Source organism: Microcaecilia unicolor, chromosome 2 (assembly GCF_901765095.1).
Source record: "Microcaecilia unicolor chromosome 2, aMicUni1.1, whole genome shotgun sequence".
Taxonomy (NCBI): Eukaryota; Metazoa; Chordata; class Amphibia; order Gymnophiona; family Siphonopidae; genus Microcaecilia; species Microcaecilia unicolor.
In genome coordinates this window covers 207,338,591-207,482,769 of record NC_044032.1, presented here as the reverse complement: position 1 = coordinate 207,482,769, position 144,179 = coordinate 207,338,591, and the positions used below count along the sequence as shown (strand labels likewise).

General features: G+C 43.3%; 2 protein-coding genes across 12 annotated transcripts; one reads left to right on the top strand and one right to left on the bottom strand.

Moving 5' to 3' along the window:
* Positions 1–86,648: 86,648 nt before the first annotated feature.
* Positions 86,649–111,984, bottom strand: RMI1 (RecQ mediated genome instability 1). Of its 7 annotated transcripts, none has more exons than XM_030193655.1 (4): positions 111,862–111,984; positions 110,559–110,620; positions 109,932–110,073; positions 86,649–88,501 (listed from the first exon to the last, which is right to left on the bottom strand). In XM_030193655.1, exon 4 carries the CDS (start codon positions 88,463–88,465, stop codon positions 86,819–86,821), a length of 1,647 nt encoding a protein of 548 aa, XP_030049515.1. In that variant the 5' UTR covers positions 88,466–88,501; positions 109,932–110,073; positions 110,559–110,620; positions 111,862–111,984; the 3' UTR covers positions 86,649–86,818. The 7 variants fall into 7 exon arrangements, with proteins under 7 accessions (XP_030049515.1, XP_030049514.1, XP_030049520.1 ...); XM_030193654.1 differs by lacking the exon at positions 111,862–111,984 and adding an exon at positions 110,735–110,810; XM_030193660.1 differs by lacking the exon at positions 111,862–111,984 and having other exon boundaries at positions 86,649–88,201; positions 88,313–88,501; positions 110,559–110,689.
* Positions 111,264–131,360, top strand: HNRNPK (heterogeneous nuclear ribonucleoprotein K). 5 transcript variants are annotated; one of them, XM_030193666.1, is made up of 16 exons: positions 111,265–111,340; positions 115,454–115,528; positions 115,628–115,706; positions 116,543–116,640; positions 118,010–118,066; positions 119,412–119,455; positions 120,330–120,402; positions 120,777–120,890; positions 122,536–122,664; positions 122,820–123,124; positions 123,385–123,415; positions 125,133–125,148; positions 125,462–125,529; positions 127,875–128,044; positions 128,796–128,874; positions 131,181–131,360. In XM_030193666.1, exons 3-15 carry the CDS (start codon positions 115,658–115,660, stop codon positions 128,833–128,835), a joined length of 1,194 nt encoding a protein of 397 aa, XP_030049526.1. In that variant the 5' UTR covers positions 111,265–111,340; positions 115,454–115,528; positions 115,628–115,657; the 3' UTR covers positions 128,836–128,874; positions 131,181–131,360. The 5 variants fall into 5 exon arrangements, with proteins under 5 accessions (XP_030049524.1, XP_030049526.1, XP_030049523.1 ...); XM_030193663.1 differs by having other exon boundaries at positions 125,447–125,529; XM_030193665.1 differs by having other exon boundaries at positions 123,382–123,415.
* Positions 131,361–144,179: the final 12,819 nt, after the last annotated feature.

Below are 144,179 nucleotides of genomic sequence, written 5' to 3'. Positions count from 1 at the left end.
AAGATTGTGGTGTTCCAAAATAAAAGTATTTATGGAATACATTCCTTCAAAGAAAAATCAGAGGCAATAGGTTCCAAGTCAACTTCACAGCATTCAATTATAATTGTTATGTAACTCTCTTCTTTTCTCCTTTCCACTCTCATCAGTCAGGAATCTTCAGAAACAGCTTTAATATTTCCCAGATCTCCTCTGGAACCTTTTTTAAAAATTGGCGTTACATTGGCCACTCTCCAATCTTCCGGTACCATGCTTGATTTTAAAGACAAGTTACATATTACTAACAATAGTTCCGCAAGTTCATTTTTCAATTCTATCAGTACTCTGGGATGAATACCATCTGGTCCAAGAGATTTGCTACTCTTCAATTTGTCAAATTGTGCCATTACATCCTCCAGGTTTATAGACATTTCATTAGGTTTCTCTGACTCGTCAGCTTTGAAAACCATTTCTGACACCGGTATCTCTACCAAATCTTCCTCGGTGAAGACCGAAGCAAAGAATTCATTTAATCTCTCCGCTATGGCTTTGTCTTCCCTAACGCTGAAACACAGTTCCATGTTGAGTCTTCAAGGTGTATTTACTGAAATAAACACTGTGTCTGAAGATCCTGCGACTCCCTCATGTTATTGGAAGTGCTATCTCCCATTCCCTACTCTACTAGACTGCACTTGCTGCTTTTGTAAGGGATGGTGTTCCTCCGTTTACATGGTTACTGTCCCCCTCCATGGCATTTACAAGTGATAAAAATGTACTCTCCAGTGCATTGTTTGAGATCTGATAATGAGAGGCGGGTTTCTGTACCAACACCAAATTCAATTTATTATGCAGAAACATCAACATTTGTCTTCTGTATTGCGAGTCCAGCACTGTGGAACAGGTTCCTTCCTGGGACATATTCATTTTTATCCAATGTTGCAACAATTTAAGAAAGTTTTAAAAACTAATTTGTTTATGCAGGCTTTTTTAATGCTTGGATGAAAGCTTTAAGTGTATTAAGACAGAAGGATGTTTTCCACATGATACGAATAATGTCTAGTGGGGTTGTATTGTTATTATGGCTGCACATTAATTGCAATTAATGCAGCAATTAACACAAATGTTATTAACTGTGATTACAATTATTAATCATGGCTAATAAAATGTATCTCCCATTTCCAACTTACTTCTTTTTGCTCGCGACATGGCACTATTTTTGTTCTTCACTATCTCTATGGACCCTACTTCTCATGTAGTGAGGCCTCTGATTGGTTCACTTTCGTGCATAAGTACATAAGTATTGTCATACTGAGACAGACCAAAGGTCCCTCAAGCCCAGCATCCTGTCTCCAACAGTGGTCAATCCAGGTCACAAGTATCTGGCAAGATCCCAAAGTAGTACAAAACGTTTTATACTGCTTATCCCAGAAATAGTGGATTTTCCCCAAGTCCAGTTTAATAATGGTCTATGGACTTTTCCTTTAGGAAGCTGTCCAAACCTTTTTAAAACTCTGCTAAGCTAACCACCTTTACCACATTCTCTGGCAACAAATTCTAGAGTTTAATTACACATTGAGGGAAATAAACTTTTCTCAGATTCATTTTCAATTTACTACTTTGTAGCTTCATCGTGTGCCGCCTAGTCCTAGTATTTTTGGAAAGCGTAAACAGACGCTTCACGTCTACCCGTTCAACTCTACTCATTATTTTAAAAAACCTAGCCACCTTTTCTCCAAGCTGAAGAGCCCTAGCCGCTTTAGCCTTTCCTCATAGGGAAGTCATCCCACCCCCTTTATCATTTTCGTCGTCCTTCTCTGCACCTTTTCTAATTCCACTATATCTCTTTTGAGATGCGGCGGCCAGAATTGAACACAATATTCGAGGTGCGGTCGCACCATGGAGCGATACAAAGGCAATATAATGTCCTCATTTTTGTTTTCCATTCCTTTCCTAATAATACCTAACATTCTATTTGCTTTCTTTGCCGCAGCAGCAAACTGAGCAGAATGTTTCAACGCATCATCAATGACATCACCTAGATCCCTTTCTTGGTCTTTGACTCCTAATGTGGAACCTTGCATGACGTAGCTATAATTCAGGTTCCTCTTTCCCACATGCATCACTTGCACTTACTCACATTAAACATCATCTGCCATTTAGATGCCCAGTCTCCCAGTCTCATAAGGTCCTCTTGTAATTTTTCACATCAGGACATCTATGACTGGTTGCCTTCCAAATAAGGAGTGCTCTTGTTCTGCCGCTGACTTCCTGCTACCAGCCTGAAGCCATTTGTTCCTGCTGCCGCCTCAACTGCCTGCCCAGGTGCCAGGGGCGTAGCTACGGGTGGGCCTGGATGGGCCCAGGCCCACCCAGTTTAGCCTCAGGCCCGCCCAGAAGCAGATCCAGTTGCCGTGACCGTCTCCCACCCCTGCCGCAGCGCTTCATTTAATGTTGTCGGCGCTGCTGTTAGTTTCCCACCCCCGCGGCGGCGCTTTACACTTTACCTGACGGCAACGCTACAGATGCAGCGCTGACGTCCGACGTCCTGCTCCGGGCCTTCCACGCTGATGTAACTTCCTGTTACGGAGGCGGGACGCGAAAGGCCCCGGAGCAGGACGTCGGACGTCAGCGCTGCATCTGTAGCGTTGCCGTCAGGTAAAGTGTAAAGCGCTGCCGCGGGGGTGGGAAACTGTAACAGCAGCGCCGACAACAACATTAAATGAAGCGCTGCGGCAGGGGTGGGAGAGGGTGAGAAAGTCAGTGGGGTGCTGCGTGCTGGCCCAGTAAAGGGAGGCAAGGAGGGGAGGAAACAGAAGGGTGCTGGACTTGCAAGGGGCAGAGGGTTGGAGGGAAGGGAGAGAGATTTTGGGATTTGCAGAGGGGAGGTTGGAGGGAAGGGAGAGAGGTTTTGGGATTTGCAGAAGGGAGGTTGGAAGGAAGGGGAGAGGTTTTGGAATTTGCAGAAGGGAGGTTGGAGGGAAGGGAAGAGGTTTTGGATTTGCAGAGGGGAGGTTGGAAGGAAGGGAGAGAAGTTTTGGGATTTGCAGAGGGGAGGTTGGAAGGAAGGAGAGAGGTTTTGGGATTTGCAGAGGGGAGGTTGGAAGGAAGGGGAGAGGTTTTGGGATTTGCAGAGGGGAGGTTGGAGGGAAGGGGAGAGGTTTTGGATTTGCAGAGGGGAGGTTGGAGGGAAGGGAGAGGTTTTGGATATATAGGGGGGGTGGAAGGAAGGAAGGGGAGAGGTGCTGGATATGCAGGGGGTGGAGGGAAAGGGGAGAAGTGCTGGATATGCAGAGGGTTGAAGTGAAGGGGAGAGGTGCTAGACATGTATGGGAGTTGGATGAAAGGGAAAGAGGTGCTGAACATGTAGGGGGGCTGGATGAAAGGGAGAGATGCTGGACGTGTGTGTGTGGGGAGGGGGGGCTGAAGGAGAGGTGCTGGATATGCAGATGATGATATGCAGAGGGAAGGGAGAGAGATGCAGGGAGAAAGAGCCAGATGCATAAGGGGAAGGAAAGAGAGGAAGAGAAGCTGGTTGGGGGTGGGATCAGAGAGGAGAGGAACACATTGGTGTGGAGGAGGGAGAAAGGGGACCTAGGGAAGTATACAGATACAGAAGGGAGATGATGGGCATTAGGTGGGAGCATGGGGACAGGGACACAAATGTGAGATGCTGTATGGGGATGGCACATGGGCACAGAGGGGTAATGCCTGACCAAGGGGGGGGGGGGGGAACAGGGATATGGAATAGAGATAAAATGCTGGACACTGGAGAGGGGGGTATATGGACAAGGGGGGGGGAGATACCAGACAAGGGAGAGAATAGGAATGCAGAAGGGATATGCTGGGCATGGGGTGCATAGGTGCACAGAGGAATGATGATGGATGAGGGGATATGAACACAGGGGAGATACTGAACAAGGAAATATAGGAAAACAGAGATGGGAGATGGATGATGGACATGAAGAAAGAAGACATGTCAAATAGGAGACCCTGGCAAGTGAGTTAAGAGAAGACAGAGGGAAGCAGAAACCAGAGACTGGGACCAATATGATTTGAGAAAAAATGACCAGACAACAAAAAGGTATAAAAAATATTTTATTTTCAATGTTGTGAATATAATATGTTGGATTTGGAATGTACATCTTGCCAAAGTTGATGGTAAACATGGCTGGGGTCCAGGACAGAAATCTAGGAAAGGACCCCAAAGTCCATTACCAGGCTGCTCCTTCAGCTTCCAGCATGCAGGCTTTCTCTGGCCAAGGAACCAAGCACAATTGCCCTAGTTGCATCCCCTAACACCATCCCTGGCATGTGCCATCTTTATATTTTGCACAGGAGCAAATGCCTTTCTTTCTTGTTTCTCTGGTGTTGTACTACATGCAAGGTCTAGTTTCTTGGGGTTTCCATTTAATTTATATTTCTAGAGTTTGTGGTCACTTATTCTGTATTTGGCATTTGTGTCTTGTGTGTGTGACTGAGGTATTCTGTTAGCATGAAGTTTCCATGTAGCATTCTGTAGTAATTTGGCTTGTTCAGCTTTCCTGATAAATGTATTTGTATTGTAGGGCCCTACTATAATATTTAAGGCACTTCTTTTTCATAGGTAGGATCTTTGTTTTTGGAAGTTAGTGTTGGCATGGTAGATTTGCTCAAGGTTCTGAGTGACTTTTGTTTTATAGATTTTTTAAAAGTTAATTTATAATATGTCTGTAATTGAGATTACACTAGAAAACAAAATTTCTTTATATGATGAGTTTTATGGAGAATTGTCCTTGCTGTGCTCTGTATCCATTGTTGGTGGAGGGCCAGGAGGTTCTCTGGATGCAGAATGTGTTTGGCTTCAATACCATATATGTGTTGGAGGACCATGGCTCAGTGGGGCTGAATAGTGCAGTCTATTGTACTTCCCTTAGCTCTAAATTGGCCTGCAGCCACTGAAGCCTGCACTGCAACCCTCATTGAAGTTATGGGGAGTGGGGTAGGGACAGAGCATGGGTGCATCAGGTTTGCTGTTTTTTCCTTTTTCAAAAAAGTTGGCAACTCTAGTGCCCACCCATCCAACCTGTTGGCCCACCCAAAAATTGCCTTCTGGCTACGCCACTGCCAGGTGCATTCCTGCCACCACAGCTGCCTGGAATGCCTCTGTCTCCTCTTCCCTCCCTGAGGTCCAGCAAAGTTGCCTCTTTCTCCGGCCCCCTCACTCCCCGAGGTCCTGTAGAGTAGGCCCCCCTCCTCCGCCCCCTCACACTCATTCAGGCCCCTCATGAGGTCCTGCTGAATCGGGATCCCTCCCCCTCTGAGGCAGGACACATTCGGGTGGAGGGCAGGAGGGAAGAGAGGTGCAGTCACTGTGACAGCAACTGTCTTCTCCTCTCTCCCTTCCCCTGACTGTGTGCACACAGTCTGGGGAGGGGGAAAGGGAAGAGAGGTGCAGTGCTGTGATTTACAAATGAGGCATGCAGGCAGGCAGCACACAGTTTGGGGAGGGCAGGAGGGAAGAGAGGTGCAGTCACACACATTGGTGCTTTGCTACTTCTGTAAGCTAAAATTCTGCATTTCCCACTTCCCACAAATATCTATATCTAGTAGCTTACAGCAGCACCACCAAACCAGTGTATGACTGACTGCACCTCTCTTCCCTCCTGCCCTCCCTCCCCCTTCCCCATACTGTGTACTGCATGCCTCATCTCTTCTCTTCCCCTCTCCACAGTCAGCAGTTCCCACAATATCATTTGAAGTTTTACCCGCTTCCTGTTTTTTAAAACCCATGATTAAAATTTTTAATCAAAATGCAGCCCTAATTGTTATGTTTTACAGTATTAAGATGACTGCTCTTTAGGGTTTCTGTTGGCAAGATTCTGTTATAGAATAGGGTCTCATTGTGTGACATCAGGGACTCTAATAGGATTTGCCCAGTTGTAGAATTACTTCCATAGTGGCTGAATATTGCCATTATGTGTACTGTATGTGTCTTTGTAATATACTAGCACAAATACTGCAGAAATTGCACCTAGTTTGAAGGTGTATGTATATGCTTTATAAATTATGAGTATAAATCGTGACTCCACTAATGCTGTACCCTAACTCCTTCCCTGAGCAAGCCAACTATATAAATATGTGACATTTTGCTCTGTATGTATACTTTTAGGGGTGACCTAATTTTATAAGAGCCCATTTATGTGCCTAACTCACGTGTTGATTTCATGTGAAAGAAGAAGAATGAATACAAAAATATGAAAATATATTGCAACCTTGAGGCCAGAGTTCATTTTAAATTATGTATGTTGGTATTTAAAATTCTCTACGGTAATGCTCCTTTATTCCTTTATATGTCTTTAAATATCTGAAAGTGGACAAAGCTATGGGGCCGGATGGGATACCTCCCAGGATACTGAGGGAGCTCAGAGAAGTCCTAGCAGGACCTCTTAAGGATTTATTTAATAGATCTTTAGAGATAGGAGAGGTTCCATGAGATTTGAGATGAGCGGATGTGGTCCCTCTTCACAAAAGTGGGGACAGGGAAGAAGTGGGAAACTACAAGCTGGTAAGCCTCATGTCAGTGATAAAAAAAATAATGGAGTCACTGCTAAAAGAAAGAATAGTTAACTTTCTAGAATCCAACAGATCACAGGATCCGAGGCAATATGGCTTTACCAAAGGAAAATCCTGCCAAACAAATCTGATTGACTTTTTTGACTGGGTCACCAAAGAACTGTATAAAAGACACGCACTAGACAATGTTTCCTTTAAAGAGCGTTGTGGTGTGTGCAAATTTTTTTTCATCTGAACAACAAGTTTTAAAAACCAACAATTTTTGAATGCCAGTATTAGCAATGTATTTCTGTATATTGCTCACAAAAAAACTTTTTTTTGTGAGCAACCATGTAAAATCTGTGAGGGATGCTCTTAAAATGTATGAGCAATCACTCATGCGCTCCGCTTAGAGGGAACATTGGCGCAAGATGTAATCTACTTGGATTTCAGCAAAACCTTTGGTACAGTCCCTCACAGAAGACTCGTGAATAAGCTGAGAGGCCTGAGTTTAGGACCCAAAATGGAGAACTGGATTGGAAACTAGTTGACCGGCAGGCGGCAGAGGGTGGTGGCACTGCTCGGTTGAAAGGAAAGTGAGCAGTGGAGTGTCTCAGGGGTTGGTGCTGGGGCTGGTTCTGTTTAATATATTTGTGTGAGACATTGCTGAAGGTTTAGAAGGAAAAGTTTGCCTTTTTGCAGATGATATGAAGATAGCCAATAGAGTGGATACCCTGGAGGGTGTAGAAACCAAGAGAACAGATCTCCAAACATTGGAAGAATGGTCAAGGTTCTGGCAGTTAAAATTTAATGCAAAGAAGTGCAGAGTGATGCACTTGGGATGCAGAAATCCAAAAGAGATGTACCAGATAGGAAGGGAGAAATTGGTAAACTTGGCTCAGGAGAGTGACTTTGGGGTGATGGTGTCTGAAGATCTCAAGGTGACGAAACACTGCGATAAGGCGGTGGCCGCAGCCAGAAGGATGCTAGACTGCATAGAGAGGGGTATAACCAGCAGAAAAAAGGAGGTGTTGATGCCCCTGTACAAGTCAGGCCCCACTTGAAGTATCATGTTCAGGTTTGGAGGTCATATCTTGCTAAGGATGTAAAAAGACTTGAAGCGGTTCAAAGAAAAGCAATGAAAATGGTATGAAGTTTGGGTAGCAAGACATACAAGGAGAGACTTTATGACTTGAACATGTATACCTTGGAGGAAAGGAGAAACAGGGGTGATATGATACAGACGTCCAAATATTTGAAAGGCATTAATCTGCAAACAAAGCTTTTTCAGAAATGGGAAGGCAGTAGAACTAGAGAACATGAACAGAGGTTGAAGGGGGGCAGACTCAGGAATAATGTCAGAAAGTATTTTTTCATGGAAAAGTGATGGAGATGAAAACGGTAACAGAATTCAAAATTACTTGTGAGATTGTAATTCCTAGGCTTGTTCTAGTTCTCTTATTCTGCAATCCGCATAGAACTGCACAAGTAATTGCGGACTAAAAGACTCAGGGCTTTTTTTGAGGGGGTACTGAGTACTGGCACCTTTTCCATTGTGTGCTAAAATTGACCGATGGTCCCCAAGTTTTAATGAAAGAGCTCAGGCTCTAGACACAAATTCTGCCTTGTCATTGACTCTGTAAATGTTTGCAGAGGGCCTGGCTATTGTGGGGCGGATCCCTCATTGATCACCCCACCCCTGAAGGGTGGCCTGCCATTTGAGTACCGGCACCTTTTTCGCTAGAAAAAATGCACTGATAAGACTCATAATGTAATGTGAAGTAATATGAGATCATAAATCAGGACTGGTCAATATATTTCTTCAGAACTGCAGAGATGGTCATAGTTTCATTTTTGGACTACCAAATCATCTACAGCTCACACCCATTCCTAGCTATGAAATTCATTCTAAAAAATTGGTTACAGAAACTGTTTCTGAGATTTAGTCAGGCCTAATCACAGCTTTATGCTGTTTTGCTCTCCATTATTATTATGAGATAATGTGGCCTCTTTTCTGCAGGCTGCAGCTATTACTGCCAGCTCCCAGCTAATGAATAGGAAGATTGGAAAAATCTATACACAGTCTCAAATGTCCTCTTTTGCATTGTAAAATGATATCTGGGTTGATAAATACACAATGATGCACTACCTCCATTATTCATTTTTACAATTAGTGAACACCTGGCACAGTGAAAGTGAGATAGCTATTGGCTTTTCATTAATATTAACACTAATTGTCCACACAGACACCAGGGAGCATACCAATTTACCTTGTTAGAGAGAAAATGTGAACAAGTTATTCAGCTTAATATGTAGTATGTAATTCTGGGGCAGAGGGATTACTGAAGATGGTTGTTGTATATACAAATTTTTAAGTGTGGAATAAATAGATTTGATTTGTGAATATACCCATTTTTAAGCATAGGATGGATAGATAGATTTGATCTGCATTTAGTTACTAACGTATGTATGCTCAGTGTTACATAGTAATTAAGTAAACATAACTAGTTACTGTACTTAAGTAAAGGTTTTGTTACTTTTACTCATAACAAAGTACATGAAAAATTTGTTACTTTCACTGAAATAATAATTTTACCAATTTTTACTACTTTTACTCAGTTACATCTGATGCTTGCAGCTAAAAGTGGAAGTGAGATACAAATGACAATTCCTCAGTAAACCAAATGAAAAGGCAAAACTGGGAACAGGATTTTGCTATTGCAAACCTCGTCACACAAAGCTTAAACTTTGCTGTTCGGTGAATATAGCCTACATTGGAGTTGCCTGTGTTTGTTAAACTGGTTACTGGTCTCCAGCCAAACAGAACAGTGATGAGCTGGGTCACTTTGAAATGGAGATGATGCTAAAGCTGGTAGCACTTCTTAGTGACAGATATATATTTCTGTCATAACAGACTGCTTCTCATCCCACGGAAAATGTTACATTGGGATGACTGTCCACTGGATTGTTGGAGTCTTTAGTGAGGAAGTCTGCTTGTCTGGTCTTAAGAATGAATGTTCAGTGAATATTGCCTATAAGAATAGTGGGGTTGCCTGTGTTTGTTGTTACTGATCTCCAGCCAAGCAGAATTGTGAGGAGTTGGGTCACTAGATGACCAAACAAAATCAAAATGTGAGCTAATGGTTGGAGTGGCATGTACTTTAAGGAGTATTATCTCAGATTTTGTTTATTGTTGATCCTGTAGACTGAAAAATAAGAGTAAGTTTCTACCAGTTTTTAAAAACTTTCCATAGATTGTATAGGATTTGTGAAGAACAGTAGAACCTCATCTACATAGGCCGCTACTTTGATTTCTTCATTTTTAAAGGCGATGCCATGTATAGTAGATTTATGGCGGATGGAAATAAGTAGGGGTTCGAGAGCTAAATTAAATAGAAGAGGCGACAACGGGCAGCCTTGTCTGGTGCCTGTCATCAAACGTTTTTGCTTTGAAAGTGTATTATTTGCAATAATGCATGCAGAGGGATTGGTGTATAGTATTTTAATTTTATTGCTGAAAGAATCTGGTGCTCCAAATTTATGAAGGACAAAGAATAAGAAGTTCCATTCTACTCTATCAAATGCTTTTTCAGCATCAATAGCCATTGCTATAACAGGTTGATCTAGAGATTTAGCAAGCAAGGAAATCTGGTGAAACAAGTGGGCATTGTCGGTGATTAATCTCCCTGGCATAAACCCAACTTGATTGGGATGAATAACAGAACCAATGATTAAATGTAGACTGTTAGATAGGATTTTTGCAAATATTTTGTAATCTACATTTCGTACAGATGTTGGCTGATAATTGGAGACCTGTGTAGGATCCTTATTAGGTTTTGGTATAATAGTGATAACTGCCTCAGAGAATCTATTGGGTGTTTTTAATGAAGAGTCATTTTCTAGTTGTTCAAATAAGTTGAGGAGGTTGGGGATCAAATCTTTACTAAATACTTTATAAAATTTGCTAGGAAGACCATCTGGTCCAGGTGCTTTCCTAGACTTTAATTAGTTAATAGAGATTAAGATTTCTTGATCAGTTATAGGGGAATGGAGTGAGTCTCTTTCTTTTGTGGACCAGGAAGGGAAAGAGATATTATTTAGAAAATTTTGTAGTTGAGAAGACAGCACTACTTCTAACGCAGATCATAATGAGAATAATGATGACAAAGTACTCTTCACTATATGGAAGTTAAGTGTTCGAGATTCCCTTGATCATAACCTGCAGACTAAGACACAAGACATCAGTAATACTGCAGCCTGGCCTGATATGAAGGAACTTTTTATCAGACTGAACAATCCACTTTCTGCTAGTTCAGTTGTTGAACATCTTTTTAGCTGTGCTGAATTAATGGCTCATAAGCGCGCTCATATGAATGACAGTCATTTTCAAAAATTGAGAGGCTCTTTTACGAAAGTGCAGCAAACCTACCATGGGCTTGCCATGCAGTTCTGACCCCCATTGCATGCCATTCCCGGTGCTAGAAAATATTTTCTAGCACTGGGGGCATGCCCAACGGTAATCGGGTAATGCTGCACACTACCCGGTTACCACTGGGCTACTGCGAGAGCCCTTACTGCCTCCAGTAAGGGCTCCCCCAGGAAATGGCCATGTGGCAGGTGATCAACTTACTGAATGGTCATTTTCTTCCTTTAAAAAAAAAGCCTTTTGCAAGTAGCAGTAAAAGGGAGCCTCAGCACATGCAAACGCATGCATCAGGACCAACACAGGACCCCTTTTCCCACTGCTTGGTAAAAGGGCCCCTTAGTTTTACTCAAAGCAAAGTGGATTGAATTGTAGACCAAGAAAGTTGTTGGTATAAAAACATTAACAATACTTGCATTCATTGTGATACTTTTACTTTTTACTCAAATGTTGTTAGGCATTTTCAGTAAATTTTTTAATGTGTTTTTCACTGTACTTTTACTTTAGTATTAAAATGTATATTTATTTTTACTTTTACTTAAGTACTTTGACCTAGTACTTTGAATAACACTGCATACGCTACCACATTAGCACATACTATTACTGTTAACATGTATTATTTTATCACAGGACCCATTTTATGCAATTGATCTCATTACCAATAATTCATGTTACAAAGTTAATTCAAGCTAAGGCTATAGTACATTTTAGTAACACTGGTCCTCAATTCAAAAGTAAAAGTAGAAAAAAATGTCATCAAGAGAAGAGTACAGTAGAATAAGTAAATATCATTTGATTGTTTACGCTTTCAAAAAGTACAAAGACTAGGGGATATGCAATGAAGTTACATGGTGATGCTTTTGAAACAAATAGGAGAACATATTTTTTACTCATTGCACAGTTAAGCACTAGAACTGGTTGCCAGAGGATGTGGTAAAACTATTTATAAAAGGTTTGCCCAAATTCATAGAGGTAAAGTCCATAAATCTTTGGGGAAAATCACTGCTTATCCCTGGGAGCAAGAAGCATGGAATCTTTCTACTTTCTGGGATCCTGGATTGGTCCCTGTTAGAAACAGGATACTGGGCTAGATGAACCTAGATGAACCCCTACGAGAAAAACTACACTGGCTCCCACTAAAAGAGCGCATCACGTTCAAACTTTGCACTTTAGTCCATAAAATCATCCGTGGTAATGCCCCAGCCTACATGTCAGATATAATAGAACTACCACCCAGGAACGCAAAAAAATCTTCCCGCACACCCCTCATTCTTCATCCTCCCAAGTGTAAGGGTTTGAAATACAAATCAATGCATGCATCTACCTTTTCCTATACGAGCACGCAGCTCTGGAATGCGTTGCCACGTAACTTGAAAACAGTCTATGAACTGACCAATTTCCGCAAATTATTAAAAACCTATCTCTTCGATGAGATATATCACAAAGATCAACATGCGTCATTGTATAATCTTTTGAACTTTTAGTACTGTCTTATAATGTCTTTTGCTTTAACACCATCATGTAATTCACCACCATGTAACACAAACCCTCTGTAAACCTAATGTATATTCACTTCTATTTCCAGTACCCATGATGTATTGTAAGCCACATTGAGCCTGCAAAAAGGTGGGATAATGTGGGATACAAATGCAATAAATAAATAAAAATTAGTGTTCCCTCTGGACTGATGGTTTGTGTGCAAAGCTTTCAGCCCATGTGCAAAAATGTCCACTGCCCAAATTTGCAAACAATTCTGTGCGGCAGAAGCTCTTGATTAATAATCATAACCATAGCAAAGTGCACAATTTGGGATAATATTACATTTTTACTATTGCCTTTATAGTTATATATTACTATTGCTTATGCCTTAATTAACATGAATTAAAAACACAAAAAAAGAAAGGCATTTCAGACGTGATGGAAAGTTAATTACTTCTACTACTACTACTACTAGTCATTTCTATAGCGCTACTAGATGCATGCAGTGCTGTACACTTGAACATGAAAAGACAGTCCCTGTTCGAGAGAACTTCCAATCTAATCAGGACAGATAAACAGGACAAATAAGGGGTAAAGGAATTACTAAGGTGGGAATGATAAAACGTACAGGGGTACTGTACAAGTGAATAGGGGTTAAGAGTTAAAAGCAGAATTCAAAAGGTGGGCTTTTAGCCTAGATTTGAAGATGGCCAGAGATGGAGCTTGACGTACTGGCTCAGGAAGTCTATTCCAGGCATATGGTGCAGCAAGATAAAAGGAACGGAGTCTGGAGTTGGCAGTGGAGGAGAAGGGTACATATAAAAGAAATTTACCCAATGAATGGAGTTCCCGGGGAGGAGTGTAGAGAGAGATAATAGCGGAGAGGTACTGAGGAGCTGCAGAGTGAATGCACTTGTAAGTCAATAAGAGATGTTTTTACTGTATGCGTAAACGAATAGGGAGCCAATGAAGTGACTTGAGGACAGGGCTAATATGAGCATAGTGACACTGGTGGAATATAAATCATGCAGCAAAATTGTGAACAAATTCAAGGGGAGAGAGATGGCTTAGTGAGAGACATGTGAGAAGCAAGTTGCAATAGTCTAAGCGAGAAGTGATAAGAATGTGGATAAGGGTTTTAGTAGTGTGCTCAGAACGGAAAAGATGAATTTTGGTGATATTATAGAGAAAGAAATGGCAGATTTTAGCAGTCTGTTGGATATGTGCAGAGAAAGAGAGAGAGAGGAGTCAAAGATAGCCCCAAGGTTACGAGCTGATGAGACAGGAAGAGTGAGAGTGTTATCCACAGAGATAGAGAATGGGGGAAGAGGAGAGGTGGGTTTAGGGAGAAAGATAAGAAGCTCAGTCTTGGCCATGTTTAGTTTCAGATGGCAGTGAGACATCCAGGCAGCAATGTCAGACAGGCAGGCTGATACATAAAGCCTGGATTCCTGCTGAAATTTCTGATGTGGAGGTAGATCTGGGAATCATCAGCATAAAGGTGATACTGAAAATCATGGGATGAGATCAGAGCACCAAGGGAAGAAGTATAAATGGACAAAAGAAGAGGTCCCAATACACCAACTGATAGAGGGATAGAGTGGAGGAGGATCCACCAGAGTATACACTAAAAGTGCGATGGGAGAGATGAGAAGAAAACCAGGAAAGAACAGAGCCCTGAAATCAAATGAGGACAGAGTATCAAGAAGTAGGTGGTGATTAACAGTGTCAAAAGCAGCAGATAGATCAAGAAGGATAAGGATAGACTAGAGACCTTTGGATCTGGCCACGAACCGGTCATAGGAGACTTTAGCAAGGGCTGTTTCATTTGAATGAAGAAGGTAAAAGCCATATTGAAGTGGATCAGGAATAGCTTGAGATGAAAGAAAGTCAAGACAATGGCGGTGAATAGCACATTCCAGTATCTTGGATAGGAAAGGGAGCAGGGAGATGGGGCGATACTTGGAAGGACAGGTTGGGCCCAATGAAGTTTTTTTGAGGATTGGTGTAACTATGGCATGTTTGAAGGCATCCGGAACAGTTGCGGTAGAAAGTGAAAGATTGAGGATATGACAGAAAAACAATGACAGGAGGAGAGATAGAGCTAAGTAGGTGAGAACTGTATAGCTGTAATGTCACCTCTTCCCTCCCAAAAAAAAACTCTTCTCACATCAGGGTTTTTAAAAACAGAATCATGCAGGTTAGAGGGAACGTTGCTGATGACACTTTCATCATTACATTTTAACAATCTATGATCTAATAACATAGCGCATTCCTATGGATGGGACTGGAACAGCCAATCTAGCAGAGAACCAGTTTAAGCTAAGTAATCACGAAGCAGCTAAGAAGAGGCAGATGCAATAGTCCAGTTTCTCTGTGCTGCTTTCTAACAATAAATTAAAATGCCTCAGTATTATATTTTCTTGCGCATGTTGTGTGCATAGGATTCATGATATGTGTGTATGCACAAATGTGCTCAGCTTAGAGGGAACACTGGGTCTGACCCAGTATGACAATGCCTATGTTCTTATGTTCCCAAGTATTAAAAGGTATATTGTTACCTACAATTTTTGTACACACTGTAATTGTCAGTTAAAATAAGCAAAATTATTGAAGAATCCGTCTCTAACTTGGTCATCCATTTGCCTTCAAATGAAGAAAGATACATGGAGGACAAACCTGAGAGCTTTACAGTGTTTTCATATCCTCTATAATAATTCTCACCTCCAACAGGATGTGCCTGGGACCGTGCCTGCCAGAAGTGGTCTGCTAGGCAGGCACGCACTGACCTCAGTGACATCAGTGACAGACAATTTGGCAAAGCAAAACAATCTGAGTGCTGGCCATTAGTACACAGGGTTGATAGGAGAGTTTTAAAAGACTGAAGGAACCGAAAGTGTTAAATGGGGGAGGGGGGAGTTCTGAACGACTGAAAGACATGAACATTTGGGAAAGGAAAACAATCTGAATGCTGGTCATTAGGACACAGGGTAGATAGGAGAGTTTTAAAAGACTGAAGGAAACAAAAGTGTTAAACTGGAGAAGGGGGGGTCGGGAGTTGTGCATGACTGAAAGACATGCAAATTTGGGACAGGAAAACAATCTCAATGCTGGCCATTAGCACACAGGGTACATAGGAGAGTTTTAAAAGACTGAAGGAACCAAAAGTGTTCAGGGGGGGGCAAGTTCTGAATGAATGAAAGAAATGAAAATTTACGAGAGGAACACAATCTGAATGCCAGGCATTTGTACTCAGGGTAGATAGGACACTTTTTTTTAAAAATGAAGGACGTGAAAGTATTACATCTTGGGGGAGGGGTGAGGAGGAAAGCGGTGGGGTATCCGGATACTGGGCGTTAGGGCCACGGGGGTACATAGACTTTTGAAAGCCTTAAGGAACCCAAAGTGTGGGAAGGAGGAGGAAAAGGAGGGGAGGGAACGGGGTGAGGGGCATTAGGAACAGGGGAGGGGGCCCTGTCACACACTCTCATTCTCACACACACACTGTCACACAGACAGTCTCACTCTGTCACACACCCGCACATTCACTCTGGCTCTCTCTCTCAAACATACACACTCCCAGGAAAACCTTGCTAGCGCCCGTTTCATTCGTTCCAGAAACGGGCCTTTTTTACTAGTTATTTAATAATTTCAACAAAAAAAAAAGTATCAAGATTTCATTTAAAACAGAAATATGAGGAGATACCTAAAAATACAGTGAACTCCATGGTATTATATTTCATGAAAAATGCTAACAAAAACTTACATTTGTAAAAAGGTTTGTGGACCCTTTTTTAAGGAATGCACTCCTCCCAACAGACATATTGAAACTGGAAGCAGTAATGAGTAGATATCTAAGATAGCAAAACCCTTAGTGTCTGATCAGTTATCTGACTTCTTAGAGCAAATTAACTCTCTGCATCCAAATCAAACTGGGTTCCATAAATCTCTTAACACAGAGATGGCTCTTCTACACGTAACCACTGTTATCCTTTCTATCCTAGATCAGAGCAACAGTCTTGCTCCTTTCCCTACACCTCTCAGTCACTTAATTGACCACTGTCTCTTGTTAGGTAGACTCCAGAATATTGGAACATTGGTTTTGGTCTTGGATTGGTTTCAGTCATATTTCTTATAGGTATACTGGCAAGATGTGAATTCAAACCCCTTAATCCTTCATCTGTGGGGTGGGGTACTCCAGGGGTCTTTACTAGCCCCTGTGCTTTTTCATCTATTTATGTCCCCTCTGACCACTAATTCAGTCTCTAGTTTTAACACCATTTATCTACATGGACAATATTAAGATTTTGTCTATCTTTAATCCATCAAATTCATAGGACTTCCTTGCACTAAATAAGAAACTTACCACTATCACTTCCTGTTTGACATCCAATAAACCAAAATTAAATCCCCCCCCCCCCCCCCCAAAACATGAGCATTGCTATTCTCTAGGAAGGACATTTCATCTCTATACGGGTCTATTATGATAGCAGATACTAAAGTTTCTCATATGTCATCAGTGAAAATTCTTGGAGTAACCTTAGATCCACATTTGGAATTTCAAGATTTCTACTGTGCTCAGCAAAAGCTGTTATAAACTGAAGATGATTTGCTCTATACAGAAACTCTTAGATAAGAAAACTCTATACATTCTTATCCGTGCATTAGTTTTGCATAATTTAGATTACTGTAATGCCTTATTCCAAAGGATCCATGGCATCAATATCAGGCATTTCCAACTAGTCCAAAATATAATTCTCAGATTACTGGTGCTAATAAATGTGATCATATTATTCCTCTTTTGATAGCAAAACACAGATTATCTATTGTGTATAGGATTCCTTTCAAAATACTCACTTTAGTTTGTAAAATTCTCCACTCTGGTGTAACATTTTTCTTATCCAGATACTGGATTCCATATTTTCCTTCCCAGGTGTTAAGATTCTGTCAGCAGAAACTTCCCTTTGTCCCTTCTTTCAGGTCTATTAGATTAGACACTGTACACCATACTGTATTTAGCATTACTGGATCTTCACACTGGAATACCATCTCAGAATATCTTAGGTTGGAAACTTCCTATCACAAAAACCTTTTTCTTTAGTAATGCATTTGATCTTTGAACTTCCTATTTGCATGTACATCCTGTAGGATTATAAATTACAATTGAGAAGATATACTTAATCCTTAAATTTATTTTATTTATTTTGGCATCTATATCCCACATTATTCAATATATTGTTTCAATGTGGTTTACAATGAACATAGAGAAACAAGCTGACAATCTAGCAATAGAATATTATTTCAGTGTGGCTTACCATAGAAACTTAGGAATGACAAGCTATCAATCTAACAGTGGCTCTGGATTTATAAGTTTGCATCTGCTAACAAGTTGGATTATAAATTGACTGTTTCAAAGAAAAATTGAACTGCCTTTTGCAGAATATTCAGAAAAGTTTGGTTATTCTGCATAACTCACTGAACTGGAGTCTTTTTCCTTGAGTGAGAGTGAAACTTGTTACTGCCAGACTGGAAAAGGAAAGAAAAGAGAGTAAAAAGAGAAATTAAGCTCCTGCTCAAAACCCTACGGCCTTCTGGATTTTTATACAGTTCCAGCCCGCATCCAGCTTCCCATATCTGTCTCAATAACAGACTATGGACCTTTTCCTCCAGGAATTTGTCCAAACCTTTTTTTAAACCCAGATACACTAACTGCTGTTACCACATCCTCTGGCAAAGAGTTCTAGAGCTTAACTAATCGTTGAGTGAAAAAATATTTCCTCCTATTTGTTTTAAAAGTATTTCCATATAACTTCCTCGAGTGTCCCCTAGTTTTTGTACTTTTGGAATGAGTAAAAAATCGATTTACTTCTACTCATTCTACATCACTCAGGATTTTGTAGACCTCAATCATATCTCCCCTCATCCATCTCTTTTCCAAGCTGAAGAGCTCTAACCTCTTTAGCCTTTCCTCATACGAAAGGAGTTCCATCTCCTTTATCATTTTGGTTGCTCTTCTTTGAACCTTTTCTAATTCCGCTTTTTTGAGATACGAGACCAGAACTGAATGCAATACTCGAGGTGCAAACTCACCATGGAGCAATACAAAGGCATTATAGTATTTTTGGGCTTATTCACCGTCCCTTTCCTAATAATTCCTAGCCTCCTGTTTGCTTTTTTGGCCGCCACCGTACACTGAGCAGAACATTTCAGTGTATCACCTAGAATGACACCTAGATCTTTTTCTTGAGTGCTGACCCCCAGGGTGGACCCTAGCATCAGGTAACTATGATTCGGATAATTCTTTCCAATATGCATCACCTTGCATTTGTCCACATTAAATTTCATCTGGCATTTGGCTGCCCAGTCTTCCAATTTCCTAAGTTCTTCCTGCAATATTTCACAGTCCACACGTGTTTTAACAACCTTGTATCATCTGCAAATTTAATCACCTCACTCGTTGTTCCAATTTCCATATCATTTATAAATATGATATGTTAAATAGTACCAGTCCCAATACAGATCCCTGTGGCACTCCACTGTTCACCATCCTCCATTCAGAGAAATGACCATTTAACCCTACCTCTGTTTTCTGTCCAATAACCAATTCCTAATCCACACCAGAACCTTGCCTCCTATCCCATGACTCTTTAATTCTTGCAAGAGTCTCTCATGAGGAACTTTATCAAAAGCTTTCTGAAAATCTAGATATACTACATCAACCAGCTATACTAAATTTGTACCAAGAGTTTAAAACGCTCCACTATCATTTGATACACAACTAAGCACTCATCGATTCGACCCCTGAGGAAGGCTGTTATAGCCGAAACACGGGCTGTGTTGGGTCTTAATAAAGTTTTATTGGAGCATCTTATCCTGATGTGGTGACTGATCACTTGGAATTGGTTCCTTTCCACTCTGTTACTGCTGTGATGGAAAGCAATGACCACAAATGCTCACAGTCTAAGCCCTGATATTAGAGGCAGACTTAGACATTGTTGCAATCATGGAGACACAGTTCAATGATTCCCATGAATGGGATGCAAACATATCAGGCTATAATCTATTTAGGAAGAATAGAGATGATTGTAAAAGTGGAGGAGTAGCTCTGTATGTGAGAAACAATATCGAAGTGACTGAAATGACAGGGGCCTGGGGAAAGGAAGAAGTGATATAGATCACCTTAAAAAGAGATGATGGAACTTGTGTCCACATGGGTGTTTTCTACAGACCTCCAACACAATCGGAGGAACTAGATAAAGATCTGGTTACAGATATCCAAAAGTTGGGAAAGAAAAGAGAGGCGCTGTAGCTAAGAGATTTAACCTGCAGGATGCAGATTGGAAAGTTCCATCTGTGGAATCGGAAAGAAGATCGTGGATGCTTTTCAAAGTGCTCTGCTCAGACAAATGCTGACGGAACCCATGAGGGAGGGAGCAATGCAGGATCTGGTGCTCACAAATGGAGAAAATGTGTCTAACGTCCGAGTGGGTGCCCACCTGGGCAGCAGTGACCATCAAACAGTTTGGTTTGATATAACAGCTGAAGTGGAGGGCAGCCACTCAAAACTTAAAGTCCTGGATTTCAAACATGCTGACTCTAGTAAAATGTGGGAATACCTGAAGAAAGAGCTGATGGGCTGAAAGGACATATGAGAAGTGGAAAGGCACTGTCCAGGCTGAAAGAAGCTAGTCAAGTGAGTGATTTTGTATCCTGGGGGGCAAAGGTCATTACACACCGGGGTCAGTGCTTACATTTAAACAGTGTCTGCCCCTGCTGAAAATCAGGCCCCAAATCATCTAGTGGCGGTCAAAATCGGAGTGGATCAGTTCCTGGCATACTAGAAAACTTAGAGGGGCATAATCGAACAGGGCGCCCAAGTTTTCATGAGGGCATCCTCGTAGGATGGCCCGCGAAGGGGCGGGGAAACCCATATTATCAAAACAAGATGGGTGTCCATCTTTCGTTTCAATAATACGAACGGGGACGCCCAAATCTCAACATTTAGGTCGACCCTAGAGATGGTCGACCTAAACATTGAGATGGTCGAACTTAGAGATGGTCGTCCCCGGTTTTCAGCCATAATGGAAACCGAGGATGCCCATCTCAAAAACGACCAAATCCAAGCCCTTTGGTCGTGGGAGGAGCCAGAATTCGTAGTGCATTGGTCACCCTCACATGCCAGGACACCAACCGGGCACCCTAGGAGGCATTGCAGTGGACTTCACAAATTGCTTCCAGGTGCATAGTTCCCTTACCTTGGGTGCTGAGCCCCCCAAAACCCACTACCCACAACTGTACACCACTACCATAGCCCTAAGGGGTGAAGGGGCACCTATATGTGGGTACAGTGGGTTTCGGGTGGGTTTTGGAAGGCTCACATTTACCACCACAAGTGTAACAGGTAGGGGGGAGATGGGCCTGGGTCCGCCTGCCTGAAGTGCACTGCACCCACTAAAACTGCTCCAGGGACCTGCATACTACTGTCATGGAGCTGGGTATGACATTTGAGGATGGCATAGAGGCTGGCAAAAAATATTTTTAAATTTTTTTTTATGGTGGGAGGGGGTTGGTGACCACTGGGGGAGTAAGGGGAGGTCATCCCCGATTCCCTCCGGTGGTCATCTGGTCAGTTCGGGCACCTTTTCAGGGCTTGGCCGCAAGAAAAAATGGACCAAGTAAAGTCGGCCAAGTGCTCGTCAGAGACTCCCTTCTTTTTTCCATTATTGACCGAGGACGCCCATCTCTTAATCATGCCCCAGGCCTGCCTTCACTATGTGCCGACACGCCCCCATGAACTTTGGTCGTCCCCGCAACGGAAAGCAGTTGAGGACACCCAAAATAGGCTTTCGATTATGCTGATTTGGGTGACCCTGGGAGAAGGACGCCCATCTCCCGATTTGTGTCGAAAGATGGGCGCCCTTCTTTTTCAAAAATAAGCCTGATAAGGTTTCATTCCCAAAAACAGAAATTTTGCCTCCTCAGTTCTTCTACTGCTTTAACTCCTGTTCAATACTTTCAAGTGGAAGAAAGAAAATAATTTCATACGAGTTGTTAACTCATTGCCTGATCTTTTCAGGCGGAAGGAGGGCAGCAGGTGATAGAACCCTTTTTGGCTAGCATCCTTCTTGTTCCCACCCCAACCCCTCACTCTTTAGGTGAACGCTTCTGGTCTCATTTTTAATAGAATAGCTGCTGTCTCTTCACTGCTAAGTGTATGCCTGATGTTCCCAAGACCTAAGATGCATAGGAAGATAAACAAAAACACTACTAATGCCCTCAGCTGAGCTCTGCACCCACTTCCGCTCATTCGCCTTGTTTAGTACATGTAACAATAAAGTACATTATGTTTGCTGAAGTGTTCAAACCTAGCAAAAGCCAACTTCATTAGAAAACATTGCATTCTTTGTTTTATAGATAATGCTATGACTCATCCACATGCAATTCTTTCTTGTTTGTTACAGCGTTGCTATAGCAGCATGGTCTTTCAAGTACCAGGTAGTTTGTTAAGAGATGCATCTTCGTTGGATTACCCTGCCGCACATAGGAGCCGACTCTGTGGGTGCTGTAGGTGCTTGAGCACCCCCAATATTGAGAAAATTCCTTGTATGTGTTCAAGGAAGGGTTATTTCCACTGGGCTTAGCACCCCCAATAATTTTGAAAGTTGGCTCCTATGCTGCCGCATACTTCCAACAGTAGTGTAAATACTATATTATTTTTGACATAAACCCTCTATTTGCTGTGCTTTCACTTCTCCCATGGTTCAGGCTTAGTTATTAAGGGGGTAATTCTATAAGAAAACGCCTAGATTTAGACAGCAAAAACATGTGTAAATGCTAGTATTCTAGTCATGTTCACACATATGTGGACACGAATATGTGTAAATAACTATTTTCTAGCTACACAGTAGTACATGCCATGGTGCAATGGTGCATTCTTTGCGGATTCACGTGGTCGCAGGTTGAGTGTACCATGGGCAGGATGCACACTTATGTATGTAGATTATAAAATCTTATAATCTTTGTACGCTCTTTTGCAATCTAGCCGCAAGCATTTATACCAGTTCTGGGGTAGGTGCATGTAAATTGGCTTATGCTGACACCTACTTTTCCTTATTGAATAGGCTTCAAATAGGTACTTTCCCAGTGCCTAAATCTAGGTGTCCCCTTACAGAATTTACCTCCAAGGGGATAATTTTATCCAATCTAATCTGGTCATTTCTATCCCACTTTACCTGAAAGGCTCAAGGCGGATCCCAAGAAAAAAGTAAGTGGACAGATCCACCAAAGTAGAAAAAATAATCAAACCAGTCTATCAGCAGAGAAATCCATTACATAGTGATTGAACAAGAGATATTTAATCGCGTTTCTAAAAGTAGAGTAACAAATGATCTCTCTAATGTCCTTAAACAGCTTAATCCAAAGCTCTGAGCCTTAGCCAATAATAGGAACTTTTGTGTGTAAACCTTGTAGGTACACAAAATGCCTCTTTTAAAATTACCCCACCAATAGAAGTACATGCAGTCACAGGAAGGCACATACTTTTATGCCAAGTAAGGGCATGTGTGTTCTGGGCAGGAGTTTACCACACAAAATAATTAATCAAAAATGTAACACATTCATATCAAAATTCTATATAAAAAATATGCAAATTTTATTACAAAAATATCTAAAAAAAAAAAAAAAAAACCAAATAACCACCCACATTCCCTAAAAGAATATCCCAATAAAAATGTGCACACGTGTATGCAAGTTCCAACAGATACTGAATTCCATTGAAACATACAATGACAACAATTCTTCATCAGGAGCAAGAATTTAGACAGATTTCCTCGGATTCTATATAAATCATCCAAGTTCGGCACACAATTTTGAGTATGGATCACAGATCTGCGCATAAACTAACTAGCTAAATTGGTGCTAACAATCAATTATGGGTTCTGAAGAAACAGTGTGCTTTAAGCCTGTAAAATGTATTAGATATTTTCCTGTTTTAATTATGGCCTGAAATGTATATCTCCTATATGACCAGGTGGTATTTCTTTGCTGTAAAGCTGTTATAGGGAACTGAATGTTATTTTTCTTTAATACAAGCAGGAAGCAAGCAGCAGTAGTATACTTTTAAAACTAGTTGACTGGGCTCTGATTGGCCTAGAGTTTGAAATTACCCAGCAGTTGTTGCTGGTTGTTGCTTCAGTCTTAGCCCTGGAGAAGAGAGAGACAAATCTCTTTGCTAAGGCTCTGTGAACAGTCATATAACCTGATCTTCCCAGGTACCATTGAGACAGTATACAAATGTTTAGTTAATGTTATAATTGATCCATATTTCAGTTACCTGTTATTGTTTGCTGATTGCACTTTTTCTGTTCCACTGTTCAACATTTTTAAGAGAATAAACATAATTGTTTGTTTGCTCTGCTTGTCTGGATTGATAAAGAATCCTGGTGGTTTGCATGTTGGGTCTGTGCTTAAGTAGTAGTAGTAGTAGTCAGTGGGAGGAGGGTGCTAGTGTAGCGCACAAGTGGCAGGTGCAGGCTGACCTGAGTTGTGCTGGGGATAGACCCTCTAAGTGGCTGTGGGATAACCCTAGGTGGGTGGTTAGGCATTTCATGACAGACCTTGTCCCTTCTTTTTTGTGGCAGTGGTAGGATTGTCAGACTCGGTGTGTGGAGCTAATTGGGTAGGACCTTACAAGGGCCTAAGGTGCCTGAATGATACAAACTATGTTATATCTATGGACTCTTGAGACAGAAAGCAGTGTACCTTTCATGTAAATAAGTTAAAGGCCTATGCAGATCGTACACTGCACTATATTCTATAACTACGTTCATAAATTTTGGAATACCCATGAAATGCTCATTTCTCTGCCCGTTACCACACCCCTTTTGAACTGCATGCATTAGAATTTAGGCACAGTTCATTACAAAATATGTTTAGCAAGTTATTTACGTAAATTCTAATTATTGCCATTTAGTGCCCATTATTGCTTGTTAGGCACTGCTATCAATGCTGATTAGCTTGTTGAGTCAATTACGTTACATGCATTGTTATGGAATATGCTTAGATTTCAGCACAGAACACTAGGCATACTATATAGACTCTGGGGGATAGTTAATAGAATACCAACTTAGGGCAGTTACACATGTATCTGCTAATTAGTGCCAATTTTCACTAATGAACGCCAATTATAGCCAATAAAGGTGAGCCATTGACATAGTGCGTCTGTATTTTCAGAAAGTGTCTGAATATTTCCCTCATGGGAAGCTCAAAAAAAAATTAAAAAGTCATAGGATAGATGACAAAGTCTTGCTGTGCATTTGAAATTGACTAAAAGAAAACAGAAAGTAGAACCAAATGCTCAGTTTCCTCATTGCTGCCGATCAGCAACTAATTATTATTTTAACTTACATGCCTGACATTATTCTATATCTTGTGTGCATAATTTTGAATGCTAAGCATAAAGTTGTGAGTGCAAGTTTATAGAGCTAGGGGGATGGACTCATAAAGCCTCCCTCCCCCCCCCCCCCCTTGAAATTCTGTACATCCTCCTATTGATTTCACAACTTTGAAATTTTGTGTCATCTGCGAATTTGAATACCTCATTCATTGTTTCCTTTTCCAGATCCTTTTATAAATATATTGAAAAGCCTCAGGGGTGATAGAATATGAGGCAACATAGTTAGGATCAACTAGGATATCCCCATGCCAACCTAAAAAAAAAGCTAGATGCAAGGAAGCAGGACATAGCAGTAAGAAAAAAACACCAGACTGGCATTGATGATACTGGTGTTAATCCCAAGTGATTACTCTGGAAATTGTGCAGAGAAAGAGAAGATCCTCAAGTACCAAGAAATGCAATCCGAACCCAAGAACATGTGGCAAAAAGATAAAGAAATATTTCTCATTGATATTTTGTGCCACGGACTTAATGAAAAGGAATTTTCAAGCACACTTGGATATGCTGCCTATATGTGTCACATCTTATATACTTCAGAAGGTAGCGATCTTTGGCACCGTACAAATACTACGGTGAGTACTAGCTGTAAATTTGAGAGACTGATATCATACTCCACAAACTTTGGCTTAGGAGTAAGGTTCATTACCATCATGGTATACGCCAAACTAACCCTTTTGGAGACATTGTCCCTAAAAAGTGAGCCCTGCACATCTGTTTTGGTTTTATATGTATGTATGTATCTATCTATCTATCTATTTATAAATATAAATAATATTTCAAAATAATATAACAAGAACTACTCCTGAAAAGAAAGTAAAATTGAATACAGAAATTTTCAATAACAAATTCAACAGAAAGATGCTAAGTTCACCCCAAAGTCCTCAATATTTGGAGGGGGAGGGGAACTGAAAACTGAAGCAAAGTAAAGAAACTCAAATGCAAGGAAAAACTAATGACTGCATGTTCCCTGGTCTCATCAAAAGCAGCATGTAGTTTCCTGGAAATGTAAGAGGTTGGAACTAAAGAGGAGTAGATGATCCTAATGGAACTTTATCAGTAGAGAAAGAGAGAGATTTACTTACTTAGGAATCCTTTTACTAAGCCGCATAGGCGCTTACACGTGCCCAACGCATGCCAATTCAGAACTACCGCCCGGCTACCATGTGGCCCGGGTGGTAATTTCATTTTTTACAAGTGTCCAGTACGAACTCCAGAAAATATATTTTCTTTTCCGACACGCAGCGCTAACCTGGCGGTAATTGGCACTGTATGCGCACTGATGATTAGCACCCAATTAACACATGAGACCTTACTGCTAAGTGAATGGGTGGCGGTAAGGTCTCAGGCCCAAAATGGACACGCGCCAATCTTCATTTTGTCGTACATCCATTTTTGGCCCCAAAAAAAGGCCTTTTTTGCAGGTGTGCTGAAAAATGGACCTGCACATGCCCAATATACGCGTCTACACTAGCATAGGCCACTTTTCGGCACACCTTAGTAAAATGACTCCTTACTTACTTACAAGTACATAGGTAGACAAAGATTCGCCTATAGTATCAGATAATATCACCGGATACATCCTCTGTTCAGTCTTATTCAGAAAAGAGTGTAACAAAAACCTAGAATTAATGATCTAGTTAATAATGGAGAAGCTGTGTCATCCATAAACAAGATAGAGGGTCAAAAGGATGCAGCTATTTTACGTGTTCCTTAAAAAAATAAAACAACTCATAACATTTTTTGAAGTACAAAAATATTTCATGAAATTTCAGAACCCAAGGGTGTATACCATCTGATCCAGGGATTTGCTACTCTTTAGTATGTTGATTTGCTCTTTTACATCTTCCAGGTTCACTGTGATTTATCTTAGTTCCTCCAAATCATCTTATTACTGGCATGATTTTCTCTCCAAGTCCAACGAAGCAAACACCCACAGAAGGTGAGCTCTCCACAGGAAAACCAATAGGGTAAAACAAACAGTGGATCCAACAAAAGTCCTCTCACAATGAGTGTCTTCCTGAACAAGGTCTTTATTCACAATGGCACAACTGACCCGACACGTGACGTGTTTCGGCCGTGAGGCCTGCGTCAGGGGTGTAAAAAGTCCAAAACTGCCGCACCCTGCTCTTTAGTGCTTGAAACGGTCAGCAATATCCCTTGACCACCGTTGACACAATAGGAAAAAAAAGAAAACTACTGCCTCTTAGTTTTCTTTTTTTTCCTATTGTATCAACGGTGGTCAAGGGATATTGCTGACCGTTTCAAGCACTAAAGAGCAGGGTGCGGCAGTTTTGGACTTTTTACACCCCTGACGCAGGCCTCACAGCCGAAACACGTCACGTGTCGGGTCAGTTGTGCCATTGTGAATAAAGACCTTGTTCAGGAAGACAATCATTGTGAGAGGACTTTTTGTTGGATCCACTGTTTGTTTTACCCTAATGATTTTCTCTCCAACATCCTTCTCTGTAAAGAACAAAGCATATAATTCATTATTTCCTGAACTTAAAAAAAATGTTTCTTATGAGTTTTTATTAGGAGTACCTACAATAGTTGCAACGCTTCTCTGTTTATTACTAGATCATTAGTTCTAGGTATTTATCACACTCTTCTCCCCTCTCTAAGTGTAACCTTTCCAGTTAGATATCAGACCGAATCAATTCATGCTATGACAAAGCCAATCTGTCTTTTCTAGACTGCATTGGAATACAAACTGCATCTGCTCTATAGATGACATTGGATTATTTGGGTTGTTTGGATTAAAGGAAACTGATAGCTGGTTGCCACTTCAGATAACATAATTTGTTGCCCTGTAGAAAAGAGCATGTCTGTAGTTCAACAAGAGTAGGGTTTTTTATTTTTCAGCTGAGCAGAAGTGGAGCTTAGGAAAAAATACTAGCATGGCAATGTTCTACTTCAGATGGGATGGAAGTCCAATACCACCCTGGGTAGAAACTTGGGGTGGGTCTGCAGAACTACCCTGGCTATATGGTTGGTAGTGGACCAGAGCTTGTAGCTCCTTCTCTGCACATATTCAACAGATTGCTAAAACCTGTCATTTCTTCCTCTATAATATCGCCAAAATTCGCCCTCTCCTTTCTGAGCACGCTACCAGAACCCTCATCCACACTCTCATCACCTCTCGCTTGGACTACTGTAACTTGCTTCTCACAGGTCTTCCACTCAGCCATCTCTCTCCTCTTCAATCTGTTCAAAATTCTGCTACACGATTAATATTTCGCCAAGTCACTATGCTCATATCAGCCCTCTTCTGAAATCACTTCACTGGCTCCCTATCCATTTTCGTATACAGTTCAAGCTCCTCTTATTAACCTATAATCTTATTAACCTATAAGTGCATTCACTCTGCTGCCCCTCACTACCTCTCCACCCTCACTCCTTCCCAGGAACTCCGTTCACTAGGCAAATCTCTCCTAATTGCACCCTTCTTCTCCATCGCTAACTCCAGACTCCGTTTCTTTTATCTCGCCGCACCTTATGCCTGGGATAGACTTCCTGAGCCATTACGTCAAGCTCCATCCCTGGCCGCCTTCAAATCCGGGCTAAAGGCCTACCTGTTTGATGCTGCTTTTAATTCCTAACTTGTCACCTGCTCGTAACCTTATCTTGTCTTCCTCTCTTCAATAGTCCCTTTTCCCTATGTGTCCTATCTGTCTGTCCTACCCTTATCCCTTATTTGTCCTGTCTGTCTGATTTAGATTGTAAGCTCTTTTGAGCAGGGACAGTCTTTTCTTCATGTTGAATTGTGAAGCGCTGCGTACGACTGGTAGCGCTATAGAAATGATTTGTAGTAGTAGTAGTTGTAGGGAAGGTCATAGCACTGAGACCATCTTGCTAATCATTCTCAATGATATTATCCTCCTTCCACCAGGTCTCAGAGATGCCTATTATATACTTATCCCACCTTATTTCTTAGGTTTCTGGCATTAGTATATAAACAATTCAAACTATGTTTCTTGTTCCTATTTACATCTTGCTCATGAGTTGACAATGATAATTTTTAATCTTTTGTCTGTTTTTTATTTAAAGACACATGCAGGCTCATTTTCGAAAGAGAAGGACACCCATCTTTCGACACAAATTGGAAGATGGGCGTCCTTTTCACAGGGTCGCCCAAAACGGTATAATCGAAAGCCAATTTTGGGTGTCCCCAACTGCTTTCCGTCGCAGGGATGACCAAAGTTCACGGGGGCGTGTCGGAGGCATAGCGAAGGTGGGACTTGGGCGTGCCTAACACATAGTCATCCTCGACCCATAATGGAAAAAAAGGGCGTCCCTGACGAGCACTTGGACGACTTTACCTGGTCCTGTTTTTCTTTTGACCAAGGCCCAAAAAGGTGTCTGAACTGACCAGATGACCACTGGAGAGAATCAGGGATGACCTCCCGTAATTCCCCCAGTGGTCACTAACCCCCTCCCACCCTAAAAAAAATCTTTAAAAATATTTTTTGCCAGCCTCAGGTCCATCACAGCAGAATGCAGGTCCCTGGATCAGTTTTAGTGGGTGCAGTGCACTTCAGGCAGGCGGACACAGGCCCATACCCCCATACCTGTTACACTTGTGGTGGTAAATGTTAGCCCTCCAAAACCCACCACAAACCCACTGTACCCACATGTAGGTGCCCCCCTTCACCCGTAAGGGCTATGGTAGTGGTGTACAGTTGGGAGTAGTAGGTTTTAGGGGGCTCAGCACACAAAGTAAGGGAGCTATGTACCTGGGAGCAATTTTTGAAGTCCACTTCAATGCCCCCTAGGTTGCCTGGTTGGTGTCCTGACATGTGAGGGGGACCAGTGCACTACAAATGCTGGCTCCTCCCATGACCAAAGGGCTTGCATTTGGTCGTTTCTGAGATGGGCGTCCTTGGTTTCCATTATCGCCATCTAGGGATGACCATCTCTAAGGACAACCTAAATTTCAAAATTTTGGCGTCCCCGACCATATTATTGAAATGAAAGATGGATGTCCATCTTGTTTCGATAATACAGGTTTCCCCGCCCCTCCATCGGGACGTTTTGCGAGGACGTCCTCAGCAAAATTTGGGTGTCCCTTTCGATTATGCCTCTCATGGTCTACTATGGTCTCTATTGCAACCTCACTATCAGGATACCCTATCTTCCCTGCTTTGGTGATATCTTTGAAAGATACCTTATTCTAGGGTTACCATATGGCTCCAGAAAAAGGAGGACGGATTGAGCCAGCCGGGTTTTACTTCCACTGATTTCCATTGAAAGCAATGGAAGTAAAACCCGGCTGGCTCAATTACTTCCATTGAAAGCAATTGCTTTCCATTGAAAGCAATGGAAGTAAAACCCGGCTGGCTCAATCCGTCCTCCTTTTTCTGGAGCCATATGGTAACCCTACCTTATTCTGAACCATGCGCTTTTGAGCGACTGTTGGCCTTGCCCCAGGTTCTAGTTTTAAAAAATGCTGATGCCAGCAGCCTGGTTCTGCCCTGATTAAGGTGGAGCCCATCATTCCGGATTAGGCTCCCCCTTCCCCAGAATGTTGCCCAGATCCTAACAAATCTAAAACCCTCCTCCCTGCACCATTGCCTCATCCACGCATTGAGACTCCGGAGTTCTGCCTGTCTCTTGGGCCCTGCATGTAGAATGGGAAGTACTTTTGAAAATGCAACCCTGGAGGTTCTGGATTTGAGCTTTCTACCTAAGAGCCTAAATTTGGTTTCCAGAAACTCCCTCCCACATTTTCCTATGTCATTCATACCCACATGTATCAAGACAGCCGGCTCCTCCCCAGCACTATCTAAAATCCTATCTAGGTGATGCATGAGTTCTGAGTAAGACCTGCCAGAGATGATAGTTTGGCAGGGAAGAGACACTGTGGCTGCAGTGACCCTATAATAAAGGAAACGTCATAAGACCTTCAGTTTGCAAAAACTAGATACAGTCACAGAGAATCCTATCTATGTTTGGTCATCTGGCTTAAGATTTTATATGAAACTGTACAGAAGAACTACTTTGTTTAAAAAAAATTTGATTTTGCTGAATTATTCAACTCTCTTTCATATTTTTTCTAACAGCCACTAGTAAAAGGAGTTTGAGGTACTATGCATCCAGGAAGAATGGGTGGAAGAATGGCTGTAAGCAGTGCTCCCACTAAGCTGCACAGGAGTCCTCTATGCAAATTCCTGCCAACAGGGGTGGTGCCTGAAAATTGTGATTTCAACTGTAAGGGGCAGGAAAGTCCCCTAGAAATCCAACAGAACCTGCATGAGCATCATTCCTGCTGGAAGGAATCTGTACAGAAGATTCCAACATGGATTAGCAAGAATGTTGGAAGTAGGTTAACGTTTTACAAGCCTGCTTGTCAGTTTCATTTTATTACATTACAAAAATAATCCACATATAGCAAAAGTTGAATGTGGGATACATAAAGATGCTGGAGCATATTCCAGGAATTACAGTGACTCAAAATAAAATCATATTATCAGGTAAAGTAACAAATTTTTGGAATAAAAAACGTTTTCAACAACCTTCTAAATAGAAGATAATCATTAATTGATCTTAAAGAAACTGGGAGTGAATTCCATATTGAGGCTGCCTGATAAATCAGAGAGGACTGAAATACTTTCAATGAGGTTACTCCCCAAATATTGGGGAAAATTTGTAACATCTGATTTCAAGTATGATTTAGCTTATTACTATTTAAAGGTTGAAAAAAAAAACTGCCACTAAGGCTGGTAATTCTGCATGAAAAAATTAAAAAAAATTAGAGGAGTGTATAACTTAAATTGCACTCTTGCCTTGATCGGAAGTCAATGAAGTTCTAGATAATAATGAGAAAATGATTTGCATATATAAACATTATATATCATTCGAACAGCCACATTCTGAACTTGTAGCTTACTAAAAAGTCATTTTGAGCACCCTGTATATACTACATTACAGTAGTCAAATTGTGCTAAAAGTACTGACTGAACCATCAATCTAAACACATTTTGAACTGTAATAATAAAAAAGATTCTCATTTTTTTTATTATTGCAAAGGAATTTTTTAGTACTTTGCTAACCTTATTCATCTGTAATAAATTAACAATCTCTATTCCTAGAACCCTAGAGTTCAGTTCTAACTGATATGTATATCAGTAGGGCCTATCCATAAAAATTTGGTGTTACCCTTGTTCAGTCTTAATTTATAATGAGTAGCCCAAGACTCAATCAAGTCCAGACAGTTTCCCCAGTAGAAATGGCTAGAGAAGGAGGGGATTATAGTGCCTTTAAGTCTGTAGTGTCCATGATTTTTCTTAAGATTTAAAACATGTCCTGCTGGTGCCCCATGGGGTTCTTAAGGAGGGAGGCAGATTTATGTTTTGTAACAGTAAGCCCTCAAACATGCCCCATTGAGGTAGGAGAACACATGGCTGAACTTGCCATTGAGAAATTCTATTTTCCTTTTTTTTCTTCCTCCCATTCACTATTTTTGATTGTTTTCTATAAGGAAAGCCAAATCGCACATCCAGGAGAGCCAGCAGACGAGAACTGTTGAGGCATTTACTGGTGTAAGAACATCCATCTTTGTCTTTATTAAAATTTTTCTATACTGCTTTACAAATTGTCTGATCTAAACAGTTTACATAAAATCACATTCATAAACGTAAATCATAAAAGTAATACATGTACATCAGATCAAAAATATATATACTCATAGAAAATGTCAGATCGCTTCAGAGAAAAATAAAAGATCGCCAATACTACCTCTATTACAATCCTTTGTATGATTTTTCCTGAACTATGGGGAAAGAGCTGCTGTCCAAACCAGGAGCCACTAAGGATGACATCACCCTTGTGTTTGGCAGCATTCACCTTACTTGTCCACAGAGAACATATTTTCACATTTTTGCAAATAGTTGAAAAACAGTTATCAGCTGCAGATCTCATAAGAATCTCTAGCTATCCATTTTTCTTTTAGGCATATTTTATGTTACACATAACATAAAAGTAAGCTGTTAAGTTTGCTGTTACCTACCCATTATCCTAAAAAAGTTTGTTAAAAATTAACTCTTCCTTTCCAGAAACACTGGCTACCTTAGGATTATAGTCATCAAGTCCTGCACCTCTGATTTAACTAATAAGAGGGTATTGTTACATCTGAAATGTAGACTAATTATTATAAAAGCATTCATCAATTTGGTAAGAACTCTTGAGTAATAATGCAGCCTCTTTATTGCGACCAAAGTAAGATTTCTCCTTCCTAAGTTGCTTATTGATACAAATGCCTCCTCCCTTTAGTTAATTTAAGGGAAACATTTTAGAAGTACTCTGGGCTGAAAGGGATGGTAAATAATTTTTAGATTTGAAGCTGAAGTGGATTGATTAGGAGCAATTTTTTCTGTTTTACACAATAAAAAGATGAACTATATGGTTCACCAAGCCAATCTGCAGAGCAACCTCTTTCCTCTAATTGCTGCTAGACTAATGTAGAAGCACACTCCTAGGTAAGTAGAGAAATCCATTTACCCAACCATATGACATTTAAGCAGAGAACACAAATACTGAATTTTTCCATTACCCTTCCTATTAGCCCTGCTACATTCCACCTGTGACCCTTATTTTTATGAGGGCAGTGCTCTTTTATACAATTTTGTACCTATAATAAAGGTCCACTTCAAAATTGTTCAGAGTAGACTAAGAACATTGTTTAAAAAAAACCATAATTAGGGGCATAACCAATTCCACTAATTCCTGATAATGTATTGCAAAACTGAACCTTTTTTTAATAACAGGTCTAATAAATCCACATCTTAGTAGAGAAACTAACAGATTTGCTTCTGTTTCACAAACCTTATAAATGCTTCCATAAGACTGGCACTCATCCCAAGTGTTGTAAAAAGGTTTCCTAAAGTTTGTCCTTAATTCATCTACCTGGTTCAAAATAGTATTTTCACTTGTATAAAAAAGATTTTAAGATATTTTGAGAGAGAAGCATGCTAACACATTTTAAAATATTTTATGACACCTGGATCGTTAAAATATGTAAAGCAGATTAATTGTAATTAAGCATTGTAGAATATCTGTGGGCCAGAAACCAAAAGTGGATCCTAGAAAGCTTGTAGACAGTTGTACAATGATTGTCCCTGAGAAAGCCAAGATCAAAATGCAAGAAACAGTTAAAACCACAGGATGATGATATTTGTTGAAATAAACTGTTAATCTTATAGCAGACCTGGCAACTAAGCCAGGGGGATCACTAAGGGGCCCTTTTACAAAGGAGTGCTGAAAATGGCCTGCGGTAGTGTAGACGTGTGTTTTGGGCGTGCAAAGAATCATTTTTCAGTGCACCTGTAAAAAAAAAATGCCTTTTTAAAAAACGTTTCTGAAAATGGACGTGTGTCATTGACTTAGCATGCTGTAACCAGGCAGTAATGACCTATGCGCATCAAATGCCACTTGGCATGTGCCCAATACACACATCCGAAAATACAAAATTATTTTTCGAAGCGTGCCAAAAATGAAATTACCACAAGAGCCACGCGGTAGCCGGGTGGTAAACTCCATTTTGGCACATGTTGGGCACGCTTGGACACTTACATAGCTTAGTAAAAGGGTCCCTAAGTCAGTACTACTGTAAGTCATATACAGAGCTGCCAAGTGCCCTAGCCTATGGGGAGAGACTTTAGATCAGCTCAGGATTTCTGACAAACACCACCCTGATGCATTCTGTTACCTATACCATTGATTCTAAATGGAAGGAGAATTACAAATACCACAATGCACTGGGATGTCACTTCAAAAACTGTGACTAGCCATAAGTCTTCCACTTGAACTGGGGCTCTTGGTAGCTCTATGCATGTGTTCTCTAAGGGTTTTGTAATGGGATAATTTTATAAGTAAAATAAAAGGGCTTCTAGGGCATTTATAAAATTGCCCAAGGGTTTATGAGCATAAAAATAGACACTCAGAAAGCACAGTCCCTAATTCTATACAATAGGCATGTATACAATTCTGGAGACAGAAAACAAGTAACTCTGCTTCCCTGGATGGCTGGCTGGCTTCGTAACAGCATGCTGACGTCAGCTTGCCTCCAGCGTTCTCTTTCCTCTCAGTGTCCCACCCTTGCGGAAAGATGAAATGACATCAGAGGAGGGCGGGACACTGAGAGGGAAGGCAAGGGAAGGCTGGAGGTGACGCGAGCCTGCCGCCGCGCTGCGACCTGAGGTAAGATGAACGCTTAAAGGCACGGCGGCAGGAAGGACAGAGTCACTGGCCATGGATGGGAGGGCAGGGGAGGGATCGCTGGACATGGGATGGGAGGGGAGGGCAGGGGAGAATCGCTGGACATGGAGGGGAGGGCAGGGGAGAGAGGAGAAATCACTTAGACGAGAGCCTTCCTAGGGCCCGTTTCATTTTTCACGAAACGGGCTTTGTTGCTTGTTGCATATATTTTAATACAAAAAGTGCTCAGGCGATCTTAATCTTGATACAATCCAGGAGTTCTAATATCCACCAAAACCACAATCACCTGCATTTAATCAGAACCTTATTCTTTACCTTTTCAAGACCTCAGCGTTGTAATTCAATAACACAAATTTTGTATTGCTGTTGAGATTTATATACCCACCTCGTCATCGGTCTCTACACAAATCATTTATTTAACCACAATTCAACAATCCTTAACCTATAGTCCAAAATTTTTAAATAAGTAGGTCAAGGGCCTCTTCCGACATGACTACTGTTTTACTCTTAGGCTGTCTCAAGGATTGTCCCCTATAAAAGATAAAAATCTATTAAAACTTCAATATAAATCCCCCTTCCATCTCAAAAAAAACATACTTAATCTTACCTTTGTTAAACTGAGTCCATCTCTTTGACATACAAAATTTTCAGCATCAAAGATGGCGGCAGTTTGATGTTCCCCCTTTTTCTTATCTCATCTCCATAACCACATGACTCATCCACCAATCACAGCACTGAATTCACAGTCATATCAAACCAATGACATCCATTCTATTTCTAAATTTAACCCAAATGGTTGCACCAAATTAAGCTGGAAATTCCAATTTTGTTCTTTATAATTGAAAAATATATTTTAATACATGTATATCTGCTGATTTCTACTGGCATATGTACCCCAAATTATAGAAAGTTGCAGTCTCAGATTTTTAACTGGCACATAAATTTATGCACACAAGTTATAGAATAAGGACAATTGTGCATGTAAGTTAATTTAATAATGGTTCATGTAAATTAATTAAATAATGAGCTGATAATTGGTGTTAATAAGCTATAATTGACCTTAATTGGTGCTAATTGGTATCAATTAGCAGTTATGTGTGTAACTGCCCTTAGTCATGAACATTGAGCTGGCATAAGTGCTCATGCCTAAAGTTAGACATGTAAATTCAGACTTATACTACTATTCTACCATGACAGTTGCACTTTATGCGCATCATTTCAGCGCCTAAAGTTGAGCCAAAGAATCCCCAAAGAATCCACTAGACCACCAGGGTGACTGCCCTTAGGTATGTACTGGGACCCTGCGGCTCAGGGGACCAGGGGAGGAGGCCTGGAATAAGTGGGGTGGGGACCGTGGGGAGGATACTGTAAAAAAAAAAAAGTATTTTCAAACATGCCAGCTTATGTGCACAGAAGTAGTATAATAAGGAAATAACTTTTCACCAGGGGAGTGGGGAGGAGGTCTGGAATAGGTGAGGTGGGGTGGGGTGGGGTGGGGACCATGGGGAGGATACTGTACAAAAAAAAGTTGTATTTTCAAACATGCGGCTTCTGCATACGGATGTACACAGAGGAAGTATAACAAGGGAATAACTTTTCATAGGTAGAGTAGTAATTTGTTATAAATCGTAATCGGTGTGTCAGTTGGAGGGACTATTATAGGGACACCATAACCCTGTTATATTGTTGCAGAGATTTTTTTTTCTCCTGGTAAAGGGCTTCTAAAACAGACATCATGTTATGAGAATCAGATGCTCAACATTCGGAGTTTCTATCTATTTACTTATTTATGGCATTTTATCCCACATTATACATGAATTGGACTGGAATCTGGGAGCATTTAAAATATTTTTTTTTTCCTGGAGAGAGTAATGCATTGCCCTCCCAGGCTCTCTCCCCAGGTATAGCCAGCTTTGGAATTTGGGGGGGGAGCGCAGAGCCACCTCCGGGCCCTCCCCCCTCCAAATTGCAGGACGGGCTATACCGGGTGAGTGAGCCTGTTGTTAAAAATTTACCAGCACACTACTGCTTGGATATGACTGAAATAGGTCTAGATAAAAACATCCTTCATTTTACACATGAACATTTCATCTCATTCAAAAATCCCTGTTTAACGTCCTATTTTTGGCCCTCCTTAGTCCCGCCCAAAACAAGCCCCCTTGCTATTGGGACGAACTGCATTGTGAAACATCCAAATTCTGACTTTCCAAAATCGGGATCTGGATGTTTTTAGTAGATGGACGATTTTTTGAGTATTTTTAGATATCCATCTGCTTTGAAAATGAGCACCAAAGTGTGGTGAAGTTTGACAGAGATAAACAGTAGTCAGATGTTGAGTGTGCCTTTTCACTGGTATTTTAGCCATCTTTGTTAACTTTTTCAACCCACCAATGGTTTTAGTATGTGCTACTCATCTAATTGAAAGACATGTTCAGTCCATCTAAAATGCATACTGTCACGTACATGGCAGTTTGACTGTCCTGCTCCCATACAGTAATGCCAGACACTCTCATTAGTATTAAAGTGATAGAGAAATGTTGCCCATGATCACTAAACATGGAAAACCATACATCAACCCAAACTATTATCTGATGATATTCTAAATTCTTTTAATTTTTTAAATTTTTAATTGTTAATCTCTTAAAAAGGAGAAAAAGGCCTCAGCAATCAAAGGTTATCGCCATGGAAAAAGAATACAATTCATATGGCCCGCTTTGAATCGTTTTCACAAACCACAGCACCTTACGACTAAGACCAATCATTGTATTATATCTGTATATGAGCTTGAGAGGATAATAACAAACGATGCAACTACACTAGCCCTCCTCAATAGTTAACGGTTTTAACAGTTACTACTTCAAACTTCTTCTATCATACAAAAAAGAGGACATTTTGGAGGAAAAAGCCTCAATAAGACTCCTTTCTTTATGGCACTGCCTTCTTGATTAAGGAGCTATCTTTATCATCAGCAGCAAAAATAACCTCCAACCTCCTTTAAATTTTATGTGAATACTCTATACAAAATATCTATTTGAGTAAATTTCACGTTAAACTTATCTGTGTATGCTGCTCGGTACTGCCCAAACGCCACGGCCGACTATGGCCAAAATTTCGAACCTTCTTCAGGGTCAGGGTCAGTTGAAGATTGGTTAATCCAACATGAAAAGCATCAAAATATTAGCTTTATGCAAATGTATATGGTGTTAAAAGATGATGTGAAATTCCTTTATCTAAATTGTTTTAAAGTAATGTGGGCTGAAAAAAAGGATGTGCAGACAATCAAAGACCAGAGTTGATTCTGTGAAAGAACCAAATACAAATAGGTAGTGTGATCAACTAGCATCACAGGGTTTTTTTTTCTTTTCAGAATTCAAGTCAGATAATGAATTATCTGAATTAACATATAGTATGGGGCTATAGTTTATAGTTATATTTACAGTTTATTAGATTTTCTATACCACTTAGCCATAGTGAGATCACAGCAGTTTACAATATAAAAATATGAAAAAGGAAAAGAACTGCAATAAAATGATAGAAAAACATATTCATTCAAACTCATCATACCTTTCTTTCCTACTACAAAAAAAACAGTGAAAAAACAAGCAATGAAGACTCTAGTGTAGAGAGTTGCACGGGGACCCCAACCCGTCCCCACCCGTCCCCACTGGAATCCAACCCGTCCCCATCCGTCCCCGTAGGAAATCTAACCCATCCCATGGGGAATCTAACCCATCCCCGCCCATCCCTATGTGGAATCTTACCCGTCCCCGCAAGAATTTAACCTGTCCTCACCCACAAGAATTTAATGGTACATTAAAAAAAAAATTCCTGTCAACTCTCTCAGTCTCTGGGTTTGAGCCGCAGCATTGCAGGCAAGGAAGGAATGGAAGCTGGAACACTCTGGTGCGCACATATAAGACTTCTCTGATTCACTGGCACTGTGTGCTAAGAGATCACCACATGCACGTGCCAGTAGGTCAGGTGACATCTGATGCTCATGCTTATGTCAGAGCTGAGGTCTGCGCATCAGCCTGGAAGCAGAGAGGATTAATAGTAATAGTAAATGACAGCAGATAAAAACCGGATCGGTCCATCCAGTCTGCCCAATAGTCACAATAAGTGGCGTACCAAGGGGGGGCGGTGGGGGCGGTCTGCCCCGGGTGCACGCCGCTGAGGGGTGCCGCGGCGCGCGCCTGTCGGCTGAGTCTGAGTTTGCTAACTTTGCTAACTTTGTTCGTTTGTTCACTGCAGCTCCCTCTGCCCCCGGAACAGGTTACTTCCTGTTCCGGGCAGAGGGAGCTGCAGCAAATGAACGAACGAAGTAAGCGAACTCGGACTCAGCCGACAGGCGCGCCGCGGCACCCCCCCAACGGCGTGCACCCGGGGGGTGTCATTTCGCCGGGGGGAGGTGTCATTTCATAGGGGGGCGCCCTGCACCCGGGGGGGGGCGCATCGGCGATCCGCCCCTGGTGTCATGCAGGCTAGGAACGCCACTGATCACAATCATTATCAATTCATGATTAAATCAACAATGAATGTGATATTATATACTTGATTACTGTCTTTCTATGGTGTTTCTGGGACACAGACCATAGAAGTCCGCCTGGCCCTATCCTTATGTTCCAACTGCTGGAGTTGCCCTCAAAGCCCACTCCAGCCTATTCATCTTCTCATTTGCGGGACACAGACCGTAAAAGTCTGCCCAGAACTGTCCTCATCTTCCAGCCACTAAAGTTGCTGTCTAAACCCTTTCCAGCCCATCCAAAACCAGATTGCCATTTATGAGACACAGACCATACAGGTCTCCCAGTATCGGCCCTAGTTCATCACAGCCAGAGTTACCATGTAAGTGTTATGCGACACATCCACACACACGCAGCCTTTTAAGTTTAGGTTTTTTATAACTTCCATTTTCTAAATAGAGATCCTCTTTGTTCATCCCATGCCTTTTTGAATTTTGCCACCATTTTTATCTCTACCACCTTCTTAATGGAGGCTTTCCACATTTGTGCTGTTAAAGCAAGGAGGAGGAGGAGGAGGATGAGACAGCACTCAAAGAACTTGGTACTCAGGTGAGAGGCTGGCGCAAGTGCAGCATACACTTCCATGGGAACCCCACAGGAACTGCTTCCGTCCCCACGGGATCCCCGCAGAACTGCTTCCATCCCCGTGGGAATCCCGCGGGTTCCGCGGGATTCCCGCAAACCCCGTTCCCGTGCAAGTCTCTACTCTAGTGTCTTCCAATAATGTTATAACTGGGTGTGTCTGCCCCACAGTTGTGTATACTTATTATATTATTTTGTATTTGTAGCCAGGTTTCTATCCTGAACTACAGTTGCTTTACTTCCTGCTAGTTACAGCTGAGTTTATTGGTTACTCCTTTGCTCCTCTGTGGGAGAGGCCCACCCTGACCTGCCTCAGTCTCCTATCACATGGCCCTGGCCTTTGCCCTGCTACCTTCTTGACATGCCTGTTCCCCCACCCCCCCTGTATGTGTATTTTTTATTTTAGATTTGCTCACACCTTTCAGTAACACCTCAAGGTGAGTTACATTCAGGTACACTGGGTGTCCGTGGCTGCAGGTACGACAGGGGTGTGGGGATGTGTGTCTGAAGGTGTAAGAAAGAAGAAAAAGCAGAAGGCTCCATCTTGGCTCCTTTGAGCAGCTCCAGCTGTTCTCTCCTATCCTCATTAAAATACCTTCTTTTTATTTCTCACATTACCAACTGTCCACCACAATTCCAGCATCAACTAAGCTCTCAGTTTAATCTCATCATCCTCTTCCCTCCTCTTCAGACTGCAGGCAGTAAGTGGCCTGTTATCTGATTACTTGTTGCAATAAATTATGGAATTTAAGTGACTTCCTTATGAAAGTTGGTGCAGACTTAGCTGCCTAGAAAGTGAGGTAAGTACATACTTATGAGACCATGAGCCTATATGATAAGTTCAAAGAAGGGACTATTTTATAGATACAACCTAGGCACATGTGTCTTTTATAAAATAGTTTTGTACAATGCTCTCCGTCAAATATACACCTGTTCCAAAGAATGTGTAAATGGGATAGCATTTGATATACTGCCTTTCTGTGGTTATAATCAAAGTGGTTTACATTATGGGATAGATTCTATATATGGTGACTAAAAATTGGCACCATGCTTAAAGTTAGGCATACTTTATAGAATTCCCAGAAGTCGAGCCTAACTTTAGGCAAGGCCATTTGCACCAACTGAAATGTGGTGCAAATATACATATCTAAATTAGGTGTGTATCCTGCAGTTTCTATAACAACATGTGTAAATGCTAGGAACACCCCCGTTCCGCCCATGACCATCCCATTTCCATGCCCCTTTTTTTACTCATGTGTAAAATTTAGGTACGGATCCTGAACCTAAATTTACACAAGTAAGCTCCAATTAAATCTAATTAGTGCTAATAATTGCATGTTAAAATGCCAATTATTGGCACTAGCTTGTTATTCAATTAAATTGCTCGTGTAAACTGGGTGCAGGCCCAAATTTGCATGCACAATTTTTTGATGACTTTTATAGAATTAGGGGGGGAGGGGGGAAATAAAGGGTTAAGTGACTTACCCAATGATACAACCCCCTTCTCCTGGGTCTTAGGCCACTGCACTAACCAGTACACTACTCCTCCCCTGCAAATGCAAATACATTTTTTTAAATAAGTAAACACATCACAATTCTGGCCCTGGTCCACCCAAATCATATCCCAGGAATACACACATGCAGTGCACATACATATATGTCACCATGTCAGCACATATAGTTGAAAAATTGCACAGTTGAATACATACATGTAAGAGCACTTTTCTGTGTATAAAACATACTTTACATATGGAAAATGCTTTATCAAATTACCCCCTCTATGCATAAAACAAACATATAATTATCCTATACTATGAACATGAATATGTTACGTAAGTTCTCAAAAATGCCAGAAACTTCATGTGAACAAGAGGCATCCATCATTTAAGAAATTATGACTGCAAAACATTGAAGATGTAATTAAGTTTTGAAATAAAAAGGAATTTCTTCAAAATTGAGGGCAATTTAAAAGAAAGATCATTTAAAGGCTGGCTCTTCCTCTTCAAACAGTCAGAAAATTGAAGGCTAAAAAATGAGGTTGGATGTGATTAAGGCCCAGAGTTAATTATAGATGAAGTTGACATTTTACAAGTTGATGGTTTGGAACAGAAAAATAGCAACTGTATTAAACCGGTGTGAATTATTCATATAGCAAACACACAAAGTACATACAGTAGAATCCTAGCAGAATGATCACTTTAGCCAAGCCCTATTTTGATCAAGAGCCCTACTAGGATTTTGTATTTTGAAAAAAATCCCAACAGTCCACATTGAGAGTACACTAACTGCATTTAAATGTTTTAAATATCTTTGTTCTAAAACATCACAGGGGTCTTTTACTAAAGCTTAGCTTGAGTTATCTGCAGCAGGGCAGATTTATTCCTATGGGCCCTGCTGCAGATAACTCGAGCTACGCTTTAGTAAAAGACCCCCAACAATTGCAGTGATCCGTGTTGCATAGTTTCTACAATATTAATGTTCATGTTGGTTATTATCCCCCGAATTCTATATATCGCGCCTTAATTTCCACCAAGAAATCAAAGCTTATTCTGTAACAATGTGCGTAACTTAATTGGTTAAACTAGCTAGTCAGCGCTGTCAATTGGATGTTAGCAAGCAATACCCAGTGTTCCTGAATGTAACTCACCTTGAGCTACTGCTGAAAAAGGTGTGAGCAAAATCTAAATAAATAAATAAATAAAATTATCAGCATTCATTGGCATTAATTACGATTACGCGCATCGCTAAGCATATGCTGCAACATGGTGTGTGTAAAATTCAAGTGACACAGTTGAAAAGGCTACTTAACTCTGGCAGCGATTTTTCAACCAGGTCAAACCTCCGCCGATTTGGCCAGGTTTCATAGTCCTTCTTCAGGGAAGGCGGCCATTTTTTTATATTTGCAGGAGCACGTTAGGAGATGCAAACCTCTTCCCTGAAGAAGGACTACAAAACCTGGCCAAGTCAGCGGAGGTTTGACCTGTTTGAAAAATCACTGCCAAAGTTAAGTAGCCTCATTATGCATCTCAAAAGCAACAGTATTTTTATATAAAATAAGTAAAAGAGCAAAAATAGTTTATATAGAAAAAATAATTGTCAACTACGGGTAGATCAATGAAGATTTGTTCAGCGCTATTAGCATAGGGGATGCTGTTCCCAAATGATTATGCTGACAGTTACTCTGAAGATCCCCGTTAGGAAAGAAATGAAGTGAAAGTGAAGATTTAGATGTGATTGGCAGTTGGACTGTGTACATGCTATATATTGTGATGATTGGGACAGTTGAAAAGGGGGCATGGAATGGGCAGGTCATTGACCTTTCAAAAATCTATACGCATTATTATAGAATACACCTGCCATGCACCTAATTTAGGTGTCGGGATTTACACCAGGTAAAACATGTCCTAAATGGACGTTATTCAATATACTACAAGGCAATTAAGCCTATTCTATAACATTTAGGCGTACTTTAGAGAATATGCCTAGGTGTATTTTTTTTCTACGCGGATTTCTCGGGTGCCATATATAAAATCTGGCCCTATATACCTAAGGTTGCTAAAAATTCACAAAATAGTTGAATAACATTGGACCCAGAAAACACAAATTCTGGTTACTTGAACCAAAGTGGGGTAGATTCAAGAAAGAGCACCAAAATTTAGGCACTAAGATGATACATGCCATTATATTATTATTATAGAATACTCACAAAAGTCCACAGTTTCATGCATTATTTTAGGCGTGAGAACGTATCCCATGTCAAAGCCTGTTGTAAGTGCTTGTGTCTAATTGTTAGCAGTTAGGTGTGTAACTCTTAGTATTCTATAACCTGTGCACCTAACGTCACACCACTGATCTGTCCATGCCCCTCCCACATGCACACTTCCCTAGATGAAATCAGCGCACAACTTCTAGAATAGCAACTAAGGGCAGTTGCACATGCAATTAGCACCAATTAACATCAATTCAAACCAATTAATAGCCAATTATTAAATTAAGTTGCACATGCAACAGACCTTATTCTATATCTTGTGTACACAAATTTCATGATAGACGTAATTTGGATTGTGACGAAAAGGCAGGTAGTTCTATTCAGCCCAATAACCCCCTAAATTCTAAAAAAACATTTGCACCCAATTTGCATGTGCAATTTAATTGAACAAGCTAATTAGTGCCAATTGATTTCTTAACAAGCAATTATTGGCACTAATTAGATTTAATTGGCACATCCATGTCTAAATTTTATGCGTGTCCTGAAATAGAGGGGGCGCAGAAATGGAATGCTTATGAGCGAATCATAGTGTGGTTTTTTTTGTTATGTGCGCAATTATAGAATAAGGGGGCTCCACGCCTAAATTTAGGCATGGGTTTGTGCACCACATTTTCACTGGTACAAATGGACACACCTAAATTTATACGTGACCCCCCGGAACTTAAGCACTATTCTATAAACCGCACCTAACTTTAGGCACAGCTTATAGAATAGTGCTTACGCAGGTCTTCCACAATCACTCACTGCCACCCCAATACTAGTAATTGTGTTATTGAATTTGCAGGGCATGTTGCAATCCCCCGGCCAATATTCAGCCCATGGCAATCAGCATTTTTCTAAACACTGTCAGCTGCAGGCAGCATTAAGCCCAGATATCTGGTGCCGGGCCATGTCCGGGCATCAGCACTGAATATCTGGGCCTAATTCCACCAGAGCTTCAGTTCCAGCAGATATTCAGCCGGGGCCTGCCTAAGACTTCCCAACTACTGGAGTTGCCATTGAAGCCTACTCCAGCCTTGACCCTCATCTGCTTTTGCCATTTACAGGACCTAGACCATAAAAGTCTGCCTGGCATTGGTCTGTCTTCCCAAACTCTGAAGCTGCCGTCAAAGTTCATTTCATCTATGAGGTCATTTAAGTTTTGCTTTAATTGGATTCCATATTTTTTTTTAAATGTGATACTCTATGTTTATCCCATGTATTCTTGAATTCTGTCACCCAGGGCTGGTCAAACCCGGTAAGCAGGGTAAGCACTGCAGGGGGGCGCATGCCTTCAAGGGCGTCACTTTGCAAGCAATCAAGCTCTGCTGAGTATCTAATCTCTGCTGCTCATCTCAGTCTGGCTCCAAAGCTGTCAGCTCTCTGTCCCGTCCCCTCCCCCCTCCCAAGCAGAGAAATATCCTCCTTGTGTTTGTCAGAGGATGTCACTGCTCCAACTGAATCTGGCTCTGAAATAACTTGTGGGAGCTCAGCTAACCTCTGTCCTCTGCCCAGAGAGGGCTCAGACAGAGGCAGCACAGCAGAGCCTGGACCCTTGTTTTGTCAGAGACTGCTGTTTAGTGCGGCACCTGACCCACCCTTTTCCACCCCCACCCCCAACACAGCAACTCACAGGACAGGAGGGCTAGATGCCTGCTTTCAATTCCTAACCATCACCTATCTCTCATTCCCACCTCAGTAACTCCTGTTAGTCTGTCCAACTCAGATTGTAGAATATGTTAGTTTATGCTGATTAAGTCTGTCCTAGCTAGATCCTAAGCTGTGCTCGATGGGAAGGCTATTGTGCTGCATGCAGAGTCTAACTTCTTAGGATTTCAGGTTAATTTTTGAAGAATTTGAAGAGGGGCTATCTCTGTTCTACATGTGTGACTGCAAGACCAAGTGTCTGAATAGGGATCTGTTTGTTAGATTCTGAAATTTTGATAACACATTGTTTTTCAGAGTTGGCAAGAATGTCTGTTCTCCTAATTCCTGGTCTGTGTGCTAAGTTATTTTTCTTCTATACTGGTGTAATATTTTCAATGATAGGAGACTGAGGCAGGTCAAGTTGGGTCTCTCCCGCAGAGGAGCAAAGGAGTAACGTCTGGATGGGTAGGGGCACCGACTAATAGATTGCAGGAGGGCGCTAGAAACCCTAGGGCCAGCCCTGCTGTCACCGTTTTTGTCTTCACAACCTCCCACAGGAGGGCATTCCAAGCATCACCAACCTTTCTGTCAAAAAGTATTTCCTGATGTGGCTTCTAAGTCTCCCACCCTGGAATTTCAACTCAGGAGCTCTAGTTCTACCGCTTCCCTGTCTCTGAAAAAGATTAGTTTGCATATTAATACCTTTTAATTACTTAAACATCTGTATCATATCCCCCTTTCCTCTAGGGTATACATATTGAGGTCTTCCAGTCTCTTCTCATACGTCTTTTGGCACAAGCCTCACATCATTTTTGTTGCCTTCCTCTGAACAGCCTCACATCTTTTGATGTCCTTAATGAGATAGGGCCTCCAAAACTGAACACGATACACTAAATGGAATCTCACCAATGACTCATACAGGGGCATTAACACCTCCTTTTTACTGGTGGGATTAAGACATGACCACTTCTTAATTCTCTAGTGGTTGCTGTCCATATCCCTCTCCCCTGAACATCATACCATAAAGGAAAACCAGGCTGTATGCCAGCTGCAGATTGTCAGGTTCTCAAGGATAGTCTGGAATCGTGAGCCCTTGGGCTGCTGACGAGGAGCGGCAGCAGCAGGCAAAACCCTCCAACCAGGACTGGACCAACAGGACTAGAGTAGAAGCTGTAGGGAGGTGTGGCAGGAATAAGAGAAAAAGGAAACCGATATGGTTCTCCAAGCAAATGGTTGAGAAAATAAAGGCTAAAGAGTTGACGTTCCAGAAATACAGAAAAACTCAAGAAAAGGAACACATGGAGGAATACCGGATGAAACTGAAAGAAGCCAAGAGAGAGATACGACTGGCAAAAGCGCAAGCGGAAGAACAAATGGCTAGAAATGTAAGGAGGGGTGACAAAAATTTCTTCAGGTATATTAGTGAAAGGAGAATGACTAAAAAGGGAATTGTGAGACTAAAAAATACTGCGAACCGCTATGTGGATAATGATGAAGAAAAAGCAAATTTGCTAAATAGATACTTTTGTTCTGTTTTCACAGAAGAAAATCCTGGAGAATGACCACGATGGACTGGAAATAGTACAAATGAGAATGAAGTGGATAGAGCACCGTTCACAGAAGAAAGTGTGTATCAACAACTTGAAAAGCTAAAGGTGGACAAAGCCATGGGACCGGATGGGATCCACCCCAGGATATTGAGGGAGCTCAGAGAGGTTTTGGCGGGTCCTCCTAAAGATTTGATTAATATATCCTTGCAGACGGGAGAGGTTCCGAGGGATTGGAGAATGGCGGAGGTGGTCCCTCTTCACAAAAGTGGTGATAGGGAAGAAGCAAACAGCAAATGTGGGGAACCCATTTGCGGTCCTGTTCACCAACCTTACACCCGAAATATAGTTCGTAGCACTTTTTTACAAGAGGATTAAGTTTTTGTTTTTGCGATTTCAGAGTAAACTCTCCACAGATATAACAAAAAGAATTTGGGCTATTTGCACAGGTACAAGGCATTTCTTCTGAAATGGCACAAAACACAAACCTTCACAAACATAGAAGTACAAGCAGTCACTTCCAACAGCAATTGTTGACTGAACTCTCAATGCTGAGATACAGGTGGCAACTGATGCAACAGAACGTGTTTGAACATGTTCGAGCATGACTCATGGGCAATGTTGCCAAACCTCCCTTATTTCCTGGTGGTGGCTTTCTAAACTAAGGGTTTTGTATTGTAATTCCTAGTATATTTCAATTGTTTTTCCAACAATTACAACTACTGAATTAAATTAATCCACAGCAGCAGGGCCGCCGAGAAACTTGGCCGGGCCTGGGACAAGGCTGCCTCGCCTCGCCTCCGCCGCAGCCCCGCCCCTGAGGTCACCGCTCCCCTCCCCCCTCCGAGGTTGCCGCTGCTGCTGCTCCCCTGAGGGCGGGATACAGGGAGGGAAGGAGACCCAAAGGGAGGAGTTCCGCCTCACAGGGAGGTGAGAGGGAGAGTCGCACCGCGCGGTGATTTAAATACAGGGGGCCGGCCCGGTGGCAGATGGTCAGAGGGCAGGTGGGACTGGCACTGGGCCCCCCTTGAAGGCCCGGGCCCTGGAGATTTTGTCCCCCCCCCCCCCCCCCCCCCTCTCAGCAGCCCTGCACAGCAGGGTACCAAAATGCAGCGTTTTCAAGGCTTTTTATAAAAAGGGTAGCGTGTCACAAGAAAACTGAGCCCGATAGGCAAAAACTGATTTCATTTTCGAATTCAGCACCCATGACTTAGCTAAGAACACCATTCAAATTCTTTGTAACAAAAATGCCATTTACCAGCGTTATCAATACCTAAGGAACTGATCAGCAACTCGGCAGGAACAGATGACTGGTTTTCACTGACACAAGGTTTCTAGCAGTTCTGATTTCCAAGCTTGAAGTATCAAAAGAACATCTGCAGCACATCTTTTCATCACAAACCCAAGGAGGTATAATTCATAAATGAAAAAAAAAATCAATTTCTACTTTTGTACAGCTTAAGACACGGTGCCCCAAAAGACAATAATAACAATGCATAATGAAGTGCAAATTGATAAAATATTTCAATTAAATTGTTTTATGCTTGGTTAAAAAAATTAGACACTGAGTATCCTGCTAAACTTCAGTAAACTGGTTTAGAATTAATTTAAATTATATTATTTACATGCAAATAGATATAAAATCAGCTTAAATTCATCAAAAATAATTTAGCTATAACTGGTTTAGCGTGTGACAAAATGGCATAATTTCTGATTCTAAAAGAACATCAACCATTCATTTCTTTATGTAGGTATGCATTTAAACAGATTTTTACCCTCTCAATACAATCTGAGGCAGATAACAAATTGGCATTAGACAATTAATTGCATACACAATTAATTATAACAAAATAATATTTTAAAACAATCTCCCTGATATTCTGTCCTTGGTGATCAGCATTTTATTAAAGCGCTGACTGCCATGGGCAATAATATCCAGATACTCAACAGCAGTACCTGAATATCTGGGCTGTTTTCCCCCCATCCTAAACTTCCCAGAAAGTTATTTGGGTAGTGGACTGAATATTGCGTCTACCAGGGTAACTCCTCGCTCCTGTGGTGGTCGGTAATGATATTCAGTGGTGCTATCAGGATAGTGCCACTGCATATCTTTCTCAGCAGTTAGTAGGTGCTGCAACCCGGATAAATGCTTTTGAATAATGAATTGAAAAAGAATTAAAAACATGTCTGGCTCAACATATTTTGCCAGGCTGCTAAAACCATGAAGATCTAAGTAGTAAAAGCTTAGGTTGGGGTTTGCACATCTTTTATTCATCACCTATTTCCATAACGCTGAAACAGATGATGAATAAAGAAATCCAATAGTAAAATATAGTGTAGCATGGAACATAACAATGAATGGCTGATTTAGAATGCTGCAGCAAGATTCATAGATGGTTGCAAGAGACGTGACCACATCATACCATTTTTGCAAAAACTTCATTGGCTACCAGTACAATACAAGGTTAAATTTAAAACTCTATGTCTGATCTTCAAGGCCCTCAAAGGAAATCGCCCTGAGTACCTGAAGAATAGGATGATCCTCTACACACCACCAAGGATACTAAGGTCCTCTCAAGGAGTATCACTAACCACACCCTCTCCAAAAGACATTACACGATGTGATTCCTGCAAAGGAGCCTTCTCCAGAGTAGCCCCCACACTCTGGAATGCACTGCCTGAAAGGCTCCGCTTAACACAAGACTATCTCTACTTCAGAAAGAAGGTGAAAGCTTGGCTTTTCAACCAGGCCTTTAATGGAAGAAGTAACTAACTTGTTAGTCTCACTCACACACACAAGGAGTGACACAGGCTGCACATACTGCAGCAGGTCATGCATCACTTCACAGGTCTCTCCCGAGCCACCCAGCAATTCTCCTCTCTCCCCTGCCCCCCCCCCCTCCAGCCACCCAGCGATTCTCCTCGCTCCCCTGATTACCTCCATCGAAGCAGCCGCGTCATTGAAAGCCCTGCCCGTCTCCAGCCTTCCCTTCAAGTTCGTTCCCTCAGAGTCCCGTCTTCTGAACAAATTTAAAGGGAAGGCTAGAGACGGGCAGGGCTTTCGATAACGCGGCCGCTTCGACAGAGGTAATCAGGGGAGCGAGGAGAATCACTGGGTGGCTGGGGGGGGGCAGGGGAGAGAGAATCGCTGGATGGCTGGAGGGGGGCAGGGGAGAGAGGAGAATTGCTAGGTGGCTGGAGGGGGGGCAGGGGACAGAGGAGAATCGCTGGATGGCTGGAGGGATCGCTGGGTGGCTGGAGGGGGGCAGTGGAGAGAGGAGAATTGCTGGGTGGCTGGAGGGGGGCAGGGGAGAGAGGAGAATCACACACTCTCTCTCTCTCACAGACACACTCGCACCCAGTCTCACTCTCTCTCTCTGTCACACACACACACTCGCACATTCACTCTCTCTCTCTCACACACAGTCACTCACACACACTCTCTCAAACATACACTCTTCGAGGAAAACCTTGCTAGTGCCCGTTTCATTTGTGTCAGAAACGAGCCTTTTTTTACTAGTAAATAAAATAAATAAATTCAATAAGGGATGTCACATGACTTAGGTCAACTATGACAGCCTGACTCTGTTCTGGTTTTTTCCTGTTGTAGCTGTGAAATTGTAGCCCTGACTTTTCTAAATAAATTGTAATTATAAATCCATAGACTGGGGTACGCAAACGTATCACACAGGGAAATAGGGGATCTCTTGCCTGCAGCAGGGGCCAGGAATCTCCCTTAAGCCTCCTGGACATTTTATTTTTCTCTCCATCTGGAGATTTTCTTTTTTTTTTTTAATATGACTTTTCAAACTTACATTCATAATATATAAGAATGATGTAAATACAAAAAGACAACTAAATTTTCCTCAATAAGGAAATAACTACACAATACTTCCCACAACAGGGACCAAGGAAGAAATGTATTTATTCTCAGAAGGCAGCAGGCCATTCATTCTCACATGTGGGTGACATCATCCACATCGCCCAATGTGGAGCATTAAAAAGTTAGTAAGCCTTAAAGAGCATGTGCAGCGCCCCAAACGCACATGTGCAAGTGCCTTCCCTCCCACCGCAAGAGCACCTTGACAACATGAACGGTGTCGTACACTGCTTTCCCACACCACCACCCAAAAGACACCATTACTGTCCTACAGAGGACTTGAGGGTGTTCCCCAACCATGGCTGATACATGCTACCACAATAGCTGCACATAGATCCATTTGGATGAGAAGATGTAAAGCACCAAGCTGCCATCTCCACCGCTGTCATCCTTCCACATTAAGGGCTAGGCAGCTATTAGGGTAGCATTCCAAAGATAGATGAGCTTTGTGTAACATGTGATAGTGATTGAGATCAAAAGCACTTGTCCCATCATACTCAAGAGGGCCATGGGTGTATATCAGAGGTTGGGATACCCACTCCTTGTGGTAAACCGAGCCAGAGCTAACTAGCTAGTTGTTGCCCAAATACTGGGTTCAAAGTGTCTGATCTATATCATGCACTAACCCTCATACTGTAAACAGCAATTGTGTCTGCTGGATTGTGAGAACCCCCAGCAAATAAAATGTGTACCAAGATTAGGCTTGGCAAGTGGATTCCAGATTCACAAAACAGGGTTGATCCAGTCCTGGATCTCACAGCTTACGTGCAGAGACTTAGAGCAGTGTTTCCCAAACCTGGTCCTGGAGGCTCCCCAGCCAGTCAGGTTTTCAGGATATACACAATGAACATTCACGAGAGAGATTTGCATGGAGTGGATGTAGTGCATGCAATTCTCTCACATGAGTATTCATTGCTCATATCCTGAAAACTTGACTGGCTGTGGAGACTACAGGACCAGGTTTGGGAAACATTGAACCCGACTGTGATATAATCTCAGCATTCCCAAAGCTGCCAAGTTACCCATTCCAGGAGGGAGTCTTTTGGCCAGTCTTGGATTTCTGCCAACCTCATCGTGGTGCATTATGGGACCTGCAGCACTGATTTCAATGGATAGAATCATGGACTACAAATACTACAGTGCTTTGCGATGTAAATTTAAAATCAGGACCGACCAAAAAGTCTCCCTTCTGGAATAGGTAACTTGGCAGCTCTGCATTCCAAATAGAGGCATAGACTGTTCCCCCTCTTTCACTAACGTTATGGTGTTGCTGAATAAATGACAGGCACGATACACTGAGTACATATATCATAGCAGGACTACTTGTTTTGAAAGCAGCATCATTCCACTTACTTATTAGTCAACCGTGGCCATACCTGCCCTGCTCAAATTGCTGGATCAGAGCTGAGTGATACAGGATATAGGAATCGTGGGTGGACCCTGGGAACCTGGCTACCACATTCAGGATTTGCATATTTAGGGATATATCACTTCCCTTTCACTGGGTGGTACAAGGGCCAAGTGTGTGCAATCGATTGCTCCCTACAATGTTCATAAACTGGTCACCCAGGGCCTCCCACTGTTGCCTAATATTAGGGAAATTAACATAGTTCCTAAGCTGGCGTATCATGGCACGCAGTACCTGGTGGATACAGTAAGAGATGGAGGAGCGGCCCATGCCATTGACTGCAGCCACAGATTGTTGGAAACTGCCAGAGGCCACACAACGTAAGAAGCTCAACAGCTTAGTCACATCAGGTATCGGGTGGGACCTGCCTGTAATGGGATCACAATCAGCTACAGCTCCATTATAGCTGCTGAGCTCAGCCGGTACAGGGTAATGACATAGTCCTCACGCATCCCTCACAGCATTGTGCAGACCAGAAAAAAAGATGTGGGTGCCAGGTATGTTGTTACCACCTATGGACTGCCGCTGCCTCTCCACCGGTTGCTGCTGCTGCTGTTGTACTGGAATCCCCTGTGCCTGTGCTGGAATCAGAGCTGGAACCTGGCCAGAACAAAGGCTGCTGCTGCTAATAAAGTCAGTGCCATTGCGAATTAAATGCTTGATGGTTGTGTCTGTGTCTTTATAGGCTGCTGGTGTACTGTATGTAGGTGGAGGCATTAAGTTGTCATGCTATTTCCTTTTCCGGAACATTAATGGCCAAAAATCCATTAACACCTATTTACATGGTGATAAGAACTCCTGTGTTTTCACACATGTTAGGCAACTACGCACAGCTGTGCTAACAACCTCTCCTAGACATGCCTACAAAACGCCCTTTTCTCCTCCCACAGCCCTGTTAGACATTAACGCATGTATCAGCGTGCCCTGTTGCCAATTTTAACGCATCAGCTACTACCTCACCAATGTGCTAGTGGTTGACCTGCACTAAGCCACATGTTAACACCCTAATGCACCTTGGTAAAAAGGCGCCTTAGGGGTTTTTTTTTTTTAATCTATGAAAAACCTCTAATGTGGCATTAAGGTCCTGCATGTATCTGTCATAATTTTTATCAGTACTCATAAGTGTTTCTACCTTACTATTGAGCTCTTCTTTTAAACGTCCTAACTTTTCTTTAGAGGTCAAGAGAACATTTATTAAGAATAGCACATCATCTTTAAACAATTGTGGTTTCTTTTGGATTCCTAACCCTCTAGGGAGATGTTGAACCCTGCAGTATTGTAATAAAGAGGCATAATGTAACTCGTATCTAACAGTGTCCTGTTTTAAGAAAATTAAATCTTCCCATTCTTTGGTGTCAGATTCTTCCTCCATATCATCAAAAAGGGGAAGTTCCTGAAGTAGATGGTGAAGTCTATCTTCATTATAGCTGAGAATGTTATCCCAGTTCTTGAAGGCCATCCCTCAAACGATGCAAAAGAGAGAGAATCCAAAAGCACAAAAGTGAAAGCGAAAACAAATGACCAAAAAAGCACAAGGAGCCTCCAAGGTAGGGGGCACCTAAGCTTTACTTTATTGATGGACCATGTTTCAGCGAAAATTGCCTGCATCAGGGGTCTAGGAAAATGGACATAGAATAAATAAGCATAATAAACAACCATAATGAACAATAAAAAAAACAATATACATATAAACCATAAATATCATAAAAATAACATTCATATAAAAAGACAAAAACATACAAATTATAAATAAACCACATAGCTGTACAGGTTTTTGCATTAAGGAGATATATTTTGCCAGAATTTTAAACCTATCAAATAGGTTAGCAAAAATAAATGAAAACATATCATGAATAAGGAAATGAAGCAAATGGAAGCTGCGTGTAAATCATACCTAATAATGATGTCTGATTCCAAAAAATATATCAGTCATCCATTCTAAGGAAAAAGACAAATGTACTGGAGATAAAATAAAATAAAAATAAACTTAAAAAATTAATGAGAACCTAACTTCAAAACAGGGAGGAATTGAGAAGGAGGCAAATGCTGAAACCATATTGGAAGAAGGGGAGTGAGCTGCAGCCCCACAAGCAGAACTAGGGGTGCCACTGGTGGAAACTATCCAAGGTGGAGAGCTCCAACAGCCATGAGAAGAACTTGGTGCTGCTCATCGCCAAGGGGCCCTTTTACAAAGGTGCAGGAGGGCTAATGCACAGGTAGCATGCACCAAATCGGCAGTACCGCCAAGGTAGCACATGTACCCAGTGGTAACTCTGAGTTTGGCGTGCACCGAATCCTGTGGTAGAAAATATTTTCTATTTTCTACTGCGGGAGGTGTTCCTGGCAGTAATCGGCAGCACAGCCATGTTGGCATGCACTGCAAGATTACCGCGAGGGTACTATGTTAGCCATACCGCTAAGTCAATGGCTGGCAGTAAGTTCTCAGGCCATAAATAGGTGGCACTAGTTTTAATTTTTGTGCACGCCCATTGCCCAGCCCATTAAAAAAGGGCCTCTTTCCTAGCCATGGTAAAAAGTGGCCCAGCACGCACCAACACTACCACAGGCCACTTTTACCGTGGCTTTGTAAAAGGACCCCCAAGTTTGTGTCACTGCTCATGGAATTGGAGGAAAGGGAGGGAGGCAGGGGTGCTGGACAATGAGAGGAAGAAAGGGAAGAGAGAGAAAAAGAATGGACCTGGAGGAAGAGGAGAGGAAGGGAAGGAAGAGAAAGGGAAAAAAAAGTTGGGTCTGGGGGTGGGAAAACTGAAGTTACTTACCTGTAGCAGGTATTCTCCGAGGACAGCAGGCTGATAATCCTCACAAGTGGGTCGGCGATCCGTGCCGGCCCGGGAACTGGCATTTAGAATAGCAAAAAAGTTTGTTGGAGCCTTCTAGCGCGCCACGTGTCTGACTGCGCATACGCCAAGTGCCTTCCCACCCACCGCACAACCGCACTCCTCAGTTCAGTCATGAGTAAAAGAAAGAGAAGAAAACTCCAAGGGGAAGTGGGCGGATTTGTGAGGATTATCAGCCTGCTGTCCTCGGAGAATACCTGCTACAGGTAAGTATCTTCACTTTCTCTGAGGACAAGCAGGCTGCTTATTCTCACATGTGGGGTATTCCCTAGCATCCAGGCTCACTCAAAACAATGAAACATTGTTCAATTGGACCTCGCAACGGTGAGAACATAACATAGATTAACCTGAAACTATATACAACTATCTTAGAGTGCAGCCTGGAACAGAACAAAACGGGCCTAGGGGGGTGGAGTTGGATTCTAAACCCCAAACAGATTCTACAGTACCGACTGCCCAAACTGACTGTCGCATCGAGTATCATGCTCAAGGCAGTAGTGTGATGTAAATGTGTGGACTGAAGACCACGTTGCAGCCTTGCAAATCTCTTCCATGGAGGCTGACTTTAAGTGAGCCATCGACGCAGCCTTGGCTCTGACATTACGAGCTGTGACATGGCCTTCCAGACTCAGCTCAGCTTGGGCATAAGCAAAGGAAATGCAATCTGCTAGCCAATTAGAGAATGTGCGTTTTCAGATGGCAACTCAGGAATTAAGTGGCTCAAAAGGAGCTTTCATCAGCTGGGTGAGAATGATGTTAAGATCCCATAACACTGGAGGAAGTTTGACAGGGGGCTTTGACAAACTTTAGGGAAGGGAAGGGGGATGGGATTTGATATTACCTTTCTGTGGTTATAATCAAAGAATATACAGGTACATATTTAGTACCTGAGGCAATGGAGGGTTAAGTGACTTGCCCAGAGTCACAAGGAGCTGCGATGAGAAATAAATAAATAGATACCTTTGTGTGATTAATCCTGATCAGAATTTTTTAATCACATGATTAATTGCAATTAAAGATGTTAATCGAAATGCAGCCCTAATTCATTTATATTATCATTATTCTAACTGTAACTATTTTATTACTTTGATGAAGAAGCTGTGTGATTGCTTATTTTCCCAACTTTATTAAGCAGCATAAACAAGGCTGTCATGACATAAGAATTATTTATTTGCGACCGTTTCCAGGAGAAGGCGAATAAAATAACCAAAAACAAAAAAAGTGAGATTTTAATGAAAGTCTGTTAGAGCAAACAGTTTTATAATACAACAGTCCAAATCCCATCCTTTTGTGTGAAAAAATAAAAACGTTATAGAAGTTCAAACGTAACATTTTCAGACTGCTTATGGACCCATGACATGAAAAACTGATCATTCTCCGCATTTTAGATCCACTACTTTAGTCTCATTTTTCCAGAAATGGTCACAAATAATTAATTCTTATGTCACGATAACCTTGTTGATGCTGCTTTATAAAGCTGTGAGAATAATCAATCACACAGCTGCTTCATCAAAAGTAGAACAGGAAAGGCGGTGAAGACTCTATGTCAATGAAATAAGCACTGACCTTTACAGTGGCTATAAGAAAAAGCCTTTGTACAGAGAAAGTCAACTTTTTTTCTCTTGGTAAGTAAGCCACTAGCCTCAACATGTCACACTCATTATTATTATTTGATTCTTTAAACAAACTCTGCCTCCATTCCAACTTGTACTGTTTCAACAATTTCTGAGAAGTAAAGAAGTCATACTGACGGTCCTGAGGGGCCACAATTTGAGTGTCACTGCCTAAGTACATCTGGCCCCTCTGTTTCCCCCTGCTGCTTTTTAAACAATACATTATGTGTTTCATGATTCTGTAAATATTTTGCCCAGCTGTGCAGATATAATTCAATCATATTTATGTTCTGTCACGTCTGCACTAGTAAACAGAAGACCTGCTGAGTAATTACACAATAACATCATAATGAAATGCAGCAACGATTACATTCTAAAGTTGACACCACTATTTTACTATAATTCAACATTTTCTAACATTGTGTCCTGGTGAGTAATTATAACACATTGCAAATTAGTATATAAATGACACCACATGGAAATGATGAAGGAAATTCAAACAAAAATATGAGCATACATAGCTGTTACAGTCAGAGGGGCCTGTCCCATAGAATAGATTGGGTATTTCTGTTCCTAGACAAAAATCACTATTATGAAGTCAGTGGGTTAATTCACTGTCAGAAGTCTGAGCTTCCATTTGGTCTACAGTAGAGAGGTGTGGTAGCCATGTTAGTCCACTCTTAAAGGTTATCAATAGAAATCAAACAAAATAAAACATGGAAAAGAAAATAAGATGATACCTTTTTTTATTACAAGAAACCCACAGACAGATGCAGCTACCTCCACAACTCCAGCTTCCACCCTTCACATACAAAAAGATCCATTATTTACAGCCAAGCCACAAGATACCACCGTATCTGCTCGGACCCAGGGGATAGAGACAGACACCTTGAAACCCTGACTGCATCCTTCAAACAGTAAGGCTACAACCCCAAAACAAGAATATTGCCTCTGCCCTCAAAACACCCAGGGAAAACCTACTACAGTACAAAGAAAAAAAAGCCACAGACAGAATTCCCCTTGTAGTGACATACAACCCAGAGCTGGAGAAACTGAGGAAAATCATAAGGGACCTACAGCCCCTACTCCAGGGGGATGAATTACTGAAAGAGATATTCCCATCCCTGCCAGTGCTGGCCTTCCACCAGCCACCAAACTTAAAACACAAGCTGATCTGCAGTAAACTCCCAACACAGACTGAAGGTGAAGAGAAGGGCACATTTCCCTGCAATACATCCAGCTGCAAGCTATGCCAAAACATTTCACAGGACCCCACAGTCATTCACAAAGGAAAAATATTCAACATAAAGGAATCTTTCACATGCTCATCTTCCAATGTGGTATATATCATTCAGTGTAAAAAATGTAACGAAGGATGCTATATTGGAGAAACAGGCCAGATGCTTAAGACAAGATTCAATCTGCACAGACATCACATGACATGAAAATAGCCAGTGCCAGTCAAGCCCCCACCTCTGTGGGCCAACACTTTACAAGACCAGAACACTGCACCAGTGATTTCACAGTAAGGATCCTGAAAGGTAACTTTAAAACAATACAAGAAGTTAGAATTATTGAATACTAGTAAAAGAAGTGCGTTTCAGAGCAAATGAAACGGGCGCTAGCAAGGTTTTTGTCGCCACCTCCCCTCCCTCCCTGGCCAACCCCTTCGTTGGTCTGCCATTGCTCCGCCCTCGAGGGCGGGGCCCGGAGCAATTTCCCCCCCCCCCCCGCCTCCCTCCCTGCCAACCCCTTCGTTGTTCAGCCATTGCTCCGCCCTCGAGGGTGGGGCCCGGAGCAATTTTGGTGGCTTCACCACCACGAACCTTCGAACCTTTTTGAAGGAAGTCAGAGCTTGGCTTCACTGACGTCAGTGTCCTCAGAACGTTGAGGGTGAGTTTTATTATAGTAGATTTTGACACCCAACAGACAGGACTTAATAAGGATCTGGGTTTTCTAACCCATTATAAACCATAAAGTTGTATTTCTCTGTTTATCACCCTCCTCTCACCTTCCCACACCATCCCGTTAGAATATCAATGAAATGCTTTGATGTCCCCATGCATACCCCCACCCTCTGACTCTGTCAGACTGTCAAAGTAATGCTTTGATGTTTCTCTTATATATACTATCTGCTACCACATTTGCTTATTTCCGATCTGACGAAGAAGGGCAACCTTCAAAAGATAATCAAGAAATGTATTAAGTTATGGCCAACAGTAGACAAACCCCCTTAATTCTATAAAGTTGTACACCCAGAGGGCACAACTGCAAGGGAGGGTGATCCTGAGAGGGGCATGGACGGGTCAAGGGCTTGCTTAGCAGTTACAAGTACAGATGATATTATACTTGCATTTACATGCCTAGTCAGGCGTCAGCATTTACCCCAGCCATTTAGCTAGCATAAATGTTCACACCTAAACTTAACAATTTCCATATTATCCCAAACACTATATATCAGATCATTTTTACACATAATCAATATTCTCACAGTGTATTCATACTATTCATTTATAGATCCATATTACTGAGTAAACAGGGATCTTCAGAATTTTCAACAGCATATACCATATTTCAAATATAACGATGGTGCTGTTCTCCTCGTCATTGATCAACCCGCTTTTCTCCAAATTTTTCAAAACTTTTTCCCCTTTTCCAATATTTCTCCTTAAATAGTATTCTTCTTAGATATATTGAATCTTCAAAATAACTGATATACTATAACTTAGCTTTTAAGCGGCTTTAAGCAGCAGTGCTTCTCCCGATTCAAACCTCTGCCGACATGGCCAGGTTTCGAAATTCTTCTTCAGGGAAGAGGTTTGCATCTCAGTGCTTGCTTCTACATATCTACAGAAATAGAGAATGGGGGAAGAGGAGAGGTTGGTTTGGTGGAAAGATAAGAAGCTCAGTCTTGGTCATATTTAAATTCAGATGGCGCTGAGACATCCAGGCAGCAATGTCAGACAGGCAGGCTGATACTTTGGCCTGGATTCCTGCTGAGATTTCTGGTGTGGAGAGGTAGATCTGGGAATCGTCAGCATAAAGATGATACTGAAAACTATGGGATGAGATCAGAGTACCAACGAAAGAAGTATAGATGGAGAAAAGAATTCCAGTTGCTGGACAGATGGAACTTGGGGTAGTTTAAAATGAACCCTAGTAGCTCTAACTCCCAAATAGTCCTCCACATGGACTCCCAAGCACTGTGCTCCGACGTGCTCTTCACCAGTCAATCATCCAGATAAGGGAACAGATGGGCTCCCAGTCTGCGTAACGATACTGCGACTATTGCTAGACATTTGGTAAATACACTGGGAGCTGAAGTGAGGCCAAAGGGCAATACACAGTACTGGAAGTGCTGTGTTCCCAGCTGAAAACATAGATACTTCATGTTAAGTCCAGTGAGCATAGCCAACTGTGTTCCTGAATCATGGGCAGAAGGGTGCCCAGGGAAACCATCCTGAACTTTTCATTGACCAGGAATTTGCTCAGGGCACTTAGGTCGAAGATGGGACGCATCCCCCCCCATCTTCTTTTGCACAAGGAAGCACCTGGAATAGAATCCTCACCCTTCCTCCCTTAGTGGAATGGGCTCGACCGTATGGGCCTTCAAAAAGGCAGAGAGTTCCTCTGCAAATACCTGCTCATGCTGAGAGCTGAAGTAATGAGCTCTCAGTGGGCAATTTGGTGGCCTGTCTCCAATTTAGGGTGTAACCAAGATGGACTATTTGAAGAACCCATCGGTAGGAGGTTACAAGGGGCCATCTTTTGTGAAAATAATTTCTCCCCACCCCCCCCAACTGGCAAGTCATCACGGATGGTCACTGGTACTGTGTCTATGCTCTGCTGGACCCAGTCAAAAGCTTTCCCCTTGCTTCGACTGGGAAGCTACTGAGGCCTTAGGTGCATGCTGTTGACGGGGAATGAGTAAGTTGGGTTGTGCCTGCTGAGGCTTGGGAGAAGAGGCAGTGTACCTACGTCTCTGCGAGTAATAGGTACCCTTTCTAAACTTGCCAAAATACCTCCTAGAGGAGGAGTCAGATGTAGAAGGCACCCAGCAGGAGAGAGAATTGACAGTAACAGTATGTTTTATGATTTGGTCAGTGACCTCCTCAACCTGCTCTCCATAAAGGTTATCCCCCTGGCATGGGGCATCTGCCAACTTCTTTTGAACCGCTGGTTCCAAGTCAGAAACACACAGCTATGAGAGTCTGCACATCACTATACTTTGGGAGAAGATCCTGGATGCCACATCAATGGTGTCGTAGACACCCCTGGCCAAGAACTTACTTCTGCTGCTTGGCCAACTTGTGAAGCAATTCGACCTACTACAGTGAGAGTTAGTCCGCCGAATCTAGCATCTTGTGCACTGAGTCCCGTAAATAGACACTCATGAACATAAAGGACTGTAACATCTTATGCCCACAAGTGTCCAAGGTTCTAGCTTCTCTGCCTAGGGGTGCCAAAGCATAGTCTCTAGAACTCTTGGCCCTTTTGAGGGCAGATTCAACCATGAGGGAATGATGAGGCAACTGAGGCTTATCAAACCCAGGGGTACTCTAAATCCAGTACATGGTGTCAATCTTTTTGGGAAGTACCGTGACAGACAGAGGGGACTCCCAATTCAGGGGTGTGCTGGTAAATTGTTAACAGGGGGCTCTCTCTCGTCAGCAAAGTAAAAGAGAATTCAGGAGGGGCCCAAGCCCACATTTTGGGATCCATTTGTTAAAGTAGCCATGGAGAACTGGCTCCCAAAATTCTTAAAAACTTAACAAACGGCTCCCGAGAGCCTGTGAGAGCCTGCTCCAGCACACCACTGTCCCAATTCCACAGTAGAACATCCTGCAAGATCTAATGCAGTGAGACCATCATAACCTGCCTAGAAGGGGATTCGTAATCTAGTACCTCAAGCATCTTAGCCTTGGGCTTGTCTTCCACTTATAAAGGAGAAGGAAAGGCTTCGTGGGGGAGACTTTCTCCTTTCCTATGGAGTTGGAGGGGTCAAATGGTATTCCATAAGACTCCTCCTACAAGAAGTATCAAGGAACATTATCAGACTCCCATAAGCATTGGTGTCAGCCAAGACCTCTTTCTGTAGAAGGCTGAGACAGAGCCTGAGGGGATTCAAGGAGTCAGTTCCTGCATTGACTCCGGCGAAGCTTCTGATAATATTAAAGATGTATTATGAAAATGATAGCACCCTCAGCCCACAACGGAATATCAAGAGTTAAGCATTAAAAATGTGAAACAGATAATTTTAAGACAGAGCAGGACAGATGCATTTCACCTAGTTACAGATCGCTGACACTTGCTGAATTAACAGTTTCAACAAGCTTAAGTAATGAATGTTTTGTTCAGATGCTGAGGTGTCACTAAGAACACGCATGTTTGAAAGGGAATATGGAAGACAGAAATATGCAGATGTCTGAGCATGCAGATGTAATATGGAATAATGTATGTTAGTTCCGTATTCCTAGAAATGTTAATGATCTTTACCAAAATAGCTAGCAGCTGTCTGACCTTTGCTCTTTAGAATGCTGATAGAAGTTGAATATAATCTAGCCAGTGCATTTTTTTCAAAGCTTGTGTCCTATGATTTGTGATGTAACCAGCTAATTTATGGCAATGCATTCCTAATAAAAGAGCAGAGGACCTGAGGGATTTTGAGACTGTTCTGGGTGGCCTCACTGCCATTACGTGAGACCCTCAGTTCTCTCTCCCAAAGGCCTTTGATCTATATTGTGTGTGTGTTTGTTTCTTTCCATTGGTCTCCTAGGGGTCCCAGGCAATCACTTCCTCCATCAACATCAAAGGAATGCCGACATGGGCGGCAGTCAATGCCAGCATCGCATGTGAAACTGGCGTAGGAGACTGCACCGCAGGCTGAGGGCCAAGCGGGGCCACAATGAGAGGCACGGCTGGCGTAAGCATCCTCAACACTAGTGCACTCTGTTGTATAAAGCCAGCCAGCAGTTCAGGGAGCAAGGGCCAATGCACTCAGAGGGCCGACACCAGAAAAGGCTGGGACATCAGCTCAGAGACAGTCTGCAGCACTTCTGGGGTCGAGACAGAAAGCTGGTCCTGGTTGTTCAGAGGCTTCCACACAGGCACCTCTTGTACGGAAGTGGAGCGGTCCTTCCGGCGACAACACTTCTTGGGGGTTGAATCCCTTGGTGCCCCGGAGCGCCCAACACTGTGCATGGAGGGGAATCGATGCCAATGCTTCTTGGCCTTCTCCCAAAGGTGCTGAAGGATGATGTTGAATTCTCACGCCACCTTGAGGGTCGGGTCTGACACAGGTTGGTCCCGAGGGCCCTACACAGCAGTTGGCAATGAGACAGGTAGAGACCCACTCAATGCACAACTGCTCCCAGTGTTAACAGATCTGCACACAGGACGTCAGACGCACGCACACAAACAGATTCAAACTTGATCAGATCATTCGTCCACGCCGCGCGGCCAAAAGGACTTCAGCTGGCGGGGGTTGGGGTCCCCCGCCAGCACAGGTACGCGACAGCAGTGGGGGAGGGTTGGCGGCGGGAAGGGGAGCTTGAGAGGGTCGCGGCGTCCAGGAACTCGGAGGGGGGGTCTGGAAATCAGAGGGAGGAAGGCAGGTGGGAGGTAGGGGGCCTGGAACTTGGGGGAGGGAGGGAGAGAGGGAGGGTGTCTGGAACTCGGTGGAGGAGAGGGGTTTGGAACTCGGGGGAGGGGACGAAAGGGGAGGAGGGAGGGAATGCACCACCTGTACAAAAACTAGGGAAAAAAAGCGGGGGGACGACCATGGAACATGGAGGAAGGGGTGACACTGGAACTGGGAGGGGCAGGGGGCCCCTAGCACACACTCTCACACACACACTCTCTCTCTCACAGACAGACACGCACCCAATCTCAATCTCTCTCTGTCACACACACACACACTCGCACATTCACTCTCTCTCACACATACTCTCAAACATACACACTCCGAGGAAAACCTTGCTAGTGCCCGTTTCATTTGTGTCAGAAACGGGCCTGTTTTACTAGTAAATGCAATAAATCAATAAATAAATGTTGTTGGAGCATGCACCGGGGTCGTCGTCGTCGCGGCGGCGGAACTGTAAGATTAACACTGGCTGAACGAATAGAAGTTCTTAAAAAATTAGAAAACAAAGAAAGTCAAGCATCTATTGCTAAAGAATATGGTGTCAATCCCAGTCAAATTTCACGTCTTGAAGCAGAAAGACCAGCTTCTGGAAGACTGGCAAAACAATACAAATCCATAACGGAAACAAAAACGTGCTGGAAAAGCTGAGGAGATAGAAGATGCTCTTCTTCGGTGGTTTTCTCGAGTCAGGAGCAGACAGTTTCCTGTCAGTGGTCCACTGCTTATGGAGAAAGCTAACTAGGTAGCAGAAAGTCTTGGACTGACTGAATTCAAAGCCACTGTTGGATGATTGGAAAGATGGAAGGAGAGCAACCACATAAAATTCAAGAAACAGCATGGTGAGAAACAAGACACTGATGACTTTGGTGCTGAAAATTGGGTTGTTTCAGTTCTTCCTATCATCTTGAACGAGTTTGCACCTCATGACATTTTCAATGCTGACAAAAATGGTCTCTACTGGCGAGCGATTCCTGATGGAACGCTTGCATTCAAACATGCCGAAACTACTGGAAGTAAAACATCGAAGGACTGACTGACAATCCTCCTTTGCTGCAATATGGATGGGAGTGAAAAGTTGGAACCCCTCGTCATTGGAACGAGCAAACAGCCCCATTGCTTCAAGAAAGTTAAGCGACTTCCTGTGTCATACGAGGCTAATGCAAATTCGTAGATGAATGGGGAAATTTGGAAGCAGTGGCTACAGAAGTTAGACGCTAGAATGCGGGCACAAAAGCGTCAGATTTTGCTGCTTTGTCATAACTGTGTTGCACACAGGAATGATGTCAGGCTGTCTAACGTCAAGGTGATCTTCCTGCCACCAAACACTACCTCTCTGATCCATCCTCTGGATCAGGGTATAATAGCCGATTTCAAACAACATTATCGGGCTCTTGTGCTAAGTCGTCTGACGAACGTTATGGATGACCAGACTGGGAAGGATAAACATGCGTTGAACTGGCTTGTAATTTATCACTGTTGGATTCCCTACATATGGAGAAAGAAGCCTGGAATCATGTTACACAGGCATCCATTGTGAACTGCTACAAGCGGGCAAGCTTTGTTAAGGATGTGGAGAGGGACGAAACAGGTGCAGCTGTTGCAAACGCGTCAGATGAAGAGGTTATTGAGATCCCAGCCGGTTTTACTGAAGAGGAGTTCCATCACTACGTAGCTGTTGATTACGATCTACAATCAGCTGAAGACAGCACTGATGTCGAGATAGCGAATGATACATACCTGTAGCAGGTGTTCTCCGAGGACAGCAGGCTGATTGTTCTCATGACTGGGTTGACGTCCACAGCAGCCCCCTCCAACCAGAACAAAAACTTCGCGGGCGGTCCCGCACGCAGGGCACGCCCACCGCGCATGCACGGCCGTCTTCCCGCCCGTGCGCGACCGTTCCCGCTCAGTTGAATGACAAGCAAAGGAATGAGGAAAAACGCAACTCCAAAGGGGAGGAGGGAGGGTAGGTGAGAACAATCAGCCTGCTGTCCTCGGAGAACACCTGCTACAGGTATGTATCATTCGCTTTCTCCGAGGACAAGCAGGCTGCTTGTTCTCACGACTGGAGTATCCCTAGCTCTCAGGCTCACTCAAAACAAGAACCCAGGTCAATTGAACCTCGCAACGGCGAGAGCATAACAGAAATTGACCTACGAAGAACAACTAACTGAGAGTGCAGCCTGAACAGAATAAAATCGGGTCCTGGAGGGTGGAATTGGATTCAAACCCCAAACAGATTCTGCAGCACCGACTGCCCGAACCGACTGTCGCATCGGGTATCCTGCTGGAGGCAGTAATGTGATGTGAATGTGTGGACAGATGACCACATCGCAGCCTTGCAAATCTCTTCAATAGTGGCTGACTTCAAGTGGGCCACTGACGCTGCCATGGCTCTAACACTATGAGCCGTGACATGATCCTCAAGAGCCAGCCCAGCCTGCTAGCCAATTGGAGATGGTGCGTTTCCCGACAGCGACCCCTTTCCTATTGGGGTTGAAAGAAATAAACAACTGGGTGAACTGTCTGTGGGGCTGTGTCCGCTCCAGATAGAAGGCCAACGCTCGTTTGCAGTCCAATGTGTGCAACTGACGTTCAGCAGGGCGGGTATGTGGTCTGGGAAAGAATGTTGGCAAGACAATTGACTGGTTAAGATGGAACTCCGACACCACCTTTGGTAGGAACTTAGGGTGAGTGCGGAGGACTACTCTGTTGTGATGAAATTTGGTATAAGGAGCATGAGCTACCAGGGCTTGAAGCTCACTGACTCTACGAGCTGAAGTAACTGCCACCAAGAAAATGACCTTCCAGGTTAAGTACTTCAGATGGCAGGTATTCAGTGGCTCAAAAGGAGGTTTCATCAGCTGGGTGAGGACGACGTTGAGATCCCATGACACTGCAGGAGGCTTGATAGGGGGCCTTGACAAAAGCAAGCCTCTCATGAATCGAACTACTAAAGGCTCTCCAGCGATGGCTTTACCCTCTACACGAAGATGGTAAGCACTAATCGCACTAAGGTGATTCCTTACTGAGTTGGTCTTGAGACCAGACTCTGATAAGTGCAGAAGGTATTCAAGCAGATTCTGTGCAGGGCAAGAACGAGGTTCTAGGGCCTTGCTCTCACACCAGACGACAAACCTCCTCCACTTGAAAAAGTAACTCTTTTTAGTGGAATCCTTTCTAGAGGCAAGCAAGACGCGGGAGACACCCTCAGACAAACCCAACGAAGCAAAATCTACGCCCTCAACATCCAGGCCGTGAGAGCCAGAGACTGAAGGTTGGGGTGCAGAAGCGCTCCGTCGTTCTGCGAAATGAGAGTCAGAAAACACTCCAATCTCCACGGTTCTTCGGAGGACAACTCCAGATGTAGAGGGAACCAGATCTGACGGGGCCAAAAAGGCGCTATCAGAATCATGGTGCCGTGGTCTTGCTTGAGCTTCAGCAAGGTCTTCCCCACCAAAGGTATGGGAGGATAAGCATACAGGAGGCCGTTCCCCCAATGGAGGAGAAAGGCATCCGACGCCAGGCTGCCGTGTGCCTGTAGTCTGGAACAGAACAGAGGCAGCTTGTGGTTGGTCTGAGAGGCGAAAAGGTCCACCGAGGGAGTGCCTCACTCTCGGAAGATCTTGCGTACCACTCTGGAATGGAGCAACCACTCGTGCAGTTGCATGACTCTGCTCAGTCTGTCGGCCAGACTGTTGTTTACGCCTGCCAGGTATGTGGCTTGGAGAAACATGCCGAACTTGCAGGCCCAACGCCACGTCCCAACGGCTTCCTGACACAGGGGGCGAGATCCGGTGCCCCCCTGCTTGTTGATGTAATACATTGCAATCTGATTGTCTGTCCGAATTTGGATAATTTGGTAGGACAGCCGATCCCTGAAGGCCTTCAGTGCGTTCCAGATCGCTAGGAGCTCCAGGAGGTTGATCTGAAGATCCTGTTCCTGGAGGGACCACAGTCCCTGGGTGTGAAGCCCATCGACATGAGCTCCCCACCCCGGGCGAGATGCATCCGTCGTCAGCATCTTCGTGGGCTGCGGAATTTGGAATGGACGTCCCAGGGTCAAATTGGTCCGAAGTGTCCACCAGTGCAGCGAATTGTGGCAACTGAGGGACAGGCGGATGCCATCTTCTAGATTCCCGGTGGCTTGGCACCACTGGGAAGCTAGGGTCCATTGAGCAGATCTCATGTGAAGACGAGCCATGGGAGTCACATGAACTGTAGAGGCCATATGACCCAGGAGTCTCAACATCTGCCGAGCTGTGACTTGCTGAGACGCTCTGGTCTGGGACGCGATGGACAGGAGGTTGTGGGCCCTCGCTTCGGGAAGAAAGGCCTGAACCATCTGTGAACTCAGCAGAGCTCCTATGAATTCCAGAGATTGGACTGGCTGGAGATGGGACTTTGGGTAATTTATCACAAACCCCAGCAGCTCCAGGAGGTGAATAGTGCACTGCATGGACCGGAGGGCCCCTGCCTCTGAGGTATTCTTGACCAGCCAATCGTCAAGATACGGGAACACGTGCACTCCCAGCTTGCGTAGATACACCGCGACCACCACGAGGCACTTCGTGAACACCCGTGGGGCAGAGGCGAGCCCAAAGGGCAGCACACAATACAGTGAATGATACATACCTGTAGCCGGTGTTCTCCGAGGACAGCAGGCTGATTGTTCTCACGACTGGGTGACGTCCGCAGCAGCCCCCACCAAGCGGAAGAAGCTTCGCGGGCGGTCCGCACGCAGGGCACGCCTACCGCGCATGCGCGGCCGTCTTCCCGCCCGTGCGTGACCGTTCCCGCCAGTTGAATGACAAGCAAAAATGATGAAACGCAACTCCAAAGGGGAGGAGGGAGGGTAGGTGAGAACAATCAGCCTGCTGTCCTCGGAGAACACCTGCTACAGGTATATATCATTCACTTTCTCCGAGGACAAGCAGGCTGCTTGTTCTCACGACTGGGGTATCCCTAGCTCTCAGGCTCACTCAAAACAAGAACCCAGGTCAATTGAACCTCGCAACGGCGAGGGTACAACAGAAAATTGACCTACGAAGAACAACTAACTGAGAGTGCAGCCTGACCAGAATAAATTCGGGTCCTGGAGGGTGGAGTTGGATTTACACCCCAAACAGATTCTGCAGCACCGACTGCCCGAACAGACTGTCGCGTTGGGTATCCTGCTGGAGGCAGTAATGTGATGTGAATGTGTGGACAGATGACCACGTCGCAGCCTTGCAAATCTCTTCAATAGTGGCTGACTTCAAGTGAGCCACCGACGCTGCCATGGCTCTGACACTATGAGCCGTGACATGGCCCTCTAGAGTCAGCCCAGCCTGGGCATAAGTGAAGGAAATGCAATCTGCTAGCCAATTGGAGATGGTGGCTTTCCCGACAGCGACCCCTAGCCTGTTAGGGTCGAAAGAAACAAACAATTGGGCGGACTGTCTGTGGGGCTGTGTCCGCTCCAAATAGAAGGCCAATGCTCTCTTGCAGTCCAATGTGTGCAACTGACGTTCAGCAGGGCGGGTATGCGGTCTGGGAAAGAATGTTGGCAAGACAATTGACTGGTTAAGATGGAACTCCGATTCCACCTTCGGCAGGAACTTTGGGTGGGTGCGGAGCACTACCCTGTTGTGATGAAATTTGGTATATGGAGCATGAGCTACCAGGGCTTGAAGCTCACTGACCCTATGAGCTGAAGTAATTGCCACCAAGAAAATGACCTTCCAGGTTAAGTACTTCAGATGGCAGGTATTCAGTGGCTCAAAAGGAGGTTTCATCAGATGGGTGAGGACGACGTTGAGATCCCATGACACTGCAGGAGGCTTGATAGGGGGCCTTGACAAAAGCAAGCCTCTCATGAATCGAACTACTAAAGGCTCTCCAGAGATGGCTTTACCTTCCACACGATAATGGTAAGCACTAATCGCACTAAGGTGATTCCTTACTGAGTTGGTCTTGAGGCCAGACTCTGATAAGTGCAGAAGGTATTCAAGCAGGTTCTGTGCAGGGCAAGAACGAGGTTCCAGGGACTTGCTCTCACACCAAACAACAAACCTCCTCCACTTGAAAAAGTAACTCTTTTTAGTGGAATCCTTCCTAGAGGCAAGCAAGACATGGGAGACACCCTCAGACAGACCCAACGCAGCGAAGTCTACGCCCTCAACATCCAGGCCGTGAGAGCCAGAGACTGAAGGTTGGGGTGCAGCAACGCTCCGTCGTTCTGCGAAATGAGAGTCAGAAAACACTCCAATCTCCACGGTTCTTCGGAGGACAACTCCAGAAGAAGAGGGAACCAGATCTGACGGGGCCAAAAGGGCGCTATCAGAATCATGGTGCCGCGGTCTTGCTTGAGCTTCAGTAAGGTCTTCCCCACCAAAGGTATGGGAGGATAAGCATACAGGAGGCCGGACCCCCAATGAAGGAGAAAGGCGTCCGACGCTAGTCTGCCGGGTGCCTGAAGTCTGGAACAGAAAAGAGGCAGCTTGTGGTTGGTCTGAGAGGCGAAAAGGTGCACCGAGGGGGTGCCCCACTCTCGGAAGATCTTGCGTACCACTCTGGAATGAAGCGACCACTCGTGCGGTTGCATAACTCTGCTCAGTCTGTTGGCCAGACTGTTGTTTACACCTGCCAGGTATGTGGCTTGGAGAAGCATGCCGAACTGGCAAGCCCAACGCCACATCCCGACGGCTTCCTGACACAGGAGGCGAGATCCGGTGCCCCCCTGCTTGTTGGTGTAATACATTGCAACCTGATTGTCTGTCCGAATTTGGATAATTTGGCAGGACAGCCGATCTCTGAAAGCCTTCAGTGCGTTCCAGATCGCTCGGAGCTCCAGGAGGTTGATCTGCAGATCCTTTTCCTGGAGGGACCACAGACCCTGGGTGTGAAGCCCATCGACATGAGCTCCCCACCCCAGGCGAGATGCATCCGTCGTCAGCACTTTCGTGGGCTGTGGAATTTGGAATGGACGTCCCAGGGTCAAATTGGTCCGAATGGTCCACCAGAGCAGTGAAGTGCGGCAACTGGTGGAGAGGCGGATGACATCTTCTAGATTCCCGGTGGCTTGAAACCACTGGGAAGCTAGGGTCCATTGAGCAGATCTCATGTGAAGACGAGCCATGGGAGTCACATGAACTGTGGAGGCCATATGACCCAGAAGTCTCAACATCTGCTGAGCTGTGACCTGCTGAGACGCTCTGGTCTGCGAAGCCAGGGACAGGAGGTTGTTGGCCCTCGCTTCGGGAAGGAAGGCCTGAGCCGTCTGGGCATTCAGCAGAGCTCCTATGAATTCCAGAGACTGGGCTGACTGGAGATGGGACTTTGGGTAATTTATCACAAACCCCAGCAGCTCCAGGAGTTGAATAGTGCACTGCATGGACCGGAGGGCTCCTGCCTCCGAGGTGTTCTTGACCAGCCAATCATCGAGATATGGGAACACGTGCACTCCCAGCTTGCGTAGATACGCCGCTACCACCACGAGGCACTTTGTAAACACCCGTGGGGCAGAGGCGAGCCCAAAGGGCAGCACACAATAGTGAAAGTGCCGTGCGCCCAGGCGGAATCTGAGATACTGTCTGTGAGCTGGCAGTATCGGGATGTGAGTGTGAAACGAATAAATTTATAATATAATATTTCTCTAGTTAATAATAGAATATGTATTAACAGAGGGAATTACTCAGAGCATGTGGTCGCAAAGAATTACAAAATGAAATGTTCTTATATTCCAATTGTAATTCTAATTCTAATTTGATTCTCTAGTCTTATACATACATATTCTATTCCAATTAAAGGTAAATTGTTAAGAATAATAATCATGTAAGAATAGAGGGGAATTTTATATACTAAATTCGAATTGATTACATTAACCTGCCCTGTACGTTTTGGAACATGTGCTCAAAGCATGGCACTAAGTTTAAAAAGCGAACATGTGCTATCAGTGTAACTTTAAAAGGTAACATGTGCTCAGAGCATTTGGAGCTTGCACATGTGAGAACATGTGCTTTTCCCAATATAAAGGCCAGATAGTTAACTTTAAAAGAAAATGTTTATTTCTAGTACAGGCAAGGTAATAAGTTTACAATAGAGAGGTAGTTTTAGAAAGGATCTTTTACCAATGGAAGTATGCTACAAAATAACAGGTTTGATTGTAAATTAAGCTGGATAACTCACATTGATGGAGGCTGCTATGGAGAGTGATGCAGGAGAATCTTGCTGGAACAAAATGTTTCTTTGTAGATTTGCTGTCTGATGGAGCTTGAAGCAGTTTCTTTTAAGGTGGATGTGATGTCCAGCTTGAGAAGTCAGGATTCTAGCTTGCTTTTAGATTTAATCAATTCAGGACAGCGGCGACTAGGACAGGAGCATCAGGAACTCAGGAACAGCCAGGAAGAACTCTCTTTCTAAAGAAAGAGTCCCTGCTTTTTAAAGTGTCTGAACTGGGCATTAGCCTCATGTCAGGTGGTTGCCCTTGGTCCAATTGGAATGCTCCTGGATAGCTGAATCCTGGGCATCTGGCTTTGAGATGGAGCATGGCAACAGGTCACATGCTCAATGACATCACAAGACTTCCTGCCTGGACATCTGCTAGTCCATTGTCTGAGAGTGATTGAGCTTAGATGGGCTTAGTCTTTGTCTGAAAATAGGTGGAGGTGTAGTCTTTTGTTACTGCAGTCTCTGAGATAGCTGTCTTTGAAAGGAACATCTGCTGGTCCATTGTCTGAGGGTGATTGAGCTTCTTTTGTCTGATGGGCTTTAATAGGTGGAGTTTCACTGTCTTGTTCTGTGATTGATTCTTTGGATAGGTGTTGATGGTCTTAGGTAACCACCCAGCTAGTAGTTTTCCAGAGGAAAGGTGGGGGGGGGGGGTAGTGTCTTTGAAGCTGTATATGTTATATGATTTAGATCTGATGCAGCAAAATTAATAACTCTCACAATTAAACTTATATCATGCTACATATTTCCCTCTCTTGATTCTTAGAGACAATATTTACACAATATTGGAACGGAGAATCACAAATAACTATAGTGATAGAAGTGAAAAGTTACAATCTTAACACTAACATCAAGCAGAATTCAAATAAAACAATAGCAAAATATTGGACCATTTACATGGGTGTATTGGGAGAAGTGAGTTTTTGAATAGTGGATATTGAACCTTGGAACGCGTCACCTAATAGGAATTGTGACTATTATTATAAACAAATGATTCATTAGTATTACCTTTGTTTGCTCATGACTTACATTTAGGCTGCTAGGTTAAGTTTTCTGTGGTGTTCTGGCATTTGTCCCATTAGGCTTCTATTCAGTCAGGTGGCAGAGTCTGGCTTTTGCTCTGGTTTATAATAGGCTTGCAAGTACACTTTATATGGCTTCAGCCACGCAAGTGTCCTCTTGCCACGCCCCAGAGACCATCTCCTTTTTGCAACCGCTCAGGGACATAGGTTGCTCCCAAGTTTGTGCCACAGGATATCTTACCCAGTATGCTAGCCAAATCAATAGCATGAGAGTGAGCATATGACCAATTTATACCACCACAATGGGGTGGAACCATCTATTCAGTCACTATTCTCAGCGTTTGACATTCCAAGGAAAATATTCCATGAGTGTTTCCTGACACTGTGAAGGTTTCCCTATATTCTCTAACTCAGAGGCTAACTGAGGTATTCACAGCAGTGATAAAAGGACAGATAGTTCTAATACATAAGCAAGAGTGTAAATGTGGAGCTATTATACTACTGTTTCATTAGAAATAAGAAAGACATATGTATGCAATTATCATAATAATACACAAAAGGAAAATAATTATTCCTATCAATCATTGACCAAATAAACAAAAACAGAGTCATGGTATAGTACCATGAAATACTTTTCAGAGAAAGACTTTTTTTTTTTTTTTTTTTTCAGAGAGAAACTCTTTACGTGTAATGAGTGTGGTAAAGGTTACAATTTTTATCTGCTTTAGCAGTGTTTAATGTAGCAAATTAATAGACAATAACCATGTGTTTCATGTTGTAAAGAATTTAGAAAAGATATGCTAATTGTGCTTTGCACACAGCCAATATTTCATTCCAGGGAGAGACATTGTTTGCGTACTGGCTGTAATCAGAAACATTCACTATATTGATTGTATCAGGAGGGTCAGATAAAGAGAAACCTTTTTTTTTCATAATTTTAAATACACACATATAATTACATGACATTAAATAACAATTCATAGAACTTAATAAAAATGGTAAGACAAGCCTTAGCTGGGCTATACTCAGAGTGTTTATACCATAGCTTGAATCATGGTGAACACTTTTTATTTTTTTATTATTATAGCTTGTCTACCAGTGAGAACATGTTTTGGAAAAGGACATGGCATAATTTGAACTAATGGAAGGGCTGCTAGTGGGAGGGTCTAGGAATGTCTGTGGTGTTATAGCTCTTTGGGTATACCATAAGATAAAACAAACAGATAAAAATGGAGACCACATGACAAACAAACAAAGAGCTCTAGTAGGCCTTATGTATCCGATCGGTCCATTCCGGATTCAGGATTGGGCTTAACCTGCAAATAAACACAAAAGCAGCATATATGGCATCCAATTTGGATTACCAAAGCAGTTTCATTCGTTGAGAAGTACTTATGCGCAATAATAAGCAAAAATTATACATGGTATCACTATCTCATAAGTAGAAAAGGCACAGATTTGTTTATTTTAAAATGTATCTGAGATAGCCATGTATGTATCAATTCCTAGCCCCATAAAAAATCCTAAATTTAAAGCTTGAACTCTGAAAGAAAAAGAAAAAGACACTTTCACATTAATTTAAAAGGTCACATGGCTCCACTGTTCTGGTAGGACATTCCTTCATTCACAGTCCTTTCACAAGATCTTAGACCATGGCATGCAAGCAGGGTGTAGATAGGCTTTAGTTCACTCTACAAATATAAGCACATCTTATTAATCCAATCAAGGTTCAACAGTTTTCCAGTTTCAGTTCAAGTGGGAGTTACTTATTACAAAGAGACATTTTAAATCTTAAACAATATTATAAGGGTACTTCAGTGCAAACCTTTTTCCTATATTCCTGTCCAACCTATACTAAAAATCAACCACCTGGATCCCACTGCCATCTGCAGAGTGGATCCTGCTGTGGAGAAGTCCAGTCCAGGCTGGACGCGTTTCCTCATGTTTCATCAAACATTGCAGGAAGGGCTGAGAGAAAGTCAGTATCTGTTACAGTAGAACTTGCAGTTATAGGTTCCTGCTTATCTGGTGGCAGATTTCTCTTTTTATAAGATTTCTGGGTAGCTATCTGTAAGGCTCTTGCTGTAAGGACACTGGTGGGTTTGTTTTCCCAATATGACATACTCTCACCTTGAGATTTCACAATGTCATATGCTTGCTTGCGGTTTGCAGTATCTACATATTGAGGAGCTGATGTTTTAATTAAAGGTTTACTTTTATGGGAACTTAGGCCAGAATGCAGCCCAGGTGGTGCATCTATGTGTTGAGGAGCTGAATATTTAGTTGAGGGCCTGCTTTCATGAGTATTGAAATTAGACTGCAGAACAGGTTGCACATATGTGTGCTGAGGAGCTGAATACTTAATTGGAGGCTCACCCTTATGAGTGCCTAAATCAGAATACAGAGCAGGCTGTGTTCCTATGCACTGGGGTTTTGGATGCTGTGAGGGGGCCTGGGGGGCCTGTTCTTGGTAAGGAGCTAAATCAGGATATAGAACTGGTCCAGCTGCTGCCACTGGGTGTGAGGCATAAGGCTGATACTTTTGGACATTCATTGCCTTCACACACAAATCTTTAGCAGAGGCTGGCTCACCTGGGTCCCACGAGCATAAAGCTCTTGCAATAGCAGGATGCATGCCCTGACAAATTTCCCTGAGATCCTCAGTATCTATATGCACATCTAAAAGATCTTTTGGTATCTGCCCTCTTGAATCTCTCCCCTCAGCTAGTCCAGTCATCACCAGTAATAGGATGGCTTTTCTAACATAATCTTCAGTACTCTCATTCTTACCCTGTTGGATAACAGCACTTTGGGCTTTAAACATTCTCGTGCCAAAAGAGACACAAGCAGCTGTTGCCAAATTAAGTAAGGAAAAACTTATCTGTTTAGCCAAGCTAATAGCTTTTTCCATTTGCTCTGCATATTCAGGTTTAATACAGAGGCGAATAATCTTAATCAATTCCTCTGCATCAAGCTTCTCTTCCTGCTCTAATTTCCATAGCACAACACAAGCATGGGGAAAATTATTGGGGTCTATCTTGCCTACCTGCGTAGCTATCACTTCCATATCGGTCTGTGATAAGGGTTGGGAGCTAATAGTTTGAGTGAAACCTCCTGATAGAGGTTGAGACTGTGATACTTTTATCACAGCTGACACAGGCTTAGCTGTGGCTGTCTTTGTGGCCGGGGGGGTATATGGATTTGGGTCTGGACGGGTATATGGAAGGCCTGTAATAGCTGATACCTGCAAGCGAGAATCCTGTAGCTTTTGTTTTAAGGTTTGTATCTCCCTGTGACAATGTGCATGCTCTTCACCTAGAGTGGGAGTCTGCAGTGATAACTCTCTGACTAAATGCTTCAAACCGGGAACCTGGCTGGCTTGTATTTCTAAGGCTGAAATTTGGGTCTGCATCTGATTTTCTTGGGCTACCTGCTGTTGGACTTGCTGTTTAAGAGAATCTACTTGATAACTTAAGCAACTAGTCATTGTGATTAAGAACTCCTTTTCATTCTCTATCTGCATACATTCTTTCTCTTTGGCTAGTAATTTCTCTTTCAATTCTGCACGCTCTAGTAAAACTTTCTTACATGTGGCCCACAGTAACCAAAGAGAAGCAGCATTTCTCTTACGCTCTGACTTAACTGAGTATAAGGAACAGTACTTTTCAAATTTAGTTTCAATATCAGAGGTGCAGTTAATATCATCAGCCACACTCTGAGTCCAAGGATTAGTTCCAGAGGATACTACGCATTTCTTAAACAAAGTGGGATTGTCTACCCCTAGGATAGTGTGTGTGTTTGTGACCCCCTCAGAATAAGCTGAAAAATCATTTTTCCTTTTAAGCCACCACATGGTTAAGCAGTAGAATTGAAGAGTATCTTTAATTTTTCACCAGTTGGTAGGGGCGAAGCCGGGATAGGCTTTTGTGTGCTAGAAATGCTCACTGTTATGAAGCAGTGAGGCTTAGAATGATAGCAGGAATGGCATAGATTTCATGGGAGTTCAGTAAGAGTACTTGCATTAGACCTCACCTTGGAACTATGCCTGAACACGGAGTGATTACCAACCTTATAAAGGATGGGAGTTTAGAATTAGATATACAATAGAGAAGATGGTTATAAGATAAAAAGTTTGCTAAGCACCAGTTCCAACACTTTCAAGTGTGTTTTCACCAAGGCACATGCTAGCAGGAAATTGAAAATAAAGGCACAGGGATAGTGAATTAGATTGAGTTATCAAGGAAAGAAAGACATGTGGTGAGTGTTTTCACTTTTACCAACTGGAAATTAATTAATGAAACTAGATACTCAATTGTCTTATCAGGCAGAAAAAATACAATTTCAGTAACAATATAATTTTTAGAAGAACACTGTTATCTTGTGCATACTTTTCCTTGGCCACATTCCTCCACCAATAAAAATGAAACGAATAAATTTATAATATAATATTTCTCTAGTTAATAATAGAATATGTATTAACAGAGGGAATTACTCAGAGCATGTGGTCGCAAAGAATTACAAAATGAAATGTTCTTATATTCCAATTGTAATTCTAATTCTAATTTGATTCTCTAGTCTTATACATACATATTCTATTCCAATTAAAGGTAAATTATTAAGAATAATAATCATGTAAGAATAGAGGGGAATTTTATATACTAAATTCGAATTGATTACATTAACCTGCCCTGTACGTTTTGGAACATGTGCTCAAAGCATGGCACTAAGTTTAAAAAGCGAACATGTGCTATCAGTGTAACTTTAAAAGGTAACATGTGCTCAGAGCATTTGGAGCTTGCACATGTGAGAACATGTGCTTTTCCCAATATAAAGGCCAGATAGTTAACTTTAAAAGAAAATGTTTATTTCTAGTACAGGCAAGGTAATAAGTTTACAATAGAGAGGTAGTTTTAGAAAGGATCTTTTACCAATGGAAGTATGCTACAAAATAACAGGTTTGATTGTAAATTAAGCTGGATAACTCACATTGATGGAGGCTGCTATGGAGAGTGATGCAGGAGAATCTTGCTGGAACAAAAGGTTTCTTTGTAGATTTGCTGTCTGATGGAGCTTGAAGCAGTTTCTTTTAAGGTGGATGTGATGTCCAGCTTGAGAAGTCAGGATTCTAGCTTGCTTTTAGATTTAATCAATTCAGGACAGCGGCGACTAGGACAGGAGCATCAGGAACTCAGGAACAGCCAGGAAGAACTCTCTTTCTAAAGAAAGAGTCCCTGCTTTTTAAAGTGTCTGAACTGGGCATTAGCCTCATGTCAGGTGGTTGCCCTTGGTCCAATTGGAATGCTCCTGGATAGCTGAATCCTGGGCATCTGGCTTTGAGATGGAGCATGGCAACAGGTCACATGCTCAATGACATCACAAGACTTCCTGCCTGGACATCTGCTAGTCCATTGTCTGAGAGTGATTGAGCTTAGATGGGCTTAGTCTTTGTCTGAAAATAGGTGGAGGTGTAGTCTTTTGTTACTGCAGTCTCTGAGATAGCTGTCTTTGAAAGGAACATCTGCTGGTCCATTGTCTGAGGGTGATTGAGCTTCTTTTGTCTGATGGGCTTTTAATAGGTGGAGTTTCACTGTCTTGTTCTGTGATTGATTCTTTGGATAGGTGTTGATGGTCTTAGGTAACCACCCAGCTAGTAGTTTTCCAGAGGAAAGGTGGGGGGGGGGGGGGGTAGTGTCTTTGAAGCTGTATATGTTATATGATTTAGATCTGATGCAGCAAAATTAATAACTCTCACAATTAAACTTATATCATGCTACAAGTGTATGCGTCCTTTAAATCCAGGGAACATAGCCAATCGTTTTTCTGAATCATTGGCAGAAGGGTGCCCAAGAAAAGCATCCTGAACTTTTCTTTGACCAGGAATTTGTTCAGGCCTCTCAGGTCTAGGATGGGACGCATCCCCCCTGTTTTCTTTTCCACAAGGAAGTACCTGGAATAGAATCCCTGCCTTTCCTGCCCGGGTGGTACGGGCTCGACCGAATTGGCGCTGAAAAGGGCGGAGAGTTCCTCTGCAAGTACCTGCTTGTGATGGGAGCTGAAGGATTGAGCTCCCGGAGGACAATTTGGTGGCAGGGAGGCCAAATTCAGGGCGTATCCGCACCGCACTATTTGGAGAACCCACTGGTCGGAGGTTATGAGAGGCCACCTTTGGTGAAAAAATTTCAACCTCCCTCCGACCGGCAGATCGTCCGGTACGGACACTTTGAGGGCGGCTATGTTCCCATGGATCCAGTCAAAAGCCCGTCCCCGGCTTTTGCTGTGGAGGCGCAGGGGGCCGCTTAGGCGCACGCTGTTGACGAGAACGAGCGCGCTGGGGCTGTCCCTGTGCCTGACGAGGCCTTCGGGCCGGCTGGGTGTACCTACGCTTGGTAAAAGCATAGGGTGCAGCCTGCCGGGCCCGGGAAAAACGTCCACCTGCTGAGGTGGATGCTGAAGGTGCCCGGTAGGAGAGCTTGTCGAGGGCGGTTTCCCGCTGATGCAGTTGGTCCACCAGCTGCTCGACCTTCTCACCAAAAATATTATCCCCCCGGCAAGGGACGTCGGCCAGTCTCTGCTGGGTGCGGTTGTCCAGGTCAGAGGCACTCAGCCATGAGAGCCTGCGCATCACTATACCTTGGGCCGCAGCACGAGAGGCCACGTCACAGGTGTCATATATACCCCTGGACAGGAACTTTCTGCACGCCTTTAGCTGCCTGACCACCTCCTGAAAAGGCCTGGACTGCTGAAGCGGGAGCTTGTCAACCAGGTCCGCCAGTTGCTTCACATTATTCCGCATGTGGATGCTCGTGTAGAGCTGATAAGACTGGATGCGGGTCACGAGCATGGAAGATTGGTAGGCCTTCCTCCCAAACGAGTCCAGAGTGCGAGACTCCCGCCCCGGGGACGCTGAGGCGGTATCCCTCGAACTCCGTGCCCTCTTGAGAGCAGAGTCCACGACCGCCGAGTCATGAGGCAATTGGGGCCGCATTAACTCTGGGTCCAAGTGGATTCTGTATTGGGACTCTGCTTTCTTGGGGATGGTGGGATTAGATAATGGTCTCATCCAGTTCCGAAGCAGTGTCTCTTTGAGGACATTGTGCAACGGTACCGTGGAGGACTCTCTAGGTGGTGATGGATAATCGAGGACCTCGAGCATCTCAGCCCTCGGCTCATCCACAGAGACCACGGGGAAGGGAATGCATATAGACATATCCCTGACAAAGGAGGCAAAGGAGAGGCTCTCGGGAGGCGAGAGCTTTCTCTCTGGTGAAGGCGTGGGGTCGGAGGGAAGGCCCACAGACTCCTCTGAGGAGAAATATCTGGGGTCCTCCTCCTCCCCCCACGAGGCCTCTTCCTCGGTGTCGGACATAAGCTCATGCAGCTGAGTCCTCAACGGGGCCCGGCTCGTCGTCGAGGCACCGAGGCCTCGGTGTCGTCGAGCGGTGGACTCCCGCGCCAGCGGGGACGAAGCTCCCTCCATCGACATCGACGGGGACTCCACCTGCGTGGCGGTCGAGACCGGCGCCGCAAGCGGCGTCGGCGTCGAAGGCCTCGGCACCGGACTAGAGCTCGCCGGCGCCACAGTCAACGGCGCCGAGGGCGCAAGCACCCCCGGCGCCGGCACAGTCTGGCGCATCAGCCCTTCCAGGATCCCCGGAAGGATGACTCGGAGGCACTCGTCCAGGCCCGCTGCCGGGAAATACGGGGGGGCCGGTAGAGGCGTCGGTGCCGGAAGCTGTTCGGGTCCAGGAGACTGCACCGAAGTGCTGGGACCCTGACGCGTCAGTACCTCTACTACAGAGGGGGACCTCTCCTCTCGACGCTGACGCTTACTCGGCGTCGACTCTTCTCCGGCACCGGGGGCCGGATGTATCGATGGCGACCGATGACGGTGCTTCTTTGCTTTCTTGCGATGCCCGTCATCGGCGCTAGGTGGAATGGAGGAGGAGGAGGTCGATCCCCCTCGGTCTCGAGGGACCGGGTCAGACAGGGTTCGGTCCCGAGGGCCATGGGCAGAGGGAGTGACCAGGGCCGATTGCCCACGCGGCATCTCACCCCTACCGTCACCGGAGGACCGGCGGGCCGACGGGACCTGTGCTCCTGGGGTCGATGCCATCAGTGCCGATTTCGCGGACATCGATACCGGTACCGAAGAACCGGCCGTCGATACCGATGCCGTCGAGGTCGACGTCGAGGGGCCGGCGCAAGTTCCAAAAAGACGGTCCCGAAGAACTTGCCTCGCAACTTGAGTCCGTTTCCGGAGACCAAGACACAAAGTACACGACTTGGTATCGTTCTCCGGCCCGAGGCACTGGAGGCACCAAGCGTGTCGGTCTGCGAGATAGGCCGGCCGCACCGACCACACTTCTTAAATCCACTCGGGACCTTCGAGGACATCGACGGAAAAATCGCGTCGGCGAAATCAAAGTCGTCGATGGTGGCGGTAAAATCACACCTCGAAAAGCAACTCGACCGCGCGGCCACAAGGCCGCAACGCGACGCCCCCGCTAGAAAATGAGGGAAAAGTACAGCATGTTCTCTTTTTTTTTTTTTTACAGAAAAAAATGTTTAGAGGAACGCGCAACGAAAATAAACGAAATAAAGAAGGTTCACGAACAACGCGACGGTTTTCCGGGGCTGAGGAAGAGAGTGAGAGGTGAACACGTCTCTCTCCAGGCGCGGAAAGAAAAGACTGGCGGGAACAATCACGCACGGGCGGGAAGACGGCCGCGCATGCGCGGTGGGCGTGCCCTGCGTGCGGACCGCCCGCAAAGCTTCTTCCGGTTGGTGGGGGCTGCGCGGACGTCACCCAGTCGTGAGAGCAAGCAGCCTGCTTGTCCTCAGAGAATGAAAGTGCCGTGTCCCCAGACGGAATCTGAGATACTGCCTGTGGGCTGGCAGTATCGGGATGTGAGTGTAAGCGTCTTTTAAATCCAGGGAACATAGCCAATCGTCTTTCTGAATCATTGGTAGAAGGGTGCCGAGGGAAAGCATCCTGAACTTTTCTTTGACCAGGTATTTGTTCAGGCCCCTCAGGTCTAGGATGGGACGCATCCCCCCTGTTTTCTTTTCCACAAGGAAGTACCTGGAATAGAATCCCTGCCCTTCCTGCCCGGGTGGTACAGGCTCAACCGCATTGGCGCTGAGAAGGGCGGAAAGTTCCTCTGCAAGTACCTGCTTGTGATGGGAGCTGAAGGATTGGGCTCCCGGCGGGCAATTTGGTGGAGTGGAGGCCAAATTCAGGGTGTATCCGCACCGCACTATTTGGAGAACCTACTGGTCGGAGGTTATCAGAGGCCACCTTTGGTGAAAAACTTTCAACCTCCCTCCGACCGGCAGGTCGTCCGGTACAGACACTTTGATGGCGGCTATGTTCCCATGGATCCAGTCAAAAGCCCGTCCCCGGCTTTTGCTGTGGAGGCGCAGGGGGCTGCTTAGGCGCACGCTGTTGACGGGAACGAGCGTGCTGGGACTGTCCCTGTACCTGAGGAGGCCTTCGGGCCGGCTGGGTGTACCTACGCTTGTTGTAGGTGTAGGGCGCAGCCTGCCTGGCCCGGGAAAAACGTCCACCTGCTGAGGTGGATGCTGAAGGCGCCCGGTGGGAGAGCTTGTTGAGGGCGGTTTCCCGCTGGTGTAGTTGGTCCACCAACTGCTCGACCTTCTCGCCGAAAATATTATCCCCCCCGCAAGGGACATCCGCCAGCCGTTGCTGGGTGCGGTTGTCCAGGTCAGAGGCACGCAGCCATGAGAGTCTGCGCATCACTATACCTTGGGCCGCAGCTCGAGATGCTACATCACAGGTGTCATAGATACCCCTGGACAGGAACTTTCTGCACGCCTTCAGCTGCCTGACCACCTCCTGAAAGGGCCTGGACTGCTCCGGAGGGAGCTTGGCAACCAGGTCCGCCAGTTGCCTCACATTGTTCCGCATGTGAATGCTCGTGTAGAGCTGGTATGACTGAATGCGGGTCACGAGCATGGAAGATTGGTAGGCCTTCCTCCCAAACGAGTCCAGAGTGCGAGACTCCCGCCCCGGGGACGCCGAGGCAGTATCCCTCGAACTCCGTGCTCTCGAGAGCAGAGTCCACGACCGCTGAGTCATGAGGCAATTGAGGCCGCATCAACTCTGGGTCAGAGTGGATCCTGTATTGGGACTCCGCTTTCTTGGGGATGGTGGGGTTAGATAATGGCTTCAGCCAGTTCCGAAGGACATTATGCAACGGCACCGTGGAAGACTCTCTAGGTGGTGATGGATAGTCGAGGACCTCGAGCATCTCAGCCCTCGGCTCATCCACAGAGACCACGGGAAAGGGAATGCATATAGACATATCCCTGACCAAGGAGGCAAAGGAGAGGCTCTCAGGGGGCGAGAGCTTCCTCTCCGGTGAAGGAGTGGGGTCGGAGGGAAGGCCCACAGACTCCTCTGAGGAGAAATATCTGGGGTCCTCCTCTTCCCCCCACGAGGCCTCTTCCTCGGTGTCGGACATGAGCTCTTACAGCTCAGACCTCGACTGCGAGGAACCAAGTCCCCGGTGATGGCGTCGAGCGGCGGACTCCCGCACCGGCGGGGATGAAGCTCCCTCCATCAACGTTGACTCCACCTGCGTGGCGGTCGACACCGGTACCGCAAGCGGTGTCGGGGGCCGCAGCATCGGGCTAGAGCACACCGGCGCCTCCATCAACGGCGGTGCCGGCAGAGCCTGGCGCATCAGCCCTTCCAGAATCCCTGGAAGGATGGCTCAAAGGCACTCGTCAAGGCCCGCTGTCGGGAAAGGCAGGGGGGCCGGTGTGGGTGTTGGTGCCGGAAGCTGCTCGGGTCCAGGAGACGGTACCGAAGCACCCACGGACTGACGCAGCGACACCTCTTCAACCGAGGGGGAAAGCTCCTCTCGGCCCTGCCGCTTCCTCGGCATCGAATCCTCTCTGGAGGCACCGGAGCTGGTAGTCCCGTGCGCCGTGGGCGACCGATGACGGTGCTTTTTGGTTTTCTTTCGGTGCCCGTCATCGGCAGAGATGACGAGGAGGTAGAACCCCCCCCGGCCTCGAGGGATCGGGTCTGACAGGGTTCGGTCCCGATGGCCCTGGGTAGAGGGAGTGGCCGGGGCCGATTGCCCGCACGGCCGCTCACCCCCGCCTTCGCCAGTAGTCCGGCGGGCCAACGATACCTGTACTCCTGGGGTCGGTGCCGATTTCACAGACATCGGTACCGAAGATGCGGCCGTCGACGTCGAGGGGCCGGCGCAAGTTCCAAAAAGATGGTCCTGAAGAACTTGCCTCGCCACCTGTGTCCACTTCCGCAAGCGAAGACACAAGGTGCACGTCTTGGTATTATGCTCCGGCCCAAGGCACTGGAGGCACCAAGCGTGGGTATCGGTTTGCGAGATCTGCCGGCCGCACCGACCACACTTCTTGAATACGCTCGGGACCTTCGAGGACATCGACGGAAAAATCGCGTCGGCGAAGTCAAAGTCATCGATGGTGGCGGTGGAAAGCACACCCGAAAAAAGAAAACGACCGCACGGCCACACAACGAGGCGGACAAACTTCTTTTTTTTTTTTACAGAAAAAAGGAAAGAAGAACACGTACAAAAAGAGAAAAACTCGCGGCTAGGCCACGATCCGGTTTCTGGGGCTGACAGAGAGAGAGAGACGATAACACGTCTCTCTCCAGAACGGAATCGAAAAAAACTGAGTGGGAACGGTCACACACGGGCGGGAAGACGGCCGCACATGCGCGGTGGGTGTGCCCTGCGAGCGGGACCGCCCGCAAAGTTTTTGTTCCGGTTGGAGGGGGCTGCCGTGGACGGCAACCCAGTCGTGAGAACAAGCAGCCTGCTTGTCCTCGGAGAAATGCTCCTACACGCAGGCAACAACGGTTGATGATGGAACAGATGAAGAAATGAGCAGCGAGGCACATGCTGATGAAATTCAACAACCTCTTCCTGTCACTTTTGCAAGAGCGCTGGAGAGTCTCAACACAGTGCGGGCCTATCTGGAGGCCACTGGATGTCAGTGCTATGACAGTTTTTACCGTCTGGCAGACTTAGTCTATGGGACTCACAGACCCAAGAGTGTACAGAGGACTATAACTGATTACTTCAAGTAAGCCTAATGTCAGTTAACTGAGACCGTATACTGTATGTATAATAATAAACAGTACTGTACATATGCTTATCAGATGTCAAGCTTCTTTGGGTCACAACGGTTAAGTGCATGCTCTGGTTAACTGCATGCATTTCTTTGGTCCCAGACCCTTGCACTTAAGCGGATTGCACTGTATACATACATACATACACATCATACTGGTGGAATATTATATGGCAAAAGGAACACCTACAGGAAGGAACAGGCAGAGTGAAACCATAACATTTAAAAGAGAACATTGACCTACACAATAGTTTACATAAAATGTAGAAATGTTTCTTATAATCTGTAAAGCATCAAATAATCAAAATCAAGAGCACTGTCCTTACAAAATACCAATAAGAATTTATTCAAAGTGGCATCATGAAAGTGAAAAGAAATGAACAAATTTCAATTAGAAATATTTTTGTCAAAGGGGTCCTTTCACTAAATGTGTAAAGCACTTACCCCCAACCCCCTGGATTCTATAAATGGTGCTCAAAATTGCACATGATCCCGAGATCCATGCTCAAATAAATTAGTTTACAAGCACTTAATAATTGGCTAATTACTGATGTTAATTGGCTTTAAATTGGATTTGCACATGGACCTGGCTATGTGCAATTCTATAAGGATCCGTGTGCAAATCCTCTCATGTACAACCCAAATGGGGGCATGGCTTTTAGAGGCAGGTCAGAGGCATTCCGAAGAATTATGCACAGCATTATAGAACTTGAGGGCAGCACGCCAAAACTTTCCAGGTTTAAGCCCTCCCATCCAAATTTGGGTGCTGGAATGTGCGCTAAGGGCTATTCTATAAAGAGTGCTCAGGCCGTAGTGCCCTTTATAGAACAGCGCTAAGAATGCATTTTTCCCAGCACCTAATCTTTGGTACCATTTACTGAATGCGGCCCTTAATGTGTGAATTAGAGTGCGCTGTTAGTGCACTTTTACACTAATGCCTACCACAATGGCTTGACACTTCACATTTGCTAATTCACAAGTTAAATGGCATGACTGCACATATTTACCACCACCAGCTACTGAGGTGGCATTAAGTGCATCCACCTTACTGTCTTGCATTTGAAGCATAGTAAATGTTTTTTTCTCTGTATTAACACTAGGGGAAGATACTGAGCATGAAAAGAGATTTTACAGATCCTGTGCATTAATTTTTGCAACCAATATACAGTAACTGGCAGAATTGCTCAAAAGTTCAGTCTATTTTTTACTTCTTACATGCACGTGTCATTTCATCCCCAAAAGTTGACTTCGTCAGAGATAGGTGACAACCGTGTTTTGATTCTGATCCCTTTTTTGAGATTTCAGATATTTTTTGACAAACTGACACATTTCATGCTTAGATACCTTTTTATCACATCTCTGCAACAGGAAATGTCCCATAACAGCTATCAATAAACATACAGCAAGTATATTGCTGTAATTGTATCATCTGAAAAAAAAAAAACCTAAATTGTAACTAAGTAAATGTAAGGAAATCATGTCTCTATTACTATTATTATTTTAAATTCAGGAGGAGTTTGTGCAGCGCTGCGTACGCCTTGTAGCACTATAGAAATGCTAAATAGTAGTAAATAGTAGTAGCAGAGGCTCAATATGAGTTTATATTTTACACTGTGAAGTCTCTCACAATGTTTTTTAAAAAAGATGTATTGTTAAGGACTTAGAAGCATTTCTCCAAAATGTGACTTGTTCAGGCTCACAAAGATAATTTATTATTTCCAAGACCAATGCTAGTTATTTTTTTAAAAATCCATACAAACAAACTGGACAAAATGTTTTATTACTCTGTATATGTTTGCAAAATATTTCATAGAAACAGAACTTTTTCAACATAAAAGTCTACTTTAGAAAGAGATTCAGAGTAAAGAAATATAAAATATGTATCTACCTCATTATTCTTCCCTGTCCTGTTTTCCCTCAACTATAGTTACAAGATTTAATTATGTCCCTGCACAATTGGTATCTATGTAAACGCTTCTTTAAATTCTCTATCAGTTCCATAGTCACATCTTGCAATGATAACACTGTTGCATTACACTCAGTTGGATTAAATGTAATGGTCATCAAACAACAAAGATCTATTAGTTCTCTTTGGCATTGCTGTAGACCAGCCGTAAGTTTTTGACGTTGATTAGGATCCTTCTTTAATTGTTTCATGTCAGACACAGAGAATCCAATAAATTTAGTTAGAACTTCATCTTTAAAATCTACATCTAGGTAAGCTGTCCCATCAGAGATTTTTGCTTTTATACTCCAAAGGCCACTGCTGCTAGTTAAACTTCCATTTAAGGTTACAATAAATGATTTGATTTGTACTGTTTCTACTGTATTAGTTTTTCTGGCCAGTAGGACTGAAATATATGTAAAAGGTAGCTTGTCCAACTTCTCATCCATACCATTCTGACTGTTATGTGCACTAGTCCTGCAATCCAAAAGTGAAACTTGTGAGTCAAGAGACAAATTTGTAAATCTTCTTGTAGGTATATCTTGGTTTCCTTTCATAACCAGTGGCTGGCACATACCAGGTTCTTCTAATTCCTTCTGGATCTCCTCTTCTAAAAGCAAGTCATCATCCAGTACGTCATACTCATCCTCCAAATATCTATCTAAATCTATTACAGAAGCCTCATGTGGACCATCACCCATTTGTAATGGTCTCATAGCTCCTTGCAATATTATTCCACTGCTTTGTCGTGCATCACTTCCTATGGTTGGAAAGGCAGAATTTGATGGTGTGTTTGAATGATCACTTCTACTACAATATCCACTTTCTGAAGCAATTTCATTATTCATTGTATATTCAGCATTTTCATCAAGACTTGCTAAAAGTTCTTCATCTGAAGGCCCTAAATTTTGGCCACTTTCATCTACTAGTTCCAAAACACTTTGTACTGGATTAACTGATTGAACAAGGATTGGGTTATCTTCTCCAATTAATCTAGCAAGAACTTTTTCCTGGGTATATTCTTCAACAAGAGTTTCAACTTCACCACCAAGTACTTTCACATTTTCTGGCTTCAGTAAAACGACCCCAAGACGACATGCCATTTTCCCCTGTAACGTAACTTTGGTACCTGGAGAAATATTACTGTGAAGGACAGGAATAGGTTGATATTCCATACCCTGAATCTGCTGTAGTCCATCAGTTAGCATTAGCATCAACATTCTGGTAGGTTTTGCTTCCCAAGGTTTTTGGGGCATCTGTATGGAAGCTGATACTTGCTCATTTGGGTTGTTCTTTCCCCTTAGTTTTTGAAGCTGAGAGTATGCAGGTTGGCTGACATCAACCAGTGAGTCAATCTGAACAGAATAAAAGCCATTTAGTTCACATTTTGGAGCATCCGCAATACCATCTGGCAAAACAGGAAATTCCAAGTCTCTCAGATCTGTAAGAAGCCACTGTTCATATACCTGTTTATTCAATTCTGCCTGTGACAAATTACCATCATTATTTTCTTGTTTGATCCAGTCAATGCAAGCTTCTAACCATTGCTCCGGAACTTTTACATGCCATGTAGATGAAAGCCAGTTGTTCACTCTTACACCAACACTAGATGGATTCATTTTACTTTAAATGAATTCTGTCCATACGTGAATTCCCTGAAAAGGAAAAGATATGTGCACCTTTTAAATAAAACATTTCAAAACAGTCATTTATTGTACTTCACTTTCTACAAAATATTACATGCTTAAAACATTTTGGGAAGGCAAACCTCAGCTTGTTTTTAGTTGGCCTAGTAAATAAGAACTATGGAAATATTTGCTGCATAGATCATTATGGTAACAAAACTTGCAAATTATTTGGAAAGATAAGTTTGTAATTGAAATATAAACACTGGAGGGTCATAATTACTAACACAATATTTTTCAAAATAGAATTTCTTGATATCGGTCACACTCTAAAAGAACTGAGACTAATGCTCTGCTTATCTTACTTATGACATCTTCAAATACTTAATAATGTGTAGGTTTTTTTTTTTTTTTTTTTACATAATTCGGGGAAACACTTTCCTTATCTTTGTGCTAATTTTGTACCTATTTTTTGTTTTTTTTTTATATAGAACAGAAACAAAACCTGGAAATAAAAGAATAGGCCCTGGGAAGAGGCGGGGAGTTCAATTTTAAACCTTAAAGAGAGTACATAAGTACATAAGTAGTGCCATACTGGGAAAGACCAAAGGTCCATCTAGCCCAGCATCCTGTCACCGACAGTGGCCAATCCAGGTCAAGGGCACCTGGCACGCTCCCCAAACGTAAAAACATTCCAGACAAGTTATACCTAAAAATGCGGAATTTTTCCAAGTCCATTTAATAGCGGTCTATGGACTTGTCCTTTAGGAATCTATCTAACCCCTTTTTAAACTCCGTCAAGCTAACCGCCCGTACCACGTTCTCCGGCAACGAATTCCAGAGTCTAATTACACGTTGGGTGAAGAAAATTTTCTCCGATTCGTTTTAAATTTACCACACTGTAGCTTCAACTCATGCCCTCTAGTCCTAGTATTTTTGGATAGCGTGAACAGTCGCTTCACATCCACCCGATCCATTCCACTCATTATTTTATACACTTCTATCATATCTCCCCTCAGCCGTCTCTTCTCCAAGCTGAAAAGCCCTAGCCTTCTCAGCCTCTCTTCATAGGAAAGTCGTCCCATCCCCACTATCATTTTCGTCGCCCTTCGCTGTACCTTTTCCAATTCTACTATATCTTTTTTGAGATACGGAGACCAGTACTGAACACAATACTCCAGGTGCGGTCGCACCATGGAGCGATACAACGGCATTATAACATCCGCACACCTGGACTCCATACCCTTCCTAATAACACCCAACATTCTATTCGCTTTCCTAGCCGCAGCAGCACACTGAGCAGAAGGTTTCAGCGTATCATCGACGACGACACCCAGATCCCTTTCTTGATCCGTAACTTCTAACGCGGAGTCCTCAAGATGGGCTGGCCAAACCTGTCACATCAGGCATCCCCCTTCCTCCAAACAATAAAGATGTAAATGTGTGGACTCATGTCCACATCACAGCCTTGTGGATCTCTTTCATAAAAGATTACTTTAGGTGGGCCACCTATACTTGTCATAATTCTCTCACTATGAGCACTGACATGCGCCTTTGAGGGTCAAGCCTGCCTGGGCATAAGTAAAACAGATGAATCTATCAGCCAAATTGAATAATGTAAACTTTAGTGTCAAAAGAAATAAAAAGCTGCTTGAAAAAACTTTTAAGAGGGGTAGTTGTGTTAGTGTGGTATAACAAAATTGAAATAGGCAGGTGGTACATTAAACTAACCAATTTACCGAGACATGAGCTTTAGGGAACCAGAATCCACTTCTGTCAGATGCATGATTAGACTTTGAGGGTTTAAATCTGCTCCAGGCTATGGCAAAGGCTCTTTGGCAATTAAAAAAACAACAAAAAACTGTGCAAATCATGTCCACTAATGTGGGTTTGTGGCCTGGGAAAAATATGCTGGCAATAGAATTGGCTGGTGAAGATGGAAATCCAACACTACCCTATGCAGTCACTTAAGAAATATGCACAGGATTACCCTATTGTTGAAAAACTTTACATCATATGGATCAGTCACTAAGATTCACTGACTCTGTTGAAGTTATTGCCAACAAAATTAAGACCTTCAGGCCAACTATTCTAGCTAATGGAGTCCAGTGACTCAAAGAGTCTATATTCCTGGGCAATTTCTGCACAATGAAGAACTTGCACAGGATTCTGCATAGGGACAAGGCAGCACTAGCAGTTCACATTGTCCCTTACCCTGCACCAATCTCACAAGCAGAGGAGGAGAGCAGATGCATTTTAGGCCACATCCTCCCCATCTGCTGCAGCCTTGAAATAGCCTAATGGGCAGCTGCTGTCCTTCTCCTGCCATTTGACCAGCGCTGCACAAAGATTTGAGAAAAAAAAAAAAAAAAAGGTAAGCGGGGGGGGGGGGGGGGGGGGGGGAAGGATACTTGGTGGAGAGGTGGAACAAAGAGTAAGCTAGGGGTGTACCTGGTGGGGGGAAGAACAGAGCAAGCAGAGGCGAGTGCCTGGTGGGGAAGAGAACTGGAAGTCTTTCTGGAATATAGAAGAGAAAACTAGAGATGGCAGACAGAATTAGGGAGTGGGGATAAAGAACTGGGGATGGGAGAAAAAAAAGAGCTAGGGACAGGAGGAGAAATAACTAAGCAGCAGACACAAAGCTAAAGGTTGAACATTCTGGGGCGGGGACTGGAGATCAAGTACAGGAAGGAGTTCAGTCTAAGGGGAAGATGCACTAAAACAATCGTTAGAACCCTTCCCTTACCGAATCGGTAAGAAACAGACATGCATCAAGGAAATTGCATGCAAATGAGCGGGTCGCTGCTAGCTCATTTGCAAGGGATTTCCTTCCAAGCCAGTCGGCCAGCTGAGCATGCGCAGAGCTCCAAGCATTATGCTGGCTGCTCTGCGCATGCCAAGGACGTCCTGGGTAAATGTAACATTGGGACACGCTAGAGAGGTACAATTCCTTGATGAAATCAATGACAGCTTTATGGAGCAGCTGGTGCAGGAGCCGACGAGAGAAGGAAAAATTCTAGACTTGGTCCTTAGTGGAGCGCATGATCTGGTGAGGGACGTTATGGTACTGGGGCCGCTTGATAACAGTGATCATAATATGATCAGTTTTGATATCAACCTTGAAGTAACTATACACAGGAAGTCAAATACATTAGCGTTTAACTTTAAAAAAGGAGACTATGAAATAATGAGAAGAACGGTTAAAAAAAAAAAAAAAAAATTAGGAGGGCAACTGAGAGGGTAAAAACTGTACAACAGACATGGACGCTGTTCAAAAATACCATCCTGGAGGCCCAGGCCAAACATATTCTGCAAATTAGAAAAGAAAGACGGAAGTCCAAAAGACAGCCGGCATGGTTGAAAAGTGAGGTGAAGGAAGCTATTAGGGCTAAAAGAAATGCCTTCAGAAAATGGAAGAAAGAACTGTCTGAAAAGAACAAGAAGCAGCATAAGGAGTGTCAAAGCAAATGCAAGGCGCAGATAAAGAAGGCCAAGAGGAATTACGAAAAAAAGATAGTATTAGAGGCAAAAAACATAGCAAAGTTTTTTTTCGGTATATTAAAAGCAGGAAGCCGGCAAAAGAATGGGTTGAGCCACTGGATGACCGAGGGGTAAAAGGGGCGATCAAGGAAGATAAAGACGTAGCGGAGAGACTGAATGAATTCTTTGCTTCAGTCTTCACCGAGGAAGATTGAGTGGGATACCGGTGTCGGAAATGGTATTTCAAGCGGACGAGTCGGAGAAACTTACTGATTTCACGGTAAACCTGGAGGACGTAATGGGGCAGTTCAGCAAACTGAAGAGTAGCAAATCTCCTGGACCGGATGGTATTCATCCTAGAGTACTGATAGAACTGAAAAATGAGCTTGCGGAGATACTGTTAGTGCTATGCAATTTATCCTTAAAATCGAGCGTGGTACCGGAAGACTGGAGGGTGGCCATGTAACGCCAATTTTTTAAAAAGGTTCCAGGGGAGATCCGGGAAATTATAGACCGGTGAGTCTGACGTCAGTAACGGGGAAAATGGTAGAGACTATTATCAAAAACAAAATTACAGAGCACATCCAAGGACACGGATTACTGAGACCAAGTCAGCCCGGCTTTTGTGTGGGGAAATCTTGTCTGACCAATTTACTTCAATTCTTTGAAGGAGTAAACAAACATGTGGACAAAGGGGAGCCGGTTGATATTGTGTATCTGGATTTTCAAAAGGCGTTTGACAAGGTACCTCATGAAAGGCTACAGAGGAAATTGGAGGGTCATGAGATAGGAGGAAATGTCCTATTGTGAATTAAAAACTGGTTGAAGGATAGGAAACGGGGTTGAATGGGCAGTATTCACAATGGAGAAGGGTAGTTAGTGGTGTTCCTCAGGGGGTCTGTGCTAGGACCGCTGCTTTTTAATATATTTATAAATGATTTAGAGATGGGAGTAACTAGCGAGGTAATTAAATTTGCTGATGACACAAAGTTACGAGACTGGGAGACTGGGCGGCTAAATGGCAGATGACGTTTAATGTGAGCAAGTGCAAGGTGATGCATGTGGGAAAAAAAGAACCCGAATTATAGCTACGTCATGCAAGGTTCCATGTTAGGAGTTACAGACCAAGAAAGGGATTTGGGTGTCGTCGTCGATAATACACTGAAACCTTCTGCTCAGTGTGCTGCTGCGGCTAGGAAAGCGAACAGAATGTTGGGTATTATTAGGAAAGGTATGGAAAACAGGCGTGAGGATGTTATAATGCCGTTGTATCGTTCCATGGTGTGACCGCACCTTGAGTATTGTGTTCAATTCTGGTCGCCGCATCTCAAGAAAGATATGGGAAAATTAGGTGCTTACCTTGGTAATTTTTTTTCCTTTAGTCACAGCAGATGAATCCATTAACTGATGGGTTATGTCCACCTACCAGCAGGTGGAGATAGAGAACACTGAAAAACCATAGTGCTCTAAGGACGGCTAGCTCCATCTGCCTTCAGTATTCAAAACTTCCAAAGCAGAGAGTATCCTCAAAGTAGAATAACATGAACTTTCCTCACAGCGAACGAATGCCCCAGAACAGGAGCAATAATCACACAAAGGAGGGACAATCTCAACCTCCTGTAACAGAACAGAAATCCTGAAGACTGTTTTCCAACTTCTCCCAATGAGGGAACATATCTGCAGGAAACAACTGAACAAATAAACAGACAGGGAGGGATCATGGATTCATCTGCTGTGACTAAAGGAAAGAAAATTACCAAGGTAAGAACCTAATTTTCCCTTCCTTGTCATCAGCAGCAGATGAATCAATTAACTGATGGGATGTACAAAAGCACTCCCTAGTTAGGGCAGGAAACTGTCACTCCCCGAGCAAGTACTTGCACTCCAAACTGCGCGTCCCGCTTCGCTGCAACATTCAGCCTGTAATGCCGGACAAAGGAGAGCTTAGAAGCCCAAGTAGCCGCACTACAGATCTCCTGAAGAGAGAGCGCTCCAGTTTCGGCCCACGAAGAGGAAATCGCCCTCGTGGAATGAGCTTTAAATGCATCAGGCGGAGACCGCCCTGACAGCAGATACGCAGAAAAAATGACTTCCTTGAGCCAACAGGCTATAGTGGCCTTAGACGCCGGAGACCCTCTTCGAGGACCTGACAACAAGACAAAAAGGTGATCAGAGGTCCTGAAGTCATTTGACATTTATAGACACTGCAATAGAGCCCTGCGAACATCCAGAAGACGTAACTGCCCAAAAGATTCCATAAACTCCTCCCTAGTAAAGGAGGGCAGATAAATGGGCTGGTTTAGGTGAAAAGCTGAAACCACCTTAGGCAGGAAGGAAGGCACTGTACGTACCGTTACTCCAGACTCTGAGAATTGCAGAAAGGGGTCTTGACAGGACAGAGCCTGGATCTCAGACACACGTCTCGCCGAAGTTATGGCCACCAAAAAGACTGTCTTTAGAGTCACGTCCTTCTCTGAAGCTTGCCTCAGCGGCTCAAAGGGCGAACACTGGAGCGCCTTCAACACCAACCCCAGGTTCCAAGCCGGACACTGCAGCCGCACTGGAGGGCGAAGCCAGAGCACCCCTCTTAGAAATCGGGCAACGTCCGGATGAGCAGCCAGTGAAAGGCCAGAGACCTTCCCTCGAAAGCATGCCAATGCTGCCACTTGCACTCGCAGAGAATTGTAGGCCAAGCCTTTTTGTAAACCATCCTGCAAAAACTCCAGTATTGGCGAGACTGTAGCCCTTGTGGGTGTGATCGCCTTTGAAACACACCGCACCTCAAACTGGCGCCAGATCCGGGCATAAGCAACGGAAGTGGTCTGCTTGCGGGACTGCAAGAGAGTGGAGATGACTTTGTTAGAATAGCCTTTGTGTCTCAATTGTGCCCTCTCAAGAGCCATGCCATAAGACCAAAGCGGCAGGGATCCTCCATGGTCACCGGACCCTGCATCAACAAGTTCAGTACCAGGGGCAAAGGATGAGGGGCCTCCACCAGCATCTGCCGGAGGTCCACGTACCACGGCCGCCTGGGCCAATCCGGAGCAATGAGAATCACCACTCCTTGATGTAGCCGAATTCGCAGGAGGACTCGCCCTATCAAGGGCCAAGGAGGGAACACATACAGGAGGCCCAGAGGCCAGGGTTGAACCAAAGCATCCAACCCTGCCGAGCGAGGATCTCTCCGTCTGCTGAAAAAGCACGGAACTTTGGCATTTGCGCTTGACGCCATAAGATCCGCTACGGGCGTTCCCCATTTGGCACAGATCTGAAGAAACACTTCGTCTGCCAGTTCCCACTCCGCTGGGTCGATTTGATGCCTGCTTAGAAAATCGGCTTGCACGTTGCTCTGACCTGCTATGTGAACTGCTGACAGAAGCTGCAGATGTAGCTCGGCCCAGTGGCAAATCTGAGCGGCCTCCGCAGCCAGTGCTCTGCACTGAGTGCCACCCTGTCGATTTATGTAGGCCACAGCTGTCGTGTTGTCCGACAGAACTCTGACAGCCAGCCCCTCCAGAAACTTGTGAAAGGCCAGAAGAGCCTGGAATATCGCTCTCAGTTCCAAGCGATTGATGGACCACCCCGATTCCGTGGGTGTCCACAGGCCCTGGGTATAGCTTCCCTTGCAATGTGCTCCCCAGCCGACCAGGCTGGCATCGGTTATCACCAGGCACCAAGAGGGAAGCAACAATTCATAAAATAGGAAACTTGCACTTTAAATTCTCCCAAGACTCATTATTTAAAATTCAGAAGAATATACTCTTATATATATATAATTGACAAATCTTTATTTTCAAAAATATAAAAACACACATGAGGGAAGCGCCAGCAGCATTCCTCGCCGCAGCATGCTGTCGAAGAGCCACCACTCCATACTGAACCAGGCCACAGGGAGCCACGTGAGTATGCGTTGATAATCCTGGGACATTGGAGACCATAGTTGAAGCAGGGCAATCTGCAGAGGTCTCAAGTGCGCTCTCGCCCATGGCACTACCTCCAAAGTGGCCGTCATCGACCCCAGCAGTTGGACAAAGTCCCAAGCTCGCGGGCGAGGCATCCTCAGGAGCAGACGGACCTGATTCTGAAGCTTGCACCGCCTTTGGTCGGGTAGAAAGACAAACCCTGAGGCCTTGTCGAACCGTACCCCCAAATATTCGAGAGATTGAGAGGGGGTCAGGTGACTTTTGGGTATATTGATGACCCAGCCCAGAGATTGCAGTACTGAGACCACTCTGGCTGTGGCCAGACGACTTTCGTCTGCCGAATCCGCTCTGATGAGCCAGTCATCGAGGTACGGGTGAACCCGGGTACCCTGTCGCCTGAGAAAAGCAGCTACTATCACCATAACCTTGGAAAAGGTGCGGGGAGCTGTGGCGAGGCCAAAAGGCAAGACCCGAAACTGGAAATGTTTTCCCAACATTGCAAACCGGAGAAACCGTTGATGCTGGGGCCAAATAGGAATGTGCAAGTAAGCTTCTTTTAGGTCCAGAGATGTGAGAAATTCTCCTGGCTGTACCACCGCAATGACGGAGCGCAGGGTTTCCATGTGAAAATGTTGCACTCTTACAGCCTTGTTGACTGACCTTAAGTCGAGGATCGGTCGGAAAGACCTGCCTTTTCAAGGCACCACAAAGTAAATGAAGTAGTGACCGCAGCCACGTTCGGCGGGAGGCACAGGGATCACCGCTCCAAGGTGCAACAAGACTTGTAAAGTCTCCTCTACCACCGCCCATTTGACGGCAGTACCGCATTGGGACTCCACAAACACGTCTCTCACCGAGGCGCTGAATTCCAATTGGTAACCTTCTCTGATCAGGTCCAGGACCCACTGATTGGAGGTAATCTTGGTCCATTCCTCGAGAAAGAGGGAAAGACGTCCTCCTACTGCAGGAATCGAGGAATGGACTGGCGCCCCGTCATTGAGGGGGCCACACCTGAACTCCAGGCCTAGAACCGGCCGCTGCGGAACGCTTGTCCAAGCGAAAGGAGTTCCTCTGCTGAAAACGGGCACATTGAGAAACCCCAGCAGAGCGCCCTGGGCAATACCTGCAAGCTTCATGGAAGCGAGGTCTGGAAGAGGAGAGCCACACAGAACCCTTGGAAGAAGGCCTCGGCCTATCCTCGGGTAAGTGCTGGGGTTTAGGGTCCCCCAGGTCTTTCACAATCTTCTCTAGCTCCTCTCCAAATAACAGGTGGCCCCTAAAGGGTAGCTTCACCAGCCTGTGCTTAAAGACCTGCGAGCTTCACGGAAGCGAGGTCTGGAAGAGGAGAGCCACACAGAACCCTTGGAAGAAGGCCTCGGCCTATCCTCGGGTAAGCGCTGGGGTTTAGGGTCCCCCAGGTCTGTCACAATCTTCTCCAGCTCCTCTCCAAATAACAGGTGGCCCCGAAAGGGTAGCTTCACCAGCCTGTGCTTAGAGGCCATGTCAGTCGCCCAATGCCGTAGCCATAGAAGGCAGCAGGCAGCAACCGCCACAGACATCTGTTTAGCCGAAGCTCTGACCAGATCATTCAGGGCGTCAGCTAAAAATGACAGGGCCGACTCCATCCGTGGTGCAACCTCAGCGAGGGACTCCGCACCATCCACGGGCTGTTCCACTGTCTGTTGTAACCAAGAAAGGCAGGCCCGGGCAGCATAAGAACTGCATATAGACGCCCTTAAGGCGAGGCCAGAGATTTCAAATGACCGTTTCAACGCGGATTCAAGCCACCAGTCCTGAATGTCTTTCAGGGCAACTCCTCCCTCTACGGGGAGGGTGGTCCTCTTCGTCACCGCCGTGACCAAGGCGTCCACTTTAGGCATCCCCAAAGGGGCCAAGTGCTCCTCACTTAGAGGGTAAAACTGACCCATAGCCCTGGCCACTTTCAAAGGCCCTTTGGGTTCAGACCACTGAGCTGAAATAAGCTCTTGGATGGAGCCATGCACAGGAAAGGCTTGAGCAGGCTTCTTAGTACTCGCCATCCTCGGATTACCAGAGGAGTCCTCACCCTTGGCAGGATCATCAATCGAGAGGGCCTGCAAGGCGTCCGAAATGAGCGCTGGCAGCTCACCGCATTGGGATCATCCAGATCCAGTGGCAAACCGGCACTTTCCTCTGGCTCTTCAGATCAAAAGGCCCTGCCAGAACCCTCAGAATCCACAACGCCCGACCATGGGGGGAAAAGGGAAGTGCGCCACTTTTCGACGGCGAATTTACCCGTCTGTGTTTTGCGTCCTTCCAATGCTCGGGGGAATCAGCCAGCCCCGGGCCATCAACACCCGGGAGAAACCAGGTAGCAGCGCAGTGTCAGACACGTGCGGCAGAGCTCTTTTCAGCATGAAAGCTTTATGCATTAAAAGCAAAAACTCCGGGGAGAAACACTCACCCTGACCCTCCATCTCCGACTCAGGAGAAACGGGAACGGGAGCTCCTCTGGTAGCCTCTAACCGAGGCGTCCCCCTGCACTCAGACTCCTCTGCAAGGGTAGAGGCGTGTGGCGCTTCCAAAATGGCGCCCCCTGCCAGCTCCATTGAGCGGGAAGAATCATCGCTCGCCATGCTCGTACCAGCTCTAGCGTCTAAAGAGCACATCTTACAGAGCCCCGCTGCTGATCTACGTTTACCACAACGGGAGCAGCGCTTAACTGCTTCAGCAGCCATCATCCGACCGGACGGAATTATCCGGCTTCGCACCAAAACTTACCCCGATCAGAACGGCGTCCACGACACCTCCCCAGAGGAGCTGGGCACCACTCTCACCTCAAAAGACCGAGTCAAACGAGCTCCGGTCAAGCTGCACGTAGAAAATAGCCTCAGAATAGCTACGCAGAACATAAACGTAATTTTTTTTTCTTTTTTAACACTGTGAGGAAAGTTGGAGGCAGGCAGCAACAGAGGTACTCCGGTAGGCAGGAGGAATGGGTAAGGCAGGGAAAGGACGAACCTATATGCCTTCAAAGTGGGCACCACTAGCCACAACACCCCAGCTTCAACTGGCAAAGCACAGGAGCCACCACAGGCAGAATTTTTCCAGGAGCTGATCAAGCTACGTCCACACCTGCTGGGAGATAGAGAAATACTGAAGGCAGATGGAGCTAGCCGTCCATAGAGCACTATGGTTTTTCAGTGTTCTCTATCTCCACCTGCTGGTAGGCGGACACAACCCATCAGTTAATGGATTCTTCTGCTGCTGATAAGGAAATTTCTATTCTGCTCCTCCTTCCACTGGGATGGTAGTTTCTTGGTAACTGCTGATACCACAGAATTCATTTTCAGGAGCCTACGGTTCTCTCTGTCCACCACTGGAAGAGAACAGAGCCTCACCATTGACTGGCTGACCTTAAACCCCGCATTTCAGGTGTCTTACTCAGTCGCAATCATGTCCCTAACAGCTCAGTGCATAGGGAAAGACCAGGAGGGCTCTTATTCCCTCAAGCAGAGGGTCTGCTGACTGAGCTTCATTGCTCTGGTGCTCTTCTGAGTGCTTCAGCTCCTGTCATAACTCCTGCAACTCATCCCTGTGGAAGATTCAAACTATGGAAGAATCTTCCCTAGGGGCAATTCTTCTTCCTAGCTATCCTCTACGTAGTCCCCCTGAAGCTGTGTCCTCTAAGGACCCCACTGACCTAGACTCTTCCAGACCTGCATACCAATCAAGCCACTGCCTCTTTGGCTAAAATTATCAAAAACTGGAGGCAAGCTGTTTTCGCCACAAAGGAATCTGTCTTCCTTTTTTTGGCTGTTACTGTATGCTGCTTTCCAGGCACTTAAGGTTTCCCTCCAGGACCCCTCAACCCAGCCAGTGTTCCACCACCCTAGGAAGGCAAGCATTTTGGGGGGGGGGGGGGGGGGGGGGGGGGAACGCAGCCATAGTACCCCAAGACAGTATATACTGGGCCACACTGACCTTCATCAATAAATTAACCTTTGACGTTGATCTTGAATCTCTCTCTCTTTTGTTTTTAAGTAATCAATCCAAAGCTCCTTAAGGTCCCCAAGGCTCCCTCCACATCTGGGCCTCACAAGGCATACACATCTACCGGAGACTGAAAACTACTGGTTGGCTATGGGATGCACATGATACTTATAGGATCAGTTTGATACCAGTAGTTCTGTATCTCCATCTGCTAGTAGGTATGTGTAAACCTACACATCTGGACTGGTCTGGATGGTTGATAAGGGAACAATTATTATAGATGCATATTAGGCAGATCCAAATTCTGCTGAATCCCAAACCAAGCCAACCTTATTTGTATTATTTCCAACCCAACAGAAGTAACACAGAGTTTGAAAATGAGCTAAACTGGACTAGTGGTTTAGTTTCCAGAGAAATAAGTCTCCCAAACAAATGTTTCAATGCATTTCTATAAGAAAAAGATATAGTAAAATGTAGCAGTTAGAGAACAGGGCAATGCAGTTTAAAAAATGGAATTTCCTACTCTTCCAAACACTCAAACTAACCCTACCCCCAAAACCACCCCCTCCCAACTGTCCAAGCTCTCAAACTGCCTCTACAGTCCAAGAATTACACATTGTGACTGCCCCACCACCCCTCATACTCTCCTCAAACCTAAAAACTATCCCCCCTCCTCACGCCACACTACCCTACAAGCTGCCTGACACAAAAAAAATTATACCATGCAACTACTGCCATATCCCCATAAACTACATAGGCAGCTATCACACCACACCCTGAAAAACTCCCCGTCTCCAAAAAAATAGACAAGTGCCCCCTTGCAAGCTACTCCATCCTCCAAAACTTCAGTAACTGCCCATCATTCTGTAAACTACCCAACATCAACAATAGCTACTCTACCTAAAAAGCACACCCCACATACTGCCCCCACCCTAAACACTATCTCCTACAACTGCCCAAGAACCCCCAAAATTGACCCATCCCTAAAAATAGTCCCCCATAACCCCATGCTCCAAACTGCCTCACCCCATAAAATCTGCTGCCCTGCAAGTGTCCCCTAACCTCCACTACCTCCCCAACAGAAACCACACATGCTCAGCACACACAAGCAAATGCAGGCCCCACAGATATACAGAAGCAATATAAATAATTCAGTCCCTGTTTATTTCATTTTGTTTTTTTTTATTCTACTGTGAAAATTGCTTCAAGAATCATATACTTCCCTTACTAGTTGCTATGCACATTGCCAAGTAATATTTGTTGCCTTAGGCAGGGCCAGATTAAACCACTGGCAAACTCTGCACATTCTTTGTATCCACATGGTTGGGGTGGGGGGCTGTTAGATGTACTGTGAAAGTTAGGATTGCCAACTGACTGGCTTTTTTTAAAATAAGTCAGCATAATTTTACATTTATGTCCAGAAGATTGAATAAGTAACATGACTGACCCGGTGTCCGAATTAAAAATTTTATTTTTATCTCTCTAGTCCTCACCCATATGAATGAGGTTGCCATTGCATCTCTAGTAACTAGCACTGCAGGCAGGATGCAGTTAATGGGAAAGCAGAATACTAGACCGCACCTCTAGTCAAAGGAAGAGGGAAGGTGATCTGGGGGAAGAAGAGAAACCAGCCACCTCCAAAAATGTCCTGATACATTTCTATGGGAGAAGCAGTTCTAACACCTACAGCATACATAACACCAGTTTGCTATAACATATGGTTAACTGTCTTGGATTTTGTATCAACTCATGGCACCCTCTGGGATAGTTGTTCTAAACTGTGTTTGGTCTTCAGAGAAAGTTGATCCATACCTGTTATGATCCAAAAAAAAAAAAAAAAATCACACCTTTCAAACTGTCTTCAGGTCATCTCTCTCTTGATCACAAGAATACAGAAACAACAACACACACATATATACATACCAACCCACAAGAACACACACACACAAACACACTCACTCTCCCCACAACACATATGAATTTACATGCAGAAGGGTTGGAAAGCATTCCATGAGCCATACTCTCCATTATCTCCCCACTTATTTGTAACGATGGACAATTGAAACTTATGCTGCTGAAAAGTGTGCCTGAAACAGTTTTCCTATGAATCATATATGCAGTACGTTGCCAACAGAAAATACCAACAGATGATCCAATTAACCATGCCCGGGAAATATCACAGAACCGGGAAATATCAGGGCAGCAAATGGATCCATAGAGGGAGACCTATTAACATTACAAACCATCATAATAATTAAAAACTAAATATTAGCATAGCATTTAACCTGAATCTTAGGGGGCTTTAGTTTATATATTCCCACTCCATTAGCAACTTAATTAAGTAATCACCAATAAGATGCAGGCAGCAGTCCAGCAATGAAATGGGGCTATCCAGTCTTTTGCACGGAGTGTTTGATTATCTCCCAGTTGGTGAGAAGTCGTATGTGTGTATTCGGTGCAAAGAGCTCCTAGCACTCAGGGAATGGGTCGGATCTCCGGAGGCTAGAATAGCAGACCTGGATGAGCTGAGACAGAGAGGTTTATAGAGGAGGCCTACAGGGACATAGTAGAGAAGTCCAACCTCCAGTCTGGCAACCTCTGTGCTGCCATGGAGGAGAAAGATTTACTGAAGGGAGAGCATCACTGTAGAGAAGCAGGAAATGATCCTGTAGCCAGGACCTTCCCTCCAGGGGTTATAGCATCCATCCTGGCCAGGTGGATGGTAGTACACTCCTATCACTATCCTTTTCCTCTTTAAGCACATGGAATATCTATCCATAGGGATTCAAAACTGTATTCTGTGTCCTGCAGAATTCTTAAGTCTATTCAATTCAAGGCCCTCCTTAACATATAATGCTACCCCTCTACCAACTATCACTTTGATATAATTTGTATCCAGGTATGACAGTGTCCTACTGGTTACCCTCCTTCCACTAGGTCTGAGATGCCTATTATATCTATCTATCTTTTCATTTAGTGCAATACTGTATATTCCAAATCTCCCATCTTATTTCTTATGTTTCTGGCATTTGCATATAAACAATTCAAACTATGTTTGTTCTTCCTATTTACAACTGCTCAGCAATTGACAGTGATGAAAACCAGTCTACTTTTTACTTAAAAACAACTGGGCTAATATGATCTCTCTATTGCAACCTCACTATTGGGATGCCTTGTCTTTCCTGTTATGGTGATATCTTTGAAAGATACCTTGTTCCGAACCATGCACTTTTGAGCAACTGTTGGCCTTCCCCCAGTTTCTAGTTTAAAAGCTGCTCTATCTCCTTTTAAAATGCTGTTGCCAGCAGCCTAGTTCCACCCTGTTTAAGGTGGAACCCATCGTTCCGGAATAGGCTTCCCCTTTCTCCAGAATGTTGCCCAGTTCCTAACAAATCTAAAACCCTCCTCACTGAACCATTGCCTCATCCATGCATTGAGATTCTGGAGCTCTGCCTGTCTTAGGCCCTGTGCATGGAACGGGGAGCAATTCTGAAAATGCTATCCTGGAGGATCTGGATTTAAACTTTCTAAGACCCTAACAAGCAGATGATCAAAAGCCCCGCACTGTTCCAAACAGCGCTCTAAACTAGCGCTGGAACAGCATGGGGCTCTATTAGACCTATGATCAGAGATAATGCATGCAAATTTAAGCAGCGCAATTATCTCTGATCATGGAGTAGAAGTGCGGGCGAATTGTGCCGAGCAAGCGCTCAGCACAATCCTCCCGCACTTGTTTGACAGGTCTGGGCTGTCAAAGCCCAAACCTGTCAAACACAGGGGCTGGAGGTCCATGGGACCACCAGGCCCGGACTACCCCTGCCCCGAGCAACGGGGGCTGGAGGTCTGGCGGACCTACGGTCCCCCCCGACGATCCCATCCCCCCAGGTTCAGGGAGGGCTGGAGATCCGGTGGGTCTCCAGCCCCCCCAAACCCCCAGAAAATGGTCCCTGGTGGTCCAGTGGCCGCTTAAAAAGGGAAAATTAGATTCTTACCGTGATAATTTTCTTTCCTTTAGTCATAGCAGATGCAGCCATTACAGATGGGTTGTGTCCATCAACCAGCAGAGGGAGATAGAGAGCACACTTTTTTCAGTGCCTCATACCAGCTTGCTCCACTGCCTCTCTTCAGTATTTGAAGCTTCCAAAGCAGTATGGCAAACCGCAATGGGAATAACATGAGCTTTCCTCACAGCGAACGATGGCCCTACAACAAAGGGCATTAACTCAGAATGGAGGAAATTAAACATCCTCCCGGAGGGCATAAACTCATCCTCCACTGAGACATAACTGGAGGGAATAAACTCATCCTCCCGGAGGGAATAAACTCATCCTCCTTTAACTGAACAAAAATCCTGAAGACTGTTTTCCGACTTTCTCCCAAGGACGGAATCTCCAGGAAACATGAACAGAACCTGAAATAGATTTACAGCAGATAGCAATCAGACAGGGAGGGATCTTGGCTGCATCTGCTATGACTAAAGGAAAGAAAATTATCACGGTAAGAACCTAATTTTCCCTTCCTTGTCATCAAGCAGATGCAGCCATTACTGATGGGGTGTATCAAAGCAATCCCTAGATAGGGTGGGAACAAGCCACACCACGCACCACCACTTGCGCTCCAAAATGTGCGTCCCTCCTGGCAGCCACATCCAGCCTGTAATGTCGGGCAAAAGAAAGCTTAGAAGCCCAGGTAGCCGCACTACAAATCTCTTGAAGAGAGAGTGCTCCAGTTTCAGCCCAAGAAGAGGAAATTCCTCTAGTGGAATGCGCCTTAAAGGCATCAGGCGGAGGCCGGCCGGCAAGCAAATAAGCTGAAAAGATAGATTCTTTAAGCCAGCGGGCAATAGTGGCTTTAGACGCTGGAGACCCTCTGCGAGGCCCTGAAAGAGTTAGTAACTCGCAGATACTGCAGCAGAGTCCTGCGCACGTCCAACAGGTGCACTTGCCCAAAAGAGTCTGGAAACTCCTCCTCTACAAAGGAGGGCAAGAAAATAGGTTGGTTTAGGTGAAACGCTGAAACCACCTTAGGCAAGAAGGAAGGCACGGTCCGAACCATGACCCCGGACTCCGAAAACTGCAGAAAAGGGTCTCTACAGGACAGCGCCTGGAGCTCTGACACCCGTCTCGCCGAAGTAATGGCCACTAAAAAGACGGCCTTCAGTGTCAAATCTTTCTCTGAAGCACGCCAAAGCGGTTCAAAGGGAGCACCCTGAAGGGCTTTCAGCACTAGCCCCAGGTTCCACGCTGGACAAGGTGCACGCACGGGAGGACGGAGCCGAAGCACCCCTCTAAGAAACCGTGCCACATCTGGATGAGCAGCTAAAGACACGCCTTCAACCTTGCCACGCAGGGAGGCCAACGCTGCCACTTGCACCCGCAGGGAATTATAGGCCAAGCCTTTTGTACACCATCCTGTAAAAAGTCCAGAATCGGTGAGACAGGAGCCCGCAGGGGTGTGATCTCTCTGGAAGCACACCAGACTTCAACTGGCGCCAATCCTGGCATAAGCCACGGAAGTGGAACGCTTGCAGGCTTGCAGGAGAGTGGTAATTACTCTATTGGAATAGCCTTTGTCTCTCAATTGCGCCCTCTCAATCGCCAGGCGTCCTCCATGGTCACCGGACCCTGTGACAACAGGTTGGGAACCAGAGGTAACTGAAGGGGATCCTCTACGAGCATCTGATGGAGGTCCGCATACCAAGGCCTCCTGGGCCAATCTGGGGCGACGAGAACCACTTCTCCTGGATGCAGCCAAATCCGCAGGAGCACTCGCCCTATCAAGGGCCATGGAGGGAACACATACAGTAGGCCCGGAGGCCAGGGTTGAGCCAAGGCATCCAACCCCGCCGAGCGAGGATCTCTCCGTCTGCTGAAGAAGCACGGGACTTTGGCATTGGTGCTTGTCGCCATTAGATCCATCACAGGCTTGCCCCACTTGGCACATATCTGCAGGAATACTTCGTCTGCAAGTTCCCACTCCGCTGGATCGATCTGATGCCTGCTTAGATAATCGGCTTGCACGTTGCTCTGACCTGCAATGTGAGCTGCCGACAGAAACTGTAGATGCAGCTCGGCCCAGTGGCAAATTTGTTCGGCCTGCGCGGCTAGAGCTCTGCACTGAGTGCCGCCTTGTCGATTTATGTAGGCCACTGCTGTCGTGTTGTCCGACATCACTCTGACAGCCAATCCTTCCAGGGTCACTTGAAAGGCCAGAAGCGCCTGAAACACCGCTTTCAACTCTAGGCGGTTGATGGACCACTCCGACTCCTCGGGTGTCCATAGACCCTGGGCATGCTTCCCCTTGCAATGTGCGCCCCAGCCTTTCAGGCTGGCATCTGTCACCACTAGGCACCAATCGGGGAGCAATCCTCGCCGCAGCATGCTGTCTGAGAGCCACCACTCCATGCTGAGTCGGGCCGCAGGGAGCCAAGAGAGTCTGCATTGTTAATCCTGAGATACTGGAGACCATCTTTGGAGTAGAGCATACTGTAGAGGTCTCAGGTGCGCTCTCGCCCAGGGCACCAGTTCCATGGTGGCCGTCATCGATCCAAGCAGCTGGACAATGTCCCAAGCTCGCGGGCGGGGCATCCTCAGGAGCAGACGGACCTGATTCTGAAGCTTGCACCACCTTTGCTCGGGTAGGTACACATACCCCGAGGCTGTGTCGAACCTGGCCCCCAAATATTCTACAGACTGCGAGGGGGTCAGGTGACTTTTGGCCAAATTGACGACCCAGCCCAGAGACTGAAGTACTGAGACCACTCTGGCTGTGACATGCTGACTCTCTGCAGCAGAGTTTGCTCGAATGAGCCAGTCGTCCAGGTACGGGTGAACCCGAATACCCTCTCGCCTTAGAAAGGCAGCTACTACCACCATAACCTTCGAAAAGGTGCGGGGAGCTGTGGCGAGGCCAAAAGGCAAGGCCCGGTACTGGAAATGCTTTCCTATCACCGCAAACCTCAGAAACTTCTGGTGCGGGGGCCAAATTGGAATGTGCAAGTAAGCTTCTTTCAGGTTCAGAGACATGAGAAACTCTCCTGGCTGTACCGCCGCAATGACGGAGCGCAGGGTTTCCATGTGAAAATGCCGCAGTCTCAGGGACTTGTTTAATTCTTTTAAGTCCAGAATAGGGCGAAAAGACCCTCCTTTTCGCGGCACCACAAAGTAGATGGAGTAGCGGCCGCAGCCGTGTTCGGCGGGAGGTATCAGGGACACGGCCCCTATCTGAATCAGACCTTGCAAAGTCTCCTCTACCGCCGCCCGTTTGACGGCAGAACCGCATCGGGACTCCACAAACACGTCTCTTACAGGGGCGTTGAATTCTATTCTGTAACCGTCTCTGATCAGGTCCAAGACTCACTGATCTGAGGAAATGTTGACCCACTCCTCGGCAAAGAGGGAAAGACATCCTCCGATGACAGGACTCGAGGAGAGGGCCGGAACACCATCATTGAGAGGGTCGCCCCTGAACTCCAGGCCTTGAACCAGCGGCTGCGGAACGTTTGTCCGAGCGAAAGGAGTTCCTCTGCTGAAAATGGGCACGAGAAGTGAACCCAGCAGAATGCCCCGGGCGGTACCTTTGAGCTTCACAGAAGCGAGGTCTGTAAAAGGAGTGGACCGCCGCACCCTTAGAGGAAGGCCGAGGCCTATCTTCGGGCAAGTGCTGGGGTTTAGCTTCACCCAGGCCCTTCACAATTTTCTCCAACTCCTCACCAAACAGGAGAAGGCCTTGAAAGGGCAACTTCACCAACCTTTGCTTAGAGGCCATGTCCGCCGTCCAATGCCGTAGCCAAAGAAGACGGCGAGCCGCCACTGCTACTGCCATGTGTTTAGCTGAAGCTCTGACAATATCATAAAGGGCGTCAGCAAGAAAGGACAATGCCTACTCCATCCGTGGAGCCACATCTGAAAAGGGCTCCGCTCCATCACCGGGCTGTTCCACTGCCTGTTGCAACCAAGCCAGGCAGGCTCTAGCAGCATAACAACTGCATGCAAACGCCCGAATAGTGAGATCAGCAAGTTCAAATGACCATTTAAGTGCTGATTCCAGTCTATGGTCTTGAATATCCTTAAGGGCAACACCTCCTTCAACAGGAAGGGTAGTTCTCTTTTGTCACAGCTGTGACTAGGGCATCCACTTTAGGCATAGCAAAGCGAGCCATATGCTCCTCACTCAGAGGGTATAATTGCCCCATAGCCCTGGAAACTTTCAACGGTCCGTCGGGGTCAGCCCATTGAGCCGAAATAAGCTCTTTGATGGAGTCGTGCAAAGGAAAGGCTCGAGCAGACTTTTTGGTACTAGCCATCCTAGGATTCACAGAGGAGGCTGAGCCACTGTCAGGGTCCTCAATAGAGAGAGCCTGCAGGGTATCAGAAATATGTGCTGGCAGCCTGGGATGCGCTGGGCGGGGCTACAGACCGTATAAGGGAGCGGGAGGGGGGAGAAAAGGAGGGACCTGGAACCACCAGGTTTCACTTGCTCAAGAAGAGCCCTCAACCCCAGGTACTCAACAAAACCTAAACAATTAGGCTTGGAGACCTAGCCAGAGCTGCTGTGTGAGACCACACACCTGCTGAGATAGAGAACATACTGAGGAGTTTCCAGCAGCAGCACATGACCACATATAGGGAGGCAAAAGATTGCTCTCTATCTCCACCTGCTGGTAGATGGACACAACCCACCAGTCTATGGATTGATCGGCTTGATGATATGGAAGGTGGGTTTTCAGCATAGATTTGAAAACAGGTAGAGATGGAGCTAGACGTATAGGTGCAGGAAGTCTATTCCAGGCGTAAGGTGCCGCGACAGAAAAGGAGCGAAGCCTGGAGTTAGCAGTGGAAAAGGACGACGACAAGAGAGACTTGTCCAGTGAGCGGAGTTCATGGGGAGGAATTTAAGGAGAGATGAGAGCGGAGAGGGTTTGCCGCAGCCAGCGACCCAAATTTTGGCGCGCTGACCGCTGATCATTGGCGATGAATGCGCTAAGCCCTGTTTAGCATGCATTAGCATGCTACTTGCACAAAGAGCCCTCGAGCGCGGTTTCACACGATCAAGGGCTCTGATCATGGGGCGCTAGCAAACGCCGGCGCTAGCAGCCTCTAGCGCCGGCGTTTGCTTTTGATCATCTGCCTGTAAATTTGGCTTTCAGAACCTCCCTCCCACATTTTCTTATGCCATTGGTACACATGTTAACCAAGACAGCAGGCTCCTCCCCAGCAGTCATCTAGGTGCTGCGTGAAGTCTGCCACCTTCGCATAGGGTTACCATTTTGTGTCCTCTGAAAAAGAGGACACATGTCACGCCCCTACCCCGCCCCCACCACGCCTCATGCCACGCCCCTTCAGGTCGGGTTCCGCCCCTACTCCCCCCCCCCCCGTCGCATAGTCCCCTCCCCCCATCACATACCCCCCCCCCCTCACTTACGATCTAGCCCTGGTGGTCTAGTAGTGTCTTCTCTTCGGGGCAGGAAAGAGCCCCCTCTTTCCTGCCCGGAGCGCTGCCTGCCCTTGCCTGCTGCATCCTCCTCGGTCTGGCTGGGGATTCAAAATGGCCACCGAGAGTTGAAGCGGCCTCGCGAGAGTTCAACTCTCGGCGGCCATTTTGAATCCCCAGCCAGACCGAGAAGGATGATAGACAGGGGAGGCAGCGCTCCGGGCAGGAAAGAGGGGGCTCTTTCCTGCCCCGAAGACGTCACTAGACCACCAGGGAACATGGTAAGGAAGGGGAGAGGACGGGAGACCAGGTGACCCACGGCGCCGACGATCGCCCGCCCACCGCACGCACGCGCCTCCCCGCACCCGCGCTCACGTTTGTCCAGAAATCCGGACAAACGTGGGCGCGGGCAAAATCCGCCGGACGCCCCGGACATGTCCTCAAAAAGAGGACATGTCCGGGGAAATCCGGACGTATGGTAACCCTACCTTCGCACAAGGCATGCACGATGTGACCAATCGATCCTCATGTCCACCAGCCACCCAGTTATCTACACGCCTTATGATCGAATCTTCAACTACATCAGCAGTCCTAACCCTTCCCTTCTGTCCAGAAGCTCCTGGAGATACATCCTTGGTGGGAGATGATGTTACCTTCATATCTGAACCATTACCAAGTGTAAGGAAGCTCATCACCATCATGCACCATCCCGACACCATGATAGCACATAAGCTTGGGAAAATCAGTCCATTACAGACAGCAGTTGTTGGTAAGTCTAGACCGAATTTTTTCACCCTGTTATAAAAAAATGACAAACATTTAACCAATATAAAAAAATATTTTAAGACACTACTTATGCCCAGAAAAAAAGGGGGAAAAAAACCTGTAAGCCTCATGACAAACAGAAACAATGTTTTCTCTCTCTCTCCCCCCTCTACTACAGGGGCCAATTTTTCAAGCTGTGGGTGTATAACTGAACTCAAATTATTTCTCCCTAAACACAGTGAAGGAGTTTTCTTAATACTAGCAGGACAGAAAACGTGACAGACTACAAATATTTATCCAGTTTGCGCCAAATAAATAAATAAATACAATTTGAGATAAGAAGTTCTCTGCCTCTTATCCCCTAATCAAACTGCCAGATCCCATCTCAGGTTCCCGTCCATCTCTCTCACCAGACTTTGTTCACCAAACCTTACCAAAGTGGGAGAAAAGAGACTATTTAAAAAAAACTTTTTAGAAATTTCCTCAAAAAAAATATATACATATATATAACGTACAGATTAGTCTACCCTTCCGTTTTCCTTGACTGGAATCTTCAAAAGAAGCCGTTAAAGGAAGTCTGAGAAGCAAAGAATAGTTTCAGTACTTTAGAATTTTTCCCGCCATCACACTCACATCCAGTTGCTTTAAACGCCCCCCCCCAAAAAAAAAAAAAAAAAAAAAAAAACACCACCGCATAATCTCTCATCCCATCGATGTATACTTCTCCTTCCTTTCCAGACTTTAAAAGGAAACAAATAAAAACCTCGCGAGATCTTCCTGTCAAGTGGCCTCCATTTTGTACATTGAAAAGGTGGGGTAGTGTTGTTCTGGTGGTTTGTTTCTAGGACGCTTTTATCACTATTTGTTTCTATGTATTAAATTATTTTTCCCATTTCAAATTTGTTCTGTTATTCTTGAAGCGTATGCATTGGTAACTACAGTGGATAAACCGTATTTTCCTTATCGTTTAACTTTCGATTTTTATTTTTAACCACCTTACTGTCGCACTAAATAAAATAAAACCATACGGCCAACCAAACTACTCTGCAAAGTAGGTGGAGAAACGGGGACACTAGGGGGGCCGAGCAACACAATTGCTGCTTATTGGCATTGCAACTAACCAATCGCCAGGTGGAAGGCAGCTCAGGTTACCACGGAAGCCAATCATAGTGTGCCGTTTGGCTGACGAGCTGTGTAACCCGACAGACGGGCGGTATAGGTTGTGGTTGAATTTTTTTCTCTCTCTCTCTCTTTCCTGTCTTGTCTGGTGAGTGTGCTCGGGCCGGCTGCGTGCGTGGTAAGATGATGACTGTTAATGAGTAGGAAAACATTATTATTATATATATTCCTACCAATGTGGATGTATACCCATTGGGGTACATAGGAAGTAGTGGATTTATTAATTTTTGTTTTGTAAAAGTGTTTAAAAATTATTATTTGTAGTGGGGGTTTTCAGTATGCCCAGAGGGACGCACAACGTCGTTAGTACCGCTGGTTTGTCCACAAGAAAATCTTTTCGTATCTCTATCGCATTTAGGAGAGGATAAAATATTTTTGCACGGGGTTACCTAGCCCTTACCCCCCCCCCCCTTTTTTTTTTTCTTTCTTTTTCTTCCTTTTGGGGCTAGCTGATCGACGCCTGGTTTCCTACGCAGGAAGGGCACGCGCCTAGGCCGCCATGGGCGACATCTTTGTTCGGAAGAGCGAATTAAATTATTTTATTTTCTTCTCCCCTTTTCCTCGTGCGCAATAGCATATTTTTCACATTGCAGATATTATAGTCTTTTGTGACTCTCGGTGGGGTTCGGAAAGACCTACCTCCTGGAAGGACTCTCCTCTAGCGCTTTCTTTTGTTAGGGAGGGAACCAGGGACCTTGGTGGGAGGGTAGACGGTCGTGTGGTGTAGGTTGTAAGTTGAGAGAACTGGTGGTATGCTATAGGGGTACCGAGCTTATTCTGGAATGAATCCAGTAAACGGCTGATTATTTTAATATATATCGTGCGCTCGGGTTTCGTTTTTTTTTTTTTTTTTAATCCCGCTTCTGTGCGCATGTGGTGGGGAAACGCGCACGCGGATTGACGTATTGTGTTGTGCACGCGGTTTTCTACCCGCCGCCGCCATGTTGCGTTTTTTCTTCTCCCCGTAGGCTCTGAGTAGTGCAAATGGCCGACTACGTAGCTGAGGCAGTATTTCTCCCCCCCCCCCCCCCCCCCCCCCCCCCCCCCCCCTCCATGTTGCTCTTTCTCTCCTTACAAAAAATTCTGTATGATTTGTTATGAGTAGGTAAATCTGTGCACTTTTATTTGGTGTACATGCTTGTGTGCACCTTTTTGCTAAGTAAAAGCTAGTGTGCCCGCTAGGTTACGGAAGAAATCAAGAGTAAGAATTATTGGTCGCCTTAAGAGGGAAAATGTTTTTTGTAGGTAGTTGGGGAGAATATAGAGCATTAAGAATTTTTCAACGGAAATAAAGCTGAGTAGCGTACTGCCTGATTTTAAATGTTCTCCTTTGTAATGTTTCAAGGGGCCTAGTTTGGATATTTTATGCAGTATCTCCCTAATTCAATGTTGTGTAGTATTTTTTTTTTAATTACATTTGTACCCCGCGCTTTCCCACTCATGGCAGGCTCAATGCGGCTTCATATATACAGGTACTTATTTGTACCTGGGGCAATGGAGGGTTAAGTGACTTGCCGTAAGTGGGAATCGAACTCAGTTCCCCAGGACCAGAGTCCACCACCCTAACCACAAGGCCAGTCCTCGTTACTTTGTTTATATGCTCACGTTTGCCTGTTTACATGGTGATGCCTAAATATTAACGTACAGATGCAGACTTGGGCCGTACTCTGTAACAAAATATGGGAACCCAAATGTCTTCATGTTCTGTGTGATGCATTTTGCCACCCAAATTTAGGTGATCTTTATAGAATTGGCCCCCTGTGCTCAGACATGCATATTTTGCTGTTCACCTGTGTAGTAGGTGTATGGTTGCACAAGATCATGTATGTGCTGCTGAGCTAGTTCTGGGAACATGTTTCATAAAGGCCAGTAGGCCCCTGTGTTGCCTTTTATTAAAGTAGGCACTTCTTTGGACATCTTTGAAGTATTGGGTTGTAGTGAAAAACATTAAGGGTTCTACACACAAATTACTGCAGTGGGATGCGCTGAGGTGTCCTGCTGTAAGGTTCAAATGCACATGTGCTAAATACTTATACATTTTTTTTGAGGGGGCACCTCTAGGGGTGGAGAGTGAGTGTGCCTATGTTAATCAGGAGGTCATCATTTCAATGCACTAGGTGAGCCCTTACCACTTATAGGTGATGTTAAGGGTCATGCTGAAAATAGAAAATTGACCATTTTACTGAAACACTAAAAAAATGTCCTTAGTGTTTTGGAAAGACCCATGTATGGGCATGCTAAAACCCTGGGTGTCTGAACTACTACTATTTAACATTTCTAGAGCGCTACAAAGTGTACGCAGCGCTGTACAAACACAGAAGAAAGACAGTCCCTGCTCAAAGAGTTTACAATCTAATAGACAAAAGTAAAGCATTTAAATTTAAAATATTTAAGCAGTCAAGCACAAGAGAACAGTCACAGAAGGACTGAAGATGTTGAAGGGTGGTCAGTGTGATTAGGTGTAACTCTGGTTGGAGTAGTGGGAGAAGGTGTCTGAAGGGGATGAAACAGAGTGACAAGGTGGTAACCATGGCCAGAATAAAAGCAGCTTACATTTTTATTTTGTACGTGGGACAATGGAGGGTTAAATGGCTTGCCCAAAGTCAGGAGGAGCTGCAGTGGGAATTAAACCCATTTCCCCAGGTTTTGAGGCTGCTAAATTAACCACTAGGCTGTGTTTAAAGACCTGCATAAGGGCACACTAACATTTTTTTAACCTGGTTTTGTAAAAGACCCCCAAGTGAATATAATGAAGTGAACTTGTACCTGAAAGCTTATACTTATCAGTTAAACCCATTATTGCTTGCATGTAGGTTGTTTAGATTAGTGTAGCATTTTTTTTGGGGGGGGGGGGGGAATCATCCAGTCAGGATTTGCATCTATCCTTCCTAACCAGTTGAGATTTATGAGGGTTACCCCAGTCATGCATTACTGTATGAACTGACTGCTTGCTTCTAAGAAAAAACAAGGTGGTCATAGCTGGCTTTAGTGTGTCATTACTCTTGAGATCTGTTGTCCATCACACCTTTTAGATATGTGAACTGGTCACTTTGTATTTAACATATTTGTCACATTATACTCACTTTTGATGGAATTGTTTAAAAATGTATGTTGCTTTATTAAAAAAAACTTGTATAGCTTTTTGCAGAAAACATGTTTTCTGATTGGAGGGTTGAAGATAACTGTCTTATGGATAAAGGGGCATTCACCTTAGGTCTGGTCCAACCGGTTGAAATATGGTTTGTGTCAGTAGAGGATTAAAGTAGTATCAAGCTACATAAATAACCCTTTATAATATCAAGAATGTTCTCAGTGTCTTAGTATTAGCATGGAAGTAAATAATTGCTTGGGTTCAGTCCTTTTTAAAGGAATAGGCGATCCTTCTAGAACAGTGTTGAGACCAGTTGACAGAAGACTGTACTGCTTCAATCTTTCCTAAACCTATGTTAAGTGGAAGACTTCGTTTCTAATGCTGTTAATCTGGCACGGCAACTAGTAGCACCAAGCTCGGTGAAGAATAAATCTACTACTACTACTTACAATTTCTTTAGCACTACTAGACATACGCAGCGCTGTACACTTGAGACAGTCCCTGCTCGACAGAGCTTACAATCTAATTAGGACAGACGAGATAAGGGAATATTAAAGTGAGGATGATAAAATAAGGGTTAGAAGTTAAAAGCATGGTAGTTTGTCAAACATTTGCTTTTAATTTTCCCTATAAATAAGGGTAGCATAGCATGGGAGTATTTTCTTTGTCAATAGAGAGAAGATGAATTGAAAAATGGGACTGCAAGCATAAGGACCAATAACTTCTGTTAACTTCTCTGTGAAAAGCAGTTTACTGGCATTTTAAGTCGTGGGTGTACAGTAAAATAGCTGTTGATGAGCAGTCTTGACATTTCATGTATTTATTTATTTAGATTTTGCTCACACCTTTTTCAGTAGTAGCTCAAGGTGAGTTACATTCAGGTACTCTGGATATTTCTCTGTCCCAGGAAGGCTCACAATCTAAGTTGTACCTGAGGCAATGGCGGGTTACGTGAGACTAACCTGATATTTCTGCATCGCTACTTTGTTTTAGCATGTTTTTAGAAGTACATATAGATGACCTGTAGTTGCTATGTCTGAGGTTTGCATGCTTATTTGTGTAGTTACCTGACTTTTTTTTTTTTTAATACTGTTAATATCAGAATTGTAAATGAGCAAATCCAAAACTTTGTTTTTATAGGCTGCTGTGACATTAGGGTGCCAGTGGTTGATCCCGCCCAGAATACTTCCATTCTGCCAAGGACATATATAACTGGTATGTTCTGGGGGCAGATTTTTATTTGCTGCTAGTTTATTCAAGCAATATGTTGCATGTATTTTCATGTAAAGCTTATGCTGCTGTCACTTTTGGCAGGTTGTATCCATTACTATATAATACAAAAACATGGAAACAGAACAGGAAGAGGTCGAGTTTACCAACACAGAGACAAATGGTAAGCTTTTAAGAATAGTTTGGTTAAGTCAGGTGTTTTTTCAAAATAAAAAATCTTTTATTCCGATGGTAATTGGCTCACATAAGTTCTTATAAAATACTGCATTACACTTAGTATGGGGTTTTCTGTATAAAAAATGCAGTCTTTAACACTTGTTTGGTTTGTACTGTATCAACTTAAATTTCTTTCGCTAAAAATTCAAACATCATCAAAATCTATAATATTTGACTTTTGAATGTCAAAACTGTGGTGAATATGGAGGTGTCGAACATCTTGAGGGGTATTTCTTAGTTCTAATGCATTGGCGAACTTATTTTGATACAGTACTCTCAGGTTGATGTATTGTAAAATTGGGCAAATGTGATTTCCAGGTGTATTGGCCCCTTTGAGAGGATAGGGCAGTGCAGCATTTTGACACACTTAAGGCTTTCCAGCTTGTTACCTGGCTTTTCATGTTGTGAATGAGATGTTTTAATATCTAAAAGTAGAGTTATGGAAGTAACCTCTTTTCTTTTCTTTTTTTTTTTAATAAAGGAATTTTGATGATGCTAATGTAATGGTTGACACTTTAATTTGAACTGTGAACAGCAGTTGTATTTGACCAACCATTTCCTTGTGCTTGGATGCTTTCTACTGCAAATAATGCCTAATTTATCATAAGTAGAGTATTTTGTGTTTGTGAAATATTACATACTTTATTCTAAATGTTGACAGATGCAAATAATTTAAAGCTTTAAGTTGCTAATGTGCTACATCTTTAAAGTCTATCAGCTATGATGAGGAACGGTAGGATTTCTCCTTTTTGACCATGGAGCTATGTTTGTTTTGGCGAGTAGGGAAACGACCTGCTGAGGATATGGAAGAAGAGCAAGCTTTCAAGAGATCACGCAATACAGATGAGATGGTTGAACTTCGCATCCTGCTGCAGAGCAAAGTGTGTACTTCAGTTTTTTTTTATTGGTCATTTTAAAAATGCATATAGATGTGTATTAAACAGAAAAGCTTAAGGTATTTCGGCATCTAAGACCTGATTTATTAAACTTTTTTTCTCCCCTATACCCACAGAACGGAAGAAGTCTTAGGGGCCCTTTTACTAAGTAGTGTTAAGCTTACTGCTTGCCAAATCCAGAACTGCCGCAGGAACCCGGCAGTAGTTTCTACCCCTAGCTTGCATAATTTCTGGTGCTACAAAAATGTGTCCTATTTTTGTAGTGCCAGATCTTAACCGGCATTAATGGCTGGATGGTTACTGTCATCTCAGTGGGCGGCAGTAGGGCTTCCCCCTCCCCAAAATGGCTGTGCAGTATTTACCACATGTCAATTTCTTTTTCTCAAAAAGACAGCCTTTACCTGCAGCTTGGTAAAAGGGCCTCTTAGTGAATTGGGACACTAGTTAATTTGTACAAACTGTTTAGAACATGGATTCATTCAAAAGAAGAATGCTTTAAAGTGTCTGTGTATCTTATAGTCGAGATACTTGACTGGTCTTGAGGTCAACTAATACATCAAGATGTAACAAACTAGCTTTTATCCTAGACCAAACATATTTGAACCTACATTGTGGATATCCTGAAATACAGACCTGTTTGCAAACATCATTATGGTGGTTTGTAGCTTAATGTAAACCAATACCCTCAATGTGGTGGTTACATTGATAGGAAAAATTTTGTGAGAAAAAATTTATTTAAAAGAGAAAATACAGTTTATGGTAGTGGTCTGCTTTGGATGATCACTTGGGAAATGATTAAGGATCATGCCCCTACTGGTCAGTCATATTGCTTTTTAGTCTTGGGTGATTTTACCTAGATAGTATACATAAGAGTTAAAGTTTAAAAAAAAATCTGTTTACATACAGTAAAGGGTTATGAGGGTAGGTTTGAAGCCATTAGTAGATTTTCAGGGGTGGTCAAACTAACTTGTATAAGAAACACACATAATGTGTCACAAAAGTGAATTGACTACCATTGTTCAATTAATGTGTGAATGTAGCTTATGCATATGGATACCGTGCATCTTGAAAATAGATGGCAGTGTGCATTCAGAAAAGAACATTCAGTTTTGGAGTGTAGTGTTCTATTGTGACCACCTCAATATAAATTTTCAAATGGGCAAATTTCACATTCAATTCACAAGGTCACTTTAAATTGAAAAAAGTGGAAAATGTTCTGGTGCTGTCGCAGAATTAGCGAATCATTTTTTCTTTTTGGGGGCAGAATCTATATTGCTCATTTCAAGTAAACACAATAATTTAAAGGAGGTAGGCAAATTTGATATGTAAAATGCTTTTTTTTTTTTCTTTAAAGAATGCTGGAGCAGTGATTGGAAAGGGTGGCAAAAATATTAAGGCACTTCGTACAGACGTAAGTTTTTTCAAGAGTTTTGTAAAGTATTGCATGTATTAAATCTATGTACGTAATTTAGATGCTTTATGATGTAGTTTAAAGCTGTTTCTGATTATGTAGTCTTAAATATGTATATATTTTTGTAAGTACTTAGCTTGTTAGTGAGACACTTCTAACCAGGTTTCATTAAACTAAAGTTTTAAGCAATATAGTTTTTCCATTAAAATATCAGAGTTCTTCAGATATCTTGTTAGTGAAACCATTGGAGGTGACTAGCATAAACTAGAGAGATGAGTATACTTTAACTTCTTAAAATGTTCATCTGTTCTTATTTAACAGCTTGCACATGAAGCACAAAGACATAAATGTAAAGAAGATTGCATGATTTAAATTTGGGTATAGAACAGTATCCATTGTACTATTTTGTAGCTAGGCTGCAGTTTTATTAACTAATACGGAGGCATATTTTCAAAGCACTTAGACTTACAAAATTCTATAGGTTGCTATATAACTTTTGTAAATCTTAAGTGCTTTAAAAATGACTCCCCCTTATATATATTTGAACACAAATTTTAGTGGGTTGACTCTTGTGATTAGACACATATAGTTTCTATTAAAAATTATTATAAAAAAATACATTACTGCTTGGAGCTACTTCTGATAAGGCAATTTGAGCATGGAGAAATTTGTTAGTACACTTCATGGTTTTATAGAAAATATTTTAATTGTAGCATAAATTAATGAGAAACTTGAATTTTCAAATTTTCAGTTCATCAGTTCAATGTGTGCTGCTTCTTAATATAGAATACATATAAACTTTCTGAATCCAGATAGTGTAGTTACATGCCTGGATTATATAATTTCCTGTTTGCCTTAGATTTTAATATCCTGTTAACCACGATAGGATGTGTCTACCCTCATGAGCCAATCTGCTACCAAAACGTATGTGTTAAAAGTTAATGTAGTTTTTATAAGAAGTAACTCATAAGGTCCACAAATGATAAATCACAGTAAATGTAAAGCAGTCCTTTTAATTGTATTAATCTTAATACAATACAAATTAAGATTGTTTCATTGAGAGTAATGAGTATAGTTTTGTATTAAATTAAAATTTATTGCTTTTCCCCCCTTTTCCCTCTCCTTGTTTTTTTGGCCATATATCTCCGTTGCCCATGTACTGGATCGACTTGCCCCGCGTTGCCCATCATGACGTTGGCCCATCCACCCCTGAACGCCCATGTGAAAACCCTGGTTGGCTTTGCCCAAAAATGTGCTCGTTGCCAAACGGGCACCATTCTTGACAACTTCTGATTGAATACCCATGCCCAATGCCAACATCCACGAACGCCAATGACCAATGCAGTACAATGCCAGTGTTTCAGTCCCAGACAGCAGTGGCCCCGAGCGGTATGTCCCAACAGTTTATGCCTCACTGCCTGATTAGAAAGAGAAATGTATTTTATTACCTGCCTTTAGTATAATTTAAATAGTAACCCCTTTATAGACAGTGTATTGTTTTTTGTATTATTTTCCCCATTTAAGTCTTTTGTCACTGAACTTGTACTTGAGTTACCCACACAAAACAAACCACTAATTCAGTGGAAGGTGCACAGCTTCAAGTATTGAATATTTGCTGCATCGTACATCAAGTTATTTACAGGATAGTCTTTCGCTCTGTCTTTGTGACCCACCTTGCTCCCCAACATTGCTTGTTCATTCCCCCCCCCCCCCCCTCCCCCTCCCTGATGAAATGCTAACTCTCTGGTTCACTTTTCTTCGCTTCATTTGTGTTGTCTTTGTTTTAGTCTTGCATCTGTATTTGTTTTCTTGCAGAGCCCATTAGCAATCTAATTTCTAACTGGTCTCCATAACTTTACTCCAAATACAATGTTCACCCCTTGCATATTCCTAGTTTTCCTATAAGTAAGGTGTGCCAATTTTTCTTTTTCTTTTTCTTTCCAGTTTGAGGGAGTGTAACCTAAATTAGTGGTGGTGGTGGGGAGCATTGATAGTCACTTCTGCTTTCATTTCTGCTTCAGTATTTTGTCCAATCTGAGCCCTTCCAGAAGCCCTCTGCCAGGCGTAGATTTAAATTTATCATGTATGTTAAGCATAAACAGATGCATGTGTAAAATTTTACATATATTTTCAGTGGGGAATTTTAATTTAAATTTTGAGATGTTGCTGTCAAATTTTTTTATATAGACTTCTATGTAACAGATAAACTTACATCATTTTCTCTTCCTGCTTGTCCTGTATTGTGTGATTCTTACGTTTCCAGTATATTGAGTATCAGTGCAGATATAGACACAATTGGAGAAATTTTGAAGAAAATCATCCCTACTTTAGAAGAGGTAAATCTTAATTTATGGTGAAACTATTGAGCTTTCTGTACACATATATTTTGAAGATAAGGGTCTGTGAAATTGTTCTGTCAATGTGCTTACCAAGTCACAATTATTATATAGAGGTATATGCAGAAGAAATTATTTTTAACAGGCACTTCAAGACCCCAAAGGTTTTTTTTGTTTTTTTTTATTTGGGGGGGGGGGGGGGGGGGGCATTTTTTCCTTTAGGGATGGAAGTAGAGCTGCAGAAACTAGCATATTTGGTAGATTCCCTGCAGTTCTTTTTTTTTAAACTGTTTCTATTGATCCAAAAGGGTATCTGTTCAATTTTGCACTTTGCTAAATATTTAATAAAACACAATTCTGTATTTCATATACAGTATCAACACTACAAAGGAAGTGACTTTGACTGTGAGTTAAGACTGTTAATTCACCAGAGTTTGGCAGGAGGAATTATTGGTGTCAAAGGTGCAAAAATCAAAGAGCTCAGAGAGGTAAGTTTGTCTCCCCTATTTTGTTGAGCCTTTTATTTTATGGGAAGGAGATTGAGGCACTTCTGGGTTCAGTACTTTTGAAAAGTTTTGGGGTTTTTTTTACCTCAAAATGCGCAGGAATTGATTTACAGCTCTGTTTCTAAAAGGGGAAGAAGTGAAAACTACAATCTTGCAAGGGTGGTTTTGAAGGGTAATCATGGGATTATCATATTTTCATTTGCAGCAAGGGAGAGTAATACATGGCATTTGTTCTGTACATATTCAAAATACTAGAGTACCTGGAAATCTCAAAATATACTACTACTACTTATTTCTATAGCGCTGCTAGACGTACACAGCGCTGTACACTTGAACATGAAAATAGTGCTATAGAGAGCAATTCTTCATCATATTGGAAAACTTCATCGGTCTCTGCCATCTCCAGGCTTGGACCTGATGATAAGGTACAAAATTGTAACCACTTGTGTGGTAATAGTTCATTTTTTATAAGGCTACAAGTTAATCGCAGTTAACTATGAGCGCAATGCACCTTTCATTAATCGTGATTAGTTTAATCGCATCGCAGCATCTCCAGTCTCCAATGTCTCTTCTGCTGACTTTCACTCTTGACCCCTGATCCAGCGTTTTTTCCCCCTCCAAACAGGACTCAACATCACCCCCCACACGTCAGCCTACCTTTAAAATGGTCTTCTGTTGGTCCCCAGTAGCAGCAGTGGTTCATATATGGTGCCTGTGGTGGTCTGCTCCAAAGCTTTCCCTCTGCCTCCTCTGATATCCTTTCCTGTTTTTGCATGGGATGGATGGGTCAGAAGGAAAGCATCAGACATAGCCACAGGTAGCCACTGCCAGGGACCAACAGAAGACCACCTTGAAGATTGGGGGGGAGGGGAGTGGAATTGAGAGAGGGCAGATGCCGAACCCTTAATGGGAGGAGTGGAGAACCTTTAGTGGGAGGAGTGGAGAACCCTTAGTAGGAGGAGTGGACTGAGCTGCAGAACTAGAGGGGTCACCAGTGGAAGCTGTTGCCAAAGCAGTAAGGTCCAGCAGCCACAAAAGAACTTTGTATTGCTTCTCATGAGGGGGGGAGGGAGGGGGAGATGTTGAACAGTAGGAGGGAGAGAGAGAATGGACCTGGGGGGGAGGAGTAAAGGGAGGGAAGGAAGAGACAGGGAGATACGTTAGATCTGGGGTGTGGGGGTGGGAAAGATCAGCCCTTAAGAGAGGGGGGTGGGATTTGATATACCTACTTTCTGCGGTTACAGTTAAGGTGGTTTACATATTATATATACAGGTACTTATTTTGTGCTAGGGCAATGGAGATTTAAGTGATTTGCCCAGTCACAAGGAGCTGCAATGGGAAATAAGTAGATAAAAAAAACTTTAATTGTGATCAGACGTTAATCGCACACGTGATCGCAATTAAAAAATTTTTATTGAACTGCAGCCCTAATTTTTTTTTTATCCTACAGCTGAAGTGCTGCTTTGGCTTTCGAGTTGTACACTTTTGAATATGTATAGGCATGCTGAGGAAAGAGGGGAAGAACCTAAAACAAGTTTAAAACAAATGTGCATGGCAGACAAACACAGGGATATTGCATTTGTATATGCTGCTTTCATTTGGTCTTTGTTTAAATTTGTTTTACAGAATACTCAGACAACCATTAAGCTTTTCCAAGAATGTTGTCCTCATTCCACTGATCGAGTGGTTCTCATTGGAGGAAAGCCTGATAGAGTTGTTGAATGTATCAAGATTATCCTTGATCTTATTTCAGAGGTAATTTTTTATGTAAAATGCATGTTGAAGCATTTTGCAAACTTTTTTTTTTTTTTTGTTTCATTATCATAGACTTCATATAAATTCTTTTTTTGTTGTTGTTGTTTCATTATCATATACTTCCATATAAATTCTTTTTTTTTTTTTTTTTTAAGTCTCCAATCAAAGGGCGTGCACAGCCTTATGATCCCAACTTCTATGATGAAACATATGATTATGGTGGTTTCACAATGATGTTTGATGATAGACGAGGACGCCCAATGGGATTCCCTATGCGTGGAAGGGGTGGCTTTGATAGGATGCCTCCTGGTCGTGGTGGACGTCCAATGCCTCAGTCAAGAAGAGATTATGATGATATGAGCCCTCGCAGAGGTCCTCTCCCACCACCACCGGGTCGTGGAGGGAGGGGTAGCCGAGCCCGTAATCTTCCCCTTCCTCCTCCACCTCCACCCAGAGGCGGGTAAGTGCATGTGAATTTATGTAGAAGAAATCTGTCTATTAGGCATCAATCTATGAATGTGGGTGGCCTTTTGTAACCAAAAAAAACACAAACCCTGCCCAGTGTTTAGAAGTTAACCTGCTAACACTGAGTTTGGAGAAATACATGTCTGCTTATAACCATGTATTAACAATGTAGTAAATTATTAGCACGTACAATAACTTTTAAACGTGTGGGGTTTTTTTCTTTTCTCTCCCCCCTCCCCCCCCCCCTTTCAGTAGAGGTAGACCTGGTGACCATTATGATGGAATGGTAAGAACTTGTATTTATTTATTTTCCTCAAGCTTTAAAAGTAAAGTAAAACATTTAATTTTAATCAGGGCTAGAAAATAAAAGCTTTTCTAATTTTGTTGAATTTTTAAGGAGCAGCTAGTGAGCATTGTGGACTTTGTGTTATGGGCAACTTTGCCTTACTCTTCACTACCAGTTATAATAATCTAGTACATACTGTGTTGTCATTGCAAGTAGTATACCATGCCATACTTTGTATTATTTGAATATTTTTACTGCTCTAATTGCCTATTGCTTATGTTTGATCTATTCTTACTGTATACCGCCTTGAGTGAATTCCTTCAATAAGGCGGTAAATAAATCCTAATATATATTTGCTATAGATACAAATGTGTGTGAAATTTTTCTGCTAATGCTACTATCATTAGATTCTAATAATATTGATATAGTCTATTGAGGGACAAACTTTTTAAATTGTCAGAACCCACATTTTTAAGAAACATTTGCAAAACAAAGGGAGATTAACATTTTTCCATATTTATTGGATTTTGTAAATTGAATTGAGAAAATATTGCATAGGCTACATGAGGTCATGGATGTTATGTGCATAACAATATTAAGATGGTTTGTGGGTTTATTTTAATTCTTGGAAATATTCGTTGCCCTACCTTTTTCTTTAACAGATTTAGGACTCCTTTTGTGAAGTCGTGCTAGTGATTAGTGGCACACCAAATGCAACAAAGCTTATTCAGTTTCTGTGGGCTTCATTGCATCCAGCACACACTAATTGGTAGCATCACTTTGTAAAAGGAGCCCTTAAGGTGATAAAATTACAGGAAGTAAGTCTGTAAGATTTTGTTAACCTATAGTGGTGCAATACTGTATGAGGCATTATCTTGTATTTTGCCTTATTTTTGGCTTAGTTGATTTCTGTTATGCCAGAACCTAAGCCTTTTTTTGGTCCTAATAGTTTTCACTTTCGCATTCTTTTCAACATATTCCTCATTCATGGTGCATTCTGTACTTGTGTGCCACTACCACAGTAACAGTCGTCGGGGCTAAAATATGAGAGCAAAGAACATTATTGTGCGTTGCACTATACAAAGTTTATAACCTGCAGGTGCCAATATAGTTCGTTGCTTCTCACAAAATGCAAACAAAATGATTGAACCATACGTTCAGTAGCACTTAAAACTTTATTTGAATTCGTGTAAAAAGTGGCAGTAGCACTGGTTCATGGAGTGATACCTTTGTGGTACAACCAAAACGGTTTACATATATTATATACAGGTACTTTCTCTGTCCCTAGTGTGCTTAGTCTGATTTGTATCTGGGGCAGTTGAGGGTTAATTGAACCCAGTTCCCAAGGTTCTCTGCCCACTGCATGCTAATTGTTTGTTAGTAAATGATTTGCATATATGTGTGTGTTTGTCAAAACCTTTTGATAGGGTGTGGAGTTCTGTTTTCTCATAGACTGTTTTGACAGTGACAAGCAAAGGTGTGTTTTTTGTTTTAAATAGATTTCTGTTGCACAGATTTAAATTTTTTATGTGTAAAATCCTGTTTTAATTTGTGGTTATTGGATGATGCAGGCACATTGTGTGCATATGTATTGAAGTGTACAAAGATTAACACAACTTTTTTTTTTTTTCCCTTCCATCCTCTCTTCCCCCCCCCCCCCCCCCCCCCCCCCCCCACCACCAAAAAAAAAACCCCGTGTACACCCCGGATGTCACAGGGTGCTTCTGCATATGGTGAGTTGGTTTGGGTTGTTTTGTATTTGTTGCAGGTGGAAATTGGAGTAGGAAAATTGATAACAAATAACCTATTATCAATTACAATGTTCTAGTACATATTGTGTTGTCATTGCAAGTAGTATACCATGCCATACTTTGTATTCAAATATTTTTACTGTTCTAATTGCCTATTGCTCATGTTTGATCTAGTCTTACTGTACACCGCCTTGAGTGAATTTCTTCAAAAAGGTGGTAAATATATCGACCATCTTTGAAAAGCCCTATTGTAATATCTAAAATATATTTGATCAAACAGATGTTTTTCCTGTAGGAGGTCGTAGCTCATATGGTGATATTGGTGGGCCTGTCATCACAACACAAGTAACAATTCCTAAAGATGTGAGTGTGCAATTTCTTCCATTTTGTTAAATAAAATTTATATATATATATATATATATATATATATATATATATATATATATATATATATGACATCGTATGCTTAATTGTGAAAACACTTTTTCTAGTGCCTTAATTGTGCTGTGGTATTGTAATGCCATCTTTAAGACAATCCTGCTGCCTATCTTCATGGGACAAGTTTGGCTAGCACCTGTCATGGATCCTATTAGATTGTCCTCTTCTAGCATTAATTTGTTCTTAGCATGTAAGGTATCCTAAGGGTCACATGACACTCCTTTGGCAAGGTTGTATCAAACATATAAACGGCAAGTGACCGTACTCACTTGTAAGTGCGCAGTACAGACTTCCCTCTCTGTCCCGCCCTCGTGTCATGATGTCAGAGGGCGGAACAGAGAGGGAAACTGAGTCGAATTGTCGGACGCTGACGCTGCCACCTGGAAAGGAACATCGCGCGAAACAACCTCCCCCTCTTCACTGCCCTGACAGCACCTCTCGCCTCCGTGTGGAAACGCTGCAGGCAGCAGCAGAGCGATCTGCTGCTGTGTGTAGCGCTTTGACACTGAGCTGAGAGGCGCTGTCAGGTCAGTGCAGGGGGCACGGAGGGGGGAGGGAGTGGCAGCGATGAGGTAGCTGGACATGGGGGGAGGGCAGGGGGAGAGGCCATGGTTGCTGGACTTGGGGTGAGAGCAGGGCACAGAGGAGGGTTGCTGGACATGGGGGGGGCCAAGGGAAAGAGGAGGGTTGCTGGATATGGCGGGGAGGATCAGTGGAAGGGGTTGAGGCCAGAGGAGAGAGGAGGGCTGCAATACTCGCCCGTTTTTACGGGATTAACAGCTAGTCAGTTATAAAGTGTTACTAGTTCAATGGAAACGTTTTACTGTTTTCTGGGACTGTAAGAGTCAGCTTTGTGGGTGCTGAGTGAACCCATAATTGAACAAGCTCTTCCATTTGTCGGTGACTGGTTTTATACTACTACTATTTAGCATTTCTATAGCGCTACAAGGCGTACGCAGCGCTGCACAAACATAGAAGAAAGACATTCCCTGCTCAAAGAGCTTACAATCTAATAGACAAAAAATAAAGTAATCAAATCAATTAATGTGTACAGGAAGGAGGAGAGGAGGGTAGGTGGAGGCGAGTGGTTACGAGTCAAAAGCAATGTTAGTGGGCTTTCAGTCTAGATTTAAAGGTGGCCAAGGATGGGGCAAGACGTAGGGGCTCAAGAAGTTTATTCCAGGCATAGGGTGTAGCAAGACAGAAGGCGCGAAGTCTGGAGTTGGCAGTAGTGGAGAAGGGAACAGATAAGGATTTATCCGTGGAGTGGAGTGCACGGGTGTAGGGAAGGACGAGTGAGGAGAGATACTGGGGAGCAGCGTACATTTATAGGTTAGTAGAAGAAGTTTGAACAGGATGCGAAAACGGATAGGGAGCCAGTGAAGTGACTTGAGGAGAAGGGGGTAGTATGAGTAAAGTGACCCTGGCGGAAGACGAGACAGGCAGCAGAGTTTTGAACCGATTGGAGAGGGGAGAGGTGACTAAGTGGGAGGCCAGCAAGAAGCAGATTGCAGTAGTGTAAACGAGAGGTGACAAGGGTGTGGATGAGGGTTTATACTATTTATGGTATTGCCCAGTCATTTTTGGAATGTTGGTACCGATGACTTGGGTATAGCTGTCTTCTGTAAGGGCTAAGCTTTCGAGCCTGGGAGTGGGGAAGGTTGTAGGGTGTGTTTTTTTTTTTTTTTTTTTTTTTTTTTAATAGATAAATGCACACTGTGGGGCCTACCCATTTTCCCCCACCCCTGGCTTGACCTGGAGCAATAGGTACATGAACTCAGGCAAATTTGATGCATGTTTCTGTTGCCTGTGATACGTTCAAACTTATTTATTACAGGATTTAAATTAGGCCATTAGTGACCTTCTCTTCTGGGTTTTGTTAACCAATCAAAACCAGCATTAAAATAAGTTACCATGCTGATTTAACTAAATTATAACTTACTGAAAATACTGATACCACCTCCTACCTAGGCCATGAATGTAAGAGCATGCTTTTCCTGGGCATAACTATATGCTGCCTTTTTTTTTTATAACTCCCAGTCCAATATTCCTTTTAGCGCATGACCAATACATGGCACATGTTAACTATCCACTATATCAAAGAAATGCTTTTCTGTTTGGATTTTGAGAGTATTTTTTGGTAGTTCTACTCAACTGATAACCACCACATCCTTCATGTGGACATCAGCTAATTTCATTTTTTCACATGAAATGCCATACAACTTTGCATGCTTCATATAATATGTTTTATGGGGGATTTTTTTTTTCAGTTGGCTGGCTCTATTATTGGTAAAGGAGGCCAGAGGATCAAACAAATTCGTCATGAATCTGGGGCTTCCATCAAAATTGATGAACCTTTAGAAGGATCAGAAGATCGGATCATTACCATCATAGGCACACAGGACCAGATACAGAATGCACAATACTTACTGCAAAACAGGCAAGTTGAGCTGCAGAGTAGCATTTGCATATTGGTTTTAAAATTCTTGAGCATTTCTAGGTTTCTTAGTTAGACATTTCAGACATGTCTTGAGTGTGACCTAACTTCTCAATTTCTTCCTGTATGATAGTTTTTGCTCTGATTTTTCTCTTTTATTCTCTATTTCTTACTAAAATGAAGATAATGCTCAAAGCCAACTTTGCTGGAAGAAGTCTTAACCAATGAGTCTTTCACGTTTCTTTGGTGAAACTGCTGCAAAAAGTACTTGTAAATAGAAAAACTTCATATTATAGTAGAGAGCCTGTAGAATATAGAGAAGATTTCAGTGGATGTTGGTCTAGTTCTGTGTGGAAGACTAGTGATTTTGTTGTTTTTAGATAACTAAATTGACAACAAATCACAGTCTGCCATATGGCACAGACCATGCCTCTACAGGACAAGTTGAAAATGGGTTTTGATTGGTGCTATTTAATGCAGCATTTCACACCATACTAGCATTCTCTTCTGCCATTAACAGCTTTAGATTTCTTTTGCTTAATTATGCCATACTAATGTTTGTGCTGTAGTAAGCATTTCAGTGTACTGCATTAACTAATCTCTAGGTAGCATAACAGATTGTGTAAAACAAAATTCACTAGTTCAAATAGGAAGTTAAATCAGCTGTTTAAATTTATAGTTATGGGTTTTGACTTCTTAACATTGAAAGGCACATGCTTAAAGGTTCTAATGCAAGGTTTTCTTTTTTTTATAGTGTGAAGCAGTATTCTGAAGATTATTCTTATGGGTTTTGACTTCTAAACATTGAGAGGCACATGCTCAAGGGTTCTAATGTAAGATTTTCTTTTTTTATAGTGTGAAGCAGTATTCTGGCAAGTTTTTCTAAGACTAGTGAAGAATGAAGGAGTCCTGCATCTTTTGTTTTTCATTTTTTTATTTTATCTGCACTTCCGTTTATAATAAAAAAAAAGCCAACATTCCTCTGCTTCATAGGTGTACTGCATTTGAGGTGTAGAAAAATCTTTGCTGTTCACCAGATGTAATGTTTTAGTTCTTTAGATACCAGGGGGCAGAGGGGGGGTTGGGGATATTAACATTGTAGTTGGAAACAGTAGCAGACTGAGTGAATTTTATTTTTGTCAGTGATTTAAATTGTAATGTTTTCTGTAACTATTGTGAACTCACTGCTTTAAGTACACTGTATGTTGTGGAGGGCATATATGCTGGTCTGTGTTCCTTACTTCGATTCAGAGCAGTGTGCAGAATGTAATGTTCATTTTTTTTTTGTAAGGCATTTTATGATTTTTAAAATAAATTTAGTGAACCAGTGCTTTGTTTTTATATTTGCATTGAGGTTTATTCTAAAATTTGTATCCAGGAGGAGTGGCCTAGTGGTTAGGGTGGTGGACTTTGGTCCTGAGGAACTGAGTTCGATTCCCACTTCAGGCACAGGCAGCGCCTTGTGACTCTGGGCAAGTCACTTAACCCTCCATTGCCCCCATGTAAGCCGCATTGAGCCTGCCATGAGTGGGAAAGCGCAGGGTACAAATGTAACAAAAATAAGTACCAACAGCTACCAAAATAATTTTATATTCCTTTTCCCAGACACGCACACAAAACATGTGCCTTAAATATAATTCAGTATTCATAAGAACACAAGCCCAAGCGAAGCATGCATGTAATGTGTTCCATCAACTCCCTTTACTGCTGACAAACTCTTCCAGAACACACAACTTTACATTTTCATCCTTAATGATTCTGATTATTGGTACAGGGAGGGTGGGTTTTGTTTCTTCAGTGAGGCTATTAATTTAAAACAGATTTCCCTTACTGTTAATCGTTAAGGATATTTTAGTCCTCATTTGAGACGTTTACAACAGCCGGGTGCTTTGGTCAGCAGAGAGCTATTGGTTTGTGCCTGCACTAGAGCTGCACTTACTATGAAACTTTTGTGTGCATATAATTTAAATAAAATTTACTTTAAGCATTGCCAGGCTGTGTTTCAGCGTTGTTCCTGCGCTATGGGATCAGTGCTTTTTAAGGAAAGATCCTGGGCTTGATGGGCCTTTTGGTACCAGTATGGTACTCCTATGTAGTCATTTACTGGTAATATGTTCTGCATTATTACTGGCATAATGTCACGCTTGATCTGTAGTTTTACTACCAGTTCCCTTATAGGAGTGCATGAAGTTGCTTATCTAGCCAAGTGGTCATATATAAAGCAAGGTTGGAAAATAGTGTGCCACAAAATGGCAGTACACTTTACTGTTTCAATTAAGGTTTTGTTCAGGAATTAATGGACTAGGGTAGATTTTGTGGATGTAGAAGTATGCCAGGACTAAGCAAGAAACGTTTGGGACTAGATTCTATATAGTCACACCTTAAAAAAAAAATCTGCACCAAAATGAAATTTGCTTTAAGCGTATTTTATAAAATATGCTTTTAATTTAGTAATACTCTTCCAAGTCTAAATTTTCATGCAGTTTATAGAATGTGCGGGTCCACTCAACTAAATTTAGTCGTGCCAGTTACACCAAGTAAAGTCTGTTTTAAATCCTGACACCTAATTTAGGGGCGGAGCAGATGTAGTGTAATGTGCATGGTTACGCTCATGACCTGCCTGTGGCCACACCCCCTTTTCAACTATGCAACTTACAAGTTATGCACACCACATTACAGAATACACTTACCAAGTAGTGCATGTTAATTCTAATTAATGCCATTTAGTGTTGGTAGTTGTTTACATCCAATTATCAGTGCTGATTAGCTGGTTAACCCATTAGTTTCTGTTATATATATATATATATATATATATATATATATATATAATCCTGAGGTTCGTGGGGGGAGGGGGCGCAAATTGACAGCAGAGATCTTAAGGAGGCAGTATACGTTGGCAAATTCTGTACATAATGTGGTAACAGTGCCAGTATATCAGTGTTCCACTTTTCTATAAAAATTACTACAGTGTTCAAAGAAGTTCCCTAAGTAGAGTAAACCTATAATCGGTAAACAGCTTCAGATTACTACTCCTCCAAGGCTTATATGTTCCCATCATATTGCCAATTTAAAAATGCAAAAGAATATGCATTTGCCAAAAGCTCAAAATCTTGTTTGTTTTTTTCCCCCATTTTTCCAGGTGAGCTGAGGTGCTCTTGTGCCTTATGTCCAAGAAAACTTTGCTGCAGATCTGATGTCAAAAGGTTGAAAGGGGACTGTACAGTGAGCAGTACTGAAATGAGTACTTTGAATTTTTGACAGTTTGTTTAAAATGTTTTTTTATTCTTACAAATAAAATTAATTTAAAACAAAAATTGAAGGCTGTGTGTGTTTCTGAATTTTTAAAACATTCATTTTTGGTCAGCATACCCCCTTTCTCCCCCTCTACAGAAAAGTATCTGCAGATAAGTCTATAATAGTGGTGATTCCATTCTTTGGGGGTGCAGGCAAAAAAAGTACACGTGATCACCACTACTATGACAGACAAAAGTTGAATACAGGTATTTCCTACATCCTTTTTAGCATGTGAGTTGCTTTATATGTTATTTGAAAACTTTAAAATGCACACATGATTTCCAATACTAAAAACAGATATATGCCGTTCGCATATCTTGCTATAAGAGCATAGAGTAAAAAAAAAAAAAAGTACTAGCGGTTATAAAATATTGACATCATTTCCATTTAAAAAATTTTTGTTGATATTCTTGAAAACATTTGATTTATTGCTATTACCTTTGGTTTTGTAGGATCACACACTAAAACTTCGTCTATAATTTAGAAATTCTCACAACTAGACAATTCATCTTCAGTAAATTAACTTAGAAAACTTATGTTGATATAATTTGAGGAAAAGAAGTTTTGGCAAATCATTAATAAACGTACACTTATAGTTTATATAGTTTATGCACAGTTTTGTTTTCTAATCCGTCAAAATGCAGAAAAATGGTAGCTTTATAAAACAAGTACAACTACACATTTTCCCTTTTTTCACTTTTTTGCTATACATTTGGGATACTAACAAAAACCTACATTAAACACATTTTCTTAAATTCATTTTGAGGTATATTCTTAAATTGATCTTAAGAAAACCATGTTTTGGGGTATTTTTTAGAGTGTTCTGCTATTGGAGTCTGTAGTATCCTTTGGGACACTGCACTTAGGCATAGAGACTGCATGTAGTCCTGTTATCTCTGAGGTTGATTAAATTGCTCAGGATGGAATCTTACCTTTTTTTTTTTTCCTTGGTGAAGCTGATGTACAGTGACAATGGTATGTTGGGTGTAGTTATTAGAAAAGTTAAATTCCAATAATTTTTAGCAATGAGAGATTTAAGTTTTTTTATTTTATTTATGTTAACTTTGACACGTCCATATTCAACATCTTCCCTTTCCTCTGAACTTTCAGTGCTTAAACTCATGCATTTTCTTGATCTTAATGTTACCTTGTTTTGGACAGTCAGAATAAATATCTGTTGTAGGTCATTCTATGCAAATGTAGGTTTTTCTTACGTTTTAATTAAGCTCCATATACATTTCATTTGGTGTAATACTTAACTATATATATGCATGTGTTCAAGGGACTTTCTGTAATATGGATCCCTAAAATATAAAGCTGGTAGAGGTTTACTTAATTTAAAATCAACTTATACAAAATATAATAGTTGTAAGTACTACAGCTGATTATTTAAGATGGCCTATACAAATGGTTTGACCATTTTGGATCAGGAGAGACCAAAAATGAATGGATAAAAATTGCACAACAGCCTTTTATAGACAATTTGGAGGGGAATAAAATGCAGAAATTTGGAATCAATTGTAAAACAAACTGTCACTGTATTTTAAAGAGATCCTCATTTCATTATGGCTTGTTTTCATTGCACTTTCTCCTTGTAATGTCATCCTCTGCAGTGAGGCCAGTAGCTTTAATCTAGTGTTTCTAGCTCTAAACTGGAAGTTAAAAAAAATGGTGTGGTGAAAGTAAGGAAAATGTGCTAGTTCCAGGGCTTTTTTTGAGGGAGTACTTGGGGGGGGGGGGGGGGGGGTACTGAGTACCAGCACTTTTTCCATTGTCTGCTAAAAGTGACCTATGGACCCCAAATTTTAATGAAAAAGCTCAGGTTCTACACACCAATTCTTCCTTATCATAGATTGTGTGACTGATTGCAGGGAGCCTGGCTAGTCAGTTATCACCCCACCCCTGGAGGGTGGCCTAGCATTTGAGTACTGGCACCTTTTTTTGCTAGAAAAAATGCACTGGCTAGTTTTAAAGATACTCTTCCCTTAACTTGTTCATTAAAGGTTATTGGGTTCATATTGACAAATTGTTGCTACAATCATCGCTTGAGAACTTATTAAAAAAAAAAAAAGATTGCCAGGGTTTTACTTGAAGTCTAACTTATATTACAAGTCAGTTCCTCTATTTAAAGTGCCTCTTCAACATTTTGCTCCTATGGAAAAACTCCTGTCCCAGTAACTTCTTTTTCTTTTTTAGTAACTACCAGCCACATTAAAAATAATAATAAATACTTGTCTTCACAACACCAGAATTTTCTTTTTTACGCATAGCAAAACAAGACATTCACTAGCTCTAATAACACTACCCTCACAGTGCAGTTACTTGGCAAAGTAGGCTGTCCTCTAGGGGAGAAACTGAAGCATCCCACACCTTTAACCCATTAGTGCCCAATGTTTGTTCCCATATGGCTTATTATGGGGACATTGGGCATTAATGGGTTAATGTGAGCTTTGCTAGAACTGTCAGTCTGGCAATGAATCATTTCAAATCTGTAAACAAGACTTCTATTATCACCTCTCTCCTTCCCCTTACTTCCAAAAAAGTAGTAATAACAATCAATAAACATTGAGAGCACATTCTTAACCTATATAATAAAACTCACCCTCAACGTTCTGAGGACACTGACGTCACTGTCAGGTCCTCCGGGCACTTCCTTCCGGTTCGAAGCCTTCGTGGTGGTGAAGCCACCGAAAACACTGTTGGGGCCCCGCCCTCGCGTCAAACATGTTGACATCGAAGGCGGAGCAATGTCAGCACGTTGAAGGTGGTGCCGAAGTCCGCAACAATGGCGGACGAATGCCGGCAGGGTGAGTAGGGATGGGGGGGAGGTCCGGAAGGAAACAGTGCTAGCGCCCATTTCAGTGCCGCAAGAAACGGGCATGTTTTACTAGTTTGGAAATAAAAAAATAAATACCTTTTTTAAGTGATTTGCTGGAACTTAAGCAGGATGATATGATCAGGGTTTATAAGTCACAAATCTTAAATTCCCCAGACGCATTGCAGTTCTGTCAGTGGTTATTCCTGTAGGAAATTACTTGACTCAGTATCAGAAAATGAGTGCATTCTGTATGAAATTAATCCAAAGTAAAACATTTTAATGAAATGGATAAGAAGCTGTCTGCTGAACATTTTGATAAAGATCTCATGCACCATTTTGGTGTGACCTTATAAAATACTTGTTGAGCCAGTTTTGGTTTCAGATGTTTATCCCAGTATATTATTTGATGTCCTACAAACTGCATTGAGCCTTGATCAAAGTTAGTTTTATCTACCATTTAAATTTATATTGGGTGTATTGTATATGACAATAGAAAACTTTTAATATGAAATGGATCATAATTTCTTTTGGCTGGGATATGTGAAGACCTGAGTCTGGACTAAAAACAGAAACTGATGATTTTTTTTTTTTTTTTTTTTTTTGCAATAAATGATCATTGTGCCTTTGACTTTTTTTTTTTTTTTTTAAATAACAGCAACAGGAAGAAATACTTCATACATGGAAATGCCCCATTTCTGCAAACCAATATAATTTTATTTAAAAATTGAACTACATTTTAGAGGCATGGCCTTTTATTAAGTCACTTGTCTAAACTATAAATGTTAGCCTAAGTTCACCAAATTGCTATCCTATGTGATACATTGTAACCGCCCCATTGTTCCTTGTAAGCCACATTGAACCTACCAACAGGTGGGAAAATGTGGAATAGAAAAAATAAATTCATAGATTTGTGAAAGGTACAATATTTTAATGAGTGCATGAAGCAGAATTTTTGAAACTGTATAGAGCTGTTTATTTTTCATTATTTTGCCTATGCTGGCATCCCAGGCTACTGCATAGGAAGACCCAAACTGAGCGAGTGTTAACATCACTTAAGCATCCCAAACTCATGGTACATACAAAGTTTGCCAATAGGGATTGGTGAACTTAAATTGGTGTACTGCACCAAAATACATGTACATAAATTATATTTAAGTGTTGAAGAGGCAAGAACAGTCTATATCTGTAAAGAAAGACCACGAGAAGTTTTCGCAAAAATTTTGGCTTGCTGAGTTTTGCTACAAAATTCACTTTGCTACACAAGTATCTGCTGTTTCACTATCTAAAACTCTCCAATTGGATGTCAGCCATTCCTGCTTACAAGGTCATTCAAGGAAAATATATACATCTATATGGGGTAGTTTTTAGGGTGGGGGTGGAGTAAATGGGCTGTAAATAGAGAATAAACCTTTATTACAAGGACCAATTTGGCAACTTAGGCCCCTGTTTACTAAGGTGCATTTGCACCTACAGTTAGCGCACACTGACCATGCTGACGCCTACAGGGATATTGTAGGTGCTTACATGGTTACTGTGCATTATAGATGCTAACTTGCCTATAACATGGCTTAATAAATAGGGCCCTTACTGTTGTGCTTAAATGCCCTAAACTTAGTGGTCCTTTTACTAAGGTAAAGGTGCGCTAATGATTAGCGTGTTTTATATCCCGTGTAGCCCATAGGAATACAAAGGGCTGTGCAGCATTTATCATAGTCTAATCAGCATGCCTTAGTAAAAAGACCTCTTAGTATTCTTTCATGCCTGAATGTTGGAAATTATAGTTGAAATATGGGTAGTCAAAGCTGGTTTCCCCCAGATTCTATACAGGTGCCTAAAAATGTGTATTGAAATCTGGCATGCATTGGTAAGAATTCTATAATTGTGTACAGCTTTAATTGACAGATAAGAAGTTGGCAATAATTGGGTGCTAACAATTGGCACAAATTTGCAACAATTAAAATTTGTGCATCTTCATAGTAGGGATTCTATAAAGATATGTGCATAAACTTTTCTATGTGATCTGAAAAGGGTGTGGCCATGGGAAAATTGGGGATGTGACTCTGGGCAAATCACTTAACCCTCCACTGCCCCAGGTACAAATAAGTACCTGTATATAATATGTAAGCTGCATTGAACCTGCTATAAGTGGGAAAGCGCGGGGTACAAATGTAACAAAAAATTGAGTGCACTGTTCCAGAATATGGCAGATCCATGCCTAATTTAAACATGAGGATTTACACCAGGTTTCATTTGGTGCAAATCTTTGAACCAGAATTGGGCTCTGATCCTGGCACTAAACGTTTATAAATGATGCCCACATTTTGGAGCAATTTACAGAATCCAGTCATTTAGGAAAGGTCTTACAAAAGGTTTTTTTTTTTTTTTGTGGACACATTTGATAACCCCTAGCCAGGGTTCCTTGTCAAATAAAAGTGAAATAGAAGAACTGAGCGATCCAGGTTGGGATGTGGTCCGTTCTGGTTGTACTCTAAGAAGAAATCTGCTGGCATTGTAACCTTTTCTAAAATACATATAGTAGTGCATTTGTGTTTGCCAGTACGTGCAATGAAAGCAGTCATCTTACATGTGTTAAAGAATGGTGGGGAGATGGCACATGTGAAAGATGCAAAATTACTGCTTCCAGGTTTGTAATATGGAACAACTACAAATGCAAGTGCTGTGAATTAAGTAGTGAAGCTCCAATTTTAACATAGTAAACTACATGAGATAAAGAGGTATGATTTCTTTATTGGAATCCTTTATGTAAAGCTCTTGCCGAAATAAGCACTTTTTTAAAAACCTGTGTGTGCCACTGAGCAGGTATACCCTTTGTTAAATGGGGGAGAACAAGTGTAGATTTTAAGCCCTGCCCAAACTATGCCGCCTCAATCTGCTGAGTGTGGATGCAACATGCAAATGACACCTTTCCGAAATTGTTTTTTACACATGTATGTGATAACGTATAAACCCCTAAATCTATTAAAATAGTACCTAAAAGTATTTGATGTGGATTTTATTTCTGTAAAGCTTTGGGTTTTGTTTTCTAAATAGTAATAGGTTTCTTGTATGAGCATTCTATTTGTAAAAGTATTTGTATTTTGATGGTTATTTTTTGCCTTGAGCAAAGTAGTATCTGCTAAATAAAATTTGGATGAGAAATGCATTTTTTTTTAATTAGTATAGGTTTATTTTCATTTGTTGATCTGGCCTGTGCTGTCTAAATTCTCTCTCCCCCCCCCCTCCCCCCTGTTTACTAAAACCACACGGCAATGCCAACACATTCAAAGTGAATGGATTGTGTCAGCATTAGTGGGCAGATTAGTAAAGGGCTAATATGGTTAAGAATTTTTTTTTAGGTTAAAAATTTCTAAATCATAGACTTTAATTTGAGCAGTGACTTTTGAAGAGGTTATTTTGACATTTTTTACCACTTTTTCATTTAAGTAACAGTGGGACTTAGTGAAGACCTTGTTTTGTTGAAGCAAGTATACATGTATTCAAACCCATTTGAATTTGATGGTAATGTTTGAGTTTGATACTGTTTTAGCTAACCAGTAGGACAAAGCGGTTCACAGTGGTGTTCCAACCCAATTCCATCTCATGGTAGTGCTGTTCTTGTGATTAGAGCACAGCATGGGCATGGCAGTTCATTTTATTGTTTAAAAATACATAGAAATTCAATGTCTTATAATGCTGTACATTCTAATTACATGTATATTAGAAAACTTGTTTATTCATGATAGCCTCTGGGAATAATTTAAAATCTGTATAATAGGGATGAAATGAATAGAATGGGGTCAATGCAGGGGCAAAGGTTCAGAGCTAAGAAAAGGTTTCAGTACTAAGGGGGCCTTTTACAAAGCTGCACTAGCATTTTTGGCTCGCGATAGAAACCCGTAGGAATATAACAGATGTCGCACCATTTACCGCCAGCTGTTTTTTTACTGTGAGCTAAAAACATTAGTATGACTTTGTAAAAGCCCCCAAGGCTGATGTAGAAAGTTGTTGTGCTGGCTAAGGAATAAGGGGTATGCAGTAGAGGATAACTAAAGGAGTATCCGGAAGAAGGAAATAAGCCAGCATATCTAGTTTGTATGTATGTGCTTTCCTATCAGTCGTTGTATTTCTTTTCAATTAATGTCTTGTACACCGCTGTGTTCTTGAACAAAGCCAAGCGGTATATGAAAAATCTAATAAACTCTGAGCTATATGTTGGAGTCTGTGTCATGGAGATATCTTCTTTAGCTGCTTCCTAATACTAGTACTGTTTTGTAGCCCTTTTTCTATACCAAAACATTACATGCTGAAGCAGAAATAGATGTACTGTTCTTTGGCTGATTACTTTCATACATCAGCACAGGTGCAGAAAGAAATAACTTGTAAAATAAAAAAAATAAAAAACAATACCTCAGACTGGAAACCAAAGGAAAACAAATAGCAAAAACACAAGCAGTAATTTTAGAGTGAGACAAATGCTTCCTGGGCGCTGCTGAAGAGAGAAAGTAAATAAAAAAACTGAAAAATTGGTAATTATATCATAGAAGTAGGGACCATGCCCTGGATGGTTAAGAGCCAGTGTTGGAAAAACTGGTTAAACAAAGGAGATAATTCTAGAAAGTGGCACCTAAATGTATGCATGACAAAGAAGCGTGCTTAGCACCAGTTCTAAAACAGCATTAAGGTGGTCCTAACCCATTATAGAAGAGTAATGCAAAGTTGCTTTGGTGTGCCCAAACTTAGATGTAACAGCTTATGCCAGGTCAATAACATGTAAAAGCGGGCATGCTTAAGTGAACCTTTCAATGTGTGTATCTGATGCTGTTTGCTTGGGACTCCCCCCTGGGCAGATTAACTACCTGGTTCTTTTCTCCCATCCATTGGTATAACACCCATTTGCTGTTACATGCTATGCGGCTAGCATGCCAGTTTTATAGAATAGTGCCTAGCACATACAGTGTAAATACTAATTGTGACATTCATGCCTGTAAATGTGTTTATTTTATAAATTAGTGTGCCACAATAGACACCTGAATTTAGGTGCCTTTAAGAGGCAGATGCTTTAGCACACAGCTAGAAATAATTGCATATCGTGGGCTAAGTATTCAGCCAAGGGTGGTCAGTATTTTTGGCTGCCTCCAGCGTTATGCATGGATATGAAATGCCAGGCCATATCCAAGCACCTACATTAGATATCCAGCTATCTGCAGCTTGCTATCATGTGTCTGGTTAAGTGTGATATTCAACGCTTAACCACATAAGTTAAATTGGACAAAGATAGGACTATATTCTATGTGGCCCTATTTGTCCAGTTAAGTGATGAATATTAGTATTTGACTGCATACAGGCTGACTCCACCCCTGGAGTGCCCACAAATCACCAGTTATGAGTTTGGTAGTTAGTGCTGCTGAGTTACAGCACTACCCTGTTAAGTGTCACTGAATATCAGCAGATAACTGTGCACAAGTGACTTAATGGGCAAGAGTCTCTCCTGCCTTGTTAAATTGCTTTGGACATTGACCCCCATGTTGCTGAGTATGATGTGCTTGTTTATAAAAGGTGCAACATGACAGCATGATTTATAATAGAGTTGCATGGGGACAGAAATGTAATCTGTCCCTGCAAAAATTTAATGGTACCTAAAAAAAAAAAAAAAATCTGAACGGTTCTCATTTTCTGGGTTTGAGCCACTGCTCTGCAGGTAATAAAGAAATGGAAGTTGGAACACTTTTGTGCACATGTAAGACTTGTCTCTGATTTGCTGACACTGTGCTGAGAGGTCACCACATGCATGCAGCGATAGGTCAGGTGATCTCTGATGCTCGTGCCTGTGTCAGAGCTGAGGCCTGTGCATCATCCCGGGAGCAGGGATGGTTAATGGAAGACCTTCTACATCTGTGCTATTAAAGAAGAGGAGGTGGCACTGAAAGAACTTGGTAGGTGAGAGCAGGGGCGTAGCTACGGGTGGGCCTGGATGGGCCCAGGCCCACCCATTTTTGGATCAGGCCCACCCAGTCTCAGTGATCCACCAATCAGTGACCAGCTAGCTGCACACTACTCAGCATAGTACTTCAATTGCATTAGCTGAGCCATTTGTAGGAAGCAGAGGAGTACCCCCAAGCTAAGACCTGCAGCTCCGGTGCTATATATATATTTTTTTTTTTTTAATTTATCAGTGCTACAGGCCTCCAGCAAGCAAACTATCAACCCTCCTCCTGCCTTGTTTGCTACTGCTCAGGAGTCGGGCATTGGGGGGAGGGATCCACTCTGTGCTCTTAGGGCTGCTGTTCTGCTTCTGTTCCCTGCAGCTGCTGCCTGCTGTGTTAATTACAGGCAGCTCCTCTAGCCTCTCAATGTAACTTGTCTGCCCCTGCAGCATGAGTGGTGAGCACAAGGATCCTGCACGACTTGGGTGGACTGAACCTGTGGCAAAGTCTGGATCCCCACCAGCTAGTGCTGCCTTTAACTTAGCCGTCTTGGCTGGCCCCGTCCTGTGTAGCTGGGGATATCCAGGCACTTATATAATATTCCTGCCCCAGACTCCAGGAGTGTGTCAGTAGCATCTCTGTAGTAGCACACTGACGAAGCCTGTGGCCAATCTCCAGCACTGCACCTCCACGTGCACACTGATCAAGGTCAGTAGACTCCTCTGGAATTGCTGCACTGGAAACTTCACTGCACTGTGCTCAGGTGGAAAAAAAAAGTTTTGTATTTAATGCTGGTGGGCTCTGCCATGTCCAGTTAAAAAAGAAAATGTTTTATATTTCATGCTGGTGGGCTTTTGGGTGGAGGTGGATGATTGGAAAGGGTAGGGGAGATGTCAGACTATGGGGGAGGGAGGGAAGGGTAGGCTGTTGCCAGAATATGAGAGGGAGGGGGAGGGAAGGGTTGATGCTGGGCTATGGGGGGTAGGAAGGGCAGGGCTGATGCCAGGCTACAGGAGGGGTGGAGGAGGGGTAGGGAAGGGCAAGGCTGATGCTGGGCTACAGGACAATTTCTAATTTTTGATCCTTTATTCTGAAATTGGTGAGGGGTTGCCTGTGTTCTGCATGCAACCCAAGGTGAGAGATTCTGCTGGCATGTGGTTTGTGTGATGATCTATATGAATCTGACTAGTCTGTCTTTTCCAGTGGGACAAGTATTGCTGTTGTGTATATTCACAGTTATTGGTATTTGTGTGTTCAAATTTGGTGTTAAGGTTTGCTACATAAGCTCTGAAAAGCTTCTTCATAAGATTTTGTGTTACTTCACAAAGAATCTGACAATGAAGGGATTTTATATTGCTATTACAGGGGTCCTACCAGAATTTTAGTACATTTTTCTATGGAAAACTGTAAGAGGAAACATCTTAGCTGTGGACTGTGACAGATCTGCCGAGTAATTTTAGACTGATGTCCAATTTGCCATTTTTATCTAAAGTTTTAGAAAAGGTGGTTTTAACACAACTGCTTGATTTTGTTGAGAAGCAGGGGGTTCTTTCTGAGTTTCAATCTGGTTTTAGGAAGTTCCATAGTACGGGAACTGTTTTGTTTGACTTTGTTGATTGTTGGAAATGCCATATAGTTCTAATAGACCCATGTGCCGCCTTTGATACATTTGGAGGGGCATTTTTGATATGATGTCTAAATCCATCTTTGGATGTTTTACTGAAAACATCGAAAACGCAATGGAACATAGAGATTTTCGAACCAGAAAAACTTTTTGGTTTGGAGAATGGCCATTTCCTAGATGTTTTGTAGATCTTTTGTGCTGAGTCTACCCAATATTTAAAACCATTTAACCAGCCAGGAATGGCTCCTGTCAGGTTAAATGGCATTTAACCGGCTATCTGGCAATATTCAATGGGAGATCGCTAGTTATTTCCCACTGAATATTGGCGGTTAGTGCTTAGCAGATTACTTGGTTATATTGCACGATACAACCAGCTATCTGCTAATGTTCAGTGCATTGGTGGCTAAGTTTTGTGGGCAAATTAGGCCACCAAAAAGTAGGAATATCTTTGGCCAGTTTAAACTTAACTGAATATTGGCATGGCCAGTTGTGTTTAAAGTGGCTAAAAATAAACCATATATTCAATACCAGTCACCGGCAATGGCCTGACATTAACCCTTTAGTGTTCAATGTTCCCGTAATAAGCCATATGGGAACAGATTGATGGGAACATTGGACACTAAGGGTTAAATATCCAGCTCAACGCTGACTGCAGGAGGCAGCCCAGCTAGCTCCTGCGGTCTGAATATTAGGCCATAGTGCCCACCTATATTAACTCTGGGCCCACCCAAAATTGCAGGTCTAGCTACACCACTGGGTGAGAGGCTGGTGCAGGTGCAGCTTACGCTTCCACTTCCACAGGAACTGTTTCTGAACTGCTTCCGTCCCCGCAGGTACCCCACAGCCCTGGAGAGGATTCCTGCAAACCCTGGTCCCATGCAGGTCTCTCATTTATAACCACCAAACTGCATAAACACTAATGTTACCTGGAAAACCAGGATTGCGGCATTGCTGGAGCTATGGAGGATTAAAAATAAAAAAGAAATGCTAGGAAAAAAAATAGTAAAGTAGAAAAATACAAGAACAGCATTACTACTGGAGGTGTCAGTTTACTGACTATTCTCTATTACATGTAGAAATACAGAAGATCGAGTACATAATGTTCTCCAAGGCCAAGCAGGCATGATATTCTCACAAATGAGTGATGTCATCTGATGGAGCCTGTTGTGGACATTGCCAAAGTGTGCTGCTGCCACTTTAAATCTTTAAGGCAGTGCCCCCACTGCACACACACAGGTGCCTTCCTGCCTGATGCATAAGACCTGCAGTCTCGTTTTCCATGGAGCAGAGAGGTTGTATTTTTGATCTTGGTATGTAAACCTTTTACCTTTTTGTACCTTCCCTTTATTTTCCTCAACTATTTGTTTTTGTCACAGATTAAGTCATAACTTTTTTTTAATTTAATTTTTTATATTTTTCATTTTTGGCCCAAGAGCCTCAGAAGCTATCTACCTGGGAACCATCAACCTTTCTCAAGTATGTGATTACTTGAGCTTTCTGGGCCATTCAACCTTTTTCCCTCCATGTCCTCGAGAGTGCCGAGTGGCTTTAAAAAGTGTACTTGGTGTACTAGGACTATTTCACCCCCATAACTGGTGTGTTCAGTGCCTAGGTCCAGACCACTGAGCTATTCACTGTAACATCTATCAGCATAAGCAGATTAGGTCCATTAAAGCATGCAGAATCCATTGTCAACAATTTTTTGGTTCTGTATAGACTTCGACATCGAGCATGGCAGGGGATTTGGTCAAAGATGTGGAACCTGTATTGATGTTGAGGTGCACTCATGCAGCATCAAATTGTGCTGCATTGGATTCGATGCTGCACTCATGCCAGAAATCTACATCATCCTTGGTATTTGAAGCATCAAGGGACCTGCAATGCAAAAAGCCTAAGAAGCATCGCCATAGCTCTCCCTCTAGGCACTCAGCCCATACCTCCCCTGCATCCATGTGATCAATGCACAGGAAGCATCCATGCCACAGTGACCACTCTCCATCTGTACAGTTCATTTCACATCAAGAGCTTTCAAGGTCTTCTAGATCTCAGGCTGCATCCACACTAGCTTTTCAGCTGATACCAACACTTACCCTGCATGAGAAAATCTAGACTATGCTCAAGGAAGAGCTCTCGGCGCTACAGCAATCACGGTCTCTACAGCCCAGCCCATTGATACATTGGAAAGACAATCATGGGAGAGGTCCTGTACAGTGACTTGATGTCGACCCCATCAGGAGCAGCTCATACCTGACTGATGCATGTATCATTGACAGAGGAGCTTTCTCAAATGTCAGAAGCTCATGTGCCTCAACACATAGTTGACTTACAAGTTGGTACTGGTACTCTTTCCCACATACTCCTTATGAGCAGTATTTTGCAGAATCCTACTCGGACCTCTCCTGGGAGACAGATAATGACCCTCAGGAACTCTTAGATGAGGAGTCCCTCCTTCTCAGCCACCTCAGAGGAGAAAATCTC

Coding starts and splice junctions, on each gene's coding strand:
- HNRNPK (XM_030193662.1), top strand. CDS start 115,658: ATGGAAACAGAACAGGAAGAGGTCGAGTTTACCAACACAGAGACAAAT. Junction 122,665..122,819: donor TCCTTGATCTTATTTCAGAG/GTAATTTTTTAT, acceptor TTTTTTTTTAAG/TCTCCAATCAAAGGGCGTGC. Junction 123,125..123,381: donor CCACCTCCACCCAGAGGCGG/GTAAGTGCATGT, acceptor CCCCCCTTTCAG/TAGAGGTAGACCTGGTGACC.
- RMI1 (XM_030193655.1), bottom strand. CDS start 88,465: ATGAATCCATCTAGTGTTGGTGTAAGAGTGAACAACTGGCTTTCATCT.